The 144,179-nt window shown below is 41.2% G+C and overlaps 1 long non-coding RNA gene across 1 annotated transcript; it reads left to right on the plus strand.

Annotated features, from left to right (window-relative positions):
• The first annotated feature begins 4,861 nt into the window (after positions 1–4,861).
• On the plus strand, positions 4,862–89,886 carry LOC125964497 (uncharacterized). The gene is made up of 3 exons (XR_007477564.1): positions 4,862–8,453; positions 10,570–12,048; positions 89,809–89,886. It is a non-coding gene; the product is annotated as an uncharacterized LOC125964497 (long non-coding RNA).
• The last annotated feature ends 54,293 nt before the right edge of the window (positions 89,887–144,179 follow it).

A 144,179-nucleotide genomic window follows, 5' to 3' on the forward strand; every position in this document is an offset into this window, starting at 1 on the left:
TCAAGCCCTTCTAGAATTTCTGACCCACAGAATCAGATGTAATAAAATGGTTGTTTTTATCCATCAAGTTTGGGGTAGTTTGTTATGTAGCTATAGATAATTGGAATAGTCGCATATACTCCTCATCACTGCCCAGTGAGATGAGAATTATTAGTCCCAATCTATGTGTAGAGAACCAAAGTTTGAAGAAACCAAATTACATACCCATGTTACACATCTGATAAATGGCAGAGCCAGAGTTCAAACCTGAGTCTAGTGGACTCCAAAGGCCAGTTACCTGACATGCCTACTAGCGTTGACATTCTGTGTGCGGAAAGCTGCCAAAGCTAAGAGACGATGGGGTCAAGCAGGAGGCTCCTGAGAAAGTCATACTCCCAGCCCTAGTGGAGTTATATTCAAGAGGGAATTTTTTAGTACCCAGCTTCCACAAAGCAGAGCAACTAATGCTGTGCCAAACATTTGTTCCCTGGCAAGTCGCCTGACAGCATTTCTTTTTCATCCATGATATGTTTTTATTCTCTTCCAAGGCATTATGTTTTCTTTTTAAACAGCTTTATTGAGGTATAAAACACATATCATAAAATTCACCCATTATAAGTGCACAGTTAAATGATTTCTAGTAAATTTACACAGTTGTGCAACCATCACCACAACCCATTTTAGAATATTTCCAAATGTTCTAAATGTTCCAAATGAACACTTCCTAAAAAGGTCTCTCATGCCAGATTGTGGTCAGTCCCCATTCCAACAGCTAGCCCCCAGCAACCACTGATCTGCTTCTGTCTCTACAAGTTTGCCTTTTCTAACAATGTCATATAAATGGAAGCATGTGGTATGTGGCATGCTGTGTCTGGCTTCTTTTACTTAGCATGCATCAGTAGTTTGTTACTTTCAACTGCCACAGAGTATGCCATTGTATGATATATCACATTTTTTAAAATATATCCACCAGTTGATGAGCCAATCCATATGGACTGGTTCCACTTCTGGATTGCATTAATGGTGGCATTTAGTCAGTGTTTGATTGCTTAAGACTCACAGGACCCAAAATGACAATGGGGGGAAATCAGAGAAGCTGGCAGCTATTGACCGGGTCCTGATGGCTTTGCATCCAATTGCTGCAGAGGGTGTGGTCTGGCTTCTCAGGCTGGTTGCTGACAAGGTTGTGGGTCAGAGTTCCATTTTTATATGTGGTCAACCCAATGACCATTTGCACATTCAGTCTTTCACTTCTGTAGTACAGTAGAAGTGAAAAGCATTTGGTGTCAAAAGATCTAGTTCTATCCCATGGAAAAATCACTTCACTTCTGAGACATGTTCTCTGCACACAGAATGAGCATAAAGATAGTAATTCTTGCCCCTTTATTTTGTAGGGTTTGGAAAAGATTGTACTAGGGTCCCTAATTTTTTATCCATTCCTAAATCTATGCCCTTTGCCATGTGATTTGTAGTTTTTCTCTCAAAAGGGGAAGAGGATATTTCCCCATCCCATGACTCTGAGTTCAGCCATATAACTTACTTTGGTCAAAAAAATGAAAAAGAAAAGTGACAGTATGACAGTTCTGAGCTTAGCTCTCAAGAGGCCTTGTGTGTTTCTACTTGCTTTCATGAGCTTCCACCATCACCATCAGCATATCATGCCCAAGCTAGCTCATAGGTTCCACAAGGTGGAGCAGAGCCTACTTTTCCCAGCTGAGTCATTCTACATCCCCTGACCCACAGTCAACCCCTAGACCAATGTGCAAGCCCAGCTTAGATGAGCAGAGCCACCCAACTGAGTCCTGGTCTGTGAAAATAAGTGATTGTGTCTTTAAGCCACTAAGATTCTGGGTGGTTTCTTAGGTAGCAAAAGCTAATATATACAGGGTTGTCATGTCAATCAAATAAAATAAGGGATGTGGAAGTTTTTTTGAAACTGTAAGCTACTGGGAAAAATTTATTACCCTTAGTTTTCAAAATTTCCACATGACCTTATTTTCAGTTATTTGTGAAATTAGTATCAGTGAAGTAGTACCTGTCAAGGTTTAAGGTACACTCTTCTATAAGGTATTCAGCCATGTATTAATATTTATTCCCTAAATACTTTTGACAATCAGTGTGTTCTATAGAATACAGAAAGGCTTTTTCTTTTTTTTTTTTAATTTTTTGTCTGCTTTGGGTGTTCGTTGTGGTGCGCGGGCTTCTCATTGCGGTGGTTTCTCTTGTTGTGGAGCCCGGGCTCTAAGCCCGTGGGCTTCAGTAGTTGTGGCTCACGGGGTCTAGAGCGCATGCTCAGCAGTTGTGGCACAAGGGCTTAGTTGCCCCGCAGCATGTGGGATCTCCCCGGAGCAGGGCTCGAATCCGTGTCTCCTGCATTGGCAGGTGGATTCTTAACCACTGCGCCACCAGGGAAGCCCCAGAAAGGCTTTTAAATGCAAAGAAATCTCTCTCTAGAGAGACACTGAAATGATTTTAGACACTGAAACCATCTGGAGTGAGTAGGGAAAGATATGGGCTTTGAAGCAGTAGGTTAGACACTGGTCCCCCTCATCCCAATGGTGGATACCTATTCTGCATTCTGCTTTCCTCTAAAAGCAAAGAAAGAGCCAAAGCCCTTTCCCTAGGTGGTGGAAAGCATAGAATTCCCTGGAGAGTAAAACAGGAGTAGAACTTCTCCCATTTGGAAAGGACCAAGGAAGAGGGCCTCACTGCACCTATAGCGGTGGGTCCAGGGAAATTACTTGAGAACCTTGTCCAGTCCTTGCCACTTACATCTTCTGAAATCAAAATGTTTCTTCAAAGCTCCACTCAAATTCCACCTCCTCCAAGCAGCCTCCTTTTCTGAGGCCCTATGGCTAGTATCTTTTTTCTTTACATCTGGGGCAATCTTTGATATCTACCTTAGCCTCATACTCCACTACTTTCACAAAGACATGAGCCTACTAAACTAGTAGGGTTTGGCTTGGAATGGCTGTGGCAATGGGTGCAACTTAAGGCAGAAGAGAATAGCACAATGAAAAGGTAAGGATGAGGAAAGTAGGGCATGAAGAAGCTGATCTTCATGACAATTCTTGGGAGAACCAGGAGGTCAAAAAGTGAGCTGACACCAGCATGGGCTGCACCAGGGTCTTGGAAAGAATTTATCTCTGGCTGGGAATTCAAGGGCCACACTTATTTGGAAGAGCTTACCTTGTGTCCTAAGTCTCAAGTTCTGTAAATGGCCCAGGCCCAGCCAGGTAGGGCCCCAATGACATGTTCCTTAGATGCTTAAATCAGGTCTTAGATTTTCTTGGGGCCAAATTTCATTTTAGATGACTAGTGCTTATATATGATACAATTTAGAATACTGGCTTTACTTGACAATTCAGTTTAACTACTGAATTTTAAAAAGGGATTTTTCCAGATCCTTAGAATTTGGGAAGGCATTGCAAATACAGTGGTTTGTGGTTATGACAGTTGTTATTAAAGAATCAATGCACTTATGACAATTTTGATAAGAATGAAATATGCACATAAATCCACTTTTACTTAATTATGGAAATGATCTTTTTCAATAATAAAAGGGGATCAGACAGATCTTTAAACTGCCTGAAAGAAATATTTTGAAATGAGTTGGATTTTCTTAGGGTAAATCAATGGTTTGCCTTCTGACCTCGAGTAGTTGTGTATATGTCTGTCATCCCGTAGCCTCTATTCTCCTGGAGATCAGGAATTGTCTCATTTCTATCTCCTCTATGGCTAGTACAGTGCCTGTTACACAATGAGAACTCAGAAAATACTTTTGCTGTCTTGGAGTGTTATCTCCACCTTCTTTTACTTATGCAATTCATTTACTCCTTGGGACAATTTTGCAAAACATTACCACCTTAGTTTCCACAGAGGAAGGAACTAAGCCTAAGAGAGTAGGCGATTTGCCCAAGATGGTATCATTAGTAAAGGGCAAGATCAGGATTCAATCCTAATCTGTTTTCTATGGAGTCCTTCTTTTTAGATGGAGATACAGGACACCAAAATGATCAAACACAAGGCTTTCATTGCTATCCTGCTGTGGATTTCACTTTTTTCTCTCCTTTTCACTCCACTGACATCATATAATGCTCTTCAATTACAGCTGTCAACTTCCTCCCACAATTGCTCTGTATTCTGGGCTATAATTGCTCCTCACAGAACCTGAGCCCACACGCCTACAATTTCTCTATCAGCTAAGCAGCCCCCACTGCCTCCAAGGGACCATGGCTAATGCAGTCCACAGAGGTACATGCACCTGTGATTACTGCCATTTTCCACTTTAGTTATCTCAGGAGAAGTGCTATGCTGGAGTGCCTTTTAAGTAATGCGTAGTGACAACATTCTGATGTGGGTAGGTGGCCAAGAATCACTATCCCCCGCATTAGTATTTGAGAAATGATACCTTGAAGGTGGGAGTTGACACGTTCACTTGGACGTTTGAGGGAGGACGCAAAGATGAGTCCCTCTGGTACTGAGATCCATTTCCTTCCTTAATGCTAAGGGCACAAGGCTCTTTTCTAGAGAATACATTAAGCCGTCACTTATGGCAAAAACTTCAGCTAATAAACTACCAACTTGTACTGTCCAAGAAAAAAGTAGTTCAGAAATAAAGGATTCCTCCAATTTCTTCTGTAGAGGCATCCCTGAAATTCATTTCAAAAGAACTCAAATAGGTCACAGAACCTGTGAACTAAAAGGGCCTTGTTCAGATGGGAGAATTGGGATCCAAAGAGGGAAAAGGACTTGGTCAAGTCACCCAGCAAGTGGATGGCAAGAGCCAGATCTTAAGACTTCTAGATAAGGACCTTCTTCGCTTTGGTTAAACTTAGGGTTGAAGGAGAGGAGTGATGTCACTTCTAACTTCAGTCTCCTGGGAGCTTCTGACAGGGGAAGTTATAGAAACACCAGGTCCCTGGGATAGTGGGTCCTGACATTGGTAACATCATATTACTAGGACACCCTAGTCCAGAGTGCAGTCAAGAAACTCTGGCCAAGAAAGCCAAACATTGCTGAAGAGATAAATAAACAAACAAGATAAAACTCTAAAAGAGATACTGAATGTGCCTGAGATGAGTCCCCTCTCTCCACTTCAGGACTGAGAGAAGCTGGTCAAGGCCAAAAAGCTGGTTCTAGGAACCTGAGAGATTTTGGGGAGAGAGGAAGAGATCAAGTGTAAGGATTTTCCCAATCAACCTGAAGCTCAGGGTGTATAATCACTGTCACAAAGGGAGGGACTGCCTTTCCTGGAGGTTAACTAAAAGCAAGGAGCTGGAGGAAAGGCTGGGAAGGAGTCCTAAAGGGCTGCTGTAAGGCAGGGACATTACAGAGTGAGCAATGGTCTGAGGGAACTGCCTGGCGTCTAGCAAAGACAAAGCTGAACTGACACGACAACCTAAACAGCAACAACAGCAACCAAACTTCACAGAGCACTTCTCTCATACCAGACTCTTCTCTAATTATTTTACGTACATTATCTCATTTGATCCTCACAGCAGCCTTATAACAAGAATTTAGAAAATGTGGTAGGGCCACTTTCAAAAGTTCTGGGAAAGGATTATTATACCTGAGGACTCTCCCATTAATGACATTTCATAAGAGACCAAAGCTATTTTGGATCCCCACAACCTCTCTATGGATGTATAAATAACATTTTAAATACATATTACTTTGAACTAGGGGAAACTGCTAGTTTTGTAGATCAAAAAATTGTCAAATAGCAGAACTTTCATATGGTTCAACCTAATATATAAAATATATGTACTTTAAGGGAAGTAAGTAAAAAAGTAACAGGCAAATACAGTAGAGTGGGATATGTACTACATAAGGAGTAAGTATTGTGCACTCTGGGAAAAAAAACACACACACAAAAGAATGTGCTAACCAAGTTTTCAGTGAAGGAGAGCAAAGGGGAGACTTCTAGGAGGAAATGTTGAAACCTGAAGTACAATAGAAAACACTAAGGGAAGTTAATCATTATGAGCCTGATTCAGTGAATCAGGGAGGCTTTAGGTCATGATAAAGTAACAGATGCTGGACTTGCACTACCACTGTAAACATGTAGAAAACTAAGAAAAATATGTGAAAAAAACCCACTTTCAGACATTGAACAGCAGACATCACAAGATCATAATCACTGGGAGTAGGAAAACAAACAAGGTGAGTCCTTCAGTTGGTTAAAATCAGTAAGTTTTTAAAGATTGAAAGAGTATGTTCTCTAATTGTACAGAATTAAATTGGAAATAAAAATAGAAAGAGATCTGAAAAATAAACAGCTTAGTTTTAAGTAAGTCTTGGGTAATAAAAGAAATCCCAAGGGAAATTTAAAAATATTTAATGAACTGAATGAAAATAGAAACACAACATATCAAAATTTGTGAGATGCAGTTGAAGCAATGCTAAGGGAAGATGTATAACTTCAAATGATTATATTAGAAAAAAATCAAATCAATAATTTAAACTTGCATACCAAAAAGCTATAAAAAGTTGAGACAATTAAACCTAAAGTAAGTGAAAGAATGAAAAAATAGAAATAACAGCAAAAATCAATCAAATAAAGAATGTACAAATAATGGAGAAAATAAATTAAACCAAAAGAAGAGTCTTTAAATGCCACATCATGGGCTACAGGTAGAAGCCCAGAGGTGGGAACAGCTTATAAAGGAGGTCTGCTCAACGGAATATATACTGACTGCAGAGGTGCCACTTTGGTGTGTTATCATCTTGAACAGCTTGTTGTGACAAACATTTCAATAAAACTAATAACTTCTATCTAAACTCATCAAAGAAATAAGGGAAAAGACACAAATTATCATCAAGAATGAAACAAGGGACATTATTACAGAGTCTACAGTCACTAAAAGGATAATAAGGACTATTAAGAACAACCTACTGCCAATAAATTCAACATCTGATATGAAATGGAAGAATCCTTTGGAAAAAAACAACAACAACAAACGACCAAAAATGACTTAAGAGAAGACAGAAATTCTAAATAGTCCCATATCTATTAAAAACCATTGGATTTCTTATAAACGATATTCCACAAAGAAGAATCTCAACCCAGGTGACTTCTCTGGTGAATTCTTTCAAACATCTAAGGAAGAAAAAAGAACAGTTCTATACAATATATTTCAGAAAATAGGGAAGGCAATAATACATTGTTCTTCCACATTAAAAGAAAACACCAGCAGCATTGTTCGCATCCTGCCTGCTTAACAGAGCCTTATGGTATCTTCAATTCCAAGAGCAATAAAAAACATGTAACCATAAAAATGCTTAAACATGTGCCATAAAAATGTACACAGATCTTTAAAGAATATTTATTTATACCAAATAAAAACTGGTAACAATCTAGATTAGCAAGAGAAGAGAATAAACAAATTGTGATACACACACATGGTGGAATATTACTCAGAAATAAAAAGGAATAAATTACAGATAGATGCAACAATATGGATCAATCCAAAAAAATTATACTGAGTAAAAGGAGCCAGACACAAAAGAGTATATTTGTATATTCTATTTTTATAAAAATTTAGAATATGTAAAACTAATCAATAATTGTAAAAAGCACGTCAATGGTTACCTGAGGCCAGTTGTGAAGGTGGATGAAGGAACTTATTTGGTGGTGGAAAGAGTCTATTTCTTAATAGGGGTAAAGTTTCAAATGTATATACTACTGTCAAAAACTCATCAAACTATATGGTTAAAATAGCTACATTTTATCACACAAAAATTATATCTCAATAGAATTGAATTGAAAAAAATAAGTCAGAGAAATAGGTAGAGATGAAGACATTAGGGAGAACGTTATCAAGGTTGTCTCTCATGTTTCAATCAGAGCAACTTTATGGATGGTGGTTTTCCTTACTATTGTGGAAAGAAATGCTGGAACAGAACCAGGTTTGAGGGAAGGAGTGTTAATAGAACAGTACTGAAATGTTGAGGTAAAGGTGCCTATGGTAGTGGTGTTCTATAAGCCATTTTTCAGGGGGAGAGGGAAAAGATGGGGAGCCCTGACTTGTAGCATTTTCTGATATTCATGGTATAGATACTTCCATCACGTCTGATTTCAAGCTACCAACTGTTTAATAACCAGCTTAAAAAATCTTGGAAATTTAACAATCTTTCGTGACCCAGAAGGAGCCAGCTCCAGCAAGCCACTGCCTATGAATCATCAAAACAAATATGTGAAGCAAGAAACTGTATCAATCGAGGGGTTCTTTCTAGAAATATAGGGGAAAAGTGTAGTCATCAGTGAATAGATGTTAATAAAATCCAGGTATGTGGATGCAATTAGGGAAAAAATATAGAGGGGAAAGAAGAGATGCCTAGAATTTTACCTCAGGTATGTTATTTTTAAAGGTCAACTGGAAGAGAATGGGCAAGTAGAAGAAAGTGAAAAGTAAGAACCAGAGAGGCAGGAGGAAAAACAGGATGGTATTTTGTCATCCATCCAAGCCAAGGTAAGGAGCTGAGAAATGGTTAGCAGTGTTAAATTCAGCTAAGTTAAGTAAAATGAAGACTAACATTTGGGGGTACGGAGCTTATGGTAACCTTTGAGAATGCAGTTTCAGTGGAGTTTTGGAAGTTGAATGGGCCACAGGCAGATGCCTTCATCTAGAAGCCAGAGTGGGGAGTAGCTCGTAAAGAAGTCTGCTCAGTGGAATATATACTGGCTGAAGAAGTCCATAGCTGCAGACTGTCACTCTGGTGTGTCCTCACCCTGATCAACTGCCATGACCCACATTAAATACTCTAACCAGGGACAGAGGTATCTTGACATCCAAGCTGACATTCCTAGGCCTAAATTTATACCACACACACATACATACACACACCTAGAGACATGTATAGACACCTAAATATGTGTAAAAAACAAACACTATGGTGTACTACAGAATATAAAAGTAATAATTTTTTAAATATAAAGCATGAGATTTCAAAGAAATGTTATGTTTGCATCATGTTACTTTACATTTCTAGGCCTCCTTCAACTCGACTCCACACTTATTCCCACCCATGTGTGGGGTGTCTATATTCATTCTCCTCATCCATGGGGACATTTGGATGAGTAAGTTTGATAGGCTGAGAGAAGGCATGTGCCTACAGGTGCCAAGAATCAGGAGGTGATTTCCAGTGCTGGAATCTCGTTGACTTCTGGGCACCACCTATCCCTGAGGAACCTGGAGGACTGTTGCTTAGGGCCCTTCCCAGCAGAATTTGTCAACCTTGTGGTTTGACACTTTCATTTACCATCCTTCACATCATCCTATCCATCTGCCACCACTTCTGTCCACACGAGGCCTACAAACAGCCCATGGTCCATTGCATACCCTACAACTCAGACCCGGGAACCACAGAGAGGGTCACGATTCCACAAACATGTAGACAAGGAACTTCCAAGTTCTTACTGATGCCAGCACTGGCTTCAGTGCCTAGGTCACCAAGAGAGAATGGATATGGGATAAGGCCTTGACAGCCTTCCCACACTTCTGTGCAACTCAGAGCTTATCGAGGGCTTCTCAGAACAGCTAATGGAACATTGGCCCTGCTTTATAGACAGAGGTTTTACATATAGACTCTGGGCTGTGCACACTTCTTTGTTTTAAACATCACATGTTCTCTGTATGAGAAGATACCCCTGGAATTGAATGTGGCTATGTGTGACAGCTCTGGCTCCAGCTCTCTGAAACCTTTGCCAGCTAGGCTACCCTCTAGGTCTCCTACTAGGAGAAAGAAATTTGGACTGAAGGGCCATGGAAGGTTTGGGAGGAAGGTCTGCCCTACATTCTCGGAAGTTGGCTCTGTGGCTCTGTGGAGGGCAGATGAGAGAGAATAAAGATTAGAGGCTGGGGGAACAATTGAGACTTTTCTTTAGTGAGTCAGTGGTTCTCAATAGGGGTGATACTGCTCCTGAGACATGTTTCGAAATTTTGTGGGATCTTATGATTTGTTACTAGTGTTTAGTGAACAGGAGCCAAGAATGATAGGCATCTAGGCAGTTTAGGCCAAACAACTAAAAATTGTTCTGAATTCCACATAAAAAATGGAATATTCCTTTCTATAATAGTCTGGACCTGGCATTTAACACTGTTTTACCAATACACACACTACTAATGATATTCGAGCCCTAATATGACACACCTGTACTGGTCTGCATTTATAACTATGATGCTCAAATTATGAAGAGGTACAAGCATTTGACTGCTTGATCACACACACTAGTTTACTGAAATATGTTATTATTTTGTTATAAACTACTTTATTTCTCTGTGTATTAAAGTCAGGGTATTATTTTGTTGTTTGTGGAATGATCTATTTTGATAGATTATATTATCTATAAGTTTAATTTCCATATACTAAACAGTCATCATGAATATTTTTTATTTATTTTTTAGGAAAGAAAGCATTAGATCTAACAGTGTTGAAAATGACTGGTTTAGATGATAAATATTGAGAGCTTAGGCAAAGCCCTGTGGGAAAAAGAAAGTCACTATGGATATAGAACTAACAGACTTTGGAAAATGATTTGATTCAGTGGCTTAAAATTAAGCTCTGTTTCAACTTTCTCTTCTGCAGGGTAAATAAACTAAATAAACCCAGAGCCATCATCCAACTTGGCCTGCTTCACAGACCTTGCATTATCTTGGTTGCTGTCTCCAGAATCACTTCACTGAGTCTCAAAATGGTATTCAGTTCTATATCGCCAAAAGAAGCTAAAGTATATTGAAATGAGGAGCCAAGACTCCCAACCCCCAAACAAATAAGCCATGTACTAGCTCACAGATCTGACCGTGGACATTAATACACACATGCAGCAGACACTGTCAGTAGCCTGAAAATATTCCCTCATCTTCTGTATCTGCTGAGTGACTTGCAACTGTCATCACTTGCATTTCTTTGATTAAGAGGCTTCTTTGGCCACTGAAGCCTGTTTTGCCCAATGAAGGAGGTTGGAAGGGCTAGAATGAATGCATCTCCCTATTCCCTAAACAGCCCTCAAACAGTAACTGGCTGCAGTTGGTGTATAAATAACCCAGCTACCCAGTCCCTTTTGTGCAGTAACTCTAAGGTGTGTGTCCTATGTTAATCCCCCAGAGTTTCCCCCATAGGATAAAGCTCCAGTCACCCACAGTTGTAACTGACTTGATAACACACCCCACACTGACTACCTTTCATGGCGTATTTTCTTCTTCCTCTCCTGGTGTTTATTTTCCCTCCCCATCAAACTACTTTGCTATCATATTCTTGTCTGAGTGTCAGCTTCTGGGAAACCCAAACCAAAACAACTTGTTATCTATTGCACTGGGGACCTCTTGTAGTTGATGGATGTAGTCTAAGAGCACAGACCCAGGAGACAGGCCTAGGTCTAAGCCCAACCTGTACCAACTCACCTTCTTACTTCAGGCATTTTAACTCTCTCTCTCTGCTTCAGTTTCCTTACCTTTAACTTAAAGGATTTTGACTACATTAACATTTCCCAGAATGTGTTCATTGGAAGAACATTCCATGTTTGGAACGTTAATCGTTGTTATGGGGAAAAGGTGAAAGAGGAAAGAAGATTCCTGCTCTGTTATACACAGCAGTCTCTATCTACTTCCCAGGATGATGCTGAAGTGGACGTGGAGTGCCTGGCTAAGTGTCTGACACATAGTAGGTGTACAAAAAATGGTGATTGATTTCAAATCCAAAGCAGTTAGCTCATGCTCATATAGAATACATCATCAGTAGGCAGTGATTCTTAACCTGAAGTTCATGTACTCTCTGAAACTGTAATAAAAATTGTACACTCTGTGCTCCTGTGCCTTTTTCTGGGGTGAATCTCTTAGATTTAATTGGATTTTTAGACTCTCTAAAAGATTAAGCCTTAAGCCATGTTGTCTTAAGCCATCTGGTCTTATCAGTTGTTTTAAAACATAGAAGGAAATCATTACTTCCTAGTTTTAATGATCAAACAACAAACACCTATTCATCATCTTATCTCTCTTTTAGGGGAACACCTCAAGTCTTTGTGCAGTGGTATCTCATTAAAATTTCTGAGATATGAATTCAAAATGCGTAAGTGATATACAAATATGAGAATTCAGTTGATATAACAAAAAAACAATGGATTAAAAAAATCCTGGGTTCCACTGGGAACTGTATTTGTATTTGAATAGAAACAATTTTTTTTTTTAAATTCTGGCTAGTTTGATGGATATATGCTGTATGTTAGAATGGGGTGGGATAGTCCCTAAATGGATTGGGCTATTGTTGAATACTTCCCCTCCACTCTCCTTTGTCAGAGCAACAGGCAGATCACAGGTCTTGGATTCAAATGTTTTGCTCACCATCAGACCATTCATTGGATTAATGTGTCCTGGGAAAGGTGCTTATTGTATCTATCTGTGATTCCTCAATAACTAGCACGGTCCTTTCCCATTTGTTATCCTTAGCAAAGGTTATCCAGGCTGTTGGGAGATTTGCTGTCATCTCAAACCATGAGTTGTGCACTCTCTCTGAGATGAGTCAACCGCAGGGAGAATGGAACCAACCACTAGAAGTGTTTCCGGCTCCAATTTTCTGAATGTCTCCTCGTGGAGGTTAATCTTTGGTTGTTATTGACAACTGTTGTGACCACATTTGAGAGTGTGTGCAAGGAGCTGTGTGGAGAAGTATGGGGAGGCGGAGAGAAGACAAATTGGCAGGAATTATTTTAAAAGATGCCTGTTTTCCCAGTTACTTAAGTTTACCTGGTTTTGTCGACATCAAGAGAGGTATAATTTTCTAGTTTTCAAAAAACAAATTATGCCTCAGTGGAAAGTAAATGTGTTATCATGGGTAAAAGGAAAATATATTGTCAAAATAATTGCTGTGGGAGATAGAATCTGGTTTCAGGAAACATTTTTCAGTTTCTTACAGGCAGAGAATAGTCTTATTAGAACAAACCAACCAACATCATTGGTACAATGGCTTCTGCTCTACTTTCTCTTTATCAGTTAAAGTTTCTAGTTCGGTGTGTCTTCACCTTTTTTGTGACTATGAGGACCCTGTTTAATACATTTTTTAAAATTGAGAACCTTGAAAGCTGGAAGTTGTACTTTTAGTAACTGTTAAAGGGAGAAAATATACAACAGTATTGCAGTTATCCATTGCTACATAACAAACCACCTCAAATCTAGTGGCTTAAAATAACATTGGTTTGTTTGGCTCATAAATTGGCATTTGGGCAGGGATTGGAAGGGACAGCTCACCTCTGCTCCGCACGGGGAGCTGAGGCAGCTTATAGACTGGGGGTCAGAATCACTGGAGGCCACAGGAACTCACACGACCAGAGGTCGATAGTGACTATAGGACCTCAGTTGGGGCCGTCATCCACAAAACCTATACGTGGCCTCTACCTGTGGTCTCTTTGCTTTCTCGTGGCATGGTGATTGAATTACAAAAGAAGTCCCAAGAGGACTAGGTGTCATCTGTATTGCCTTTTAGGACCTTGGCTCAAAAGTCACATAGTTCATTTCTGCTCCAGTAAGAAGCCCACCCAAACTTAATGGGTACGGTGTCAACACTGCATTCTAGGAAGAATGTACGGGTCAGAGATATTGTTGTAGCCATTTGGAAAAATATGAGCCTCCACAAAGGGCAAAATGCTCACAACTTCAGTAATGCTTTAAAATGAACACATGAGCCTATCACCCCTGGCAATGATGCCTCAGGGTCTGGGGATTTCTTACTATAATTGGGCACCTCTGCTCCAGAACAGATACATGTAAAACACACTCTAATGGGGTCAAAGCAGTTGGCCATAGCTTGAGACCCTGACTATGCTATTTTTCCATCCATGGAGGATGAAACTCCTTGGTCTCTACTGTGCATACCTTCCAGCCCACTCCATATTCTGTTCATTCTGGTCTTCATTTAATCATTCTCCTATGTGTAGTTTATTCCTCATTCAGCCAACAGCATTTTTTAAATATAAAAATACATACCTATTCACAAAGTAACCCAATTCACAAACTAATTCTGGTTCAATCTGCCTACAGAAATAACAACAATAACATAAGCAGCTACAATTCTGAACACTTAAATGCCAGGCACTGAGCTGAGTGCTTTACAGACATTAACTAAATTAACCATCATTGATATAATAAGGCAGTTAGGACATTATCCTATTTTTTAAATTAAAAGAAAAAAAACCCTGAAGTTTATCATTAAACTTACCCCAAATCTCAGTTAGTAAATTACAGACAAGTTCTCACAAAGATCTTACTTTTCATCATTATGATGCTATGGGTTCCTGTACAGGATATTTAACGTAACATTCATGGACTTTCCAGAGCTGGACCTTATTTTTCTAGTTTCACATGGTAACAGTTTTCTTTCACACCCATACAACTTATACAACAGTCATCTAGTATTCCTAACTATACACACACTTTTTTTCTTTGTTCATTTGCTTAACGTGTCTTTCTACTCTCCAACCAGCAAAATAGAAATTTCCTGTTTAAATGCCATCTTCTCTAGGAAGTCTTTCCTGACTTCCTGTCCCCTCCTCTGAATTATTATGACACTCAGTATTTTTCTCTGCTAAAACTCCCCTGATGTCATTGAACTTATTTGTCTGACTATCTTTTCCAGAAGGTAATGAGGCCTAGGGTGTGCTGTTTATCTGTGAAGTCTCAAAGACTAACACAGCACTTTGTACCAAGTAGTCACATATTCTGCATGTTGGAACTTCAACTTCCTGCCCTGATGGTGGAACAGATACTACATTAGCCCTCTTTTGGTAAATTAGTATAAACCTAGACTAATTATATAAAATAACTGTTTTCTGATGTTGAACCAAAGGCAGTGCAGGACTGTGATCTCTGAGAGGTAGGAAACAAACAAGATAATCCCCAATATTGTAATGGCTTTCTGTTTTAAGGCACTTTCCAGACCATAGTACAGAGAAGGGGAGGCAAAACAGAGCACAGTTGCTTAGCAGAGCTAAAATGATAGAGATTAGACTTTGGGGTTACTGAAGCATCTAGAATTTCTGAGACAGGGTAAGAGGGAGAAGGAAGCTATGTACAGAGGAGCTCTAAAAATGTGCTTAAGGATCCCCTTGAGTCTTTGGCTGAATACTAACCTGTGTATGTGCAGAGAAAAACTGCATGAAGCTAGAGTGAAAATATCTATCAGAGGAAACCAACTACTTGGAACTGCGAGTTAAACAAATACTAGATTTTGCATAAGGCTGAAAGATGTTTGCATTCTGACTAGCCACAGTAGAGACTTTGCTGAAAATCCCAGAAATTCAATAAAACCCATATAAAGGCAACACGTTAGGAACAGAACTAGCCTAACCCTATGGTAATAGTCATTCTAGACCAACTATTTAAAAGACTCTAAAGAAAACTTGAAAGGACTATGTTGGTCCATGAGCAAATTAAATGCCTGCTGCAACAAAGCACTAAACTCTGTTATGAATAAAGATAAAATCCTTCAAAAATATAGTACCCATAATGTCAACCATACAACACAATTTACTAAGTATATAAATGAGCATAAATACCTGATGTATAATCAAAATAAAAATCAGAAAAATAGAATACAACCAAGAAATGGGAAAGATGATAAAATTTGCAAACAAGAACTTTAAAACAGCTATTATAATTATATTCAAGAATTTAAAGGAAATATTAACATAATGAGTAAAGAATAGCTATTATAATTATATTCAAGAATTTAAAGGAAATATTAACATAGTGAGTGAAGAATAGGAAATCTTCAGAAAGAGAAGGTTAAGACAAGTTTAATTCTAGAACAAAATGGAAGTTCTAGAATTAAAAGTTACATGATTTGAAATTTAAAAATTATGAGATTAACATCAATTAGGCAATGCATAAGAAAGGTTAATAGGGAATATCCTGGTGGTCCAGAGGTTAGGACTCTGTGCTTTCACTGCTGAGGGTGTGGGTTTGGCATCTGGTCAGGAAACTAAGATCCCACAAGCTATGTAACGCAGCCAAAAAAAACCAAACAAACAACTCTAATAAACTTGAAGACAGAACAACAGAGATTATGTACATGGAAGCACATAGAGATAAAATGCTGGGGGAAAGAAAAGTCTCAGGGACAACTGTCCTGTGATACAATATCAAGGGATCTATTGTAAATTTAAGTGACATGAAAAATATAAGCCTACAGATATAAGAAACTCAGTGTACTTCAAGCAAGATAAACACACACACACCCCACACCATGGTCAGAGTGTACTGTAATCAAATCATTATAAACTGATTATGTGTTAAGTAAATGATAAAGAAAAACATCTTAAAAGCAGCTGGATGGAGTTGAGATGGGGAACATATTACCAACAGACAAAGGAACAACTATAAGAATTACCACTTGTGTCTCATCAGAAATAATTCAAACCAGAGAAAATTGGAATAACAGTCATGTCTTATAACTATTATTTCATAACATTTTTTAGTTGACAAAGTACTTTCCCACTCATGCTTTCATGTAAGCTTTACAACATTACCCCATGAGACAAACAGGATTAGGATTATTCTTCTCATTTTACAGATGTAGAAAGTAGGCTCAGAGATGTGAATTTGCCCAACAGAGCTAGCACTAAATCCTGGTCTTCAAGGTACCCATGTTATCATCATTGCCATCACACTGACTGTATACCTCACTTGGGTTGATCTCTGATATGCCTCTCCCTGTGGGCTGACTTTCTGGGTTTGCCTTCTAATTAAAACAGCCATGACACAACAATAATCCCCATTCCTTGCCAAATTCCAACTCCTAGTTTCCTGCCTTCCCAATTCTATGTTACAGCTCCGGACTCTGAGGAGCCAGAATGATCCCTTTAGCCCTTCCCAGGCAAGAAACACAAATGTGAAACCATGGTTTCTTAATCATAGGTCAGCTGCCTCCTTGAGTGGTTCATCTGATTCTGACATACCCCAAATTCTATGTCATACACCAAGCTTGGGCCACTGTAACCCAACAGTCCTCCCACACGAAAGCTTGGCCATCCTCTCATTGGCTCCACCATGTCCCAGCTTCCAGCATGAAATAGAAAAGTTCCTACAAGAGTGACAGTAAAGTTAGTAACAGCAGATCATAGCTAAACTCCTCACATGTTGTCTGTGGGAAAGGAGCATCTTCCTTTGTCTAGTCTCATCCTCTAAATGCCCCATCACCAATCACAAAACTGGATTCACTCAGTATGTGTCCCCTAGAATGCTTTTCAGGACAGAATGAAGTTGAGAGGGTGTGATGCACAGATTTTACCAATTCATAAACCTGGAAGGAAACTTTTCACTTTACAGACACATAATCCAAGATTCTGAGAGAGAAGGTGGCTTGTAGATGGTCACGCAGTGAGCTGGCAGCAGGACTAGGACAAAGACTCTTTCAATTGCTCCCACAGTGTCTCTCCTTTCTCAGGTAAGTTCCAAGATGAGGACGCAATGATTTTGGTTGAGAGATTTTCTCTTAGATGAAGTTCGGATTGAAAGAGGAGAGAATTAGCTGCCCTCTGGTTGAACAGGCTCTATTTCCCAAGAGAAGACCCTACATTTATATACTCCTGAGGTTTCATTCCTTTGAGGAGGTCTCATTGCATGCTTCTAAACAGCCACCCATTGTTTTCCCTTGGAAATATATTTGCTGTGTTCCTTTATATTTGCTTGAAATGTGGTTCTCACATATGCAGCTAAACCCTAAAGAATTTGCTGATTCAATTTCTAATTGATCTTTTCCAAGTGTTTTCTACTTCAGAGCCCTCTTCACTCCAATAAGGGTGGTGATAGGAAATTTAGAAGGAGTAAACTCAGTCTTGGGAGCTTCACTGCATTTTTTTAAAAAAGAAAATCAGCACAACCTTTGACAAGCATGTCCCAAGGTTTAATTTCCCCTTAGAATGTCAGAGAAAGTCAGTGTAATGAGCATACATAAAGCCTGTGGCCTTTCTTATAAGGAAATTTCAAGAGGGTCTACCAGCTGCTGGAAGGAAGCAGCACTTTGCTATGTGGCCAAACATACCCCTTGGCATTTCAAGAATCCTTTCTGAAGGGAGGGGAGAGACAGCTCATCTCAGCAACAGATCTGCTGCAGGCAGTAAGAGATCAATGGGGAGTTGGAATGGTGCTTACTATTATTAGTAGTATTGCTGTTGTCATTATTATGATCATGTTGCAAATTCACTTAATGGTAACAACAGGGTCTGGTCCCAAAAAGAGATTCTAAAAAGATGTAATCTCTGCCCAGAAGCCTCATTTTTGAGCCAGATATTTTTCCAGTACTCCATTCTCACAGTCCTCTGGTGCCTGTTGTGGATATGTGTCTGCGTGCTCTGAACAGCCTGGCTAGATTCATGTTGATAAACTATGCACACAGAGGAACTGTGTAGCTCACATACACTTTACTGCTGCTTTTGATAAACCAGAGCCTCTTTTTAAGATAATGAGATTTATTGACATAATTATGCATATACTGCTGTCTTCTCAAATAGGATTTAGAGAACATAATAAGATGCCTGGTGTTGGAAGTGACCTCAGAGAGAAAACTACATAGTGCTCGAATTCTGCCCTTCAATCTCTTGCCCATTCTTGAATACTCCTGATGTTGGAGAACTCAGCACCTCTTAAAGCAGTCCATTACTGTCTAGAGAGTTCTGATAGAAAGTTCCTCCCAAATTAGGCATCTGCTAGTCACTTTCTTTCTCCCTTCAGAGAGCAGCATTCTCTGTACAGGAAAGCAGAGGTTTCTCCTTCTCTTTGCACATGGCTCCGCCCTCTCTGCAGGGCTCCCTAGCACTGGGGAGCTCTCTTACTGCTTCTGGCTTCTCTATGGTTGCACTTCAGTTCCCCTGGGTGTCATCTGGAGTTCATGCTCCAGTAAACAGGCTGACGCTTAATACGTCTCCCCAAAGCTTAGTGGCTTAAAACAAGATAGAATCATTATTTGTAATGATTCTGAGTGTTGGCTGGGGAGTTGCTCTGCTGGCACCTCCTGGGCTCCCATGGCTGGGCTGGAAGGGGCAAATTGGCATTACTCTTGTGTCTGACCGTTGGTGCTGTCAATGGCCTGGGACTCCTCAGTTCTCCATATGGCCACTCTTTCTTCACTAGGATAAACTGGGTTCTTAAGTGGTGGTCTCAGACAGTCTTCCGGGGGTGAAAGGCCTAATCTTGAAAATAGCACATTATTTCTGCCATACTTCTATTGGTCAGAGCAAATCACAAAGGCAGCCCAGATGCAGGATGAGCAAACAGGCTCCGCCTCTTGATAGGCTGTGGCATGTTCTTCAGTCTACCAGCCCTCTTTCTGCTGGAACACACAGAAGGTACGTGTACAGAAGGTAGAAAGGAGAGATGGAGCACAAGGGCTTTCCCTTTCTCTCTTGACACTGTTCCTTCATTTTCTCAAGACCAGTATCTCTGGGTTTATGGTTACACAAAAATTTGTTTATAAAGGGTTTCAATGATTTGGGAAGATAATTAGTATAGAGAAAGGAACAAAGTATAATTGCAGCGAATTTGAATATTGCCTTAAATCTCAAAAATGAAGGATCTTAAAGACTTGTGAAGAGATCTTCTGTGGTCACTTTTCAGACTTTCATTCTGGATCCTTTATTTCAGGTTCAAGAGTTTCCTCTTCCCTCATATCAAGTGTCTCATGGTTCCAAGGTCGATAATCCAAAAATTTCCACCTTCACTCCACTTCCTTTTAGGAAACCTTACTTCTTTTTGAAGGAAGAGATTTTCCCCCCTAGATTCTTTGCCCTTTCCTCATATAAAATGACTTAAATTTTAATCCTATGGTCTTAGCACCCCAAACCCTCACTACAGTTGGTCATCAGCCAAATTTCATAGACAGGCAGTCACAAGGTGGATGTTGGTTCCCTGGGGAAGTTGAGTGTGGAGTAGCCTTTTGGAGTTTCCTTTTTTACATCCCCGTGTGAAGGCTGAGGCCGGCAGTTCCTGTTGACAGGGGTCTACTGAAATAAGATCAGATCCCAAGAACAAACATCAGTTGTGTGTGTGTGTGTGTGTGTGTGTGTGTGTGTGTGTGTGTGTGTTTGTGGGGAGACTGGGGATGGTTTGAGTAGAGTGGTCTTTTCTCAATTAAAAATGGAGTTCTCTATAATACAGGAAACTAATTCAATATTCTGTAATAAACCATAATGTAAAAGAATCTGAAAAAGAATATATATACATATATATTCAGTTATATATGTATATAAAACGGAATCACTTTGCTGTACACCAGAAACTAGCAAAACACTATAAATCAACTATACTTCAATTTAAAAAAAAACACCATTAAGTATAATGAAAAAATAATCTACCACTGGTAAACCAACAACAACAACAACAAAAACCAAACCAAAATTACGACAAAAAAATGGAATCAGTGGAACCTCCATTACTAAATGAGAAGTATTTGGTTTCTCTCCTGCTCAGTCTTGGTCCCTGCCAGAATCATAATAGCTGTGCCCCAGACTCTTAATTCACTCGTCCCTACCCCCAGCCACACATGCACACAAACACACCTCTGAAGGGATGTGTGACCCCTCTTACTATATATTGGAAGAAATCCACCTCCTTTTCTCCTGAGGACACACAGACAATTCATTATTTTTTTAACACCTTTATTGGAGTATAATTGCTTTACAATGTTGTGTTAGTTTCTGCTGTATAACAAAGTGAATCAGCTATACGTATACATATATCCCCATATCCCCTCCCTCTTGCGTCTCCCTCCCACCCTCCCTATCCCACCCCTCTAGGTGGTCATAAAGCACCGAGCTGATCTCCCTGTGCTATGCGGCTGCTTCCCACTAGCTATTTTACATTTGGTAGTGTGTCTATGTCAATTTTACTCTCTCACTTCGTCACAGATTACCCTTCCTCCTCCTCACGTCCTCAAGTCCATTCTCTACATCTGCATCTTTATTCCTGTCCTGCCCCTAGGTTCATCAGAACCTTTTAATTTTTTTTAGATTCCATATATATGTGTTAGCATACAGTATTTGTTTTTCTCTTTCTGACTTACTTCACTCTGTATGACAGACTCTAGGTCCATCCACCTCACTACAAATAAGTCGTTTTTTTTATGGCTGCGTAATCTTCCATTGTACATACGTGCCACATCTTCTTTATCCATTCATCTGTCAATGGACACTTAGGTTGCTTCCTTGTCCTGGCTATTGTAAATAGTATTGCAATGAACATTGTGACACATGCTTTTTTTAAGTTATAGTTTTCTCAGGGCATATACCCAGTAGTGGGATTGCTGGGTCGTATGGTAGTTCTATTTTTTGTTTTTTAAGGAATGTCCATACTGTTCTCCACAGTGGCTGTATCAATTTACATTCCCACCAACAGGGTAAGAGGGTTCCCTTTTCTCCACACCCTCTCCAGCATTTATTGCTTCTAGATTGTTTTTTTCTTTTTTTTTTTTGCGTTACGCGGGCCTCTCACTGTTGTGGCCTCTCCCATTGCGGAGCACAGGCTCCGGACGCGCAGGCTCAGTGGCCATGGCTCACAGGCCCAGCTGCTCCGCGGCATGTGGGATCTTCCCGGACCAGGGCACGAACCCGTGTCCCCTGCATTGGCAGGCGGACTCTCAACCACTGCGCCACCAGGGAAGCCCCACTTGTAGATTTTTTGATGATGGCCATTCTAACTGGTGTGAGGTGATATCTGTTTGTAGTTTTGATTTGCATTTTTCTAATGATTAGTGATGCTGAGCATCCTTTCATCTGTTTGTTGGCAATCTGTATATCTTCTCTGGAGAAATGTCTATTTAGGTCTTCTGCCCGGGAGTGTTCCTCCCTCTGCTATATTTTGGAAGAGTTTGAGAAGGACAGGTGTTAACTCTTCTCTAAATGTTTGATAAAATTCACATGTGAAGCCATCTGGTTCTGGACTCTTGTTTGTCAGAGGAGTTTTAAACACAGTTTCAATTTCAGTGCTTGTGATTGGTCTGCTTATATTTTCTATTTCTTCCTGGTTCAGTCTTGGAAGGTTGTGCATTTCTTAGAATTTGTCCATTTCTTCCAGGTTGTCCATTTTATTGGCATATAGTTGCTTGTAGTAATCTCTCATGATCCTTTCTATTTCTGCAGTGTCAGTTGTTACTTTCCCTTCTTCATTTCTAATTCCACTGATGTGATTCTTCTCCCTTTTCTTCTTGATGAGTCTGGCTAGTGGTTTATCAATTTTGTTTATCTTCTCAACGAATCAGCTTTTAATTTCATTAATCTTTGCTATTGTTTCCTTCATTTCTTTTTCTTTTATTTCTGATCTGATCTTTATGATTTCTTTCCTTCTGCTAACTTTGGTTTTCTTTTGTTGTTGTTTTTCTTCTTCTTTCTCTAATTGCTTTAGGTGTAAGGTTAGGTTGTTTATTTGAGATGTTTCTTGTTTCTTGAGGTAGGATTGTATTGCTATAAACTTCCCTCTTAGAACTGCTTTTGCTGCATCCCATAGGTTTTGGGTCATCTGGTTTTCATTGTCATTTGCTTCTAGGTATTTTTTGATTTCCTCATTGATTTCTTCAGTGATCTCTTGGTTACTTAGTATTGTTTAGCCTCCATGTGTTTGCATTTTTACAGTATTTTTCCTGTAATTGATATCTAGTCTCATAGCGTTATGGTCAGAAAAGATACTTGATACAATTTAAAGTTTCTTAAATTTACCAAGGCTTGATTTGTGACCCAAGATATGATCTATCCTGGAGAATGTTCCATGAGCACTTGATAAGAAAGTTTATTCTGTTGTGTTTGGATGGAATGTCCTTTAAAAATCAATTAAGTCCATCTGGTTTAATGTGTCACTTAAAGCTTGTGTTTCCTTATTTATTTTCATTTTGGATGATCTGTCCATCGGTGAAAGTGGGGTGTTAAAGTCCCCTACTTTGATTGTGTTACTGTCGATTTCCCCGTTTATGGCTGTTAGTATTTGCCTTATGTATTGAGGTGCTCCTATGTTGGGTGCATAAATATTTACAATTGTTGTATCTTCTTCTTGGATTGATCCCTTGATCATTAGGTAGTGTCCTTCTTTGTCTCTTGTAATAGTCTTTATTTTAAAGTCTATTTTGTCTGATATAAGAATTGCTACTCCAGCTTTCTTTTCATTTCCGTTTGCATGGAATATATTTTTCCATCCCATCACTTTCAGTCTGTATGCATCCCTAGGTTTGAAGTTGGTCTCTTTTAGACAGCATATATTTGGGTCTTCTTCTTGTATCCATTCAGCCAGTCTATGTCTTTTGGTTGGAGCACTTAATCCATTTACATTTAAGGTAGTTATCAATATGTATGTTCCTATTACCATTTTCTTAATTGTTTTGGGTTTGTTATTTTAGGTCTTTTCCTTCTCTTGTGTTTCCTGCCTAGACAAGTTCCTGTAGCATGTGTTGTAAAGCTGGTTTGATGGTGCTGAATTCTCTTAGCTCTTGCTTGTCTGTAAAGTTTTAATTTCTCCATTGAATCTGAATGAGATCCTTGCTCGGTAGAGTAATCTTGGTTGTAGGTTTTCCCCTTTCATCACTTTAAATATATCCTGCCACTCCCTTCTGGCTTGCAGAGTTTCTGTTGAAAGATCAGCTGTTAACCTTATGGGGATTCCCTTGTATGTTATTTGTTGCTTTATCGTTCCTACTTTTACTATTTTTTCTTTGTATTTATTTTTTGATAGTTTGATCAATATGTGTTTCTCCTTGGATTTACCCTGTATGGGACTCTCTGTGCTTCCTGGACTTGATTGACTATTTCCTTTTCCATATTAGGGAAGTTTTCAACTATAATCTCTTCAAATATTTTCTCAGTCCCTTTCTTTTTCTCTTCTTCTTCTGGAATCCCAATAATTCGAATGTTGGTGCATTTAATGTTGTCCCCTAGGTCTCTGAGACTGTACTCAATTCTTTCCATTCTTTTTTCTTTATTCTGCTCTGAGGTAGTTATTTCCACTATTTCATCTTCCAGGTCACTTATCCGTTCTTCTGCCTCAGTTATTCTGCTATTGATTCCTTCTAGTGAATTTTTAATTTCATTTATTGTGTTGTTTATCTTTTTTTTTTTTTTTTTTTTGCTCTTTAGTTCTTCTAGATCCTGTTAAACATTTCTTGTATTTTCTCCATTCTATTTCCAAGATTTTGGATCATGTTTACTATCATTACTCTGAATTCTTTTTCAGGTAGACTGCCTATTTCCTTTTCATTTGTTTGATCTGGTAGGTTTTTACCTTACTCCTTCATTTGCAGCACATTTCTCTGTCTTTTCATTTTGTTTAACTTACTGTGTTTGGGGTCTCCTTTACACCAGTTGTGGGTTCGTAGTTCCCACTGTTTTTGGTGTCTGCCCCCAGTGGGTGAGGTTGGTTCAGTGGGTTGTGTAGGTATCCTGGTGGAGGGGACTGGTGCCTCTTGTTTATTCTGGTGCGTGGGGCTGGATCTTGTCTTTCTGGTGGCAGGGCTGTGTCCGGTGGTGTGTTTTGGGGTGTCTGTGAACTTAGAATGATTTTAGACAGCTTCTCTGCTAATGGGTGGTGTTGTGTTCCTGTCTTACTAGTTATTTCACATGTGGTGTCCGGCACTGGATCTTGCTGGCCACTGGGTGGAGCTGGGTCTTAGCATTGAGACGGAGATCTCTGGGAGAGCTCTAGCCGATTGATATTACGTGGGGCCGGGAGGTCTCTGGTGGTCCAATGGCCTGAACTCAGCTCTCCCACCTCAGAAACTCAGGCCTGACACCAGACCGGAGCACCAAGACCCTGTCAGCCACACGGCTGTGTGTATGACTGTTGTCTCCTTTTCTTCACATCCCAGAGCTCTTTACTCAAAAAAGGTGACCGGGTTCAGCTTAGATACAGAAACACCTGGCATGCGGCCCAGAGGGCAGAAGTGGTTTCAGACAATTCATTTTTATGAGAGGTTTTCATGTATTTCAAGATAATTACCATGTCCTTCACAAGTCTATTCTCTTAGCTAAATACTGAGGCTGGCTTAATAAATTGTTATCTGACAAATGCCACTTTATTGATTCAAAAAATATAAGAAAATATATTTATGAGAAAAATTCACACTCGTTTCTATTGTAGATATTTGTCATGCATTTAGCAGAAATCCAAAATGTTAGACACAGGATATGGATAGTGGATGAGATACTGAACATAAAGTGTTAAATCACTAATTCTGTTTCTATTTCTCTTCTTCTGTGTCTAGCACCTACTCAGAAAAGACAGGAATGAAAGAAGACTGTGGAAAATATCCTATATTTAATCTAATATTTCTTTTCACTAAACAAGTCCTACAAATTCATTTAATAAGTGTTTAATAATATTTAGTAATATTTAGTAATCACTTACTATATATCAGTCACTGCACATCTGACACCTAGAAAACCCTTGGTAAATGCCTGTTGGGTGAAGTAAAGGGATCACTTAATTGATATAACTCTGCAAAGTAAAAATTATCCCCATTTTCTAGATGAGGAAATTGGAATTTGGGGAGGTTGAGTGTGCCAAATTCTTACAATTAAGAAGGACAGAGCCCAGGTTCTTCTTCTCATTCGACTCAGTGCATGCCTGTCCTGGGCACTGGGGGATATGGGGTAGAAACATTACATGAGCTTCCTCCTTTGTTCTCACCTTCTGCATGTGAGGAGGAGAAGCCAGGGCTCAGTTCAAGGAGGAGGGGAGCACTGAGCTGGTCCTGGAAAAACAGTGGCAAAGGAGGCACAGGAAGGGACACTGACAGGGAGGGACTTAAGAACCAAGATAAGGAGAGAGGAATGTGCTGGGTGCTCAGCAGGTACTGAGAGGACCACTCCGGCCAGACGAGGGAGGACTCATTTTGGGTGTGTGTGGAGGTTGGTTTGGAATTCCATGTTAGTTTGACTATAGCTTTTGATGGAGCTGGACGATGGAGAGCCTTGAATAACAAATTAAGAAGGCTTTTTACTATGGATTAGCCAAGGCCAAGAGCACTGACGGGCCATGTTTCCAGAGATGTAGATAAGCCTGTTCAGGGAAAATTCTTTCTTCCTGTTGACGTTAGACAAGTTCTGGCCTGGCCTTTCTTCACCACTGCAATGGTAAACTGGAGATTTAGATTTGGGATTGAGAATATAAAAAGAGACTAGCTCCTTTGACCTGCTTACTTGCCACTAGAACTGGGAAAACATCAGTTCTCCACATGGTGCCTAGCATATACTTTCCTTGGGAGTCCCTAGAAATGTTTAGCAACAGAATTCAAAGATGCTGGATCCTGTAGCCCAGACATTTAATTCTTAATCTTTGCTTCATCCTAAGTCCAACATGAGGGAGCCAGTGAATATTTTTAGCAGAATTGTCACTTGAAGATAAGCAGTATGAGGGAACGTTAATCTTGGCCTCATGGCTCAGCATGGCTCAGAGAGACCCAGGAGGAAGGGAGACCGAGTGGGAGACATTTCACTAGTTCTCACAAGTGGTGGGCAGGTTGTCCAGGAAATCTGAAAAATTCGTTCATCCCTTTCCTCATTCAGTTACTTGTTTATTCACTCAACAGATATGTAGAGAAAACCCACCCATGTACTAGGCGGTGAGTGGGTTAAAGCTCTGAAAACCAGGGGTGAACAAAAGAGACATAATTCCTGTACTCAAATAATTTACAGTGTCTTTTCTAAACTAATCATCCTAATGTTGTTATCCAGTATTTCAGTGTTTTAGGGTGATGGGATATTACAGAATTCAAGACATCCAGCAAAGGATGAAGATACTTGACTACATAGTGATCTCCCTGAACCTAGAGGCAATTTCTGCACCTAGTAGGAGTTTGACAAATTTCTACTAAAACATAAGAATCTAGAATTCATGTTTATAGGTATGTGCATCTGAACCTGAGACTTTTTACTGGGATTGGTATTGAAAGGAATCAAAAAAGAAAGTAGGGAGATATTTTTCTTCCTTCTTCTGGAGCAAAAACAATGTGGGATAGAGCAACCATAGGCCAAGTCCTCTCAGGAATACTGAGGAATACAAAGCACCGTGATAGCTCTTTCACCAAAAAACAAACAAACAAACAAAAAGTCACCCTTTAGGTTTAACCTGATTGCAAAGTCAAGCAAGCATGAGACTGGTTTCTTTTTTTTTTAATTTTTATTTTATATTGGAGTATAGTTGATTAGCAATGTTGTGTTAGTTTCAGGTGTACAGCAAAGTGATTCAGTTATACATATACATGTATCTATTCTTCTTCAAATTCTTTTCCCATTTAGGTTGTTACATAATATTGAGCAGAGTTGAGACTGGTATCTTTTTGTGCTAGGTGTGGTGATGTAACTGACTCAGACAAGAAGAAATGATCTTAAGAAGTTCACCACCAGGAGGATGGTAGTACAAGGTACACTTGCAGTAATCAGCTTATTTCTTCAGTTTACGCCTCCATCCTCATCATGTAATTGTACCAGTCCCTTCTCAAAATCTCGTGATATTGTTTGTGAGATAATTTAACATGTTGCTATGTAAACTTTCTGAGCCTCAGTTTCCCCATTTCTAACACTATGATATTTTTGAAGGGCACTGTAAGACTGAAATGATACCTCACAAGCAATCTGCCAAACATAGTACCTGGCACCTGACTGGAACCTAATACTTACCTCATACCACCACGTCTAGGAAAAGTAAAATACTTTTTTAAAAAGTCTGGGTTTTTTTTCCTCCTCACATTTTGTGAGAGAAGTTTGGCAAAAAACATAGGAAATAATTATTAACGTTTTCCTCAGTCAGGTTTGAAGTTCCTGAAATGACTCATCCCAGGATTGGTGGGAAGCTCAAAGGAGGTGGCTCAAAGGAGGTGGCGCATAGGAAGAAAGCCCCTTGTCAACTATTAAGTACCCTCCACACCTGAAGAGCCAGCTTAGGCCTGAGGGGCCTGGTGCCTGCCTTTGCACAGGAATGCCGGTGTCCCGAAGGCCAGCGTCACTGGGTGGAGGAGGCCCTCGTTATCCGGACGGGATGCCTGCTAATGAGAACCGCAAGCAGCCACGAAGAGGATTTCCACTGTACGGCCTTCTTCTGACTCCAATTTGTGCAGCCTACGCTGCTCTGCTTCGGGGAGCCCAGGCTCCAGAGGCCCTTAATAGCCAAAGTCACCCAGCGAAACTCTGCCCACCTCCAGCCAGCGTGGCTGACTGCCCCAGAGAACATAAATGACGATAATCCCTTCGCAAATGAGGAGAGACACTTCTCATTAACAACTTGGGGCGGACGACCCAGGGCTGAGCAGAAAAGCAGGATGCAGACAGGGCGGCCTTGCGGCTGCTGCTGCTCTCACCACTTCCTGGCCCCGTCACGGGGCGGCCTCGCGGAAGCTGTCTCCAGGGGCGCTTGCAGGAGGAGTAGAGGCAAATCCTTACAGAGCTTTCTGATACCAACTCCACCACGTGTGTTTTCTCAACTGTAGACCTGAGGCTACATTACAAACCTCCACTTAAATGTAGGCTCGGAGGAGAAGCCATCTCTGAATGCATTCATTTCCTCTTTTCCTTTCTCAAAAGAAAACCAAAAACCAAAACGCCACTTGTATTTATTCATTATTCCAACTATTATTACTCTTCTAGGGTAGAGATTGGTTCTCAAAGCTTAGTGTACATCAAAATCACCTGAAAACACTATAAACAACAGGGCCCCTACCTCCATTGCACCCTGCAAACCTATGGACATCAGGGGATCTGAATTTTAACCAGTTACCCAGGTGATTCTGATGTAGATGGTTCTTAGACCACACTTTGAAATACACTATTCTGAACACAGAAACTATTTCACGGGGTGTTAAAACTGTAAGAGACTTCAAGGATAGCTAGAACAACCTCTTGCTCTACAAATGAGACAGCATCATGTCACAGATAAAAGCACAGACTCTACCAAACTGCCAGGTTAAATTCCTGGCTTGGACTCTTACATGCAGTTATGATTTGGAGCAAGTTACTTTAATTCTCTGAGCTTCAATTTTCTCATCTATAAAATGGAGATAATATAAAATGGGGATAATTACATACCTCACAAGAGATTCTGGAGGATTAAAAAATTAATATAGGCAAAATATTGAGAAAGTGCCTGGCACATAGTAAACATTCAAAGGATATTATTTACATCATTCACAATTCAGAGAAACAGAACCACTTCAAGCGGTATAGAATGAGGAATACATTACGAAGATTAGGCCACACGCAATTGTGGGAGCTGATTATGTTGGCTATTTAAAGCTGTAGTTTCTGAATCTGGCGCTGGGTCTGAAGTCAGCAGGGCTAGAAATGTAGAAGGAAAGATAGACATAAAGTAGAGATACCAAGAACAGACTAGAACCTGTTAAGAATTAGCTGGAACATCATCTGTCTCTCATCCCCTTCAATCCCTATGATGCTGTTGACCTACACGATGAGCTGGCACCCGGCATCACAGAGTAACACCTGTGTTTGGCCCAGGACTCAGGGAAGCTGAAGGCAGGGATCCGGCAGAAGCCGGAGCGGATGAAGGCCTGACTGTATCCCATACCAATCAAGTAAGTGGGCAGACCAGTGACAATGTGCATGAGTTCCAACAGTGCCTGCCTTATTGACCTTCAGAGTGGAAAAATTAAAAAAAGCCCTCCTTTATGTCCCCCTTCCAAAACTCTCATGACCCTAACTTGGAACACTAACTTGTGGTCAACTCCAACTTGGAATCATATAGAGAAGGGAATTCCAACTGTAACTCGGAATTCTAACCCTAACTTGGAACCATAGAGAGATGAGAATTCTATGATTTGTAGTTTCAACTTAGAGAAACTGATACAACACAAATCACACTATCAATTTATCTTACTACTCATCAGAAAACTGAAGACAGAGAAAGAAAGTAACTTAAGGTCACACAGAAAATCTGTAGGAGAAGACTGACAAGGGCCTGGGCCTATTCTTTTCTACTTCTGTCCTTCAGGCCTCCTGGTTACTGCAAAGATCTTAAGAGCGTGTCCATCTGCATGTCCTTTGGACCTTCAGACAGAAGGCTCAAGGGGGTAATGGATCCAATTCAATAATATGTTTACTGAGGGCCTGCTAGGTGCCTGGTACTCTGTCCCTAGGTAGGGAGGAGTCCTTACCCTCAAACTGCTCACAGAGAAGACAACTGCATCAGTAAAGACAACAGAAGTCTGAAGAGACACATGCTTCAGGAGAGAAACAATGGTAGTGTCTTGGGATGGAGCTTGATGAAAAATGGGATCTCAAGATAACATCAGAGATTTTTGCTTAATATCCAAAGTTCAAAGTCTAGCTCCTACTTCTCCACTCTCTTATCCCTCAATACTCTGCCCTGGTGAAGCAGGACATATGGTTTGTTGGAACTGAGGGGCTTCCAGTATGCAGTGCTAAAACTGGAAAGTCTCCAGCAAACTGGGATGAGCTGGTCACCTTAAGGCCCAACAAAAGAGTGACTTACCCAAGGGAAACAACAAGTAAGTAGCAAAACCAGCTTTGGAATCAAGTATAGTACAATCTTCTCTTGGCTATTATGACCCTGTAACTCTAAGCTCAACAAGCCCAAGAACCTCTCATAAGCAATTAGCAAGCCAGTAAAAGGAATCAAGACTTTCCAGCTACCCTCAACCTTCCTCAGAACTTCCTGAACTTCTATTCCCGCTTGGATTCTGAAACCTTTTTAACTCTTGTCTGTTTTCCCCCAGTGTATTAAAGTCCATTGGACTTGGTTTGGTGTTAGGTCTCTGTGGATTTTACTTTGGCTTTTTCACTGACTTTGGCTTTGCTGTTGCTTTCCTGATTCTTCCCAAATAAGAAAACCTAGAGGAGGACACCCATACTCAAAGCACCCAGGACTGCCAAGACAGAAGGACCTTGAACAGAAAAGAAGGTAGTGGAGGCCATGTTTGGTTTCCGGTGCTGAGACTACCACTTAAAAAATTCTCCAGCTCTTTGGTTGAAAAGTTTGAAATAATCAGGGGTGCTTATCAAGACCTTTAGCTTTCACCATACAAACCTCATATCAGATGAATCACCTTCCGGATCTACCAACCATGGTCTTTATTTGGCTTGCACAACTAAAATTAGCAGGCCATTCACAATCCATAATGGCTGGGGAATTATCTCATACACATGGGACAAAGGAGAGGGATCTGAAGAGGGGCCTCTTCCCTAAGTCTCATCCATGAGATTCTTCTCATTAAAGAGGCGCTCTCAAGCATCCAATTTGCCGCAATTATAGCAATCAAAAAAGCATTCAGCCTCCTTCCGCACCTGACAAGCCAGCTCATGCATTCTCTCCAACGGTGGTGGGATGGAAGCCAATGCAGCTCCCATCCCCCTGGTTCCAGCTATAGCCATCAATCCCACCCAACTCCCATCCTCACAGCTGGAGTTGGTTCACAGTCCAACAGACTCTGCCATGTTGACACTACTATGGTAGACCTGTGGCTGCCCCGACCCACCAGGGTTCATGGTTCTCCAGAGAAAGAGGCCAATTAGCCCTTGATGTTGGCTTATATATCTCTATACTCAAAGGCTGGAAGTGAACTTATTATAGGCAACCTCCTCCATTTTATAAGTTTCTAAGGGCTGATAAAGAAGTTCCCATTGTGATAACAGGTGCAGGTGTAGCGCCTTGGAGAAGCTCGGGCTCGTCTGATTGCTGCATTGTGCCAGCCTCCATGGCACTTGAATGGGAGCTTTGTGAGTATACAATCTCCCCAGATTGCAGGGACCGGCTGCTGCTGGTGGCGGAGTGCAGGTCTGTTGATTAAAGGCCCATTAACAAAGCGCAAATAACTCTCAACTTCCTCTTCTCACCTGCTTCTCTGTTTTAGTCTAATGGCTCCTGGGGGAGCTGAAAATGTTATTTAATTATTCCTAACCCCCACAATGCTGCTACAATGACTCCTTCTAGAGCATGCCATCCCCAGCAAGGCATCTGTAAACATACTTATGAACTGCTCCAGGCTTGCTAATAGATGTAAGAAGTCTGCAGCCACTCCAAACAGTCAGGCTGGTATTGAGTCATGTACATGGACCACCTCTGTGCTAGTCCCTTGAAACACTCTGGCTGCCCCATGCACGTTTCTGTCTATCTACCTTCAAGGCCAGGTGACCACAGCCCTTGGGTTATTGCTCACCATGTGTCTCTCAATCTCCACTGAGAGTCTTTGGAAAACAATATGCAAGTGTTTATTGTTGTTAAGTGTGGTCACTGAGCCCAGTGGGACATTCTCTCACCTTTTCTCAGTGTCTGTAAAGTGGGGATAATGGGGATAAGCAGAGCTTCTTCAAAGGGTTGTTATGAGTCCCCAATTAGATAATGTCTGCAGAATATGTAATGCTCAATTGAGTTGGTGCTCAATTAAAGGTTGCTATTATTTCATTATTGTTTCTGTCATATCAACTGTTAGCTTTTTTAATAACTTTCTCCAGAATGTCTCCCAATCTGATAAGTTCTCCTAGAGCAGGGCACTTCTAGATTTTCCTATTTTCCATACAATTTACCAGGCAGCTAGAATGTGGCACGAGCACTTGTGTGGGAGTCAGAAGCCTCAGGCTGGAGCCCTGGCCCTGCCCATCCCTCTCCCTGGTTGTCTACCATTAGGTGTCCTTTTATCTCCTCTGTGCCCTCACTCTTCCTTCCCTCCTTAAATACCTTAAAAAAACACCCACCTCCTTGGCCTCACCTATTAAAATCCCACCCCTTCTTCCAGCTCAAACCAAATGCCCCACCTTCCAGAATTCCTCCTCTGGTTGTACCAGTCTACACTGGCCTCTTTGCCCAGACTTCTCGTCCCTTTGTCTTAGCACCACAAAGCTTAGTAACTAATTGCTTTTTATTGTTTTTTTTTTTTTGCGGTACGCGGGCCTCTCACTGTTGTGGCCTCTCCCGTTGCGGAGCACAGGCTCCGGACACGCAGGCTCAGGGGTCATGGCTCATGGGCCCAGCCGCTCTGCGGCATGTGGGATCTTCCCGGACCGGGGCACGAACCCGCGTCCCCAGCATCGGCAGGCGGACTCTCAATCACTGCGCCACCAGGGAAGTCCCATAATTGCTTTTTAAAAGGCTCACTTTAATATAGAAAAAATACAATCTCTACCTTTTTGCAAAACCTTTTCCCCTACTCTTTTCTACATTTATACAGCTCTTTAGGGCAAAGATTGACAATAAGTGGCCCAGTGGCCAAATCTGGTTTGCTTTCTCATTTTGTCTGGCCTAGAGATAAGAATGGATTTTGTATTTTAAATGGTTGAAAGAAACCAAAAGACAAATAATATTTCATGACATATGAAAATTATATGAGGTTTCAACTTCAGCATCCATAAATAAAGTTTTATCAGGACACAACCACACCCATTGTTATGCATTGTTTACAACTGCCTGCACACTACAATGGCAGAATTGATTAGCTGCAACAGACACTGTAAGATCCATAAAGTTTGAATTATTTACTCTCTGGCCCTTCATAGAGAGTTTACTGACCCTTGCTTTAAAGTATAAAACCCCCTTCACATTTGCACATTCATTTGGTTCTTGTTATAGGCCTATTGTAACATCTCCATTTTCAGGAGCTCAGAAAAGTGAAGCCACTTGTCCAAGACATCACAGCTTTAAGATGGCAGAGCTGGTAGTCTCCAGCGCACTCTCCTGACCACACATAAACCTACATCACTCTTTAAGCCAGCCAACATGGAGGAAACTCTTTTGCCTTATTATCCATTCTCTATCACATGCCTCACTTAGTGTCTCCAAGGAGCTCCCTCCAGAAATCTGGGCATGAGGAACTGTGACCTTGCATCAGTGGCTCCCCAGTCTCTCTGAAATGGGGTGTAATTGTTAGCAAATGAAAGTTATCGATAACTGGTAAATGGCCTCTGCTCTTGGGTGGTGCTGGAGCTAACTGAGTCCACAAAGGCTGCATCCTGCCAGCCATAACTCCTTCCTTGGCTGACTCTGATATCGTTTAATTAGGGAGAGGTCATGTGTTGCTGGTGACCACTGATTACCAGCAAAATGTACATATGAGCAGCAGCTAGTCTTTGGGAAGCACAGATGGAGATTCTGGCCCCCATCCAAGCCATTCTCAGGGCCTGCCCCACCCCCTTTCCTAATCTGCTGTCTTCCCCCTTCTCCCGAGCTCCTGTGGTGGGTGCTCACTGGCTGTTCTTAGTTTCTCCCTCATTGGCCCTTGGTTTTAGACACAATCTTTCCCTAGGGATCTATCTCATCTTTTCCAGTGACTTAGGGTGAGTTACTTACCCTCACTGAGCTCAGTGTCCTCATATACTGAATTGGGATGATACCTCTACTTCCAGCATAGTTGATATGATCACACGTGATAATTTATGCAAAGTGCACTTAGCAGAGTGCCTGGCATATCAGCTGGACTCAATAAGTGATAGTACAGTGGTACTACTGTGTCTTTGTTTTGAGTCTCAATAAAGGTAGGTACGAAACCTCATCCCAGGAGTCTATTTCTTCTCCCAGGAGATTTATGACTTGGGCAAAACCTTCCCTCTATCCTTGCCCTCCAGTTCCCAAGTTCCCTGACATTTCCTCATAGCTCACTTGTCAGGAAAGCCAGGAATGTCTGTTGATATGACTTCTGCCCTGGAGAGGGGGTGCTGGTTCTGGACCAGAGCTGAGGCCCCTCAAGGGTAATGCCAGGTGCCCTCCATGGTCCCTCCATGGGGCCACAAACCAGGGTTCCCGGGTTCTCACTAGAAAGTACCTTCCTAAGGCTGCATGGAGTGCCCGCGAATGGAGCTGAAACCACCTACTACTACTTCTCTGGAGACTCCCATTTGGGTAATACGTAGTATATTAGAGTGCTCCAGAGAAACAGAACTAATAGGATATGTATACATAGAAAAACAGATTTATTATAAGGAATTGGCTCACACAATCATGAAGGCTGGTGAGTCTGAAAAATAGTGTGGACTAACAGGTTTAAGACCTAGGAGACCTGATAGTGCAATTCCAGTCCAAAGGCTGGCAGCCTGGAGACCCAGACAGGCTGACGGTGCAGATGAAGTCTGAAGGCAGTCTGCTAGAGAATTCCCTCTTGCTCCAGGAGACTAGTTTTTTGGTTCTATTCAGGCCTTTCAGCTGATTGGGTGAGACCCACCCACATTATGGAGGGTAATCTGCTTATTCAAAGTTCGCTGATTAAATGTTAATCCCATCAAAAAAACCCTTCCAAATTGACATAAAATTAACCACCACAGACAGCATGTATAAATACTGTATTATCTTTCTCTGACAATTCCAATTTTGTCTGACATTCTAAACTAGTGTATTTTAGGAGGTAAAGCAGTTGGAGAGCCACATGATGTTTCTCTTTCCAGAGTGGTTGAATAATAGTAATATGCCCTCTTGGGGGGAGTGGTGTAAAATAGTCTCAACTGTATAGAGCATTTTTCAGTCCATACTCTCACCGGTTTCTCACAGAGGACAAGTCAGCTAGTCCAAAGCACTCATTTTTCAGATAAGGAAACTAAGACCTGGATGGGAGAAGACGCTTGGCCAAGGTAATCCCACATGATAAAGTTGTTGGGAAACTAGGACAGCTGAGCCCAGAGCCCAGCCCAAGGTTTCCCCACTTCTTACTTAACGTTTGTATTAACTGGCATGTAATGAAACTAAAATTCAAGCAGCTTCTTTGAGTAGGTTTGGGATTCTTTTTTTTTTTTTACATCTTTATTGGAGTATAATTGCTTTACAATGTTGTGTTAGTTTCTGCTGTATAACAAAGTGAATCAGCTATACGTATACATCTAACCCCATATCCCCTCCCAATTGCGTCTCCCTCCCACCCTCACTATCCCACCCCTCTAGGTGGTCCCAAAGCACCAAGCTGATCTCCCTGTGCTACGTGGCTGCTTCACACTAGCTATCTATTTTACATTTGGTAGTGCATATATGTCAATGCCACTCTCTCACTTCATCCCAGCTTACCCTTCCCCCTCGCCGTGTCCTCAAGTCCATTCTCTACATCTGCGTCTTTATTCCTGTCCTGCCCCTAGGTTATTCAGAACCAATTTTTTTTTAGATTCCATATATATATATGTGTTAGCATCCAGCATTTGTTTTTCTCTTTCTGACTTACTTCACTCTGTATCCAGGGTCTGGTAAGGGAAAAACTGTGAAAGACCTTGATATTTTAGTGGTTGTCCTGATTAGCTCCTCCACCTGGGTTATCTCTGCCTCTCCTTGTCTTTGCGCTATTTTACAACTCAGTACAGATAGAAATTAAGTTGTAGAAAATTGATAGTAATGCAAATAATTCCTGTCCAGAGAAATGCAAATTGTGTCTACTGGAATGCAACTGATTATTATCCTTTAGATAGTGACCACTTTTGGACCCTTTTCTAAGGGTGCAAAATTCATTTCAGCATTCCATATTTGACTAAAAATATGTGACACTGTGAGTTTGCTCTTGAATTCACTCTAACATCTGGTTGCCTCATTAATTAATGAGTTAAAAAAATCTTTGGCATATATTCATTTTATATGTGTATGAGAATCATGATTATATCCTCTTTTAAAATGTATCCTTTAATAGGTCTTAGTGTAAACAATATTCAGACCCTATTGTCCCACACTACACTATGTTCCCACACCTCCCTCAAAGAATAAATTGAAGCTCCTGTGAGCTTCTGAACATCATGGAGAATAACAGCTCATTTTGTAAAGTTCTTTAATGTTGCTTTCATTTTCATCTCATTTGATTCCAACAATCAGCATGTGAGAGCAGATATCATTCCCTTTTTGCAAATAAGCAAAATGAAGGCCAGAGGAAGAAACATGTTTTATAAAACCAAGATCGTCGAGCTATAGGAGGCAGAGCTGTGACCTCAGCATAAGTCTCCCGTCTCTAAGGCCTATGCTCATCCTCGTCTTTAAGTCATGTCTTCTTTCTCCACGAGAAATGCTGTAGACCCAGCCTGGCAGCTGGATCCCAGTGCAGGAGAGCTGCTGTTTCAGAAAAGAAGGGCCAAGAATTTGGATGTAATGGAAGTTCTGAGAAGTAAGTTTCATCACCAAGGATGTTATTCAGCTTCCTTTTCATTTTTCCCCTTGAGAACAAAAGCTGGTTTTACATTTTAATGGATTTAATTACTGCATGGAGATCTGAACAGATAGGAAAGGAACAGGCAGTGAGGACGCAGTGAGCATCATCTGAATTAGAGTTTTCATCTTTGTGATTAGTGTGGTTATTAGTGTTTACACTTGAAGTTTGTGTTAACAGGGTGTTACTGTGAATTTGAAACATTGAAGCAGGCCCGATTTCCTAGTATTTGTTTACTTATTAATCAGTCATTCATAATTGCTACGATGCTGACATATAAAATGCCCCCTGCATCCAACTTCCCGGCTCGACTTAATAAAGAGAAATATTGGGTCTCATTTAGTCAATGTTTAATGCTAATAGGTTGTTCTTATCTATTTTGGTGACTTCCCCACTGTGGACATTCTCTCCTTTGTCCTCAGACCACCGTGGAGAGGCAGATAAAGCCTCAGAGTTTATGAAAACAGCCTGAATTGGGGCTTATTTTGCCATGTCTCTGGGAAAGCCATGCCTCCTCTCTGGGCCTCAATTTCCCAGCTAAAATAAGGGGTTTGGATGAGATGATCCCCATTTCCTTTCAGTTCTATGGCTCAGAGAGCAAATCAAATCAAAATGGAGAGATAACTGGAGAGTCATAGAAATGTAAAGTTGTGACTAAGAGATCATCTACCCTGATACATTAATTCTTCAACAGAGGACAAAGAGACCCAAAGCAGGTTAGTGATGTCCAAGGTCAGATAGCAGGTTAGAGTCAGAGCCTGAACCCGAATGCAGACTTTGTAATGCCTAAACTGGTCCCATTTGCTTCTTTTCCTTTAGTTGTAGCATAGTTTTAAAATAGAGTACATAATATATCAAATTATCAGACTCCCATAAAACTTCCACCTAATTAGTATAAATGTTAATCTTTGGCCATATTATTCTATTTTCCTTTCTATCAATATAACGTTAAAATCCAGCTCAATTCCAAATCCTCAAATGACCATCCTCATAAATAACTACCATCCTGAGGTTTGTGTGTATTATTCCTATGTTGTTAATACTTTTATTACATATGAAGTACTCATTGTCTATTTGATTTACTGAATTTTATTTTTCCCCTCTATTGGTTTGGAAACATACCTTCTATCTCTTGTCTTTTAGGTATTACCTTTAAATTTTTAATATGCCTACTTGTTATTCAAAATGATCTCCATTGATCAGAATTTCTGCCCTCCTCCTAAGCAGAACCACAAATAATCCTTACCCTAAATCCCATGTAACTGGTTATCAACAATTTTGTTCTGCTTGCTTTAAACATCTTCAGTCACTTTTTTGATAGTTTGTTCTTATTTAGATTTAGGCACGTTACTTACATATGTTTTCTCATCATTGTTCGTTGTATATTCCTACTTGAACACGTGGAAGATGATATTCCATTGTCTTCAGGTTTCTAGATTTGCTGCTAGTAAGTTGTTTTAATCTGATTTAGTCCTAAGGATAATTTCTCTTTTCTCTTTAGTAACTTTAAAGATCTCCTTGTTTTGGTATTCTGCATTTTTACTTCAAAATGTGTTAAGTGTGGATTCATATTTTTCTTTTTGCTGCTCTGGATGCATTATAAATCTCCAATCCAAAGGTTCATTTCTTTCTTCAACTGTGGAAAATTCTCAGTCATCTCATTGAATATTGACTCTCCCATTCTTCCTTCTTTCCCTATGAACTCCTATTAAAAGAGAGCTGTCTGCGTTCTAGTTAATGTCCTGAAATCTGTCTTCCAGGCACTAGTTCTGTCTGCATATGTCTAATCTGCTGTCTAAACTGTCCATCAAGTCTTCAATTTCAATTATTTTGGTTTTTCCATTTCTAGAAGTACCATTTGCTTCTTTTTTTTTTTTATTTTATTTTTGGCTGTGTTGCGTCTTCATTGCTGCATGCAGGCTTTCCCTAGTTGTGGTGAGTGGGGGCTACTCTTCGTTGCGATGCGTGGGCTTCTCATTGTGGTGGCTTCTCTTGCTGCGGAGCACAGGCTCTAGGCACACAGGCTTCAGTAGTTATGGTGCTCAGGCTCAGTAGTTGTGGTTTGTGGGCTCTAGAGCACAGGCTCAGTAGTTGTGGCGCATGGTCTTAGTTGCTCCACGGCATGTGGGATCTTCCCGGACCAGGGCTTGAACCCATGTCCCATGCATTGGCAGGTGGATTCTTAACCACTGCACCACCAGGGAAGTCCCGATCATATGGTAGTTCTATTTTTATTTTTTTTTTTGAGGAAGCTCCATACTATTTTCCATAGTGGCTGCACCAATTCGTGTTCCCGCCAACAGTGCACAAGAGTTCCCTTTTCTCCATATCCTCACCAACACTTGTTATTTCTTGTCCGTTTGATAATAGCCATTCTGACAGGGGTGAGATGATTTCATTGTGGTTTTGATTTGCAATGCCCTAATGAATAATGATGCTGAACATCTTTTCATGTTGAGTTTCTTTTCAGAAACATTTTAATGTAAATCTTGAGGCTTAGGGATTCCTACAACACATAGGTGAAATACTTTTACTCTAAATCACTGCATAGTATGTACATATGGAGGCTTTTTTCAACACAGAATCTCAACAGAGACAAGCCTCTTTATAATCTCCCTGGGTTGGTGTTGTAGGCTGAATAATGACTGCCAAAGATATTCAGGTCCTAATCCCTGGAACTTGTGAATGTTAATTTATATGGCAAGAAGGACTCTGCAGATGGGTTTAAGTTAAGGATTTTGAGATTGGAAGGTTATCCTGGATTATCCAACTGGATCCTAAATGTAATTACAAGTGTCCTTATAAGAGGGAGACAGAGGGAGATCTGACTACAGAGGAAAGAAGTCAATGTGAGAATGGAAGCACACACTGGATTGATGTTCTTTGAAAAAAAAGGAAAGGGCCATGAACCAAGGAATTCAAGAAATGCAGAACTACAAGCAAGAAAAGGCAAGAAAATGAATTGTTCTCTAGAGTCTCTGGAGAACACATGGTCCTGCCAACACCTTGATTTTAGACAATGACCTCCAGAAATGTAAGAGGATAAATGTGTGTTATTTTCAAGTCACTAAGTGTGGTAATTTTTTACAGGAGTAACAGGAAACGAATACAGCTGGTAAGCAGAGTTTTTCTAGTCCTCTTTGGCTGAGAGTGCAGTAATTCAAAAGTCCCTACAGGAAAACTTGACTGGATTTTCCATAAAGGCTGGTAATTAGGATGTTATCACTTCCACCAAGTCAGGCTGGGAAGACGTCAAATGACAAGATTCCACAACTCCTGTGATTGAAAATCAGTCTTGAGACAGGGAAAAAGAGACATGATTCCATGATTCTGAGCCTTTTTTACAAGCCAAATCAATGACTCTAGAGGATATATCATAGTTGTCAAGGGTAGTGGGGACAGAAAGTGGGTTTGCACTCTCTGTGTTTTATAAATTGCCACATGGACAGAAAAAGCATGTTGGGTAAATTTAATTTTTTTATATAATAACTTTTTTTAAACATCTTTATTGGAGTATAATTGCTTTACAATGGTGTGTTACTTTCTGCTTTATAAAAAAGTGAATCAGCCATACATATACATATATACCCATTTCTCCTCCCTCTTGCATCTCCCTCCCACCCTCCCTATCCTACCCCTCTAGGTGGTCACAAAGCACCGAGCTGATCTCCCTGTGCTATGAGGCTGCTTCCCACTAGCTACTTTACGTTTGGTAGTATATATATGTCCATGCAACTCTCTGACTTTGTCCCACCTTATCCCTCCCCCTCCCCGTGTCCTCAAGTCCATTCTCTAGTAGGTCTGTGTCTTTATTCCCATGTTGCCCCTAAGTTCTTCATGACCATTTTTTTCTTTGTTTTTTAGATTCCATATATATGTGTTAGCGCATGGTATTTGCTTTTCTCTTTCTGACTTACTTCACTCTGTATGACAGACTCTAGGTCCATCCACCTCACTACAAAGAACTCGTTTCTTTTTATGGCTGAGTAATTTTCCACTGTATATATGTGCCACACCTTCTTCATCCATTCATCTGTCAATGGACACTTAGGTTAATTCCATGTCCTGGCTATTGTAAATAGTGCTGCAATGAACATTGTGGTACATGACTGTTCTTGAATTATGGTTTTCTCAGGGTATATGCCCAGTAGTGGGATTGCTGGGTCATATGGTAGTTCTATTTGTAGTTTTTTCAGGAACCTCCATACTGTTCTCCATAGTGGCTATATCAATTTACATTCCCAGCAACAGTGCAAGAGGGTTCCTTTTCTCCACACCCTCTACAGCATTTATTGTTTGTAGATTTTTTGATGATGGTCATTCTGACTGGTGTGAGGTGATATCTGTTTGTAGTTTGGGGGTGTTTTTTGGCAGCAGGCGGGCCTCTCACTGTTGTGGTCTCTCCCGTTGCGGAGCACAGGCTCCAGATGCGCAGGCTCAGCGGCCATGGCTCACAGGACTAGACAGACCAAAAAAGGGGGAGAAAGTACTACAGGGTAAAAAGTGACCACCACAAGATATAAAAGAAGAAAGAAATAAGGGCTTTGGGAAGCTAGGAAGCCTGTGATATGGATCAGGGTGAGGGTGCCTGGTAAGGCTAACTGTAGGGAGGCTCAATGGAGGGGCATTAAATCACACACACTTCAAAATTCTTCACTGTGAAAAATGAAAACCAATACCCCATCATCAATACAAATGGTTTCAGGCTGTCAGCATGTTGCATTGTATTCTACCTTCCACAAACAATTATTATGTGCCTATTATATATGGGGGATTGATTCCACTGAAAAGAAAATTATGACATAGCCATGGAATCAGCCTGGTTTCTGGGAAGGAGTGGCACACTGTTCACCAGGAGACCTGCGGTCCAGCCCTGACATGAGAAGTGACCTTCAGTCATCTGTCTCCCCTTCAGCTTTGGTTTCTTCTCCCACACATCAGGACTCTAAAATTCCCTGGCCGCTCTAACATTCTAAATTTGAATGAGGAGGATGTTTATCTATGCTGTTGTCTTCTCTTTCATTACTCATTCTTGTTTTCATGTCTTAAATTATTTTCCTTCTCTTTTTCTCGTTTCTTTCTCCTCCTCCTTTTGGGATGGCTCCTCCCCTCCCCTCCCTCATGGTTATTCTCCTTCTCACGTTCAGTTTCTGCATATTTTCTTCCTCATTACCTAAGAACATGTAAATTGGCCATGTTGCTGATGCGGAAGCAATTTTTTAAATTGGTTAAAATGTACCAACGTCAAACATGACGAATTCTTCCACTTTTGGACTCCTCATGATTTTAATCATCCCAGATCAGCCATTTAGGAAATGACAGCATGAAAAACAAATTCCCTTAGCATCAAATCTTGTGTTTTGTCTTTTGATGGTGTGTATGAGTGTGTGTGTGTGTGTGTGTGTGTGTGTGTGTGTGGTATTTGCCAAAGTTGTTAGTGGGTTTGGGCATTATTTAACTCATTAAGTAGCATTGAACACCTGCTGTGTACCAGCATTGACTGGGTAGGTGGAGATGGAAGAGAGAAAAAACAGAGCAATTTCTAGTGTCTGTAGTCGGAATGGGATTTGGGTGCTTGGTGGGTAAGAGCATGTCGGCATGGTTAAAAGTAAAGAAGGAAGCTTTGGAGGCATAACAGTGGTATTTTGGCCCAAGACCCGGGAAAGCCTGACTCTTGCCTTAGGAAAGAATTCTTGGGTGTTACTGAATATACAGTAAACTGCAGCAGCAGAGAAAACTGCCACCTTGGCACTGAGGCCGGCCTGATAATCCCTGATAAAGGGCTGTCTGTTAAAAGCTGGTTTAGAAAACATGAGTTAAGCCTATTAACTGCCTTTCTAAGCACCAAACCTCTATCTTGGGATTCATACATTCAGGCATAACCGTGCAAAGGGAAAGAAAGAGAATTGGCCCCAGAGGGACCTTGAACGCGCTTACTCAATCAGCCATGAATGGAAGTCAAAGGCCAAAAGGATAACCAATCTGGCCTGGGGCCAGGCTTTACCTGGGTTTCAGGCAAAAAAGCAAGAGAGAACATAGCACAACATGCTGCTTGTATGCTTGTATAAGGTACAGTAAGCCAGGCCACAAGTAAACGGGGGTTACTGAATGTCCTGGCTCTGGACAATTAGTAAATTCTTCTGCCTTTGAAGGGGGAGTAGCTGGAGAGGGCATGCTCCCTACTACCCCCACTCCCCATCAGTTCAGGAGGAGGTACTGACCTGATGTAGCTTGAATGAGTTTATGCGAAGAGCAAAAGCACTCCCTCCTCTAACAGGGTCCTGGATAAAAGACATTGCTAATGACAAATTCAGGATGGAGGAGTGCACTCAACCGCACTTCAGGTTATGTGAGCAAGTTCATGAAAGTGGGCAAAGAACTGTATCTGGCGAATATGGTGAATTATATTCTGATTTCTGAGTAAGTGCTCAAATGAGCAAAGTGGCTCACCCAATGCCACACTGTAGATCTAAGGCCCAAATAGAGCTTCTGACTCCAAGTCTGGGGTTCTTCACATTTCACCACGGCTGCCAGGATAATAGGCACCTGTCTGTGTGATGGGTCATAGCAGGTGGGCAGAGCACCTGGGAAAAGGCGGAGCATAAAAGATGAAATCCCTGTCTTTCAGGAGAGGGCAGGACAGAGGAAAATGGAAAGAGCACAGCAAAGACCTAAGCAGAGAGGAGAAGGGAACCAGGTTGATTTTCTTAGAAGGCCCAGAGACAGAGGTCAGGAGATGAGGCCAAGGTGGGGTTTGATTGCAGACAATGCAGGAGCAGCCCCTGAGCCAGTGTGACAATGTCAGAGGACTCTTGCAGCCAACCCACCTGGGGCTGCCTTCTCCAGCTAATCCACCAAGGCTTCAGGGAATCTACTGGTGTGCTCTGGGTTGCTATATGAAAGATATTGCCCTGAACTGAAAACAGACCTCCAGCTCTCCTTACCTGGAGGGAGAAATAGGCCCTTTCAGAAAATCCAAATGATATAGGAGTTTCTACATCCCTACACCTTCAGCAGGCACTCCATAAGTGTCTGATTTGCCCACACCGCATTTGAGAGTGGACATAAACGTGTCTCATATACTGGTGGGAATGTGGGGTTATTACAGACAAAGTACCCATAAAAAAGGAATCGGGACAATCACCTTCCTGAAACATCAATGTGTTCACCAACCAGGAAGCTTACCTTAATCCCCAGGATCTAAAGTCTTTATCGGGGTCTTATTGACAGAGATTTGAATATGACCACGCATGTAACACTGTGGCTTCAAAGTGAGACGATGGTTTGAAGGCTGGGTTAGCCCCTTACTAGTTCCATGGTTCTAGGCAAGTTATCTCACTTCTCTGACCCTCAGTTTCCTCATCTGTAAAGCAAAGATAAACAATACCTACCTCCAAGTGTTCATCTAAGGGTAAGATAAAATAAACAACATTTGGACATAGTATGTGCTCAGTGAAAAGTGCCATTACTCCTGGTGCCATTTGTTATCCTACATATTATAAAATATACAAATTACCTGCTATAAAATATACTAATTACCTGCTATAGAACAGTAATTCCTAAACTCAAATGTGCTTAAGAATCATCTATGGAGTTTGTTAAAAGTGTGGATTCTCAGTCCCATCCCACTCTGAGAGATTCTGAGATGGAGCTCTGAAACATGCATCCCCAAGTGCCTCTGATCACCCTTTGAAAAATATTGCCATAGAGTTATATTTTAAGTTTAAAATATGACTACTCTGGGTTCATGGCTCAAATCTGTCCAGGTTAGGCTTATATCCTTAAGATTTCCAACTCTTCTTCCTTACCCTCCCCTCCAACCCCAAGCACAAAGGAGGCAGAAGGTGTTTAAAACAAGCTGTTACTGTTATTAGCATCACCTTTGGGTATTTCCAAGTGCAGCAGCACTCAACAATGGCAGCATACAATAATCACTTGGAGAGTCTGCAACCATCCCCATGCCCGGGCCACACCCCAGACCAATTAATGAGGATCTCTGGGTGGCCTTAGGCATAAAGGTTCTGGAAGCTTGCCAGGTGGTTTCAATATATATCTAAGTTGAGAATCACTGCTGTAGATCCACTTTCCCATCTCCCCTTCAAATCTTCTCCCTCACCTAGTTTCCACCGCATGCCTGATATTAGGGTATTTCCTCTCAAAGCTTTTGTCTATGTTCACTCAACAAGTTTCCTCATTTTATTGTTGTTTTTCCTGATCCACTGATGCCTCTTAACCTGGCTGCATTTGGCATTGATGTCCTATTCACCACTCTGTTCACACTCGCCAGACACAACACTGTTGCTCTAGGAAAACTCTATCTTCAGAGTGGGGATCAGATGGAAACATGCGACCGTCTTTCAAACATTTTTGCCATTTCCTCACAATGGAGTGTTTTCCCCACTCTTGCCTACTTGTCCTGCGAGAACTCATGCCAAGTTCTCCTCCTCTGTGAAGCCACCTCTACCTATCCCATGCCAAGGTAGAACAATCCCTATTCTTGACTTCACTAATAAGCAGCTGCATCATGTGTTACGAAATTATATCTATATATTGAGAGGGGAAGGTGCTGAGGCAACGGTAACCACCAGAACTTCTTGTGGGGAAGGAACTGTACATGTTTGGAAAAATTATGAGTGCTTGGGGTAGAAGTTTATACCAAGAGGGATGTAAAACAGATCAGTACTACTTTGATCAAAATCCATGAAGGATTATTTATTACTCCAGGAGGAATATAAGAGGACAACCACTCTGTGACGTGATGCACACCATGATTTCTTCAAAATCCTGAGTAAGCTCTATATGCATTACAAAATATTCGATAAAAGTAGATTTCTCGGGGCACTGCTAAAGGGTCTGAGTCCAGGGTATTGTAAGGAAAGACAGGTCACATGGACAACGGCTTAGAGACAAGCGGTAAACAGAGAGCTCTAACAGAAATCTTAGAGATTTGGAATATCACAGGATGTGGGTTGTGGGTTAAGGCTAGGTTTAACCAGACATCCAAGGAACACAGAGGTCTCAAAGGATATCTGGATTACATTCGAACATTCTCTATGCCCACTGAACTGTGAGTTTTCTAATGGCAGGGCCTATCTCCACTATATCCGAGTTCTCCTAGTGCCCAGCCCAATTCTTGGCACACGAGATGCTCTAAATAAGTGTTTGGAGAATGAACAATATAGGCAGCATTAATATAGACTTTATCCTAAGGTCAAAGGAAGCACCAGTCTTCTGTCTGTGGCTATTTTGTGGCTAAGACTGAATTTACTTTCATTCACCACTTAGACACTACTGAACTTCTTTCTCCAAACACTGTTACTCAAAATTTGATTAATTCGAGCTCAAAATGACATTTCAAAATCCCGTTCCCAAACACATAGCTCATCAGAAATGCCAGCCACTATTTACAGTTTCACTTCATTGAAATATGATGATGCCAGGCAGACAGCGATGTGTATTCAGTGGAATTCAATTTTCCTGATCACTGGCTCCATCGATCAGTCTATTTGCAAAGGGCTGATGCAAGCATCAATCCACCTTGTACAGACGATGGGTGAGCTGCTCCTATTATTTCTGCATGTGGAAAGGGTTGTTAGACTCTAATGATGGGATTCTGGAGGATCACTTTATTATTGTTGTTTTAAGCTTTACTGAGTTCCTACCATGAGCCAGGAGTTTTCCTATGTGTTCATATTTAATCTTTATGCCTGACATTTTGTGGCTGAAGAATTTGAGACAGAGGACTTGGGGGGAATTGTTTGTGGTTACAGAGCTGGCAATGTGTAGAGCCAGGATTCAAATGCGCTTCTTTTGATTCCCAAAATGAGTTACCATCCATTATGCTGCTTCTCTTCTTGGGGGTTGTTTTGGGGCCAAAGCAGGGGAGCAGAGAGAATGATTAAGAAAGGACTCTGAGACAAGTTGAACAGGAAGAGTGACTGTGGTTTATTATTCATCATGCTCACTGCCTGTCAACCCTTCCTGTGACCCCCACTGTGCCTATATAAACATTTGTCACTGTAGCTGGAAGGCCACACTTGGCTGCTGGCCAGTTCCTCCTCATGTGATGTGAGCTCCGAGAGGATACACACTGGGCACGTACACTCAGTGAAGCATCCAGACCCAGAGGAGCAAACGCAGTGTAGAGAGGAGGTGCCTTGAGGGCAGTGCCATACAGACAGAAGTCCAGGGAAGGAATCTTTGTGGATCCTGCTGGAAAGGAGTTTCCTCTTTGGGTTTACCATAGGGCATGGCCAGGACATCTGACTCAGACAGAGGGCAGAAAACAGGGAAGGACCCACCCAGAATCCCAGTCTACCTGGTAGCTGTGCCAACCTGAATCCGTCTCAGGATAAAATCTGCATAGCATCCTCCCTTTTCTAATCTAGGCAGAGTCAAGAAAATACCTCTGTGGGACCTTCAGCAACTCCATCAAAGTCTGGGGGCAATGACTACTGTATCTTTCAAGCTTCAGGAAACTTTCCTTGTTGCTCATAATTGTGTCAAGAAACATCTGTTAACCTGTAGCTACTTTCAATTTATGAAATGCATGGAAAATCTCAAACAGAACCTTTATTTTTTTGATCCTTAGGCAAAGTTTAAGAAAAGTGGAAGCATGCTTCTCTTTTCAGGCAATAATTCTAGCTGATAACAAGACCAAAGCTGATCAATAACTGACCTCAATTTCTCTGAAACCTGAATTACACATTATGAATATTCCCTCCACAAGTAGGATAGTTTTTCAAAGCCATCACTTTCTTTATTAGAAAGTCGGGGTGTTTTCACAGACCTTTGGATTTGCCTACAGGGTCTGGTTAACAAAGAAAAGGATTACTCATAAAACACACAGCAAACCTGGAGTCGGTTGGGCTGATACTATTTTTTCCATTTCACAGATGAAGAAACTGAGGCTCAGAGAGTATACCTGAATTATCCAAGTTCACACAGCTAAATAATGCTGTCACTGGGATGACACCTGTGTACTCTGTTGCCCAGTTCAATATCATGCTGTGCATTAAGGACTGACTCATGCCAACACCCTGTGAGCACTGTCATATTTTATCATTCAACCCTGAATCCTTAAACCTTGAATCTTATTCATTTTTCCTAGAAAAAGAAACCAGGTTAGGTATGAACTGCTGTTTTTAAATATAATCTGACTCTACTCTGAAAAGATAAACTTGAGGAAGCCATTCTGGTGGGCAGTAAAAAGTCATGGTAGGTTCAGTGTCTGAAAATCCAATATAGATGTCAACATTCAGGTTACTAAGCAAAGAGTCTTAGATAATCTTTCTAATCCTATTAAGGGCTAACTGCTATTCCCAACTCAGCTGCTAAAGTTCAATTACACTGCCAGTCAGAATAAACACTCTAGGTCAAATATGTCACTGTTTTGCTCTTGCTCAGGCTAAATATTTTATTCCTTTTGGACAGCAAGTATTAGAGCTTCAAAATGTGTGTGTTAGTGTGCATGTATACTGTTTCCAAGCCCTAGTAATTACAAGGTAAGTTTTAAAGTAAATATTATAAAAGTTGTCTAGAAATTGGTTAATAATCCTGATTGATACTCTGTGTTCCAGTTGCAAAAAAAGGAGAATGGGGGCTTCCCTGGTGGCGCAGTGGTTGAAAGTCCACCTGCTGATGCAGGGGACACGGGTTCCAGCCCCGGTCCGGGAAGATCCCACATGCCGCGGAGCGGCTGGGCCCGCAAGCCATGGCCGCTGAGCCTGCGCGTCCGGAGCCTGTGCTCCGCAACAGGGGAGGCCACAACAGTGAGAGGCCCGCGTACAGCAAAAAAAAAAAAAGGAGAATGGGGAATAGAAATATTTGAAAAGACACGAACAGGTAGAGTGGCATATCAACACTGACACACACAACATAAATAATCTCTCAAATGTATAAAGTATACTATAACTTATAAAGCGCTTTCACCCACGAACATCTCTACTGTGACTCTCAACACTACCCCATGTATGAAGTAGGCAGAATAAGTATAAATAGCAGCATTTTTAAAATGAGAAAACAGAAAGATAGGTTCAGATCTAGCGTCCTGTTTAGGAGCCTTGAGTCCAGAACTTCCCCTACACTGTCATTTCCACATACCTATTAACCCTCACTTATATAGTGTTTACCAGCAGAAGAAACCATTAAAAGTGCTTTATGTTGACTCACTTAACGTCTAGATGTACATACTCTGATTCAAAATGCAACTGACCTTTTCATATAAACCCACCAAAATATAATTCATGGTGTGTGTGGGTGGATGTTCATTACAAAAAAAAAGTTTACCGCTGGCAGGGTGCAATTTTAAATGGTTTGTGCTGCATTTGTACAACACTAAACACTCTTCAGAATGCTTTCTCCCATACAGTCTCTTTTGATCCTCACCAGATCTGCATTTGACACAGCAGGGAAGCTGAGACTCTGTCTCTTGAGACTAAGTCACATTAGCCATCTTTTGACAAGAAGCCGTGCTGTTAGTGCTGGTGGGTGGTACATGCTGGAAGGGAAGTGGGAAGGAAAAACATAAGGGGTGGGGAGTGGGGTGGAAGAAAAACCCAAGGGGTGAAGAGTGGCTCAGAGGCAAAGTCCTCGAAGCAAGGAGAAAGCTCGCTTTGAGTGGCCCCGGGATCAAGATGAGGCTTTCTTTCGCTTTGTGCTTCAGCCTTCACTGACATCCGTCCCTCTCACTTTCCAGATTTATACTCCTTCACTGTGAACCCTTTATGTGCTCAAGAGGCTGTGCACGCAGATAGTCTCCTCACAGGGACCTTGTAATTCTATCTGCATCCACACTCTGGGGCCTGATCAGGAAAGAGGGCAGATGGCATGGGAGCTGAGAGAGCAGTGGCCATTGTCCCCCATGGTAGCCTGATAGGGTGGAATAATTCACAGGATGCACAGCCTGAAAGGTGTGGGTAAAACATGCAGGTATCCTCTTAAGTCATGGTGACAGCTCTGCCACATTCATGCCTGGGTGCTGGAGCCATCTCACTCAATCCTGCACCCTATGGTGCTGGTATCTTGGGGCAAGGTGAGGTCACAGATTGTGGGTCAGGACTTTAGGGTTCTAACCACCAGTTGGCAAGAATGCCCAGCCTTGTCATTTAATTTTTATCTTTAACAATCATTTATTGTCCACTGAAAATGAGCACCATACCAAGAGCTGGGAACAGAAGTAGACTCTCATTTATTATAACTTATTTTATATTTTATTTAACTTATTATAAATTAATTTATATATTAACTTATGTAACATTCACTATATACTAGGCACTGGTCTAATTGCTTTATTACTAATTTAATCCTCACTCCAACAATAAGAAGGATATTATTATCTCCATTTCACAGATAAGAACATTGAGACAGAAACGTCAAGAAACTGGCCTGAGGTCACACAGCTAGTGACTGTTAGAACTGGAATTTGAATCCATGCTCCATAATTTCCGAGTAAATGTTTGTAACCACTGTCCTTCAACATCTCTGCCCTAAATAAACTATAATCCAGAGGGCCAGACCAACATATAGACATGATAGAGCATGATTGTTGTAATAGAGACATATGCAAAGTACTACGGAAAGTTAAACAAGCTGAACTGCCCAGCACTTCTCCTGTTCTGCCAGCTGTAACCCTGACCTCCTCGCACCCTATTCTCACTAGCTTCCTACTGACCTAGTCCCATATCTGACTCAAAGACCAACCCTATCACTGTGAGGGGGGGATTTCAAGCTTCCTATGCCAGGAGGGCAGGGCACTGGCATGAAGACAGTCTGGTTTCTGGTCCTGCTTAGGTCCCTGCTCTCTAAATGGGTGTCTTCTGCCTTAATCTTCTGACCAAGCCCCATGTCCTATCACTGGTCCAGTAAATTCCACTTCTGCCTTGGCCCCTGCTTGGGCTCTTTGGAAAGTACACTAATTTCTCTCTGTATCTGGTGGATGAGAAAGGGATCTGGCTGTAATATTTCAGTTCTCATCCAAGACCAAGGCTCAATGCACTCTTCCAGGTACTCTTCCCCTCTCACTACTTCAAGTATGTCCCTCCAATGCTTGGACATAGAAGATGACCTCCTCTATGGGCAAGGGCCTCTTCTCAGTCAATGGCCAGTGGGTGTTTTCCCACTGGAACTTCTAAACAAGCCCTTGAGGTCTTGCATGCCTTTAGGACTGAAGCTCTGCCTTCTCTCTCCAGTCCTCTCTCCATTTCTACATCCGAGGTCCTGAGACTGCTGACCAATGTCACCACAATTGCTGGCCTCTCCCAGACACCTCCCTTACCACTCCCCTTCCCTAATCACATGCCAGGACCACCATCTCTCTCCACACCCTGTACATCCTCTGCTGCATTTACCACAGCCCTCTCCTGTCCTCTGCAACTGTTTCTGAAAGATTATCCTGATGTCTCCTCCAGCAACCTCTGCAATTACCAGTAATTTGTCAGCAATCTTCACACTCGGACTGTTTGTTTATATCAAAGTCTAGCCAATGGTCTCACCTTTTTTTTTTTTTTTCACGTTTTGTCTCAAGAAAATGAACCATTCCTGACACTTAAGACACTGGCATTTTTCACTCAGCTTTTTCTTCTAGATATGTGAAACAAATGCTCTGACTGTATAATCAAAGGGAGAAGAAGATAAGGGTTTGGTCCCAAAACACTGTCATAAATATATTTGACATTTTTTGACAGTTTAAGATATGCTAGGCTCCTACTACATGCTTATATTCATTTTCTTATCCATCCTTAGAAAGCTCTATGAAATTGGCAATTACAACTATTTTACAAGTGAGGAAACTGAGGCATAAAAAAATTAAACAATTTGATGTTCACACAACAAGTGGAGGAACCAGTTCTCAAACCCAGGTCTGTCTGCCCCTAAAGCTGAGTTCTAACAACCAATATTTTTCCTTCTTCACTCCTTCCTTCTGAGTCTTGTTTTCCTTACTGTAAAATAAGGGGGTGAGATGGATCACAGGACTTCAAAAATCTGCTTCAGCTTGAGAAGAGTGTGTATCCAGCGGGACAGATCAGAGTTTAATATGACTCTTGTCTCCCTTGCCTTCTGCTTTCTGTGGTTCTCTCTGGAGAGGCAGCGGCACTGCGTTCAAGTCTGAGGGGTGTCCTATGAAGGAGGGGGCTGGCGCAATCTCGGAGGCTTGAAGCAAATTATATTCAGTCCCACAGTAACTCTCTTACAACTGCAGCAAATTTAGTGTCATATATATTAGGAGCCTAATAATTTTTAGGAAAAAATGGAAAGTTTAGAGTTTGGGAAACTTGTAGACAAGAGAAACCTGAAGGCATGTCTTCATCTAACTTAGAGAGTAGCTCTGATTTGGAGTTAAGCCAGTTTTGAGGATGCTCAGTGATCAGGCCAATGGAATCCCCCTCACCCCCACGCCCCCTCCCCTACCCCCTGAAAAAAAAGAAAAAATCTTAAAGTGGGAAGGACATGGGATATCATATTACCCAATGTCTTCATTTTGCATATGAGTGAACTCAGGCTGGGAGAGGGTCCAGTTGCTTGGTAACTCAGTCACAGGACAGTACCGTGAGCTGTTGTAGGTATTTTTACAGTGAGTTTCTTTGCTATAAATATCTTTGCTGTAAGCATTTTTACTGCAAACATTTTGACCACACAACTAACTGGCTTTAAGGCAATTCTGTCTTGGAAGATAAAATAACTGGTTGACAGTTTTTGGTTTGCCAGTTTGGATTCAACTGGTTGAAATGCATTAGTGGTTCTTCCAGTCAGAGATGTTATTGATGGCTTTATGGAGTGGACAATGACTTACGTCAAGAGTTGGTATATTTGGAAACACACTACATTGGAGAAGAAAGAGTCTGAGGGCCCTGATGGTGCAGAGTTGAATCCACATTTCCCATAGAACTTTGGAATGTCTATCAGTGAACATGTGACAAGATGCCAAGAACAAACAACTGTATAGAGGCTTTCACAATGCGATACAAAGCTCGGTTACAAATATGCATCCTAGTACTGTATTTGGAAGCTGATACCTCTTAATGAAGGAAGAAATTTTAGCAAAAAAGAAAAAGTGCAATGCCGAACCAGGAGACTAAGCAACAAGCAAAAAAAAAAAAAAAAATGTATAAACACTATGAATAAAAGACTTGGAAGACAAACACTTAGGTACAAACCACAAAATATCATTTATTTGCACAGGATTGCTATGAATCTACACACATTTAAATGTATTCAAATATTTTGTATTTTGTAATAAAGTCTTTTTGTTATTCATTTTTCATGTTTTATTATGTCCTTCTTAATGTCCCTCTTTCATTTTTCATGATTTTATCTTTTATGGCAAAATTGCATTATGACCAATCAGTTATGCCATGAAAATGTTTGCAGCAAGAATGCTTGCGGCAAAGATGCCCAACAAAGATACTTTTGGTGAAAATACCCCATATGGTTATTATCATCCTGTGTTATAATAAAGAAAACTTAATGTCACAAAGCTTGATGGTTGATGGGTTTTCCTGAATTACTGCATTCCACACAAAAGAAGGAAGAACTGAAATCTGAACTGCAACACCACCTGCTCTCTGTGAAGACTTGAGCAGTCTTTGCTTCTACACCCACTGGGTACATCTTCCAGCTGAATGTTCTGCAGGAAACCCCTTCATCTCCAAGGCATTAATGCAGATGACATTATAGTTCTTTGCAATCACAGCGTATGACTTTGTTATTATCAGTATTTTGAAGAATATATTTAACAGTGTTAAACTTACTGAAGTTGTTCAGTTCCATCCAAAAAAAGGATTGACCAAGATCAAATTAGCATTTAGTTAGCTATTTTAAATACAATTCAAGCTTGTTGAACAATGATGACAGAATGTCTCAGAATTGATCATGTATTGAATTGCCCTTCAAATTCAAGTTCTCCCATGCTTATGAGAAAAGTGCAAAAGGGAGATGTGGGCTGACAAAACAAAGACACTTCTTCTCCGTCATAGAAGAGCAACCAGAGTAATTTCTTTGCATGGCAATTCTCAGAGTAGAGTTTCAGAAAATTTCCAAGAATCAGAATGATTACCAAAGCCAAATTTTGAGTAAGATATTTTGAGATCCCACACAGAGGTCCCTGTGAGAAGCTAGTGGTGGAGGAGACAGAGTCAGGACCAAGACTCTGGGAAGGTCTCTGACTTACAAGCTGACTCTGAGTGTGATGGCCATCAGTTCAAACTGCATCATCCACAGGAGTGTGGGAACTCAGCTCATGTGAGCTGGTAGAGCCAGAGGGAGATCCAGTCTGACAGGTGGGACATGAGGCAGGAGTGCCCATGCAAAGGTGACGTGGACACAGGTAAGTGCAACAACACGGTGGCATAGTCCAGATGAACTGCTTTTTTGAGCAGGACCCCAGGACTCACTGGGAGTTGGGAAGGAGAAATAGGATCCAGTGCCCAAGAAGAGAATGGCCACACACAGGTAGAGCACCTGGGCCTGGTTAAATGGCTAGTATTTATAAACACTACAGTCTCAGCAGGAAAATGGGGAAGAAACGACTATTCATATTGACTGACCAAGCACAGCAGGAAGTAGATGAAGCCTGTAGCTTGGATGAGGGAGCATGCCAGGCCAGAGCCCACCTCGGCGTAGTGACTTCCAAGCCCAAGAAGCAGAAACCACCCTAGGCCTCTCCTGGTAGACGTGCTCAGTGTACTCCACATCTCCAAGCTTGACTTGGGGAAGAGAGGCAGAGGCCTCGATGCCCAACACCACACACAGTCTGGAAGTCAGGGACCGGCACTTATGCTTTGGAGGCCACTGCTCATCTACACTGCAGCTATAGCATCATAGAGGGACGTGTGGCTAATTTCTGGCAGAGAAAGAACACAGGTACCATTCTTCTGCCTTGATGTCTGGGCCTCTTTCCATCACCTTCAATTAGGGGACCTGTCAGGTACTAAGAAACTCACCTCTTTTGAGTGAGATGTCTGCAATCAGGTCAGTGTGTTGCCCCCACTAAGTAACATATTTGTACTTAATAAAGACATATCCAAGGTCAAAAAAATGTAGTTCCTAAACCTAACATCAGTATATTTTCTAGGATGGTATAAATTTTGGGCTCTGATGCTTGGCTTATAAGGAAGAAAATAAATTGGGGGATAGGTTTGGGGATTTTTGTGTTGTGGGCTACTTGTGAGTCAGCCTTACATCCTTCTCAAAGATTTTCCTGATCTAAGAAGTAACCATTATGGAAACTTCTCAAATTTTCTAGCACTTGAATATTTTGGAAGCATTATGCAGTTTTATGATCACAAATTTGGAGATACAGAGTATATTTTAGTATCCCCATTTGACAGTTACAGTTAACTTCAGACAATGGAGTCATCTGTCCCAAGTTATCAGCTGTCAGTAGAAGAGTTTGAGCCCAGACTTGCTCCTATATCTTCTGAGTCTCAGACCCTGGGCTTGTGTGAAAGAAAAATTTTGTTCCAGACACTTGTTAAAAATGACAAGACTGATTTTATTTGAGATAACTGCAGTAGGGAAGAGACTTCAGTGTATCAACTGAGCTCAACTCCACTGAACAAGAAGCAGGAGGCTTTTTAAATTCTGGAGGATGCTGAAGGAAAAGTACTGAGGGCTGTTAAGGGGTGGGCAGTCAGTGTGATTAGGCCATCTGTGTTTGCTAATTGGTGCTTTTCAAAGTTAGGCTCCCACTCTCCCTCAGAGACTGGGAGACCTTGACTCTTTCTTGGTGATTACATTTCAAAGGGATGGCTCCCAAGTCCTTGAAAAAGAAATGCCGGGGTTGTAGGAGATACATTTGAAAAGGACAGAGAAAGGATTTACCATTGTAATTTTTCTGAAGTATATGCTCTAAGAAAAGGGGAGTCAGAGGCTTATAGTCAGGTTTTAGCTGGAACAAACTTTACCTTCTTTTGGTAGCATTAAGCTTTCTCAGGCAGGCTCTTCAAGGAGGCTTGGAGTTGTCATCCTAGGGACACAGCCTCGAGCTGATAGAAGTCATGCTAGAGTTTGTTCAAGTCTCGTAGTGGGTGGGCGGGGGAAGTAGATGAAGTCGTTTGTGCCAAGAGTTGTGCAGTTTTCACCTGCTACCATTGCATGTGGGTTCTCCATTTCAGTGCTAGGTGGGCTGGATCTCAGGCTTCCTGGGATATCTCCCTGATGCCAGCCCTAGAGAGAAGTTCCTTCATGTTTTAGAGTCCTGACAATCCCAAGACTCATGTAAGAGCCAGGCCTGCTCTCAGTTTCTTACTATCCTACTAGGATCCAAGGGGAAGGATTACTTTCTCCTAGGCTAAAGGATCATCTCTCCCGCTTTCTGCCTTGTGTCTAAGGAGTACCGTTGTCCTGTAGCTGTTAGACAACTGTGGCCTTGCACCGTAGAGGGAGCTACACTTTTCAGTAAATCTATTTGCCATAGGCTCTGGAAACCTTGCTGAAGGACTCGGGGAAGCAGAGATATTATTATTATTTTCCACTGTTTGATTCATGTAGCATTCATTAGATGATTATAGCTGTTGGGATTTGATGGATGGAGCAGTCTGTCTTGTCACTGTATTTCTGAGTCGTTCTGTAGCTACTCAATAATTATCATGCAGCAAAGTGGGGGCATGTTCAAGAATGCTAATGAATTATCCGTTTTCTTTAAGCCTCATTAGATTTCTTGATAGCAAAACCTCCCATGACAAGATCTCATCCAACATGATTTTCCAAATGTCTTGTTGCTTGTCAGGCACAACACTATCTCCACATGCATGAGGTAGTTTGGAAACCACAGTGGTTTCCTGCTGTGCCATTATCTCATACATTTGTTTCTTGTTACAGCTTTTTGTGTGTGCATCTGTTGTGTACATGTGTTGTGGAGGTGGAAGAGGGTAGACTGAGGTCTCTGGAGAAAATTTCAAAAAGGGCAATACTGAATTCTATTATAGAACTGAATTTTCTGGTTGGAAATTATTTTAGACTCATCTTGAGCTATTGCCTTTCACTCCCAAATCTACTTTTCTCATATAAGTAAATGGTAAAATGATCTGCCCAATTCTTCTGGCCAAAAGCCTAGGCATCATCCTTGATCACCCTCTCTCCCTTAGCTCTCATATCCAATCCATCAGCAAATCCAGGTGGCTCTACCTCCAAAAGCTATCCTAACTCTATCCTTTTCTATCTCCATTGCCATATCTCTAGGCTAAGCCATTGCCATCTCTTTCCTGGTCTACTGTACCCACTTCATCCTTTGGTTTGCTGCTTCCATTCTTGCTCCCTTAAAATTCATTATTCCCAAAGTAGTCAGAATGACCTTTATGAAAGTCATTCAGATTGTTTCACACCACTCTCCTGCTTCAAACCCTCCAGTGACATCCTGTAGCAAGTAGAATTCAAAGTCCTTTATACAGTCGACATGGCCATATGGGAACTGGCTCTTGTCTACCCCTCAGACCTCATTTCTTGGTTTTCCCCCCATTATTCACCACCTTCTAGACAGGCCTACCTCATTCCCACCTCAGAGCCTTTGTATTTCCTGTCCTCTCTGCCTGGAAACTTATTTCCTCCGAGTTTCACATAGATGGCTTTCAGCTCAAATGTCATCTCAGATTAATTCTTCAGAGAGCAGCCTCCTACCTTCAGATGCTTTCTACAAGACTGCTCTCCTTTATTTTCTTCACAGAAATTATTATTTCTTGGGATTTTATAACATTTTCAATGTCTATTTGTTTATTGCCTGCCTCTCATGACTTGCATGCAAGCATCATGAGGGCAGGGACCTTGCTTTTCTTGGTCCCTGCTAACCCCTAGCTATACCTAGCTATACCCTGCTAACCCCTAGTGCCTGGCACACAGCAGGAGCTTACAAAAAATTTATTGAGTGATTTAAGGAGTGAAAGAATGAAGGAATCTAGTACAACTTCTTTCTTTATAAAATGAAAACAATGAAGTCACAAACTGAAAGTGGCTTGTCCAAAATTACGAAGAGGAGACTGTACTGTTCTCCTGATCCCCACTTTTATGATCTTTCCAGCATCTCCAAGTGGTTGTCAACCAGGGTGATTCTGCCTACCAGGGGACATTTGACAATGTCTGGAGAGATTTTTAGTTGTCTTAACTGTGGAGAGATTGCTACTGGCAGTAAGTACAAGCCAGGGATGCTGTTAAACATCCTACAATACGCAGGACAATCTCCCACAACAAAGAATTATCTGGCCGAAGATGTCAAGAGTGCTGAAGTCGAAACCCTTTAGTAGCACTTGGAAAAGAAGGTTACTCCTCCTGCTTTGCTCTTCCTCTGGGCCACTGGAAAACCTTACATAAGCCAGTTTTCCTAGATGGCCTCAGTTTCTCTGTCAAACAAGCAGTCACTTTCCATCCAAGAAAGATGCTGTCTTTGACCACCAGATTCATCTTTTCTCTCTTGAAAGTAAATCTTCCAACATCTTATTAGCATAGGACATGCCGCTGAGTTGACATTAAATTAATACTAGTTTTGAAGTTTGTTAAAGAAATTAGTTGCTCAAGCTGTCCTTTCTGCTCTTCTACATTCTACCTTTCAGTCCTAAATTCTACCACTTCCAGGGGGCCTTTCCTGAGTCCCAGGCAGAGTTCATATCTCCCTTACATAGTATTCTCCAAGCACTGAATTTATATTAATTAAAATACTGACTTAAGCCCAGGAGTCGCTCATTTTCCCACCACCCCTAGTAGTTTATGCATTCCTTGAGGGCAGGCACCAGGTCTCAGCAGAGCACTGGGCAGAGTGGGTGCTCAGTGAGTACATTCTGGAAGGAAGACACATGTCTCTGCCAGGCTGCATATCCATTCAAAGTGACAACAAAGAAAACCTTGCAAAATGAGCATGACAAGAGAAAAGGAAATACTTTCCTCTTTCACGGTAGTCAAAGGAAGTTGGGAGGCAGGCTTGTTAACTGACATATCTTTTCAGAATATTACTTCTCTTTTGTGGATGAACGCCGGCATTCGTGAAGCAGACAAGTGGAGCCCGCTCCCCACCAACTTGAGAATAGGCAGAATGAGTAATTATCCTAAATTGGTGGCGAAGGGTCCCAGCAGTGGGAGGAGCAGTGTGATCTCTGCAAATCCCTAAGCCCATGACAGGGACGGGGCAGGTGGCAGGCTGTGTGATCAGCACCGCAAGGGAGATAAAGAAAACAAAGTAGCAACTCTCTCTGCTTTCCGGGGAAGCCTGCTTGCTTGCCTTAAGCCTGGTGTGCTATTTAACTCAACACAGCTGCAAACAAACAAGATTAGAAATGAATGATTGAGTTCCTTTTAAAATAGAACACAAAACAAAAGCTTTTTTTATTGTTGTTATCACTACGGGGCAAAGCAATGGAAGTGCCTGTGAAGGAAAACAATTCCAACACACCAGTTCCTTCCACATTAGCTTAAATGACCTGTTTAAGACATAAAACACTGAACCTAGAAAGGCCAGTTAGAAATATTGCCACATTCCCATTTTATGGACAAGGAAACTGAGACCTGGAAAGGAATAACCACTGACCCCCAAATCACACAGCACACCAATGGAAAAGCCAGAATCTAGAATTAAGTTTCCTGTCTCCTGGGTGACATGGAGAGGGGGAAGGTCAGTGGCTCAGAGAGTCTGAATACCTGACCTTCAGATTTTATCAAACTGCATTCTGTGCAAATTTGGGCAAGTCACTTTTCCTTGCTTCACCTCCCCCATCCGTGAAATAATGGGTTTAGAATGAATGACCTGAAGACTCCTCCTAGTACTAAAGCTATATAGCTATGATTTCAGTAAATGCTAGTATCAAATAAAAGAATAAATGAACAAATAAATGTATGGAGTGCATACTATATACCAGATGCTATGCAAAACTTTTCCTTTTCCCCACAAGGTATCTCATTCAATCTTTACAGCCCTATAAAGTAGGCATGTTTGTTACTGCCCTTTGCATATGAGAAAGCTGGAACTCAGGTTAAGTAACTAGCTCAGAGTCACACAATTGGTGTGGCAGTTGTGACACTGGTGACAGTGGGATCTGAACATCTCCCGGTTTGACTTCAAAGATGGAAATTACAAGGTCAACAAATGTTCAAATAGTAGTACTGTCCAGTTCTTGCAAGGACTAAGACCTCACATCCATCTCCACAGAGATGACACCAGTTGGGGATACTCTGATTGTGACAGAATAAAACTGACAGAGTATAGCTTATACTCATTGATCCAATAATGTTGCAAGACCACCAAGAAGTGTAACATGTATTCTATAAAATAGTTCTATAGATAAGGGAGGATTGGCTTTTATGACCCTTATTCTGAGAATCTTCTCTAAATTTCCAATCACCTCTCTGGTTCTTTGTTTGGACCTGCTTTCAACTCCCTCACTACCCTCCGGAGGAGAGAATGCCTCTGCCCACACCCAACGTATCTCACACTTTCAAATTAGAGTGTTATTACTGATCAACTCTTCAGTAATTGCAAAAGAGGTGGGAGAAAGGAGGATGATTTCAGTGCAAATTTGAACACGAAATCTTTTGTTTGGGGCCATGACAGAGTCATAGGGACTTAGTTGCCCTTCCATCTCACACAACTTAAGAAAAAAATAAGCCAAAGAAAGAAAATAATAAAGATCAAAATAGCAATATTTGAAATAGAAAACAGAATAATAATAGAGAAAATCAATGATTTGAGGAGATTACTAAAATTGGTAAACCTGTAGCCATACTGATCAGGAAACAAAAAAGAAAGAAGACAGAAATTACCAATATTGGGAATGAAAAAAAGGCATCATTATAGATTTCACTGATATTAAAAAGATAAAGTGAATATTACAAACAACTTTATGCCAATAAATTCTACACGTTATTTGAAATAGACAAATGCCTTGAACAACACAAAAAACCACACAAATGGTGTGGTTACAGTTTGTTGTACATCTACCGTACCACAATAAAGTTGCAAATAATTTTTTAAAGAAAAGAGGAAAGGAAGAAAGACAAAATTTTATAACAGGGAGCTTGACAGAATCTTCAGTGAGAAAAGCATAGAAGAGGAAAAGACATTGAGGAACTGGTGGAACGAAAACGCAAGAAAAAGCAATAATATATTAGGAAATGGACTCTGAATCGACAGCATTCTATCAACCACATTTTAAGCCCAGGTTGATTCAGACCGGCTTTATGGAAGAGATAATCTGAAAAGAGGCTTAAAGCAGTGGTTTTAGAGTGTAGCCTGCAATATGACACATGATTCTTGAGCAGAGTATTAGAAGAAAGAATATTAAATTACAGGCTTAAAAGTGTCACCTTGTCACATGCTCTGCCTCCAAGCAGAGTTTATGTAGAGACATTTGGAGAAGATAGCTGTTCCACCGTCCATTTCTCTAAACTGTGCTCATAATATCAGGAAATGTCTAGCCACCATCCAGGAGCCTTGGATTCATCTTTGACTCCTCTCTCCCCTCACTCCTTGTGGCAGCCATGGAAGAGACCCTTCCAGATCTCCCCGGAAGAGACAGCATGCTGCAAGGCCTAGAGTCAGCTGATAGCCTCTGCCTGCACTGTTTTTAGATCAATCACATCATTTGAGCTAACTCCATTCACTTGCATCTCCTGGTCAGTGAATGAGCCTCACTGTTTCTGTCCAATGAGGGATTCCCGCCAGGCAATCCTGGGATTAGAGGTGTCCAAAGTGTTGGTCAAAATGTTCACAAAGCTTCACCAAAATGAGGCTCTTCTTTCTAATCATCCTTCTTCTCTCTTTCATGGATATCAGACATGCATTATGGTCTAAAGGCTTTCCCTACCCACTTCTGCTCTCTTTATTTTTATAGGCATTCCTCTCAATACATCTCTTGCACTTCTAACTCTGTCTTGACATTTGGTTCCCGGAGAACCTGAATTGACATGTACCCCTGACATTCTCTTCCCATCACTTTAGTCCCCAAGTTTTATTGAGTCTATCCTCAAACTCTCTTTTGAAGTTACTTCCTCTTCTCCAATTTCACTGCCACAGTCCTAGGACAGGCTGCCTTAGTTCCATTGCCCAAAACCTTGCCCTAAAAATAGTCAGACATCAGATTTGAATTTCAGTGCTAGTGTTACTCTAGGAACAAAGTGGTTGTTTGTGTGGCCTGGATATCTGATATCAGGGCTACACTTCCCGTAAGAATAGGATATAATTTGGAAGGGGGCTGTGAAGTTTGACTGCTAAGCTCTGCTCTGACAATTTAACTGGGATCTAATGTTTCATACTCAAATACTACCTTACTTCTTTTATATCTGAAATGAGAAAAGTTTAATCACAGTCTCTGCTCTTTGCAAAGAATCAGGGAGGCTGGTGAAAATCTGATTGGTAAAGTGCTGTGAGCTCCTTAGAAGCTCCAATAATCCTCTATCTATGGATAAAAATGCTGTCCTGCCACTATTCCCATATATACCTTTCATTTTGACTCCAAATAATGCCTGGCTGCCTTCATCTGGTGCTTAAAGCCCTCTAATTTTATCTCTCAATACTCTCTCTCATCCTACATATGCCAGCCAAATGGAACCACTCACTTATCCCCAAGCACAGTCAGTGCTTTCTCACTTCAATAATTTCACTCAGTCTCTTTCCTCCATCTGGAATCTCCTCGCTTCTTACTCCCAAAGCTATTTGTCCAAATTCTACACATCATTTAAAGCCTCTCTGAAATATGACATTCCCTAAGAATCCTCAGAAGTACTCTCTCCCTCTGCTACCATTTCACAGTAATTTTGCTTGTATATTTCTCAAGGCACTCATTGCTTTCTACGTGTCTTATGTTTATTATACTCCCTGTCTTATACAGTACTCCCTACTAGGCTATAACCTCCTTGCCCATCTCTCTGATCCCTACCCTCTCCCAGGACCTGCCACCTAAGGGCTGCTCAAGCCCTTGGCTCTGAATAGGTGCATTGTTTTCAGAGGTAGTCATGGGTTCCCTTATGTTCCATGCATTCTTGTGCAGTACCTCTTTGAGACCCAAGGTTACAGACTGTCAGGGCTGCTGGAGAGGGCTCCAGGCAGCTTTGCCAGGAAATCAAGTATTTCCCTGAGCAAAGCCTTCTGTGCAATCCAGTGAGTCTTGCATTGTTAACACAGTTATCTGGTCAAACCAGCTAAAAGAGTGAATAAGCAGAAGGTCTCCAAGTTTTCACATAAGGATGTGAATAGCTATCACTGCTAAAACAGACTGCCTTACCTCCAGTGTCTGAACAAAAGTTTTCAGAAATTATTGCAAGTTGGGGGGAACATCAATATTAGCTTCCATCCTGAGCCTAACATCTGCTCCATTGTGTGTTCTCTCATTCTGATTCTCCACTTACCATCAAGCCTGATCCCTGGACGTCAACCACTCACTCTATAAAGTAACAGTCAAAATGTGAATGGAATTCCAATGCATTTTTCTAAGAACATTACAGTGGTCCTAGTCTTGCCAAGGGGTTCTCTCTCTCTACTGTGTCATCCAAAACCAGCTTCCATGAACACATTCCCAGGTCAGTAAACATTCAACAAGGAATACATATTGAGGTATACTGTGTGCCAGGAACAGGGCTGGGCATACAGAGATAAATAGAACCCAGATCCTGCACTCAAGAAGCACTCAGTTGGGGCTTCCCTGGTGGCACAGTGGTTGGGAGTCTGCCTGCCGATGCAGGGGACGCGGGTTCGTGCCCCAGTCCGGGAGGATCCCACATGCCGCGGACAGGCTGGGCCCGTGAGCCATGGCCGCTGGGCCTGCGCGTCTGGAGCCTATGCTCCGCAGCGGGAAAGGCCACAGCAGTGAGAGGCCCGCGTACCACAAAAAAAAAAAAAAAAAAAAGAAGCACTCAGTGAACCAAAACAGCCTTTATTTTTAGGATACAAATTTTCTTCTGGTTCAAATTTTTATGACATCCTTGGACTATCCAACTCTGTCAATTCTTATTTTAAGGTTCAGTTCTAGAATAGTTTTAATGAAGCAAAACAAACCTCCTTGATTCAGAGGATCAGCTCTGCCCACCATATCTGTCCAGTGCAGTGAAGTTCCAACCCATCACCTAGAGAAGCAATTTTACAAAAGCTCTGGGATAGATCATCAGTAGAACACAATACAGCAACCCAGTGGATGAGTTACGACCCACACATGAAAAGCAAAGTTGTTCTTTCACATCTTGGTCTTCCATGCAATGTAAAAGTTCTTTGAGTTTTCCCAGGTATAAAGACAGCTAAGAACAGAAAGTTCTAGAAGGCCGTTCACAGAGGCAGGCAGATCATGATCAGGAATGGCAATATTCTCAGGTATGGTTAATTAGTTCTAGCTGAAAAGGCAAATGTGTTTCCTTCAGCAGAGCAGAAACAAACATGGTGCTTGTCTTAATTTGCAAAAGGTTTCAAACCATACTGTTTTTAATCGACAGACTAAATAGCCAATAGTGGCTACCAGCCCAGTTCCAAAGGCTGCGGTACAGCCTGACTATTAATTTCCTGAAAGCTTAGCAAAACAAAGTTGGATGCCAGATTCTTGAGAAAAGTCTCCTCTTCAAACAACAAATCTTCCTCCAGCTTTTTAACTTCTTCCCAAGGTCTCAGCCAAGATAAAAGAAACGTAGAAGCGTCACCTTGGATGCTATCTCACCACCGCTGAAAACCCTGAGAAACCTATCACTGCTTGCCAGCAGACCAAAGCTCCACCTTGTCAACAGCTCAAATGCCCTGGGATTTTCCATCCTTCTGATCTGTCATTACAGAGACACAACACATTCATTAGTGAGCTGCTCCTAACTTTTAAAGTGCTGCTCCTGAAACACGCTTGAAAACTTAGGTGCTGTTGGCTATGTGGAATGAGCCCTGGAACCAGAGTCAGGAAGCCTGCATGATGGACTCTGAACTCACTGTTTACCCGTGAGAAAGTTATTCTCTTTGAAACTGTGTATTTACTTGAAATATAGGGATAATAGCACCCACCGTGACTACAGGATGTTTGTAAAATTCAAATGAGATAATGCATGGAAATAACTTGATAAAAGGAAAAAACATCACTATATAAATATAGAGAAATAAATAGAGCTGATGGCCAATCTGTTTAACTTGTATTGCTGATGTAGGCCACATGGACACAATATTTAGAGATACTGTCTTTGTTAAATAGCAAAAGAAAAAAAATACCTTAGGATTAAGAATTAGCAAACCTGTAGACTGGACCGTATTTGAGTTTTAGCACTGTCAGGTACACATATGACAATACATCTTTTTTTAAAATTTAATTAATTAATTTATTTTTGGCTGCGTTGGGTCTTCATTGCTGCACGCGGACTTTCTCTAGTTGCGGCGAGCAGGGGCTACTCTTCGTTGCGGGCACAGGCTCCTCATTGCAGTGGCTTCTCTTGTTGCGGAGCACGGGCTCTAGGCATGCGGGCTTCGGTAGTTGCGACCGCGTGGGCTCAGTAGTTGTGGCTTGTGGGCTCTAGAGCGCAGGTTCGGTAGTTGTGGTGCACAGGCTTAGTTGCTCCATGGCATGTGGAATCTTCCTGGACCAGGGCTCGAACCTGTATCCCCTGCATTGGCAGGCGGATTCTTAACCACTGCACCGCCAGGGTAGTCCATGACAATACATCTTTTGTTGAATGAAACCTACCTGCGAGAGTGATGGGATGTAATCCGTATATCAGCTCAAACTCTACCTTGTCCACTTTAGCCTGTGAATGGCATCTCAGGGGGAGTGCTTATGCCCCTGGAAGGCAAGGGCGTTGTTAACACAGGGCATTACTGTTGAGGAGGTAATACGAGGACACTGGAGTTCAGTGGAGGAAACCAACAGGTCCAGACATGTTTAAGAACTTTAGTTGGGTATCATTCTACTGAAAAGTATTGGGAGAACAGAATTAAAAACAAAACCTCTTCCCAGCCCAGAAAATCTTTCCACAAAGGTAGAAAAGAAGGAAAACACTTTTATTATTGAAAAAGCATTAAACCATGTGATGTGCTTCACAGGCAATTTGCTAAGTGATTGCAAAGGTAGAAAGGATTCTCACTCCCTTATACAGGCGGGGCCAGGCGGATACAAGTCATTAGACACATGGATATACAATCACTAATCCTCAAGTAAGAGCTCTTAACAGCACCTTTGTCACACATAGTTCATCCTAACTTTACCATGGGAACTGGGGAGACCACCTATGTTGTTAGCTAATTGGCTTTATCCAGAAGAGAAACAAACTTCTTATCTCTTTATGACAAGAGACAGTTTTGCAAATTGGAGCAAGGCACCCACTGAAATTAGGCTTTACCCTCCCCTGGGAACTGGGAAATAGGAGAGCCATCTCCCTTGATGTTCACATTTCAAAAAGATGGTTTCCAAAAAGACATCCCTGGGTCATAAAACTGATGAGAGGTGCATGTCAGAGGGATGAAAAAGTACTCACAAGTTTTCTAAGGTAAATGCTCTACGAAAAAGGAAGGGAGGGATATCTTTATTTTCAACAGGAAGAACCAAGACTTTAATTTTTAATTTGTATTTGCTCTTACAAAAACCCCAAGCTTTTTCAGCAGAAAAATTACATTTGAGGGAACAGACGGAAGGTATACGCACACCTTATTCCCAACGGTGACTTCTGGGTGGTAGAAAATCTGGGTGACAACTCTTCCCTTCATCGTTGGCTTTGGAGCCCGAGAGAAGCCCCGAATTCCTCCCTTTCATGCATCAAGTCCTCAGCCTTTCTCTGATATTACAACCTCCTAGTAACCAAAAAGGGGATGTCAACTCTCACCTATCAGTCACATTCCCCTTGTTCTCCTGGATATTTCTGCTCTGAATGCTGCTCTCTACCCTCTCTGGGCCATCGTCTGTCTGTACGAACTGCCTCCCTGCTGACCACCCCTGAACCTCTGATCCCTCTGCTGCACACAGGTGCTCCTGTTGTTCTTCTCCAGACCAGGGGCTGGGGCCCTGCACCACTGCTGGTTGCCTGTTGTGGTTCTGTGCCCACCATGTCCCGGTGCCACTCGAGCTTTCCACAATGTAGCCATGAGTAACACTCTGGTGACAAACGATGCTTGAGAAAGCTGCTCTCTCCACTACCACCACCTAGAGCTCTGCCATTGCCTCCCTGCTTACCTTCCATATCCAAAGCTCTCTTCTATAAATAGGGATACTTTCTCCTTCCAGTGTGCCAGTCGGACCCCCAGGAATAGAATTCTCTATATTTTCACTTGTAGTTCTCTCTTACCCAGTGCATAGGACCCCTGAGGAAACTAGTTGGGACCATTTAATGTAGTGCTTCTAGGGTGACCAGAGCCCCTGTTTGCCTGAGATGGTCTAGTTTTAGCACTGAAATCCCCCCAGCTCAGTCCAGAGTAAATCAGGCCAGCTGGCTACTCTATGACAGCATCTCAAACTTTAATGGGCATGCAAATTCCCTGGGGATCTTGTTAACATGCAGATTTGGAATCAATGGTTCTGGCGTGTGACCACATTTTGAACAAGGGTGTAAAGTACAGACAGCATCATGAATTTTTGTCAGATATCTGATTTCTTTCCTTTTGTGCTTGCTACTGAGTGTGAGCCTCCATGCTCGGCTCTATTTAGCAGTGATTTTTCTGTACTCATGACCCCACCATCCTTCATTGCAATCTTGCTTTTGCCTGAGCCTCCTCTGATATACCAGATAGCCCAGCTGCAATCCCTGGTAGTAGACACTGTTGATTTTATAACCAATATCCATCCCTCACATTTTCCCTCCTATAGGACCTGAGAGGTGAGTAAATATGGATCCAAGAGGTTTTAAAAACCATGTTTTCTAGCTCTTATGTCTGTAAGTTACTTAAGAGCAGAGACTGTTTATCACTCATTCCTGATGCTCACAACACAAAGCATGACTTCTTGCTAAGAGCAGACTTTCCACAAATGCTTGTTTGTTCCTTCTTTAGGTTCCCAACTCATTCTACAGCACCTAATTAGTATTTGAAATCTTCTAACAAATAGAAATTAATAAGAGTAGTGAAGGTGTCTTGGAGTTGTAGGGACATAGAATTTAGAACTGGGATTAAGAATGGCTTTATATATCCTAAGGCTGCATATTTACCAAGAAACACCATTGTTTGTCTTAAATGACAATGCCTTTTATGTACATGGCATTACACCATAGACTTACTTATTGAGGTTAACCAAAGAAAATAGCTTGCAGGGTGAACACATGTCAGTGGACACTCTAAATGTAGTGTTAACCTTGGATGGAACATCAATTTAAAAACATCCATAAAATAGACATTTTTTGTCCAACAAATGGCAAACAGATTAACAGTGTTGTAATAAACACAATTATTTAATATTTTGTTTTTCCTTTATAGTGGCTTTTTGAAGAGAGGGGAACAAAAGGAGAAGAAGGTTTTAAGGAAAAGATTGAGCAGCAAGATGGTAAAAAGATGCTTAGATAAACTTCTCATGATATATAACCCACTTAAAATGTAAAAATCATATTTTTTGTCCCTGCATGGATGAGCTGCTGGGAAAGTAAAAGAAGTCAGACATAAAAGAAAGTATGGATCCCTGGGGATAGTTTGCACTTGTGTGAGCTCTGATCATGGGTGGTCTAGCGTCCAGTTTCTAACTAGAGACGAAGTGTGAGCCTGGGCAGCGTGGGGTTAAGATTAGAGACTACATAAAGCTGGATTCCTCTAAGGAAAAACACCCACAACTGGTAGAGGAAGAAAATGGACAAGATACTTGATTTGATTTTGACTCTGGGTGGAGCAGGAAAAAAAAAAAGAAAAGAAAGAAAGAAAAACAAAAGTTTCCTCTGAGAATTCCTAAACCCAGGCAGTGTTTGAGGATTTGAAGCCAGAATCTATCTCGCTTGCATGGCACCAAAAAACCCCAAGCTAAAAATTAAGTTTAAAGTGGTGTTGGGTGGCAGTGCCTCTTGATGGCTAGAAGGAGCAAACACAAGTCTTCTCCGGAAAAACACACTTCAAAGCAAGGCCTCAAAGGATTTCTGCCCAGAACACTCAAGGAACATGAACTCACATGCAAAAACTAGTATACACACAAGTTAGCCTGTATATGAGAAACAGCAAAAACAACAAATTACTGAGTTTTATCCATGTGGCTGACTGAAATTACTAGAAATGGAATATAAAACAAATACTATTAAAATGCCTAAAGTAATCAAAGAGGGTATTGAAATAAAATTTTTAAAAAAGACTAAAATTTAACCAGGCAGAATTGAAGGAAAACCTAACTATAGAATGTTTATTTATTAAAAATATATAAATTGACATTAGAAAATTAAAGCATGGGTTAAATAGTATATTAGGCACAGCAGAAATCAGAGTTATTAAACTCTGAGATATATTTGAAGAAATTATATGGAAAATAGAATAGAAAGACAGAAAAAGATGGACATGTTAAAAAATTTAGACACACAGATGACAGAGTACAAATCTCTAATGTGCTCATGAGAATTTCAGAAGGAGATAATGGAAGAGAGAAAACACTTGAGGAGCTAAAGGAATTGATGAAAGACACCAGCACTTGGGTTCAGAATGCCCAGTGAATCCCAAGCAGAATAAAGGAAAAGAAATCCACACTGAGGCACGTTGTAGAGGAACTGTAGAACTCTGAACAGCAAAAAGAAATCTTAAAAGCAGTTGAAAAGAAAGATCTACACAACTGATAATTTACTTCTCAACTGCAACAATCAAAGTTAGAAGACACATCTTTAAAGTGCTAAGAGAAAAGAACTGTCAAAATAGTATAGCATACATAGTGAAACCATCTATCAAGAACAACAGTGAATTAGAGACATTTTTAGACAAAAACAAAAACAAAAAACCACTTCACTTCCAACAAACTCTTAACTAAAAGAATGTCTGGGTGATGTTCTTCAGAAAAAGAAAAGAATCCCAGAAGGAAGATCTGAGAAATAAAAATACCAAATAAAGGACCGTGTGGACTTACGGGTAAAACTAAACAAATATTGACTGTAAAAGAAATTAACAATATAAGTCAATTTGTGGTGTTAAAAAAATAAAGATAAAATTTATATCTTGGAAAACAATGACATGTGGGGTGAAGTTAGTGACTATCTCAAGCATTTTAATTTTATCTTTTTGTTGAGAAGGAAGATAAATATGCCAGTTTGCTTTGGACTTTGTTAAGTTAAACGGGCATGTTAAAATTTTAAACGTAGCCAAAAAAGTGGAATGTAAAACTTCCAAACTGGTGGAGGAAAATAAACTGATTGGGGTGTGAGTAGGGAGCAGAGTCGATCCAAAAGATGGAAAGAAAAAGGAATTAAAAAAGAACACTGAAAAGGCACAAAAATGGGAAAAAATGAAATAAGATAAAAGAAATGATTTCAAACATATAGTTTATCTCAATCAACGTAGATGAACTAAACTCCAGTTAGAAGATGGGATTTTTAGATGGATTTAGGAACAAACTCAGCCTACATGGTATATACAAAAAGATACAACTAAAGCATAAAGGCAGAAAGATGTTAGGATAAACTCATGGAAAAAGAAATTCTAGGAAAAAGTCAAACAGGGGAGATGGTATTAAAAGTACCGCTAGAGATAAAGACGATTAGTAAATATTAATAAAGCTTTAATTCTCTAAGGAAATAATTCTAAACTTGCAAGCACCTAAAAACATACATACAGCATCCAGCAATAAGAGAATACATATCATTTTTGAGCCCACATGGAAACTTTGCAGAAAAGTAGCCTCAAGTTGGACCAGGGAATTTCCAATAAGTTTTAAGGGGAACAAAGTATTTTAAAAAAGAAAGACAAATATAGATCAATGGAGGCAAGAACTCTTTCAATGACAAGTTTATCTCAAATTTTTCTTTTAGAAACTAAAAACAGAGTTACCACATGATCCAGCAATTTCACTCCTGGGCATATGTCTGGAAAAGATGAAAATTCGAACTCAAAACGATACATGCACTCCAATGTTCACAGCAGCACTATTTACAATATCCAAGACATGGAAGCAACAGAAATGTCCATCAACAGATGAATGGATAAAGAAGATGTGGTATATATACACAATGGAATACTACTCAGCCATAAAAAGAAGAATGAAATAATGTCATTTGAAGCAACATGGATGAACCTAGATATTATCATACTAAGTGAAGTCAGACATAGACAAATATTAAATATCACTTATATGTGGAATCTAAAAAAATGATATAAATGAACTTATTTCCAAAACAGAAATAGACTCACAGATACAGAAAACAAACTTATGGTTATAGAAGGGGAAGGGGGGAGGGAGGGATAAATTAGGTGTTTGGGATTAACATACACACACTACTATATATAAAATAGGTAAACAACAAGGACCTACTGTATAGCACAGGGAACTATATTCAATATCTTGTAATAACCTATAATGGAAAGAATCTGAAAAAGAATATACATATATATATATATATATATAAAACTGAATCACTTTGCTGTACACCTGAAACATTGTAAACCAACCATACTTCAATTTTAAAATAATTTGTTTTCTTTTAGGCTTTGCTGATTGACAATTTTGATAAATTAATATCTTATCATTTTCTGGAATCCTCCATCTGGTTTTTTTCTTTAATGTACAAAATATTTGGTTGAAGCATGAACGGTCTGTATATTGGTTCTCTAGGTACATGTCTCACACACATGTGCATGCAAGTGTATGTGCTTACCCTTTGGTTGGTTGACATAACTGAATTTTAAAAACAAGCTGAATTTTAAAAATTCAGTCCTCTATGTTAGTCCAGACATTAAAGACTCTGTCAGGGGCCTCCCTGGTGGCGCAGTGGTTGAGAGTCCGCCTGCCGATGCAGGGGACATGGGTTCGTGCCCCGGTCCAGGAAGATCCCACATGCCGCGGAGCGGCTGGGCCCGTGAGCCATGGCCGCTGAGCCTGCGCGTCCGGAGCCTGTGCTCCGCAACGGGAGAGGCCACAACAGTGAGAGGCCAGCGTACCGCAAAAAAAAAAAAAAAAAGACTCTGTCAGTAATTGAAATTCACTTAAAAAAAAACTTTGATACAATTATTTTTTTAAATATCAGTAGTGTGGATATTGATTATTGTTGTACTATATAATTTTTTTAACTCAGTTATCATTCTTTATGACAAAGTTCTCTTTTGCTTGGACTTGAGATACTCTAAGATGTTTCAAATGATCCCAAGGACATAAAATTATTTAACTTTAAATAATTTTAATAGAAATAATAATGTATAGAAATAGTTTGGAAAAGATAGGATTTGTGAAGCTGATTGTAATAAAAATGCATTCATTACAAACGCCATAAAAGCAGGCACCCAGTCATTTTTTTCCTCATCATTTTATCTTCAGGGCTTAAAATAATATCCAGCACATAGTAGATATTTAGCAAATCTTTTAGTGGAAAAAAAGATACTGTAAATGTAGGCTGATAATTAAGTAGCCAGAAATGAAAGGACTGCATCTAATAGGAAAGGAAAGGCACTCATAATCATTAATTATTTTATTTCATTCAGCCACTCTCTATTGAGTACCTACTCTGTGCCAGGAAATGTTCTAGATATCTTGTGATATATTGATGAATAACAGGCATGGTTCCTTTATCAGTGTGGAACTTACAATCTGTTTGGGGAGATACAAATTGTTGAAAATATATAGGGTGGTCACAAGTATCAAGTTCTGAGCTTCTGAACAGTGTGGCAAGGGAATGGGAGAACTCAATTCATCGCCTGCTACAGGCATCTTCCAGTGCAGCTTTGATTTTACCAAAAATTTAACCATTTACAATAATTTTTCAATATCCATTGTTGACACAATACTTTAATATCCATCATCTCATTTGAAGAGGAAAGACTGTATATTATCCCTTACAAGTAAGGAAAATGAAGTCCAGAGCAGATAAATCACAGGATTAGAACCCAGATTTCCCGAATACAAATTATTGGCGATAAAGGTGATATCCCCTCTTTAAAAATGGGTTTTGATGTTTGTTTTTTGCAAATATTTGAAAAGAAGAAAAATCATAATCTCCTTTTGGTGCTTTCCAAAATGTCAATCTATCCAGAATTTCCAATTCTGGGTGACTGCCAGAATTTTTCACTTTTTCTCTGAGGATTAGTTCTTAGCTATAGAGAAACAGTCATCGGTTATATGAGAAGAAGTCCCTGAAAGAAAGGCAGGTTGGACATGGCCTTTAGTCCACTGTGAACTTCTTGAAACAAGACAATGTGATTTGCATCTCTGTCCCTAGTGTCCCCCACTTAACAGGGTGGCCGAATGTGTGGGGTCAGCAGTAGAGCGTGTCAGTCCTCCACACCATTCTGACAACCACTTCCGGGGGCCCAGGCCCTGTGACACCGCAGCTCAAATTATCTTCCAAAAACAGCAGTGCCTGTCATGCCTTTGCTCAGAAGCTTTAGGTGGCTCTCTCTTACCTACTAGGTATTGATCAAATCCTTCAGTCTGTCACTCGAAGTCTGCCGTAGCCCTTTCTGAGGTTTATTGTGTTCGGCTCATCTCTCCTTCTCTCATTCAACACCTCCTCCCCAGGTCTCCAACCACCCTGGTTTACTCGCTGGTGCCACAGCACACTGGATTTTGTACAACGCCAGGCCTTTGCTCAAGCTGTTTCTTCTGTCTAGAAAACCATGCCCTGCCTATGTATATTTATCTAACACATCCTTAACAACCTCTGACTTCTCCTTGCATCCTTGACTTGTGATTAACCTCCTTTCCCCAGGCTCCCACCGGGAGCCCTTAGTTTGCATGCCTCCCTGACCCTTATCCCAGTCTACTTTGAATCAGAGTGACTTCACCACGTATTAAGAGTTTAGGAATGGCTTGCAGGAAGTGCCAATGTTTCATTCTTGCTGACCCTAGCTCAGTTTCTGTCACATAGTAGATGTTTCTTGAATTCCAGAATTAATCAATTATACCACTTAGGGTAACCAGGAGTGCCAGAACCACCTCTATAGAGTCAATCTGACCCTGCCAAAGTTTCCTCCCTTGAAAAATGAATGCAATGACACACAGAAGTGGCAATATTGTCATGATCACAAAGCGGGTGACAAATATAACATGCTACCTGACATCTATTTTTAAAAATGAAGAAGACCTAGAAACTCAAAGCAGGCATTGGAAATTAAAACTGTGTGTTCACTATTACTAGAATGTTACTAATGAAAGTTGTCTAGTGGTCCCAGAAATTGGTCCAACCAGGGAGAAAAAGTGTTCTCACTTCTATGCTTGTTTTTCCCCATATTGCAAAGTTGATTTGTATCTAGCTCTTCTAAACTTTTATCTTGCTGGCTTTCAGTCTCCCAAATTCAAAAAATATTGAATTGCTCCTGACATCTAGCTGGCTTCATCTGGAGTGCATGCATAATTTAAGCTGATTGAATATTTTGCCACATTAGAGTGGAAAATATCTGAATCCCCAAAACAGTAAAAGAAAATGACAGGTTCAAATATCACTTGGCATCACCTTCCGCAAATTTCTGCCAGGTAATTAAGGCCGTCTAGGAGGCTGAAATGGAAATGTGCCTTTAGCTATAGGATTTGCTCATGAACAGTCAAGGCCCAGAAAGATGACTGTCTTTAGCAGATGCAAACTCTTCCTTCCTTGGAAGCAAGATAAAATAAACACATTCCTCAGATTATTTGCTTTTTTTTTTTTTTTAAAGATTTTTTTTGAATTGATTTCCTTTTGAACCAAAGAAAATGAGGCTTGGAAGATGCTTTCATTAGTAGAATTTACTTGGCTTTGAAATATACAAAAAAGACACTACTAAAACCGTCAAGGTTTGTTAGAAAAAAACAACTAACGAAGCTGCCAAATGGCTCAGGTTATAGTTGCTCTTGGTTTCCCCTCCTTGCTCCAGCCCTGTGCCCCCTCTCGCTCAGTGTTGTACCCACAGAGCATGAAACATGCTCTCCCTTCACCCTGGCGATGACCTTGTGCACATGGCCCGAATCCTGAGAGTGTGAAGATGAGGCATCTTCCACAATCGCAGTTGCAGCAGTATGACAATAGAACTGACAGAGCTAAAGAGAAAATCTACCAGGAAGGCAGGGTGTGGCAAACTGGAAAATGAGGGCAGAGAGGCAGCTGAGCCTCCAGCATAGCCCGGAGGGAGGAACAAGTAGGATCTGGGAGACTCCTGCGGGCTGGGTGTAGGTAGACAAGCTCTCTGTTGCAGTGCAGGGGCATTTCATCAGGCCTCGCCAAGGGAGGGTATTCCTTAGGGCTCTCAGTTTCTTTTTGTTTTCTTCCCATACTCATCAATAACAATTCTGACCTTCCTTTTGAGATACCTTGACTCTGGGAATGGGAGTGGAGGATGTGAGTATTCCGGTCCCTGGAAGGGATGAGTGCAATCAAAACTATGCACCAGCTTGCTCTATTTAGCAAATTTGTTGAACACATACCGAGGGCCCTGCACTGAGGATTTGGCAGGCAAATAAGAAAGGCCATGCCCTCATGGACCTTCTATTCTAGAAGAGGAAGATGGACAATAAACATATGAACAAGCAAACAAATAAGATCAACTGATATAATAATGAAGGCCATAGAGAAATTTTACAAGGTGAGTTCAGGGAGGGTGACTGGATTGGGGGAGGACAACTGCAGATGGAGTGGCTGGGAAGGCCTCTGTGAGGTGGTGCTCTTTGAATTGAGACCTGAATGAGAAGAAGGAGGCAACCGTGTCAAGATCTGGGAGTTCCAGGCAAAGGGAAGAGCAAGAGCAAAAGCTCTGAGACAAGCATGAGTTTACAGTCAGGAACAGGAAGGAGGCCGGTGTGCCAGGGACACAATGAACACATGGGTGAGCAGGAAGAAGTGGGCTTGGATAGATGCTAAGAAAATAGAGCTTGGGAACCTGAGAAATGGGAGACCAAACAGACCTTGGACCAGAGTGGATTAAGACGGATGTTCCCCCTAAGAATTTCTTCCACTAGCCAGTCCTAGACAGTAATCCCTCTCCATCATCCCTCCTCTCCCAAGAAAACCCTTCTGTTCTCTGAACTACCATGGCAATTCTCCTAACACACCCTGTCAGTTCACACTGTGGGCTTTTGCACCTACGGTCCCCTTGTCCAGAATGTCTTTCCTCCAGTCTCTGCCTGAAGAAATCTTTAGCCTATACTTCCAAATTCAGCTAAAATATCGTCTCTGTACATATCCCAAACATATCCTGCAGAAGTCTGTATAATTCCATTTTAACATCTTTCCAATTGTATTGTGTTTGTTGCTCTGTAATCCTAGACCAGGAGTTCCACAGAGGGCAGAACACTTCCTTATTGATCTTTCCAGTTTCTGTGCCCAACAGAGCACCAGATACATGGTAGGTGCTCAGTAAACGCTTTGTAGGAAGGGAGGAAGGAAGGAAAGAGGAAGGGAAGGAGGAAAAGAGGAGGAGAGTAGAGGAGGAGAGAGGAGACAAAGATTCTCTCCTTGACCAAACTCTGATCAGACTCCTCTGACTTCTCTTCCCAAGTAGGCCCTGACTTTTAGGTCTCTGGGTTTGTCTTTACATTGTCTAATTTTAGCAAGAATCCTGCAAAGCTGGTTTAGCTAGAATCCCCCATCCTCCATACCTGATCTCCCTCCATATCCACATCCTCCACCATCCCCCAGGTGAAATCTGATCATTCTTGTCTGCCATCAGAATCCCCCCTTATCTCTGTTTTCTCTTAGTAATTTTCTATCACTGATCTCCACCCTGCTCCTTAGCTATAAGTTCCCACTTTTCTTTGTTGTATCGAGTTGAGCCCAATCTCCTCTACTGTAAAACTCCATTGCAGTGGTCCCTACAACTATCATGATAGTCCCCTTTGAATAAAGTCTGCCTTGTCATCTTTAACAAGTATCATGAATATTTTTTTAACAGAGGGAGGAAGGGAGTGGGGAAGGGAGGAGGAAGGGAAGGAAAAAGGAAGGAAAAGAGCAAGGAAGGAAGGACGGAAAGCAGAAGGGAGGAAAAGAGGAAAGGAAGGATTTAAACTGTAAAATGTAGCAACTAGTTCATCTCTGGGATATTTGTATCAATAGTAAAAAAAAAAAAAAAGAAAAGGGAAATAGAAAAATATATTTGCAATAAAAGAAAAGTTACACTCATCTGGGAAAGTATTCTTTTGCCCTGCTAAGACCAACAAGGAATATAAAATCCCTTCCACACTTCTTTTCAAAGGTATTTGCATTTGAGTCACAATTCCTGCCAATCCCAAATTACATAGATCTGTATGGCAGCAATTAGGTGTACAAAGAGCTATCGGGGAAGAATGACAGCTGTTGAACTCTGCGGTGGAAACAGAAAACCTGTGCACAAGGGCTCAACTCTGACTAGTAACAGAGAGATTGAGAATCTGCTAGGCACTTCTAGGAAGCAATCTTACCAGTGTGAATTATCAGGGACACAGAAATGAACAATGCAGGAATGAGATGATCAAATAACTATGAAGCACACCAGGCTTAGAACAGAGGATACTCCCAACTAAGGTTTTACTTTGGTGAGGAGAGTGGCACCAAAAGTGGGAAAGGGGCCATGACAGAGGACATCTAGTCCAGAAGGGTTCCCAGAGTGTAAGTATACTCTGACGGCATTGTTGCCTATCACAGCGGTTCTCAACCTTAGTAGCACGTTAAAAGTTATCCAGGAGTTTTCAAATCTTATAGTGCTTGGACCCCAGACCATCTAAATAAGAATTTCTGGAGATGGAGCCATAACATCAAAGTTTTTAAAAAGCTCACCAAGTGACTCTACCAGATACAGGTGACTAAAATTAGTTTACTTAGCACCGTTCACTAAGCTGGTTCACATGCATAGGTTTATGTAATCTGAATTTATAAAGAAAGGTAAAACCAAAGCTCAGAGACAAGAAGGAAACTTACTCTGGGTCATATATTTAGTGACAAGGTTCAAACTTGTGCCTTCAGACTCCAAGTTTAACATGTATTCAGTACGTCAGACCAGTTTAGGGAACTGCTCCCAGGGACTGTCTTAGTGGAGAAAATCTGGTCTTGAGTGATCCTGCTCTCCCTTTTCTCCACAGCATTTCCTCCTACACCCGTCTCATTCCCAGGTGCCCATTTCTACTCCCATGATCTAAGCAGTGACTAACCACTTGGCAGGAGTCAGTTTTGTGGGCAGCCTTCCTGTGGGAAAATGTTCTCTTTGAAAGAATACTGGCAAATGAAGTAAATAAAATGCGAACAACTGGCGCATCTGGGTGAAGTGTATGGGAGTCTCTTGAACTATACTTGAAATTTTCTGTAAGTTTGAAATATCAAAATTGAAAGTTACAAGAAGAAGGAGAGGAGGAAGAGGAGGAGCAGGAAGAGAAGGAGAAGAAAACATCGGCAGGATCTCATATAGATTAAACGGCTTTGGCGATGAATCCACAGCCTGAGGGTCTGGAGGCCTGAGTCTGTTCCTGACTCAACCACCACTCTGCTCTGAAACCTTGGCCACCCCCATTCTAGATTTCATATCAGGAAAATGAGAGGGCTGGAGTAGATTATCACTGTAACGTTTGTTGATGCATAACAAACCACCCCCCAAATCTTAGTGGCTTAAAGCAAAAATTTATTATCTTTCATTGTTTTTTGGACTAACTAGGCCCAGCTGGGTGATTCTCCCTTGGGGGATTCTCATGGGGTGACAGTCAGATAGAAGTTGGGCTTGGCATTACCTAGCTCATATGGGCTGGACATCCCATGTGGCTGGCTTACGTGCCTTGCAGTTCATCCTGGCTTTCGACTGGGAGCCCAGATGGGGCTGTGGACCCAGAATACCTACACATCAGTGTCTTATTAAATAGACACATGGTGCTCTCCTCAGTTAGGGCATGCGTTTTTTTTAAAAGGATGTCTTTCATAAATTAGAAGCTCCACACTCATGTGAACAGTTATTATTGCTGTTATTTACGTTCTGCTGACCACTGGCTGTCACCACCTTGCTAACCACCATCCTGCTGGTGTCTGGATGCTTCTCCTGACTTCTCCCTGTCTCTGCTGGCAGTCTTTTCGTTCCCAGCCACTCACTGGAGATGCAGCTACCTAGGAATTCCAGGGTAAGCAGCAAAGGAAAAATACTTAGGAAAAATTGTGTGGGGTTTGCATTTATAAAAACTGTGATTGTTTTTAAATATTAGTCACTATAATAAGGATAGGTATGTGTAACTACATTCCCAAATGCATCCTCTCTCATACCCTTCCTGTGATGGGTGAGGAAAATATACTATTTGGGGCTTGCTCAGCAACCCATGAGAATCAGAGAAGTCCACAGGCAGAGAGCTCATGGCCCATTTGAGAAGGTTTACTTCTGCTTTTTAGTTTGTATACTTGTTTTAATCGGTTATATATTTACATTTAAAGTCGATGATTCCACAGATTTGTTTTAGAAAGGAGTAACTCCCCTCCACTTGACAGTCCCCTCCCCGAGACAATTTCTTTCAACTATTTCAGCTAGGTTTTAGCTTGGTTTAGTTTCGTATTTATTCCAGATATTGATATTTCTTGATTTTTTTGTTTTTCTCCCTTCTCCATTATCACATATACACATCCTTCCAGCCACCCAAATATTCTCATGACAGTTACTTCTTAATTCGGGCTAGGTCAATATTCTGTTTCTTTTACAACTATGTAAACACTCTTCCCAGCTGAATCCTGTGGTATTCACTGATCACTTTTCCTTTCTAAACAACTATTTTTTTCTCCAGAGCTAATGACTGTCTCGTTGCTGTTGTTTAATTTGCTTACTTTTCTATGTAGATGACACTAATTCATCCAAATCTCTGCCAACTATTCAGCTCTTGTCTCAAAATGGTCAGAAACATCCGTTATTCCATCAATCATATATATATACTTTTTTTCTTTCTTTTTTTTTTGCCGGGCCATGTGTTTATTGGTGAGGGAACAATGCCAGCTGAGGGTCCTCAGTGGTCACACAGGGGCCGACGCTGGGCCTGCAGCAGGAGGGTCTCCGTCCGCGCGTCTAGACTGTAGGCCGTCTTCCGCAGGTCCTGCCCTGCGCGCTGCATGAACTCGAAAGCATGGCAGTCCATCCACTGGTGGCTCTGCGCGGGGACGGCGCTCCCGGTGGTGGGTTCCGCATGGGCCTGGGCGCCCAGCAGCCCGATGCTCAGCAGCAGCATCAGCGGCGGCAACCTCGGGGGCCTGCCCAGCGGCGGGGGGCCATGGCGGAGCGGAGGGAGCCCGGGCGCACGAGGTTCGGGGACCCCGCGACAGCATCGTGGGCGACTCGGGAAGAATTATATATTTTTGAGGCATTCTTTCTTTTGTTGTTTTCCCCCTTGCTTAAAGGAAGTACATTCTTTGGCAGAGAACAGCTCTCTGAAAAAGAGTATATTGCAGGTAAAATTTTGAGAACTTGCATCTCTTAAGATGTCTTTATTTTATTCTCAAACCTGATTGATAGTTGGGTATGATATCTAAGTTAGGAATCATTTCATTCAGAATTGTGAAGGCTCTCCTCCATGATCTTCTAGCTTCTTGTGCAGCTGTTGAGAGAAATCTGAAATGATTCTAATTCATGATCCTTTGTAAATTATTGCACTTTTTCCTCCCCTCCCCTCCCTTCTCATTTCCTACTAGTACAGGACATAAGAAAGTTTATTAGTAGCTCTGGACTTAAAGGGGGTGGGGAGACTTGTTGACTGTGGACTCTAATGATGAGCTTGGGCCATTTTATATCAATGTCTGTAAATCTTTCCTCTTCGGCTGATCACAGTTCTGGGGAAGAATCCTCCAGTCTTATATTGGAGGACACAGTCTGGTTGGCTGCCATTCTTGTAGCTGTGTTGGCAGAGCTGGCTGGAGACCTCAATATTTAGGACACACGTTTTCTTGTCCTTGTTTTCAGAATGGTGCCATACTATCAACTGCGCCTAGTATCCTGTAGTCCAGGGAGTATCTATTTTATCCTATCCAGAGAATACATCTCCAGTCTTCTACCAGAGTAGGGGAGCGTATACACCTGGCTGCAAGGTGTGAGGGAAGGGATCTAGAGAACTGTGTCATAAACAGACTTTTAAGCAAGTCTATTCACTCCCAAGTCCTGAGGAACTTGGTGTGAATGCATAAGTTTTTGAGGGGTTCTGCATGTAAATCAGTTCTTTTTCAACTTTTACCAGTGCTAGTTTAAGATTCAGCTTTTTCTGTGCTGCTAAGTTAATTAGCACCCATTCATTTGCATTTTACTTCCTAAAATTTTGTTGCTTGCAACTTTGTCTTTTTTCATTTTCTCCACTCCTGTGGATTTTTGCCTTTTAAGATGCCTCTCTTCGCTGTTGTTTAAATGGAGTTTGAGAATGGAGCAAAGCAACGTACATTTTTTTCAACCCACCATTTTTACCAAATGTTCCCTGAGGACGATGCTTTGAATTGGTAAGATTGGGGGCGAGAGCAGAAAGAGTCAGACCACAATATTTCCCCAGGCTTAAGGGATTGGATTTTAATGCCAAATTCTCTTTCCAATTTGCTTTCTTAGTTTGTGGACCTTGTGAAATTATCGAGGACATCACATTATTACCACTTTCACCCGTCAAGATAAGATGACAATAGCTACGATTCACTGAGTGGTTACCCCATGCCATTGCCGAGCCAAGCACTTTACAAACTACCTCATTTAATTCTCATACCAACTACATAAAGTAGGTAGTTTTATTTATTCTCATTTTAAATATGAGGAAAATAATGCTTGGAGAGATGAAATAACTTGCCCAAGGCCATAAAGCTATAAATTTGAGGAATCAAGAGTCAAACGTACGTCTGTCCAGCTGATAGTGGACAGAGGTGGTATTGTGGTATTGTGAGGTTTCTGCTTATTGTAGGCTTTTTGTGCCTTGGCTGACACGGCTTTCTACTACCATCACCACAGCGCCACCATCATTGCCGTTGTAATGTGTGTGCCCCCTGCAACATCAGTTTCACAGAATGCACTTAACAAGTGTACAAATCCCTGAAAAGTGACCTTCTTGGAAAAGGAAATAGAAATCAGAGGAAAATCGTGGTTGCACAGAGGGGAAGCAATATGGCACAAGCACGGGAAACTCTGTCCATATCAAATTTTTTTCTCCCTGAAGTACAGTCTCAATTCTTCCTACATTGTACACAACAAACTGATATTTGGCACATACTCCAATTGGGGGTATGCATCCTGCTCAGGGAGTCAGTCATTACTATGACAACAACTTCTTTATTTTTTTCTGAATGAATGTTTAATTAGCTGTCACATGAAATCAGATACAGCAACTGACATCACTGTCAGACCCTCTAACCCTAGCCATTCAAGATTTCTTGGTGGCAGCAAGCACCGGGAGCCTTGGCCAAGTGGATGTCTCCAGATCAGGGCAGGCAATTCAAGGATGAGAGTTTTAATGACAAGCAACTTCTCATTAAGGCAACCTAGCTCTAATTAGATGCTGCCTCACTCTCACACATATAGGAGAAATCAAACTCTGCAAAAGGAATCATGTTTATTGAGAGGTGGTTGACTCAGGAGAATATAATTGGTTTATTTCTCCAGGCATGAGGAACCATTAAAAGTCAGATGCTGCATGTTTGTATAGGCCAAGTTTTGTATAAGGATACATATGTTGGTTTTACTTGATCTGCAGCAAAAGCAAAAGCAAAAGCAGGGAGGGGAAACTAACTTCCTGCACTGCCTACATTGTGTCAGGAGTCTTGTTAAACACTGTCACAAATGCAATGCCCATTAAAACCTCACCTATTACTTAAGGCAAGGCGAAAGAAATCTTCAATGAAGACTGTAAGTACATATTATGCATTTTCATTTTAAAGAAGATGAAACTATGGCTCAGCAAAAATGCTTTCTAGCTGGAAACATACTCTAGAAATCCATGTCAAATGTCCAAAAAAAAAAAGGGTAGAGAGAAATAAATAGGAATAATTGGGATTTCCCTGATTCGTATAATTTCCACAAATCTACTGCCAACTCCTGGCCATCCAGTGGTCCACACAGCACTGACGATAGTTGGACAGAATATGGGAATCAGGGAGGGGAGGCATTAGAGACAGGTCAGCCTACTGTAGTGATAGGATCACTGATCACCCATAGACCCACAGCAATGGTAATGCTGATGGGACACAGAGATCAAGTGCTCCTACTCTTCATTTTACAGAGGAGAAAACAGCCCTGTTGCCCAGTTCACAGGATGAGTAATCAGCAGAGCAAGAAAGCAGACCTCAAAAGCCAGAATGCTTTTCCCTCCATCACACAGCCTCCTGAGGATGTTGTATCAGGATTTCTCATATAAACTCTCTGCCCAAAGGAATGTTTGACTGGGTTCCCTCATAGTGGAATTTCAGGCAATGTTTTAGGTGAAAAATATTTATTCAGAGATGCCTTCACTTCCCTTTTTCAACAACACCAGACAGCCATTTAATCCATCTACACATACTAATCTAACTTGACTGTGAAAACATAATCATTCTACATCCCAGTCGGAGACGAAGTCACTATCATCATCCATTTCACCCTTTTTCCGTCTGATGCACTGATTAAAGATTCTGTGGTATTATATCAATTTGCCTTGTCTACTTATAGGTCCATCAAATACCTGCAGATAAAGATTTGATCACACAAGAATTGTAATTTGCTTCTTCTTTGAGTTACATTCCATTTTGATAGACTTCACAGGTACACACTGGAAATAAATGTTGTATCCATAGTGTTAGGATCCTTTCCTTTTCTCTTACTTTTCACTGGGAAAATGTGTAACACAGATATTAAGTTATTTTTCTTTAAATCAATCTGATAAAGGGAAGACTGGACAGAGAGTATGGAAGCTGCATATTATTCTTCCCCTCTTCTTAGACTTATATATTTTCTTCAGTTGGAAAGAGAAGCTGAGCTTGAACACCATTCCTGATATTAATTTGACCCTGAGAAAGCTATTTAAAGTTTCTGAATCTTAGTTTTTTAAAAATATTTTAATTGAGGATAATAAAACATACTTCAAGGTAGGAAGGTTGATAGAATTAAATTAAATCATATTTACAAAAGGGCATTACAATACATCAAATACATAATACAGTAAATGACAAATGGCTGCTTAATGTAGTAAAATGTGCTGAGTGACTAACATGTGTCAGCCACTGTAGAAAATGTAGAGGTGTTAGAAGAATTAATAATGACATTAAATCAATAATTAATATTAATAGCTACCATTTATTCAATAAATCTCATTGGGCACCCAACCATGTATCAGGCAATGTGCTAGGCAGTTCCTGCCCTCAAGTTGCTCATAGTCTCATTTGAGGAGGCAAAAGTAGACAGGCATTACAGTATAGTGTGGTCAGTACTACTAAAATGTTAGGAACAGGGGAGGAGTACCTAATCCAGGCTTGAGATGTCAGAAAGAGCTTCACTAGGGAGGTGATGACACATGAATCAGATGAAGGGGGATAGCATTTGCGGAAGACAGAACAATTTCCACGAAGTCCTGAAGCAAAAGACAACATGGAACATTCAAGGATTGTTAGTTGTCTAATGCGTAAAAGTTGGAGGTAGCAAGTGATAAGAGGTGATCCTACAGCAATAGGAAAAGGCTGGATTATTAAAGATCATAGGAAGTTTAAGAGGCTTAGACTTCAACATAAAGAGAATGAGAGGCATTAACCAGGGGAGTGGTGTTATCAGATTTGAGCTTTAAATGGTCACTCTGGCTTCAGTGTGGACAATGGATTGAGTGAACATAGGAGGACCATGAGACACTGCTGAGGTCCAGGTAAGGAATGGTAGGGGCTTAGACTAGGTTAGCTGGCAATAAGGAAGGACAGACGTTGACAGACTTGAAAGAAGTTTGAAAATATTTAGTGACTGAGTGGACCTGGAAGAATCAAGCTGACTCTAGTGGCTAGACGAAAACTGGTGCCATTCACTTAACAGAGAACCCAGGAAGAGAAGCTGGTGCAGGGGTGAGGTGGACAAAAGAGTGTAAGACCCAGGCTTTAAATCTGGAAGCTGGCAGCAACAGCTTAAAATCTATTTCTATAGAGTATAGATATAAAACAGGACCATATATGGACCAGAGGGGTTACCTGTCTTATTAGATAGGGCTAAACAAGCTGACAATGAGGATGGCCTCTCTTAGAGGTTTATGTTTATCTGCAGGACTAATAAGGCAGGGACACTCAGATTCAGGTTTTTTAACCAAACTGACCTCAGGTTAAGTGGCTAGGTCTGCAATATATCCTATATCTCATGGCAGAAGTAATATGGAACCATCAATGCAAGACTTAGATCAGTGGATCCAGTAAAGGAAACAACCAAATCATACAAATGAAGTAATGACCCAGGTTGAAGGTGTCATTTGCCTTTTACCTTAAAAACTTCCTTTAACGTTTACTGTAGTGTGGGTCTGCTGACGAGATATCCTCTTGGCTTTCATTTATCTGAAAAATTTTTATTTTGCTTTCATTTCTGAGTATAGAAATCTAGGTTGCCTTTTCCCTTCATTCCACTGCCTTCTGGCTTGCATCATTTCCTAAGAGAAGTCTTCTGACATTTTTATCCTTATTCCTCTCTATATGTGTCCTTATTCTCTGATTGCTAAGATTTTTTTTCTTTTTTCTCTGATGTTCATCAATTGGATTTTGATTTACCATTGTGTGTATGTATATGTATGTATGGTGCATGTACACGTGTATGTGTGTTCAATATTTATTCTGCTTGAAGCTTATCAAAACTCTTGGATCTGTGGGCTTACAGTTTTTATCAAGTTTGAAAAAAAAACTTTTGATGTTCTTTCTTCAAATCTTTTTATCTGTCTTCCATCTTTCTCTTCTCTTTCTTGGACTCCAATTTATGTATGTTAGACAACTTGATATTGTCTCACACTTACTAAGGCTCTGTTCACTTGTTACAGTCTTTTTTCCTATGTGTTCCTCATTTTGTATAGCATTTAATGCTATGTTTTCAAATTCACTGATTTTTTCTTCTGCAGTGTCTAATCTGTTGTGATTCCCATCTATTATATTTTTCATTTTTGATACATCTTTCACGTCTATAAGCTCCATTTAGATATTTTAAAATATCTTCCATTTCTCCTTAACATGTTGTATTTTACTTTACATCTTCATAAATATTTATAATAGCCATTTCAAATTCCTTATCTGCTGTCTCCATCATCACTGTCATTTCTGAGTCTGTTTCTATTGATTTATTTTTCTCCTTATTATGGGCCTAATTTTCAAGTTTTTTTGAATGCCTGGAAAATTTTGATTGGATGCCAGGTCTTATGTATTGGTTGGCTGTTCTATTTAGTTGCACTCTTTTTGAGAGTGTTGGTCTTTGTTACAGTATATAGCTAAGTTACTTTCAGATCGATTTGATTATTTTGAGACTTGCTTTTAAACTTTATAATTATAGTGACTCCAGAGAAGCCTTTACCCTGGGGCTAATTTAGCACCACTACTAAGGCATGACTTTTTTCAATGTCCTATCAATACCCAGTATATATCAAGGTATCTCCAATGGTTGGTGGGATTGTAAAAATATTCCCAGCTCTATGTGAGTCTTTTTGTCTTATGGAAGTTCTTTCTCCACCATTAGGAATTTTATCCCATACGTGTGCATATCAGTACTCAGTCAAAGACTTGAAGGAATTCCTCTGCAGATATCCAGTGTTCTCTACTTCTCTATGTACCTTCCTCATCTTTGATACTCTGCTTGAACACACATGCCTCATGTGAGTCATACTTGGTGAATGTTGAGAGTGAAGGGCATGGGAAAATAAGAAATAAGAAAAGGAGGTTTTTTGTGCCTGGTGCAATCTAAAACTAGGACAGGACCTCCTGTGCAGGATAAGACAAACCATAAACTATAATGATTTGTCTAGAAAAGGTTCCCAACCAGAGATCACTAAGGATAACATAAATCACCATCCCTCCTCCTGCCATAATCACGTAATAAATTAGAATGTAGGAATCCCACTGCAAGTAGTGTGGAGCATGAGCCCTTTCATTCAAATATCAAAAACAGAGACAGGTCAATTCTTCCCTTTTTTAGCTTGGCAAAGATGCCTATTCCTTTCAATTTTCTCATTTGTATGTGAGGATAATAACACCCATATCATAGAATTGTGAGGATTAGATGAAATTTTGCATGCAAAAGACTTAGCACAGTGACTACCCACCATAAATGTTTAGAACCTTTTTAGCCTGAAATTGTAGATAATCCAGTTGAAGCTATCTTTTCAAATGTCTCCTAACTCTGTCCCCTCTGCTCCATCCTTCCACACACCCTACATTCTCTATCAGGAGTTTGTGTGTATATCTCCTTACTGGACTATGAACTCCTTGTGTAGAGACAGGGTTTTGCTTATCTTCACTTCCTATCCCACCTTATCTTGAATGTTCATAACAAATATTCAAGAAATATTTGTTGAATAGACTGCAGAATTTGATTTTCTCCCTACACTTGGTGCAATAGATAGAAGAACTAAAAGAAATATGACTAAAAATCTCAAGGTCTGGCTGTGATAATTCCTCATGGACATTTGATGCAGAGCAAATGGCTCAGTAACTCAGTCTATACAAGTCACCCACACAAGGACCCCAAGGTAATATGGAGCCTATTAACTGGGAGTCTGAAAACCCATTCTACAAAAAGTCTAACCAGTAATTTTGTTTGACATGCTTCTTAGACAACGCACAGCAATATTTGTCTTCAGGGGACAGAAGAGGGTATGGGGCTGAGAACTGGAACGAAAAATAAAGCCACAAAAGAAAACTCCCAGCTTCAAATTTATGATTATATGTATTTGTGTCATTACTTATCACATTTTCAAACACAACACCAGTTAAGTCCAGCAGTTGAATTGACAACTGATGAAAAACACCATACTGTTACTCAGTTAAGTCACAATGATCTTGCTATTTGATCTCTTTTTTCCAATGCCAGTAATTTTCCAGCTTCATTATTGACAATGTAAACTGCTCAAATTCCTATGAGAGACACTTTGGGGAGGGAAGGATATGACATTGTGGTCCAAACTGACACTGTTCAAAGAATATAACTGATATCCAGGAATGGTACAGTCCATAAAATAAGCCATTACTGCTTATGAGGCAGCGTTGGACACAGAAATGGTGGTGTTCAAAAGAGGCAATTATAACAGCTTTGATTTTTCTAAGCAAATCCATTTGCTTAATTGAATTCATTGGTCCACCTGGTATGTGATAACAGTATATGTGGAAATTAAGGAGACATCTCATATAGGTGGCCTTATTCATGAAAATATAAAATGTTCTGTTCAAAATGAACAGCTTGTCAGCTTTTCCAGTGCTTGAAATTCCACCATTATTGTCAATCTTTATAGTCTTTCTGACCAGAAAATGTAACCTTTAACTAATCAAGAACTGGGCAAGTTTTAAAAAATGAAATGAAGTCCATTGTTACTTAGGAGAGAGCAGGTTAGAGGAAGTATGAGAATGGGGCTACGGGTTTTAGAAGATGGAGAAGATGGAGTTCTCTCAGCTCAGGTCAACAGCCTCACATCAGTGACTGGGAGATAGAGGTAGAAAGACAACTCTGTTCATTCAACCAGCCGACTGATTGATCGATCACTTCCTGCCTGCTGCTCCTGCTACAGAGCTTTCATCATTTCTCTCCAAGATCACTGCAAAACCTTTTTTATTGGAGTATAATTGTTTTACAATGTTGTGTTAGTTTCTGCTGTACAGTGAAGTGAATCAGCTATATGTATACATATATCCCCTCCCTCTTGGACCTCCCTCCCACCCCCATCCCACCCACCTAGGTCATCACAGAGCACAGAGCTGAGCTCCCTGTGCTATACCACAGGTTCCCACTAGCTATATATTTTACACATGGTAGTGTATTTATGTCAAACCTAATCTCCCAATTCATCCCACCCTGCCCTTCCCCCCACCCCGTCCCTATGTCCGTTCTCTACGTCTGCATTTCTATTCTTGCCCTGCAAATAGGTTCATTTTCACCATTTTTCTAGATGCCACATATATGCGTTAATATATGATCTTTGTTTTTCTCTTTCTGACTTACTTTTTATACATTGCTCCCCTCCACACAAATGTCTACATTTCTTCTTAAACTATTCTTCTAAAACTTTGTCTGATTATGTCAATCACCTGTTTTAAAATCTTTAATGGGGTCACACTTTACCCTTAAATTAGCCCCACATTCCTTAAGCTGAATTTTTCTCTCTTAAAGCTTGATCCTCCAGGCCTCCTCTCCACAATCCCCATGTATCTAAACATGTCACGTCCTTCCAAAGTTCTGAGTTTTGGCCACTGTGCCTCTCTCCATCAGGAATTTTCTTCCCTGTCTTCTCTGCTAGGTTGCCTCCCACACATTCTTCTGGGCTCAGGTTAAAAGTCAATCTTTCAGTAATGCTTCGTTGGACTCACCCAGCCAGAATTAATCACTTTTTCCTGTGTGACTACACAGAACCTAGTTTATAATGTGACTGTCTCATTGAAATAATGTTGGTTGTCTGTCTTCATTTATGTTAGATTGTGAGGGCAGTGACTGTGTGTTGAAGAGGCAATGGGATGTTTGCAGAAGAAAATTTTATTTCCCTTCTGAGCACACAGAAGGGCCATATTTCCCAACTGCAATATGTCTGGATGTGGCTTAAAGCTACCTGTGGCCAATGCAGTGTGAACAAAAGCGATGTAAACCACTTCCCACTGACCCCTAACATTTGGTTCATGATTTGCATTTTTTTTCTCTTGCCAATTGCTCAGCTATAAGTTGAGGATTCCAAGAAACTGCTGGATGGAAGGATCCTGGGTCTCTGCGCTACCACCTGAAGGAAGTCCATCACAATGAACATTGGCACCAGATTTCCCCTGAGCAAGAAATAAACCTTTATTGTGTTAAGACACTGGGATTTGGGGTGTTACAGCAACTAGCCTTACTTACTCTGAATAATGCTGGGTCTTGTTCTACATTATGATGCCTTCTTTCTCACTGTGATTTACAGTTGTCCACTCCTCCTGATCCAGTTCTGGCCTCACTTTCCTTTAGATTGGATGCCTTGGTCAACCATTTGGTAATATTATTGCCATCACCCTAGAATCTTCTTCTGATGTTTTCCTTTATTAGTACTAGCGTAGTTGTAATAATAGGAGCAGTAGCAGTTGTTGATGCTCTTTAGGAGCATGTAATGCTTTGCAGATTAAATATTTTTGCCTTCATTGTCTTACTTTGATTTTGGTCTCTCACAGTTTCTGTCTTACCTCAAAGTGCTTCCTACCTGCTATCTCCACTCCTAAATCTGAACTGACACCGCAGAGGAAGTCACAGAATCTTTGGCTCTCATACAAGTTAATGCTATTTCCTTACTGCTATTGAGCACACCTCTTAGTCACCTCTTATACTCTTTAAGTCTCCATATATAGCTTGTTAAAAATGTTTATTAAGACTTTATTTTTTAAGAGCACTTTTAGGCTCTCAGCAGAATTGAGAGGAAGGTACAGAGATTTCCCATTCACCCCATGCCTCCACATGTGCATAGCCTCCTCCATTATCAACATCCCCCTTCAGAGTGCTATGCTTGTTACCACTGACACACTGTAATCATTCAAAGCCCATAGTTTACCTAAGGGTTCACTCTTGGTGCTGTACATTTTATGGGTTTGAATAAATGTATAGTGACATGTGTCTTTCATTAGAGTATCACGTAGAATATTTTCACACCCTAAAAATCCTCCGTATTCTGCCAATTCATCCCTCTCCTCCCCCATCCCCTGTCAAGCACTGACCGTCTGTCTCCACAGTCTTGCCTTTTCTAGATCATATGTAAGCAGCCTTTTCAGATGGGCTTTTTCCACTCTTCATAGCTTTTTATCCAATTTTTTTCTACTCTCCTCAAAACCTCACCCCTTATTTCTAAGATTAATCCCTCTTGTGTACTTGATCTCTCCTTCCAATAACTTTTTTTTCTCATTTCTTTTAGAAGGCCATGGGATCAAAAAATGTGTCTTATCCCTCATCCTACCTCGTTTATCATCATGCTTCAATGCATCCTACATTCCAGACATACCAAACTTCTTAGTTCCCCAAATACAGCTCATACATTTTTACATGATGTTATCTTTTTCTGAAATGTCTATTCCCCACCTCCCCAACATGGAAAACTCTTATTTATCTTTCAAAAATCAGATCAAATATCACCCGCTTTATGACGTCTTCTCTGATATTCCCAAGCAGACATAGTGGTTCCCTCCTCTGTGTTCCCATAGCACCTCAACTATCATTGTGTAATGTCTCATTGCATTATCATTATCTCTTTGCAGGCCTCTCTACCCCCTAGACTGTTAGCATTTCTGAGACCATGTCTGATGGCTTGCTTTATTTTCAGCACTAGGAACAATGCTTCACACAAGCACTTCTTTAAGTCAAGAAAGCAGGCAATTGAGTCTGCTCCTTGGAGAACTGGCTCAAGCATCCTAAGCATTAACAGCTTAGGACCCAGAGTAAGTGGGGCTGAAGTAGAGAGAAAGGAGAGCTATCTTTGTATGCGACATTAGGCTTGGCTCTATTCTGTAACAACAAATTATAAACTTAACCTGGCTGAGTGTTCCAGGTTCTTTTAGGTGATGGTCAGTCAGGTGTGGCCATAAGAGGGGACACAGGAGAGACAGAGGAAAGCTTATTATACTCACAGGTCCTGGAGAGACAGAGTCACCACACACCATGAGGGGCCACATGGAAGGAGTGCCAAGGGAACCAGCTCAACCAAGCAGGTGGGGAGCCAAGGAAGAGGGAGGACCTGTGTGCAAGCACCTTTACTAGCGGTCAGGATGGAATACACAAGAAAAGGTGCAAGGGGACATCACTGATGCCTCTGAAGGTCACTAGGTCAGGAGATGGTAGGAAGACGAACTTGTGGCAGGGGCCCACCTATCATATTGGTGTACCTGGTCACCTGGGCAGGGTACTCACAGCCTATTTGCAGGGATGTTGAGGCAACAGGAAAGAAAAGATAAAAACAGTATATAAAGTTTTAGAATTTACAATACACGGAGTATCTTAGATATGTCTTACATGGACTCAGAAAGCAGAACTATGACCTACAGACAAAAGTTACAAGTAGACAGATGGGCACTAAAGATAAGAAAGGACTTTCTAACCATCAGAGATGTGAAAAATGGAAGAAGTTACCTTGGAAGGCAGTGAACCTCATTACTGGAGGTATTCAAGCAGAGGCCAGATGGTCGCTTGTGGAAAAATTGCTACATAAATTCATACAGCATGTAGAACCCATGTGGTGTTGTGTGGAATACTCATCAGTGCAGATCAAATCAAGGCCCACCTTGTTTGGGGAAGGCTTGCGCAAGTTGAACAAGCAAAGGTCAAGCTATATGGATTTTATACGACCATTCTTTCCAAAGTCTTTTCTTCATGTTTCTAGTCCAATAAGATATTCCAAACGAAAAGATATTTCTGAAGTCAAATATATTTGGGAACTACTTCATACAGCACTCTATTGATGATACAAAGCCATTCTCAAAAAGACACTGAGATTTCCTGAAATGAAGGGAGCCATGTCACTTGGCTTATCTCAGCATTTCCCAAAAGTTTTGTTCAGCAAAACTTTTTATTGTGTAATATAACTGTGAATATTGCATGCAAGAATTCCATCTAATTCTGCTTTCACCAGCGTAAAAATGTTTGCCCCTGGAGAGAGGCAAATACAGCATTTTCTCCTTTGCTGATTTCAAATAACACCAGGTCTAAAATATACAGGAAGGCTGCAGGCATACTGAGGGATTCTTGCGCCCAGGGGAAAAAAAAAGGTATTACTGAACTCATATACCTTTCTTCATTTAATAATGATCCCACCCTATAAGAAAAATGTTAGTATTCTTCTTTTTACATAGGGGGAACCAGAGGCAGCTAGTAAGAAGATTAAGGATTCCAAAATCCGTTATATCCCATTACTCAACTCAGCTGGCATCGAGCTGGGAGCCCAGAAATGGAGGAATTCAACTAAGAGACTGTCAAGACTACTACTAGCTTAATGGTCAATGATTCTTGATTTCATTATTTGAGAATTGACAGTCTCCAGAAGCATAAATGTCACCTTGATAGTAAGTACTAGGGCCCATTAAATCCAGAAGTTTACTTTTTCATAGTTGCCACAAGAATGAGAATGCAGGCAAATATAATCATTACTCATTGGCAATATGAACATCCATAACCCATTACTTCTGTCAGCTGTATCCCCAGACTGGGCCACCTTCCGAAGGAGAGGCTGATGAGTTACCTCCTGGGTGTGAGTCAGGACCTATATAACCAGGCTGGAAGTAAATGACTTAGATATGCCCACAGACACTGGGCCAGGCAGCAAATGATGGTAAATTCTGGATCTTTGTACTGTCAAAAAATACCTTGTATTATGCTCAATGGGCTCATACTTTGCTACCAAACTATTAATTAAGTAAAAATCAGGTTTTCCCATTTGTTTTCATCAATGGCATACAGAACTGCCAGTTAGAGCCTGAGACCAGCATCTGCCTAGATGGTGTAACTGTGTTAATTTGATGTAACTCCAGTCAGAAGCAAAGAAATCTGATATTTCAGAGGCTTTTGCCTTCTCGTTTCAGGTAAAAGCACAGCTTCTCTGGGGCTACTTAAAATGCAGGAAATTGTTTGAGATTATGGTGAGAATGGGTTGAAGGACATCTTAAACTTTTTTCATATATTTTGCATAGGCTCATTGGTATAATTATCTTACATTGTTTTGTAATCTAAAGAATTAATAAAGCAGATAATCAGAAAGGACAATAGCCTGGGAACCCTTATTACATCCTTCACAGTCTTGTAAGGGTCTAAAAACTTACGTAGAAAACTAACCTAGATCTATCTCGAAGGACTGACTCAAAAAATGTCAAGAAAAAAATCCTATGACTTTATGTTTTGTTTTGTTTTCAGGGAGAAATGATTGCCCCCCCACACCAGTCTGATCCCCCTTAGCTGTTGTAACAATTCTGCAAGACCCTTTAATACTCTTGCTAATGAGGCAACCTTAGGTCCTTGCATTAGGTTCATTCAGTGTCTTGCTGAGAAGGCTGAGTGGTAACAAAATTTTAAAAAATAAAAAGCCTTCTCATTTCCACAGCACAAATCATAGCCAGAAGCAAAAAAGGGGTGGGAGAATCTCTAAAAACTCCATACTCCTGCTACCTAAGCATTTAAGTAATTAGTTTCCTGAAAATTGGCTGCCAGACTTGTAAACAGTTACAAAGGTCTTAATATTTATTTTACAACATATTTCCAAACTCACTGCAAACAGCCTACAGGTTGGCCATTAATTGGGTATCTTTTATTTATTTATTTTCTTTGATTGGAGGAGGGGTTGTTAGGGAAAAGGAAAACAGAGAAACTAACTTTATCATCCTTCTTCCACTAAGTTCTCCTTAATGTTCTCTAGAGTAAAAGGAAAAAATCTCCAAGAGTGGGTCTCTTTACACTAGCCCCTTCCTTGTAAAACTCTCACTTAAGATGCTACTTTTCACTGCTTCTTTTAATGGCCATATTACTTTGCTTTTATTAGTTTGGCTTCTTTCTAACTTCTACTAATGGATGAGTTAACACATGACTCACACTTATAGTTATTTATTCTGATGTTTGGGGATACAGAGATGCTTTTAAAAAATTCCATCTACATAAGCATTTGGACCACTTTGCACTGAAGGCCATATTTTATTACCCATAAGAGAAAGATGCTACCTTAAGGAAACCAGTAATACTGGTAAATTGATAGCAATTTTGCCTTCTTAGGAGTCTAGAGGACACTGAGCAGAGGAGTTGCATCCTCCATTTAAATTATTCCCAGGGAGAAAGTGAGGTGCTGCATGGTGTATTTGGGCATTTGGATCACAGTTTGCTTTAGCCAGAGCAGTATGATAGACCAAATGATTTCCTAGAGATATGGTATTAAAAATAACTGAAAACAAACCCATTAAGGACAAGGGTAGGAAAGTTGGAAAGAAGTTCAATTTGAACATTTCAAAACATCTATTATGTGTCAAACTTGGTGCTGGGGTGCTAGGGATAAACAGATAAATACCCACCCACGTAAATTCAGAATTTGGCAGTAGGGTATACATAAACAGCAGCTGAGGTATAAATAAATGTAACCTTAAAGAAATGAATTCCAAACATCATCTCTCCCATTGGAAGTAACTAACAATACTAGACAGTATGCATGCAGCATCTATCTGAGGACTCTGAAAAGTAAAGGCTAGCTGGCAGTTTGGGAAAGCAGAAGTACTATCAAACTGACAGTGCCTTTATAGCTCCAAACCCAGAAGAGCATGCTAGGTGCAAACAGGAATAGCGCTTACTGAAACCCTCTTTCTGGTCCCACGAGCCCCTGAAAGACAGAGGGAATGTGTAACTTTCCTCTGGTGGTGGTGGTGGTGTTTGTTTTGTTGTTTTCCACTCTCTCTTTCCCCAGCCCTAAGGCAAACCCATGGTGGCAGCAGTGGCAGTAATAACTGTGCCAAATAGCAGAAATGATGGCAATGACGGTAAAGCAGATGCCTAAAACTCTGAGTCAAGAGCATGGAAGGAAATCTCACTGCTTTCCTTTTCCCGTCAGTCCTCTTACCACTCATTTGACCTGGGAGTACACAGCAAAAAGTACACAGCAGGGTAACTAATTCAAAGCCTCAGCTTTCTAACCGAAGGACAAAGAAGGGGGATCCTCAGAGCTAGAAAGTTCCCAGGAGATGTGTAAGAGGGGAATGTGGGGGGAAATAACCCCATAAAGTTGTGTATCAACCCCTGGGCTGACCTTTAAACTTCACATGCATGCTCCCGAACTTAAACAGTAAACCACAGGCTTTGAGAACTAATCTATACAGTAGAGCACTGCCCAGGTCCTATACTGGTCACTTAGTGGCACACAGCAGGGCAGATACAAGAAGCATGCAGTGGCTTTGAAAACCGAATTGACATTTGAACCACAGGCCTCAGAAAGCCAGCTTGAACTTATGGCCTGAACCCAACTCAGTCAATTGCCTGCTTAAAACAAAAAAAAACAAAACCACATTCATATTTTCCATAGAACATAAGACCAAGAGTCTTCCAATGTAATACTCAATGTGTCCAGGACACAATCTAAAATTACTCAACACATGAAGGGAGAAAATTTCTATGACTTACATTCAACGAAGGTAACCTGAAATGCTACAAATGTTGGAATTATCAGATATTAAAGAAGCATTTTAACCATGCTCCAAGTGAGGGTGCTCACTCTTGAAATAAATGGAAAGAGACAAAGCTGCAGGAGAGAAATAGAAGATATTAAAAAGGACCAAATGGAAATTTTAAAACTAAAAAAACACAATAACCAAAATTTAAAACTACAGTGGATGGTTCAATGGCAGAATAGAGATGACAGAGGAAAGGTCTTTGAACTTTAAGGTTAGAAATTGGATAGAAATTATCCAATCTGAACAACAGAGGAAAAAAGATTGAAAAAAAATTAACAGAGTCTCTGGGACCTCTGGGACAATACCAAAAGGTTTAAAAATTATATTGTCATAGTCCCAGAAGGAGAGGAGGTAGAGTGTGACACAGACAAAATTTCTGAAGAAATAATGTTGAAAAGTTTACAATATCAGCCAAAAGCGTTTCCCTGGTGGTGCAGTGGTTAAGAATCCGCCTGCCAATGCAGGGGACACGGGTTCGTGCCCTGGTCTGGGAAGATCCCACATGCCACGGAACAACTAAGCCTGTGTGCCACAACTACTGAGCCTGCACTCTAGAGCCCGCGAGCCACAACTACTGAGCCTGAGCGCAACTACTGAAGCCTATCTGCCAAGAGCCCATGCTCCACAACAAGAGAAGCCACTGCGATGAGAAGCCCATGCACCGCAACAAAGAGTAGCCCCCACTCGCCGCAACTAGAGAAAGCCCATGCGCAGCAACAAAGACCCAACGCAGCCAAAAATAAATTAAATAAATTAAATATATATATATTGGCAAAAAAATATAGAGAGAGATTCAATGATATCCAAGAAGCATATTGCATCCCAAAAAGATAAATTCAAGGCAATTACAAGCCAGATACATCATAATAAAGTTGCTGAAAGCAGCCAGAGTAAAAACAACACACTACAAACAGGGGGACCAACAACTTGAATGACAAAAGATTGCTCATCAGAAACAGTGGAGGAGAGAATGCAATGGAATTACATTTTTTAAATTCTGAAAGAAATTTACAGTGAACCTACTTTTTTTCATATTATACTATGAAAATTTTTCTACATCATTCAATACTCTTTAAACACTATGATTTGTAATAACATAAAGCTTTTTTAAAAATATTTTATGTAATCATTTTCCTATTGATGAACACTTGTCTAATTTCCAAACTTTTGCTTATAAATACTGCTGTGATAAACATCATTGTAGTAAATAATTATACACACCTCTATTTATATTCCCATTATGAATTCCTAGTAATATAGTTAGTTACTGGATCTAAGGATGTGGTTAACTGTTAGGCACTTGATATGCATTGTCAAATTGCCCTCCAGAAAAGATTTAAATTATCACTAGCACTGTATGAGAGTGTCTGAGTGCTACTCGTTTTTGAAATCCTCATCAACATCAAAACTAAAATCGGCATGCTATGGTTTCATTTGGCGTTCTAAAATTATGTGTAATGTTAAATATTTTTCAAATGTTTTTCAGTCACTTGAATTTCTTTTCTTCTGAACTGTTTATTCATAATATTTGCTTTTTATTGATTTTCTTACTGATTTTTATGAGCTCATACTCTGAATCAACAGTGTGACCGAAAACCAAGATAACCAACCCAACAATTCCCTTCCCTAGTGTGCACTGTTTTAACTGGGTCATTTTTTCCTACCTACTTACAACTATTTCTCTGTTGGATATACACTTCCAAAGATAACATCAGCCATCACCAACCCCCAACTCCTCTTCTGCAGTCTGGTTCTTCTACCCCACCTATCTATGCCAAGTGCTTAAACACAGCTAAAATGTGTGTGTGTGTGTGTGTGTGTGTGACAGAGAGAGACAGAGAAAGAGAGAAAGAGAGAGAGAGAGAGAGAGAGGAGAGGCTCTCTCCACTTCATAAATACATTACATAAATTGTTCTTACAAGGCTTTATTATCAAAATACAACAGTGATGGTACATTATGTTTTTCCATCTTTTTTTTTTTTTTTTTTTTTGCGGTACACGGGCCTCTCACTGTCGTGGCCTCTCCCATTGCAGAGCACAGGCTCCGGACACGCAGGCCCAGCGGCCATGGCTCACGGGCCCAGCCGCTCCGCCGCATGTGGGATCTTCCCGGACCGGGGCACGAACCTGTGTCCCCTGCATTGGCAGGCGGACTCTCAACCACTGTGCCACCAGGGAAGCCCTCCATCATTTTTTAAGGAAGAATCTCTCCCTCATGAGGATATAACCCAGGTGACTGAGTATGCAGCTGAAAAAAATCCTAGAAAGATAATATCATCTCATTTTTTAAGGTTTTGTGTTTGCCTTTTTCTGTGCATTATAAGGATTTTTAATGGGAAAATAAAGATGCTTTTTCCAGAGGTGCTACCAGATTTTATACTAAAATTTCATAAGTTGGTTTTTGTAGGAGTTTTTTTGGGGGTGGGGGGATGGTACTTTGTATCCTTCCTCCTTCCCTCCCTCCCTCCCTCCCTTCCCTTTTAGAGTTGGGTTTTGAAGCATGGAGTTTCACATTAAAACAGGTGAAATCAGTCCAAACAGTGATATCACATGTGCAAAAACATAGACACATGATGCTGATGGGAAAGACTGAAGCAGGCAAGAAGCTGGAGAAACAAGGGAGAAGTTGATGTGGATCAAAGATGGACCTTTATGGGTGAGCATGTAATAAATCTGTAACCACTGGGCAGTGTATGAGGGGAGGTGCTCTGGCCACCTCATAGCGCAGGGCTCATGTACTCAAGGCTGAAGAAGGACTCCAGTGGGAAAAATTTCCAAGATATGTACCTAATTTGATAAAAGAATAATCATGGAGATGTAGGGTTCAGAGATGAGGAGTTACCATTCAGCCCTGTTCAGGGATATGCTCACCTTGTACTTTTCACTCCAGTCATAATGAACTGCTCCACTTAACACTAGAACACAGAGTAAACAAAGAGAAAGGCATTGGAGAGCCTCTGCTACCTTGCTGCAGTCTAATTTTCTGGACTTATTTTCTATTACATGCGCTACAAACTTTTTAGTCCGCTCACCACCTGTTATTCCTCTAGTCCTCCAGGCACTTTTATGTACCAATGCCTTTGCTCAAAGTGTTCTGTCTACTAGAGGACCTTACTTGTCCCTTAAAAAAGATTTTACCTGTCAAAAATCTTTTTTTATGAGCCAAAGCCTAGTTCAAATAATATTTTCATGAAAATTTCCCAGAATTTATTCCTTTTCTCCACTGGAATTTACACACACACACATTCCTTCAGTATAAGATTTTCAAAATATATCAAGTTATAGCATGTACTAGCTTTTTGTGTTTCTACTTGAATCCCACCCTACATCTCTGACTAACCTTGAGAACTCATTCCAGAAAATCTGCTTTATAGGAGTAAAGCTGTTTTGTCGTGAACACCTCTCTATTTCATTGGTTACAAAACTCATTCAGAAGGTGTTGGGGACACAAAGATGAATGATTAATTATCTCATTCTAATTATAAGATTGGGAAGCCAGACAGGTACACACATGGTATTGGAATTGTGACAAATTTCTCAAACATGCTCAGAGTGCTAAAAGGAAGCATACAGAGAAGCATCCCTGACTATCTGGAAGGGAGTGGAAGATCTGGTCACGGAAGTCTCCTCAGGTTGGACAGTGCCTGCACTCACCCTGCAGGATGAGGGGCGACGGGAAACAAGGGCATTGAAGGCAGAAATCCGATGTGTCTATTAGAGCCCTCCTGTTTGGTAATAAATACAAATAGCAGAGAAAGGGTGATTTTTATAACGAAGAACAAAATTGTCAAAGGCGGAAATAAACTGGGTCTCAGAACTAAACCAGAACCAAGGCACTGAAGGCCACAGGAATCTTTTCACATTGACTTCACCTTCTCTCTCTCACTGTGGACTGACTGTATCTGGTTCCCAGACCACGCAATAAAACATGGTCACCTGGAGCTCTCAGGCTTACATTTTTCTGCTCTATTGCAACATAACAAATTACCTCAATACTTAGTGATTTAAAACAACAAGCATTTATTATTTTATAGGTTCCATGGGTCAGGAATCCTGACTGGCTTAGCTGGCTCAGAGTCCCATTTTAATATATACCTGCTGAAAACCCAATCCTGTGAACAGAGAGGGAAGTTTTCAGGGAAAAGGGGCTGAACACACACACACCCCTGATCTCCCTGCCTTGTATCTGTTGTACATATTAGGATTCGGAAAACACTATTTTTGAATGAAGCTTTGAAAACTTATATGTGATGAGATTGAGGCCCCCAAATAGGTAAGACTTGTTCAGGATCACAGAGCAGGTTAGTGGCAGAGCAAGGCAGAAGGTAGGGGTTGGCAGAATACCGGCATTTCATGCTGGTGCCTAGAAATGATGCATAGAGCCTTAGAAGTGGTTTTCAAGGAGCAGAACAGTTGACACCTTGCCTGTGATTGGGGTTTATGAGGAAGAATGGAGGTAGGGAAGTGCTGAAAGAACGAGTACCTGACTTTGTTAGAGGAAAATAATGAGACGATGATGCCGAGACTGGGAAGCTGGGTCAAGGGGAAGGTCTGTTTGCAATGAGTGAGACCTGCAGTATCTGTTGGTTGAGGGGCCAGAGTGGGAGGAGATTTAGCATTTGAGGGAGCGGCGATCCAGAGAGAGTGGACGAAGCCAAGTTCATGGAGAGAACTGGAAAGGGGGTGCCAAGACCATTTGGGAAGGGACACAGGACACTTCTTCATCAAAAGGAAAAGAAAAGGAGAAAGGAAAGGGGAAGAGCTCGGAGCAGTGCTCCTGGGGAGGCACAGGAAGGTGAGGAGCCTCAGGGGCAGAGAGGCTCGCTCTGCACAGGCTGAGAGACCAGCAGTGTCCTGGGTATATTGAGGAAAACGGGGCAGTCTTTGAGCCTTAAGAGTCCAAGGAGAATTTGCACAGCTGCTGTGGGGAAGCAACTGGGCATAAAGAAACAGGAAACGAAAGACTGGTGAGGAGTGGTGAGGTCTCAGCTGAGGTCAGACCACAGGACTTTGCAGTGGGCTTACTCAGGTCCATTTCCCAGGACTTCTCTGACTGTCTAGAAACCAGCACCCCATCCCAGCCCTGTGGCACCCTGTGGGACTTTACTGTTGCTTTTGCTTAGACCTGGGGAGCTGAGGAATTAGTTAATGGTGGCCAAATGGACAGTATTATAAAGATGAGGGCCAACCATCCTTCCTCTTCACCAAAGACAAAAAATAAGGCCTATGGTATATGCAGAGACCCAGAAGAAAGGGAATTCAGTGGAGCAGAAGAAATATTGTCCAGCTAGATTCAGGAAAACAAATTCCTTCCCTATGATGGGACAACAATTAGGTTACAGGATGACATATTTTTCAATTGGTTATTTCTTTTATATGCTTAAGACAAAATGAGCTTAAACTTCAGTTTGAGCTATTTAAGCAAATGTCAAGGAACACATTTGTGGGGTTGTCAAAAAGCTGGATGCATAATGGTTATTATCGCAGGCTTTGGAGCCATGCTGTCTGGATTTGAATCTTGCCTGTGCTGTTTAGTAATTGTGTGACCCTGGATGAGTTACTGCGCTTTCATGTTTCTTTTATTTTTTTCCATCTCTAAAATAGTGATGACAACAGTACCTATCTCATGGGGTTGTTGTAAAAAGCCCTTTGCACAAAGCCTGGTAAACGGCATTCAATAAATATTAATTAGCTATTATCATTTAAAAAAATCAGATTGTTTAGTGAACTTCATAGAAGCACTGGCTCTCGGAGTGAAGAACTTCTGAGACCATTTGGTCCTATGGTTGTCAAACTGTGCTCTTCAGAGCCCAAGAGTAAAAGAGAGATGCTTCTGGGGTTCCTTTGGGATAAATGGGGTGGGAGCAGAGCTGCTATTGCCCCAGCAGCTGCTTCCATAAGAATAGCTCTGCTTCTGTCAGTTTCACACACTTAGTAGGCTTCTGCCTATAGCTGAAAAGAAGCTTTCAACATGGAAAAAGAAAACTGAACTAACTTTACAAATGAGGAAACTGACGTTCAGAAGGGGAAATGACTCGCCCAAGGTCAAATGCTGAGTTTTCAGTAGAGCAAGATCTAGCACTCAGGCCTCCAGCCTCCAGTCCAGGGTGTCTCTACTGCAGCTCTCTATCTGCAGTTCAGGCCCCACAGCAAGAAGGCCTAAGATTTTTCTCTCCCCCAGGACCTAGCCCAGTCACATTTCCTCTGAAGAACCTTTCCCAATTCCCCAGGCAGTTGGCTATCCCCTCCTAGAGCTTCCCACAGTGCCTCTTTCCACATAATGTTTTAAATGGCCATTTTTCATGATGGATAAAAGGATCCCCCTTTCAAATGCAATCATATTTTATCTATGTTGAACTTCCCAGGACCAAGCCCACTGACTAGCACATAGTAGGTGCTGGGCAAATAACAGATGTGAATACACGTTTTAAATCAAAAAGCTGATGTACAAATGTGATGAATAATTAATGTTGCTGTTATTATTATGGTGAAGGAGTGGCAGATATAACAGTTCTTGTCCCAAATGAGCTAATTACTGACTTGGCTAAAAACTTTTGCAAAATTTATTTCTTTTTGAGAATAAAATCTGAGTCCAAAGTGCCACATGGGGTTTAATTTTGATTTGTAACATAAAATGCCTCTGGAGTTGGAAACGGGGGTTGCAGGGAGAGTGGGAGGGACTGGTTAAGGGCAGCCAGTGTCTAGAAGAAGGTTTCAAGAAGACACACTGACCCTGTGTGCACAGCCAGAGACTGGCTTCTTTCTCCTGTACAAGGCCCGCCTGTGAGCCCCAAGAACCTTCTTCCTGTAAGCACCTTCCTCGGCTGATTGATTAGGAGAAACCTTTTAATGAAGGCGTTAATAAAAGAAGCTCCAGTGCCAGAGGGGTCCTGCACTAATTAGGATGGTGTCAGTCAGGAGAATAACCACACAGACAGCTCCAAGTCTTTTCTCCACGGCGGGGGTGCAGGGAGCTGCCAGTTGCTGTTGCCCCTCTGCCCTCTCCTACCCACCGGGAGCCTATTTGTTAAAATCTGCTTCCTAGGGGCTTCCCTGGTAGTGCAGTAGTTAAGAATTCGCCTGCCAATGCAGGGGACATGGGTTCGAGCCCTGGTCCGGGAAGATCCCACATGCCGCGGAGCAACTAAGCCTGTGCGCCACAACTACTGAGCCCATGTGCCACAACTACTGAAGCCCACAAGCCTAGAGCCCGTGCTCCACAAGAAAAGCCACTGCAATGAGAAGCCCGTGCACCGCAACAAAAGAGTAGCCCCTGCTCACCACAACTAGGGAAAGTCCACGCACAGCAACAAAGACCCAACGCAGCCAAAAATAAATAATAAAATAAAATAAATCTGCTTCCTACACAGTCAGTGCCCCTGAAAATATGTGGGCCCACCCTGCCCCAGCCAGGACCTGGGGAGGTGGCACTCAAAACTATCTGGGATGCCTCTATCCTTACAGGAAGCATTGCAGCTGTGCACGTTTCCAGGGAAGATGGAGAGACAGCAGTTCTAGGCCTTCTCAGCCTCTCAGTTCCCTTAGCTGAGCAGAGAAGCTTTTGCCTTCCTCCCTTCACTCTCCGTCCTTCACCTTATAACCTTCCAAAGTGACCAACTATCCCATCTGTATCAGTCAGTGTGTTCCAGAGATTATATACATATGTATATGCATATGGAAAACACTAAGAGATATATATATGTATGTGTATATATATGTGTATGTGTATATGTAGATGTGTATATATATATGTACATATATATGATTAATTTGCAGAAATTGGCTAATGCAACTGCGGGGGCTGACAAATTCAAAATTTGTAGGGCAGGCCAGCAGGTTGGAAATTCAGGCAGGAGTTGATGCTGCAGCCTTAAGACAGAAGTTCTTCTCCAGGAAACATTTGGTTTTTGCTCCTAAAGCCTTTCAATGGATTGGATGAGGCCCACCCTCACTATTAAGAGTAATCTCCTCTACTTACAGTCAACTGATTGTGGATGCTAACCCCATCTGCAAATTACCTTCACAGCAACACTTAGATTAGTGTTTGATTAATAACTGAGTATTATAGCCTAGCTGAGTTGGCACACAAAACTAACAATCACTCTATCTTTATGACATTTGAACCTCCTAATATTTCTTTAAGCTAAGAGAAAAGTTAGCATTATCTCCATTCTACAGATTAAAAAACTGAGGCTTCTCTAAGTTATGTCCTGCTTACTTTTACACAGCTAGGAAATGTTATTGCTAGATGTTAAAATTAAACCACAGTTTTCTGGAATCAGTCTTAAGTTCTTAACATGAGATGATACTGCCTTTCTCATACAATGTTCGCTCATTCATTCAAATAATTATGCATTGGTTCCCCACCACATGCCAGGCACTGACTTGAACAGGATGGACGTGGGGTCCTGACATGACAAAGCTGACCGTCTGCTGAGGGAGAGGCACACACACTAAAGACACACACACACATACATGTGAGCACACTGAGATGCTCGCAAGGTTTAAAAGGTTTCTCTGAAATAATTGATGACCTCTGGAAGAAGCAGAAATTGTCATCCATAACAGAGAAGCAAGAGATTGAGAAGGCCATTTGGAAAATGCAGCTGTTTTTTCAAAGATAGAGACAAGCTAAATAAACTCAGTGTCAGTTTACTTTAGAAGAGTCTAAGACCTATGTCTGTGGTGAAGAGGGAATGAGTCAGGAGCCAGGACAGAGTGTCTTGGTTTTTGCCTTTGGTGTGAGAGAGGCCGTCAGGGTGGGAGGCGGGTGGGAACCAACGTGGGGCAGAAGGACGGGCAGCTCAGGGCAGGCTGGCCAAGCAGGTCCCCTCTGGTCTACTCCTAGCCTCCATATGCTAAATTGTATGAGGAAGAATGAATCAGTTACCTCTCTGGCTGATGAAGACATTTTATTTAGGTCACAGAATCACTCAAAGTATTTTATGTGGTTTTCTGCAAATGCAGAATATGTATCTTAATCCTGTATCTAGGTATCCCTTCCCTCCTACCATCACCAGATCAGAAATGGACCATTCCCAAACAATAACTGTTGTATAGGGTTTCACAGTTTACAAATGCTTTCAAATATATTATCCCACTTAATACTTGGAAAAAATGTAATATAAACACGATAAAATTCCCATTTCACAGAAGAAACTGAGATCCAGAGAAGTTAAATGACTTGATGGAGGTCTCTAGGTCAATATTTTTGAGAGCATTAGACCTCAGAGTGTTTCATCTAGTTCTTACTGCTCAGTCATCAAAACCAAACATCATCAGTACTTTAGTTTACTAGGGCTGTTGTAACAAAGTACCACATACTGGATGGCTTATTGTCTCTCAGTCTGGAGACCAGAAGTCCCAGGTCAAATGTTGACAGGTTAGCTCCTCCTGAGAGCCATGAGGAAGAACCTGTTCCAGGCCTCTCCCCTAGCTTCTGGTGGTTTTCTGGTTTTCTTTGGCCTTCTTTGGCTTGTAGGCACATCACTGTGATCTCACCTTCATGTTTCCCTGTTGTTCTCCCTGTGTGCATTTCTGTGTCCAAATTTCCCCTTTTCATAAGGACACTAGGTAGGCATATTGGATTAGGGGCTCACCCTGCTCCAGTAGAACTGCATCTTAACTAACAACATCTGCAAGAACACTGTTGCCAAATAACATTCTGAGGTACTGGGGGGTTAGGATTTCAACATATGAACTTGAGAGGGACATGGCACCATTAAATCCATCACAATTAGTGTCCCTTAAATCCATCATCTTACTACCCTGTGAAGTAGGCAAAGCTGAGATTATTATTCCCATATAATGGAAGAGGGTTAAAATCTCCAAGGTAAGGTGAGCTGCCCAAGACCACTGGGTGGCAAATCTGTCTCTGCCCTCACTCTGCCTCACCACTCAGCTTTAAAAGCTGGGCCTTGAAGCTATGTTATGGCACATGGAACCCCACTGACGTCCTAGGTTTAGGGTTCAGTGAGGGTAGAACAACAGCCCACGTAGTCCTTCAGAAATTGCTGGCTGAGAGAAAATGACTGACTCAATGAAATTCTTAGACTGTGAAGTACACTTGGAAGGGATTTTAACTTGAAAAGGAAAGAAAAATAGTCCTGGATCTGTGTGTCGTCAGTTTCCAAATACCATACCAAGGAAACGGAACCAGCCACAGGTCATACAAGGTTAATGAGATAATGAAAAGGTTACCTGTAATCTTTGGGCACATTAACATTCCTTTGTTGCCATAACTATATCAGCAAAATTTTTGTAATCCAAAATAGGATCAAAATATTTGAACGAGATTATTTCAGACCAGAAAGACTTCCAAAATTACCTACATTTTTCTGAAGGGAGCAAGTATTCTTCTGCCTCATCATAAACACACAAATTATGGCATGCCTGGTAGAGAACTGATTTGAGTCATAACTTAAGGCAAGGCCTTTCAGATGAGTTATGGAACATCAGGCAGTGCTCTGCCCTCCATAGCGCAGTAGAGAAAGCCTACAGTTGCAGGTAGAAAGCATGGATTCCCATCCTGCCTTGTCTTGCTCCATCACTTTCTGATTAGATGGGAGGCAAGTCAGACAATGGGACTTGTTGGGCATTTTAGGTCAGAGAGACGTGGGTTTGTGTTGTGTGTGTCACTCACTAGCTATATCACCAGGGGCAGAAATTTAAGCTCTGTGAACCTTGGTTTCTTCATTGTTAAATGAGTATAAAAGTCATTAGAATTAAGCAAGATAATGCATATTAAATGCCTGTCACATAAGTGCTCTTAATGTGGGTTGTTTTTCCTCTTCTACCTCTCTGACTTCACCCTATCTACCTTCACACAGTTTTTCTGATGATAACTAAGGAAAATGGAAATGATTATCTCTTGGAGGCATCCTAAAGAAGCATTTAAGTAAATAAAACCCTCTCCCTGAACCTCTGTTGTTGTTGACATGCCTGAGATTTTGAAGCTGTTGCGTAAATTCAGTAGATCTGAGGCTGAACCAGGCAATTGGTTGGCAAGCACAAACATCAGTTGGCAAATGCAAAAAATTTCCAGAAAGTATTTCTAGCAAGTGTGTCCTGGTGATCTAACAAAACATGCTAATAGCAACCATGTGGACCACCAAGCCCACATTGACATACACTGCTCAGGCTACAAAGGCTCCGCAGAGCTTTATTTCCTTGAGCCTCGTTCGGCCCTGTGTGCATTGGAGAGGGACACAAGTTGTTATTACCAGCCTGGACTGACATGAATACACTGAGTCACAAAGCAGCTAAGTGGTACTGGAGCCAGGACTTAAACCTGAGCTTCAGGCCTCCCAGTCCACCACACCACATTGACTTCTGGCCTGGAATTACCAGTCCAAACTCCACCCCAGGACTCTGTGCAAGAGGCAGGGCTAATCCCCAAGCCAAGGCAGTGCCGTATCTGTGAACCTGTGTGCTGGGGTGCTGGGCTCCGCCCCTTACTCTTCCTATCCCCCTGCCCATCACCCACCTCCCCAAAGAGTCAGGGCCTCCTCCCGCAAGAGGAGGGGAACTTAACATGGATTCCCACTTAGCCAGCAGCCAGTATTAACTTCTGTTCCTCTTTACCAAAAAGACAGATTTTTACCAATGTATTGAATATAGCTGTTTTCTTGATAATACTGAATGGACGAAGAACATAATTTTATTTAGTCACCCATTCACAGAGGCCTATCATATGTCAGGTCAATTCTGTGGGAACATAACATTAATCAGAAACAGACACTGCTTCCAAGGAGCTCACAGTCTAGCAGGGAAGATAATACATACATGGGGATGGCAGGAAGGGGAAGAGTCCTAAACGGCTGTAGCAGGTAGCCTCAGAATCCCAGTCCAGAACCTAAGGGGCACTGGCATGGGCTGCCTCTTTCCGATCTTTCTCCGCTGGAGTGTTTCTTCTGTAGACCAAGGATCCCACCCAGGTGTCTGGAGCTGCACCGTGTAACAGAATCTTCAGCAATGTTAGAAATGTCCTATTGCTGTGCTGTCCACAACAGTAACCACCAGCCACGTTTGGCTGCTGAGCACTTGGAATGTGGCTAGGGCAACCAAGGAAGAGAAGTTTTAATTTTATTTCATTTTAATCAATTTTGATTGTAGTTAGTGGCTACCATACTGGACAGCACAGAAGTACAGATAAGAGAGTGGACAGTGATTCATGACCATATAATATTTAGGGGGGCAGCTGGAGGTGGTTATGGGGAAGAGTTCTCCCACTGCCCCGCTGCCCCTCCAGAACATCTGTCATCAGCTGGTTGTCTGGGAGCATATGTCAGGAGGCTGAGACACAGAGCGCTGGGTCCTCTGAAGTGTCACTGAACCAGCGTGGTCAGCTGGACCCTCCCCACACCTACATGTGGCTGCCACCGGCAATCCTCCCTTCTCCTTTGAGTGGTAAAATTAACAGACTCTGGCAAGGTGCAGATCTGGAAAGGTGCCAAACCTCCATGAAAGAGAAGCAATGAGTTGTCCAGGAAGCCTCAGGCATCACTAGCAAGGTCGTGCGGCGGCCTGAAGGGAGCGTGAAATGGCCGTGTAGAAATCTGTGATCCAGCCCCACCTGCCGTGAGCTCACTCTGTGACCCTGAGTAGCTGTTCCCTCTTGCTGGGCCTCAGGCACCCTTTTCTGTAAACTGAGGGATGAATGTTCTGATGTCAGCCAGCTCAAAGCTTCAGAGAAAATCTTACTCCCAGAGACAGCAATTTAACAGTGAAGGAGAGTCTGGGGATGTATTTTCCAATGTGAAGCACAAGGCAAAACTAATTTAGCAGAAAATAAAAAATGGGAATAGTCGAAAGTACATGGTGTTACTGGCGGTAAGCAAGTGCTACTCATGAACTCAGCAACAGTAAGAAGAAAAAATGCCTAGAAGATTACAGAGGAGGAGGGGAAGACTGATGAAGAACCCATAAGAATAGAAAGTGGAGAACAAGAAAGGCAGGGGCCGCAAGGGGCAGATAAATAACAAGAGAATCACCAGCCCTGCAGTCAGTGAAAGGTGAAGACGGCAGCAAGCAGACCTCCCTGAACTGGAAAAAGCAATTCGATTAGGGATGACGAACAGCACATTTTTTGTCCCCAATGCAGAACATTCTGACTTTAGTCAGTGTCTGAAAGCACAGGGGAAAAAAATGCCTGTGGGAACAACTTCAGTCAGTCAGTCAGTAAATATTTATTGAGCACTCTGAAACACTGGCTCTCAATCCTGGACGAATATCAGAAGCACCTGGGGAGCCTAAAAAACACTAAATAAAAGCTTGATGTCCAGACCCATTCCCAGAGACCCTCCTCTAACTGGTCTGGGGTGGTGCTCGGTGCTGATGGGAGGTTAAAGCTCCCCAGGTGCTCTGGCCTCAGCTGAGAATCTCTGGTGTCTGGTGTGCCAGGCTTCGTGCTAATCCAGGGCTGAGAACGAGAACGAGAACGAGACAGACATGCATGGCCCCTCCCTACCAGTGTAGGTATTTTGCACTATAAAAAAGACCCATTGAGGACTGTGGAGTAAGAATGATCTCTGTACCATATGTGAAGAAAATGACACTCAGAGAAGTGGTCTATTTCCAAGGTCATATTACTTGAAGGTCATCAGTCCAGGGCTCACCTCCATTAGGTCAAGTCTCAAAACTTGACCAGCACTCCTTCCCTTATACCACATGACCTCAAGCAACAGGATGCAGAGAAAGATGACTTTCCAATGGTCCCTTCTCTTTCATTTTCAGCACCTGAAATGTTCACCAGGCCCTGACCATACCTAGACTTGTCAGGCCCTTAAGTGCCCATGGGCTGCAGGGAGTGGCCAGAGGCTAGGGACCCTGGGATAGTCCTAATGTGGATTACAGTAGAAGGACACCTTACTTGAAGTACTTGAAAAGGGGGGGAACAATAATTTATGAATACCTAATATTCGCCAGGCACTGTGCTAGATGCTGAAGACACAGAGATGAAAGAGAGTCACTTACGATCTTCAAGGATGACATAGCCTGGTAGGAGGAAATAAGTGCACTATGACATGATCATGAATGTTCCAGAGTAGGAGTCTGCAAACTTCTTCTGTAATGGGCCAGATAGCAGGTATTTTCAACTCTACTAACCTTGTGGTCTTTGTCACAACTACTCAATTCTGCCATTGTAATGCAAAAGCAGCCACAGACAACCCACAAATGAATGAGCATGGCTAGATCCAAATAAAACATGATTTACGGACACAGAAATTTGAATCACATATATTTTTAGGTGTCACATAATCGTATTCTCATTTGATTTGTTTTTAATCATTTAAAAATGTAAAAAATCATTCTTAGCTTGCAAGCCATATGCAAACAAGTGGTGTGCTGGATTTAGCCCATGGGCTGTAGTTTGCCAGTCCCTGTTCTAGAAGTACCATGGAAGGGAGCATGTGGGAGGACATGGCCATGTCAACCAGGTTTGGGGGATCAAGGGAAGCTTCTCAGAGGAAGTGGCACTTTAATTTCCCCCCAAGTGACTGGGCTGTCTGTTAGCCCATGGTTATTTTCCTACTTGGAACATAGGTTCAAATCACCTACAGACTGACTCCTCTGCTAACTTTAACTCTCCAGATATTCTTTAAAAGCAGAAGAAAAACAATTTTAAAAAATGCTCCTCAGATATTTCATTGGATGCCCTCTGTGCACTGGATTACAGAGCTGTAAAGTTTGCTTATGGTAACAGGAATTGATCCCTGCTTTCGTAGAAGTTAGGAGACACGAGGATGGGAAATAACATTTTCTGAGCATCTTCTACGTGCCAGAGACTGTTTTAAGAATTTTACTTAAGTTTTCTCATTTAATCCTCACACCTACTCTAAATGTTATAATTATCTCCATTTCACAGAAGACAAAACTGAAGCTCAGAGATGTAAACCTTCTCAAAGTCCCAAAATTAGTATGAGGCAGAGTTGGAGTTTGAACTCCAGCTATCAGATTTTAAGGCACAATTTCCCTTATCATGCCTCCTTTTCTTATAAAATGATTATTTCTCATGAACAAGGTTTGCAAACAGAATTGAAATAGCGCAAAAGTTTCTAGAAAAATTGTGAACTAAGCAAATACCTTGAAAACTAACTTTCGATTAAAATGCATCTGGAAAATATCATGTGTCAGACTCACTCGCTCACCTGTCTGTAACAAAATTTCATCCAATTAAAAGATTTAAGATACAGATTGGTATGGAAGAGCAATAGCTTTTAGAAAACCAGTCTTTATGAGGGCTCTTAATATTACTGGAGCCTGAAACGTCTGTATCTCTGATGACAATTCTTATGGGGCAGTTTAGAAATCTAAATTTTTATATAAATGAGTTCCACCCCAGGAATAAAATTCACTATTACTTCATTAATACTCTCCTTGTAGTTTTTATGGAGGGAGGAGGCAAGTAATATTGCTTCTGGTTCTGAGGCGTTTCTGTTTCATCATTGTCAGGACCAGGAGCATTGTCATATGCTCCTTTCCTGAAAATCAGGGCTACATGATACCCACTAGAAAACTTAGGAAAAAGAAAGAAACCCTTAAACAGCGCCAGCCTTGCCCCAGAGAGGAGCCCCTGTCCATACTGGATGTCCAGTCAGAAATCTTGTTTTTCTGTTGTATGTGAGAGCTCAGACCTTTGTCACTTCCCAGACTCCAGCAGGGAGTATTTGTTACATACTTCTCAGGTCCCCGATTCCAAGTCTTCAGGGGTCCAGCCCTTCCTCACCTCCAGTCCCTGCCTTTTGCTGTTGAAACAAATGACCTAGGCATAAGCCAATCCCATGTGCATTCCCTGCACCATAGGTGGTCATATGCCTAAGCCACCCCATTCAGAGTGAATCTTAGAAGTTTTGCTGGTAACGCTGGGAGTGGGGGGAAATACTTCTTCTTTACCATTTGATTATTACCTGACCTGATGGCCATATTGATACTTTTCAGGGACAATCTGCCTGAGAATGGAGTTGAAAGAAGGAAGGAGAACAGAGAAATGGAGAAGAAACCAATTTTCATGACATCAGGGATCCTTGGATTAAGTCACATTTGCTACATCTGTTAGATGAGCCAGTACATTCTATTTTCTGCTTAAATTTCAATTTGTTTTTCTGTTGTTTGCAACCAAAAGAACTCTACCAAAAGAACTTTAATACCCTACCTTCTAATCCAGTGCCAGTAACAGAGTCCCTCTGTCCCATGTTGCTGCCTCATGTCTCTGGCCTCATCAGTGAGTGTCCTGGTTCTGCTGCTGTCAGGACCAAATTTGTTCTGGCCAGTTCTACCTTATGCCTACCTTGGAGCCTGGAAAATTCACCAGTACCTGCTCCAGACTAGAGAGAAAAAGGCTACCTTTTTTTCTCTTTTTGCTTTACATTTATTACATAGGAAACACATATTTAAAATAAAACTGATTTAACACATGGCTGACTGGAGAAAAATATTTGTTATTTATACCTCTCTTTACATAAGAAGTGTGGATCCAGGTAACTACAGGATTTTTTGTTTGCTGACAATAAACAAAAACTTTCATCCTCAGTGTACTGGCCTTGGACTCATTTAAAGATGATATTACAGAGTGGGAAGGGTATGCAAGCAGGGAATCACTCTGTCTAAGAAGAGGAGAAACTAAGAGGCCTCAGAGAGTAATTGTTCCACAGAGGCAGGAGACAGCAACCAAGAGGCTGCATGGGGACAGGTGCAAAGCCAAGGTATGTATGGAAAGAGGCATGGAAAAAGAGGCCAGTCTCGGGTGGAGTTTAAAGGGGAACTCCTGTGCACTGTACAATGTCCTCCTCTGCCTCCCCACCGTGAGTTTAATAGTGTTCTACATTGCTCATTATCCCTTATGAGTGAAGTTAATCTGGAGGGAGCTTGGAAAAAAAGAACTGCTGGGACAGGACTGAGCAGCAAGCTTAGGTTATGCGTACCAGGCATTTGGGCTGAAAAGGAACTTGGATACAGATGCTTTTGGGTAGAGAACTAGAAAATCCCCTTTACAATAATCCCGTTTATATCCCAGCCGAACTAAAGTTCCACTCTGTACAGGAAGCAGAATCTGGAAGCCCCAAGCTTTGAAAGTGTACGTCTGAATTAGAGCCTGGAAATTTCTGGAGGGGAAAGGATCTATGTTCTTATACTTACTTGCATCTACTAATTTACATAGTGAAAAATTTTACTGTCATTAAATATACTTCTGCCATATCATTTTCAATAGCTTTATAATATCCATTATACAGCTGCACAAACATTTATTTAGCCAATATCTTTTGCTTGGCATTAAGACTGTTTATATGATTTTTTAAATAAACCACACTGAAATATTGTAGATATGTACATTTTCCTTAGGAAAAATTCCTAGGATTGGAATCTATGGGTCAGGAAAAAAATTTGTAGTTTTAGGGATGTTTAACATGTTAAAGCAATGGAAATATATACATATGCAAAGACTTGAGAGTTGCTTGTAAAGTTAAGGGTCACAGTTGATTGAAAAGCTGCTTAAGTCCATAAGTTTACCTGTGGGAAAGCCTTAGAGCCAGGGTGCTAGGGCTTTCATCACCTCACCTGATTGGGATGAGTATGCAGACTAAAGTGGCTGTCTCCATAGGGAGACTCAGAGATGAGCAAATAATATTGGAACTCTGCAATCTTGGTACAAATCCCATAAAAGACCTTTAGTCTCTTCCTGTTCTCCAAATTTCTTTGTATAAAATCTCCATTGACTCCACTTTGAATACAGAAAAAGAACTCAGACTCCTTAATCACAACTAAAGTCCCCTGAAGAATAAATACAGAAGAGATGATAGAAATAGAAAATCATCCTTTTGTAAGCTCCAAAATAATCATTGATTCAGGCAAGGATCATCAAAAGGAGCTAAAACAAAATTTATAGGGAACAGAGTATTTACCACAGTACCAAAATATCACCACACAAATTACTAATTCAAATAAAAAAAACATATCATTGCAATAAGATCTGATGGTCAGCACATTTCACCAAGTAATCAAACCTAGCATCACTGATAGTGGGATAGCTGAGCATTAGATGCTTCTCTATGTACTGAGGTGCAAAATTAAAAATCACCCATGATGTATTCTTGACCCAATGGGCTTAATCTGAACTTAGCAAGCCCCTCTAGACCTAAATTCCAGTTTATAGAAAATATGAGGGACAGAGAACAAATTAAATGATACCATGAAGAAATAATCAGAAGAATCCTAAATGTAAGATGTTCCATAGGACATCTGAACTCTTCAAATCACATTAAAAAAAGGAAAAAAAGTGAGTGAACTGCTTTAGCATCTAGACTAAAAGAAACTGAAGAGACACAACATAACAACTGCAATGGTTAATTTTATGTGTCAACTTGACAGGGCCATGGGGTGTCCAGATATTTGGTCAAACTTGATTCTGGGTGTTTCCAGAAGAGATTCACATTTGAACTAGTAGACTGAGTGAAGCAGATTGCTCTTCCTAATGTAGGTGGGTCTCATCCCATCAGCTGAAGGTCTGATTAGAACTAAAAGGCTAAGTAAGAGGGAACTCCTTCTACCAAACTGCCTTCAAGTGAAGACATCATATTTTTCTTGCCTTCAGGTTTGAACTAAAACATCAGCTCTTCCTAGGTCTCAAGCCTGCTGGCCATGGACTGAAACTACACTATCAGCTCTCCTAGGTCTCTAGCTTGCCAGCCACAGATCTTGGGAATTTATCAGTCTTCATAATCACATGAGCTAATCCCTTATAATAAAACTATATATGGATATAGATATAGATGTATAGTTATAGATATATTTCGATATCTCCTCTGGAGACCCCGATTAACAAAACAACTAAATCCAGTGTAAAAACCTAGCCTCAGATCTGGTTGAGAAAAAAAACAAAAATAGCTAGAATACATTTTTAGGGCAATTAGGAACATTTGAATATGGAGTCTATATTAGATGATATGGAATTACCATTAATTCTCTTAGAATTGATCATTGTATTACGGTTAAGTGGAAGATTGTTTTTATTCTTAGAAGACAAATGCTGAGGTATTTATAAGTAAAGTGAAATGTTACAGAAAAAGAAAAATATATATATATACACACATACAGAGAGAGAAAGAAAGAGTATGTTAAAAATGTTAAAAAATTGTTGAATCTCATTGAAGGGTATATGTGACATTATATTATTCTTTTAATCTTTTTCGTATGGGAGAAATACCCTAAACTTACCATTTTGCACTCCATCTAATCTCTGCATGCACTGCATGTCTGTGTGCCTACGTTGCAGAGAGCCCCAAGCACCTGTGTCCTTTGTACTTTCTTCCACTTCCCATGCTGGCCAGAATGTCTTCCCCAATTCCTCTGGTTTTATTTTCTTTTCTTTCTAACTTCTTAAGAAATGGACTTAAGTGCTCTGAATTTAAGACTTTCCTCTTTCGTGATAATAAATTTTAAGGCAAAATTTCCCTTCTAATTTATCTTTTAACAGCATCTTCGAAGTCTTGACATTATTTTCATCCAGTTGATTCTAAATATTTTCTAATTTAGTGCTTTTATTGTTTCTAATTTAGTGTTTTATTTGATCCATGATTTATATGTGCTTTAAAAATTTTTAAATACATGTGGGCTTTTAATTACCTTTGGAAAATAATCAAACATATGCACTTTGATCTGATTTTTATGTTTGTTGAAACCTGATTTTTATGTTTGTGGAGAAGTATGTGGCTAATCTTTTTAAATATTTGATATGGGCTTGAAAAAGTGGGTTTTCCCTGAGATGAGGGACTTTATGTATCTGTATTAGATCAAGGTTGGTAATTGTGTTATTCAAATGTTTTATATCCTTACTAGGTTTCTGCCTACTTGGTCTATCAGAGGGAGGAATGTTAAAATCTTCCACCATAACTGTGGTTTTGCCAGTTTCTTCTTGTAATTTGGAATATTATATATATATATATATTTTTTTTTTTTGAGGACTTATTTTTAGGTGCATGGGAGGTATAGGGGCAAGGTCATCAAAAATAAGGAAAGTCAGGCTTCCCTGGTGGCGCAGTGGTTGAGAGTCTGCCTGCCGATGCACGGGACACGGGTTCATGCCCCGGTCCGGGAAGATCCCACATGCCGCGGAGCGGCTAGGCCCGTCAGCCATGGCCGCTGAGCCTGCGCGTCCGGAGCCTGTGCTCTGCAATGAGAGAGGCCACAAGTGACAGGCCCACATACCGCAATAAATAAATAAATAAATAAGGAGTCTGAGAAACTGTCACAGTCTATAGAGGAGACTAAGGAGACATGAAGAGGAAATGTATTCTGGATGGGATCCTGAAACAGAAAGGTGCAGTAGGTAAAAAACTAAGGAAACTGAATAAAGTATAGACCTTACCTAATAATAATGTATCAATACTAGTTCATTATTATAACAAAAACATCATACTAGAAGATGTTAATAATGGGGGAAACTGGGTGAGAAGTATATGGGAACCTCTGTACTATCATAACTACTTTTCTGTAAATCTAAACTATTCTAAAATGTAAAGTTTATTTAAACAAAAGTTGTGCAGGGTTAGTGACACCTCCTAGGGGAAATGTAAACCCTAACCCAGGATTCACAGTATTTCCACAGATAAAGCGCTGCAGATGTTGATCTCAAACTGAAAGTTACAAAAACAAAGGAAATTTAACACTGAGACAGAGGGAGAGACACAGAGAGAGAGAATACCTAAGAAACAGCAGATTAACAGTTCCCAAGAATTTGAGATAATAGAATTATCTGCTATAGAGTATAACAATTATTTTAAATCACTAAATGTATGAAAGAAGGAATTTAAAACATGGGGAAATAGAAATAGTGGTTGCACAATACATTTCTTCATTTATAGAAAGTTATGAGACCAAAAAGACATAGAAATGATCTTTTAGCAGACAAATAATCAGAAGAATTTTCTCTCTCAGTAGTATAATCAGCCATGCATCTTGCTCTAATATTGAGTGGTCATTATCAGAGACATAAAGGCTTAAACACCAGTTTTAGAAATATATGTCACAAGACTGACAAAGGTAGCAAAATTCAGAGCAGCCTTAAGGAAATGAATGAGAGCACCACTACTAAATGATCATATGTAAATTTGGGAATACAGACCATAGAAGATAAAGTTTTCCAATTACATACAGAACTTTTATTTTCTTTGAGCTTTTTCCCCCAAAGGAGAAATTTACTTTCTAAGAATAAAATTGCAGCTCTGCATTATTTAATAGTTTGTATAAAATCACTAAACTCTGTCTACAATCTTGTGTGATCCTGCAGACTCTAAACTCTTACGTATGAAAGGGTGAATTGTAACTCTACTTTGCTTTCCAGTGTACCTAAAGCTTTAATTCCATGATCTCTGGGGCCTAGAAGTGTTTGCTCACTTGTACAGAATAACAGCTGATATCTTCACATGCATTTTTGAGCTTCTGGTTTGCAGCATGAGTCAAATCAGAAGACAATAGAAGACCCTTTCTTAACAAAAGGACAAGAGAGCAAAGGGAGAGAAGCATCCTTTTTTTTTTGCTTTAGAAATTTCTTTTACTCAAGTGCACAAAATGGTTTACAGCTCAATGAATTATCACAAAGTGAACACGTCTGTGTAATGACAACTCAGGGCAAGAACTGTACCATTATCCCTTACCCCTTTACACTTTCTACCTCTCCCTCTTACCTAAAGGCATCCACTATCTTGACTTCTAACAGCATAGATTAGTTTTGCCTGCTTTGAACTTTATACAAATGAAAATTTAAAAATATGCATTGCCTGTGCCTGACTTTGTACAAAATCTCATGTTAGATTACCCATTTATTGTGTGTGTAGCTACAGGTTTTTTCCACTTTACTGTTCTATAGAATTCCATTGTATGAATAACAAAAGGACAAGAGAGCAAAGGGAGGGAAGCATCCTTTTGATTTAAAATCTCTCCTTAGAATCCTCTGCACATTCAGTTGTAATCTATGCAGCTATGACTCAATTAAATGATATTAACTGCCCCAAGCCAAGAATTATTTTATTTTTCCTCCTTTGTCTAAAATATAAACTCACTCACATGGGAGCCAGTTAGTCATCACCATTGTAAAAGGGCAAAGAAATATGTTACAGTCTGATTAAATTCAGATGCTCAGGACATATTGCTCAACCAGAAGAGCATCTTGTGTTCCTATTAGAATTCTATTACAGGGAATATTTTTCAAATTTATCACCAGTTTTCTTAGGTAAGAGGTAGAAGCTATTTTCATTTTCTTACAAAAATTAAAGAGCAAGAAGGAGTTTGTCCAGGCACATAAAACAACAAATAAGGAACCACGAACCAGTTATCTTGACCCCCTACCTAGATCCTAAGAAGCTTTCTTCTGGGGATATCTAGGATTGAATAAGGGAATTAAAGTATAATAACCGAATGTATCAAACGTAACAGGCAATTACAATTTCTCACTTTCTCATTCCCTCCAGAACAAATCGTTCAGCAAGTCCACCTCAAAGAACTTTCAAAACACTCACCAGTTCCAGCCTTCGTTCATCTCTGTGACTTCCTCCATATTCCAGACTTGCTATCATCCTATCTTGGACCATGACAAAGACCTCCTAAATGCCACCCTTGTCTCTCCTGCCAGGCTTCAATCCACAAGAGTTCATAAGAGTCAGAGTGTGCTTTAAGAAAAAAACAAACATGAAAGCAAGATTCACTCTTCTGCTTCAAACCCTCCAGCTGCTTCCTGTTGCACTTGGGAGTAAAAGTGCACTTCCTTAGCACAGCCTCCAAGATGCTGTATAACCAGGTTGTGTGCTAACAGTTCTGGCCTCACCTCCTGTCAAAGCAGCCACTCATTCACAGCTTGCCATCCATACTTGTCTTGTCTCTGTCTCACTGTCAAGCCCATTGCCACCTCAGGGCCTTTGCACTGGCCATTTTCTAATAAGCCTGAAAAGTTCATACCTAAGATCCCCAAATGGCTGGCTCCTTCTTGTCATTTTGGTCTCAGTTTAAATGCTACCTTCTCAAAGAAGACCTGCCTAACCTCCCTATCTAAATGGTGCCAGCCATTCTTTCTCTCTCCACTTTGTTTTACTTTACTTTTAGTACTTGTCTTTAATACATTTTTAATCTATTTCTTTTCTATTCCCCACCTCTCTCCCATTAGAATCCTAGTTTCATGCAAGCAGGAAATTTGTCCACCTTGCTTATTAATATATTCCCAATATCTGGTATGATGCTTAACACATAAAGTGGGTAGTAAATAAAATTGATACAACTTTTTTTTTTTTTTTTTTTTGCGGTACGCGGGCTTCTCACTGTTGTGGCCTCTCCCGCTGCGGATCACAGGCTCCGGACGCGCAGACTCAGCGGCCATGGCTCACGGGCCCAGCCGCTCCGTGGCACGTGGGATCTTCACGGACCGGGGCACGAACCCGTGTCCCCTGCATCGGCAGGCAGACTCCCAACCACTGCGCCACCAGGGAAGCCCTGATACAACTTTTTTAGAGAAAAAGGATAAATAAAAGTTGGCTGGAGTGCAGAATGGTAATTTTTTGCTTATAAGAATAGAATGAATTAGAATTATTTAAGGAAATCCTGTTTAAGTGAAGTCACCCATCACTTGAGAGCATCCTATTTTACTCTGTCTCATGTCCAAAGGTATTGACAAAACACCCATTTGACAAAGATGGCTGGCTGTCCATCCAAATTTATGACTGCCCTTCCTTACTGTAGGATTAACACTGGAACTTGACTGCCCATCCTAGAACAGTGTTCCCTAATCCCCTCCCACAAACCCCTACTCAAGCTTGCAGTTTAGTGTGCCATTTTGATGAGTTCTAGCCAGTGAGATGTTAAGGGAGATGATGTGTGCCTGTTCCAGGCCTGGCCCATAGAACCCCTCCATGCAGTACTCCTCCCTGCTCTTTGCCACATCTAACAGGAATGGAGTTGATGCTCAGGACAGCCGTGGGAGCCCTGTGTTAAAGATGGCGGATCTTCCACCAGCTTGAATCTAAGAATGAGAGCAAAGAAGAAGCCACCCACTAAAGTTTTTACTCACTGGTACTATTTCCTGAGTCAAAAATAATTTTCTATTGCATTTGAGCCATTATGCATATTAGGGTCTACGTGTTACTGCCGTTAGCCTACTAAGTAATATTATCTAAATATTGGGTAAACAGAAAATATCACAAGAGCAGTTTTTTCCTATTAATATTCTTCTTTATGGCTCTTGGGAGACTTAAAGCAAATACTTTTACACTGAATTTAGGAGGTTAGAAAAGAAGGAAGGATTGCAAAGCCTGAGGACACATGTTAAGGACAAGAAGGTGAAAGAGTCAAGCACAAAATGACAATTTCCAACTGGCCATATTCCTGCACAAAGACAATAAAGGGGCTCCCATTCCCCCCAAAATAAAATGTATATAAAGTTATTCCATGGAGATGACAATATTTCCGTGATCAAGGTGGGCTCACAGTTAAGTTATAAAGGAGGAAGATTTTATCTGTGGTTTCCTTCTTGGGTTCCTCTCTTACCCTTCAGCCAATGCACAAGCCTCCTTCACTTAGCTGTTCTCTCAAAAGGGTGCTGTCCTGGCAATCAGGAAGTCTAGCTTCTAGCTTGGTCTCTCCGCCACTTCTTTTGAGCTAGTTACTTCACCTTGCTGGATCTAAACACCTTTTTTTTCTAGAAGGAGTCGGGTAATGATGGCTGGCTCTTAGGTTGAGCATTGTTTCCTATTCTGACACAACATTGAGGAGAATGGATTAATCAATGTTTCAATGCCTTGGGCCTTGGTATCCTGGAGAAACAAATTTTCAAGAGCATCCTGAGAGGTCTTTAGGGTGGTGTTTTGGGCTAGAATTGAGGGTGAGAAAAGCTTACCCCTTGATAGTCTCTGAAAAAAGAAAAAGAAATCCTTGGCCATATAAATGATATTAATTCTGGCTGAAGGAGAGTCACAGCCAGGCTCACTGAGGTCCCCCCCTGCCAGTCTGTGAGAACTGTTTTTCTGCTAAATCCTGCTGGCAAAGCTCATCCTCAATTTCCATCTGAATGACCTCTCTTGGGAGGTAACAGCAGGCTTCGTTCTTCTTTAATACAAGACTTTCATAATGTGCAACTTCTGTGCAGTGGCAGGCACCCTGACCATGTTAATTCTCACAAACTAATCTATCTCCCACCACAGCGGCATGAGGTGGCCCTCACTAAGGTTAATGTGGCCCCAGGGGCTGCACGACCTTCAAGAAAACCTAGGGTACAGCCCCATACCTTCCTCCGCTGAAGTTCAGAGAGATTATTAAGGTGAACGCCACCCTTTAAGAGACACCGTGACCAGACACAGAATGGTGAGGAGATGCAACCAGCATGACTCATGGTTAATCCCAAGTAAACTTTTGGGATGTGCTGGGGAAGACACACTGAACTTGAAAGATCCCTGACATCAATATCCATATAGGTCTTTTCTCTGAATTCCTTCCATTTCCTCACAGAAGAAAACATTCTCCCTGAGGTTGAGACCTCAGCCTGAGGCTCTGGGAGTGGGTCTTGGAAAGGTAGGTGGGAATCCCTGGGTTCAGTTTTCAGAGTTTCGTCTTATCCCTTTTTTGGGCCACACCTGTCACACCAGCCCTGCACTGTCCCCAGTTTAGAATTAACTGATTCTGTTTTCTGAAGGGACAAATCTCAGAGCTCCAGTGTTGAGGGGCACAAGGATTTCCTAGGTCTGGAGTAAGGTCTGGAGTAAGGAAGGAACTGGAGCTGCAATTATTCTCTTTTTAAATTCCAACTAATCTTGCTTTCACCCCCAGCAAACCTGCCCCCCACTCTCTCACCCAGGGCTGAACCTCTTAGAGGTCATGTTGGCTCACTCCTTACAGTATCCCATTCCAAGGCCCTTAATTTGTAACTGTCTTTAACCTGCTTTCAGACCTCCCAACACATGTCGACATCTCATTGTCTGTGGGCTCCTCTTCCATGCTCGGGGTCCTCAGGACAAGGCACGTCTGTGCGCAATTCAATCTTTTGAAGAGAAGTCCAGTTTATTTTTTAAGGCAACATTTGAAACTATGAATGTCCTCTAGGACTCTGTTTTGGAAACTGTTGGAAATGTCTTCATTTCTTTTTTTTTTTTTTTTGCGGTACGCGGGCCTCTCACTGTTGTGGCCTCTCCCGTTGCGGAGAATAGGCTCCGGACGCGCAGGCCCAGCGGCCATGGCTCACGGGCCCAGCTGCTCCGTGGCATGTGGGATCCTCCCGGTCCGGGGCACGAACCCGTGTCCCCTGCATCGGCAGGCGGACTCTCAACCACTGTGCCACCAGGGAAGCCCCTGCATTTTAGTAGAGGCTACTTACACAGAGCTCCTGAGTCTCGGTGGAAACAAAAATCGCTACAAGCCTCAAGAATCCTTTACAGGAAAGTGGTCTCAGTAGAGAAGTAGAGAAAATGAGAAGCTTCTCTTGGAATGCAGACTGACAATTGTTTGAGAAATCCAAAGTCTGAAAACTCATCTTCAGGCAGCTGTAAACTTCAAACTGATAGAAAGGCCTCTCGAACTTCCCTCATCCAGGGAATTCTATCTGTTAGTTTTCTTACTGTGTGAAGGAGCTGCAGGAGAGTTTCTCTGTTTTCTGGTTCTCTCTTTAAAAGTGTAATTCGATTTGAAGTGCAGTCATCTGGCTCCTCCTCCAGGAGGTGCTAAAGCAGCTCTGATGCTCAGAAGTCACGGTCAGAAAATCTTCTGCGTGAACAAACACTCCCATGCACTCATACACACACATTTAATTATTTAAACTTCCAAAGGCTCAAGTCAAGCAAGTTCTTCCAGGCGGAAAGCCGACTTTGCCCTCTTTTCCCCACTCCCTCCCCCAACCTTCACTCCTGTGCAGCAATGTCAAGGACGTTCTTGGGTTGACATCAAGAAGCTTCTCCATCTAACAGTGACAGAGCACCAGTGATGCTGGGAAGTTTTTCTCCTGTGGGGCTGTGAATCACTGCTTCTCTCTCATTAATCAGAGAATTTTACTTCCTCGGGCAAAATGGAGCACAGCTGTCAGTTATCCATGACAGAGAAATCATAATATTATTTTAGTTTATCTTCAGCACCCCTCCAACTGATACTGAGTTATTTTGGGTGCAAACCCGGTTATTTTTGGCTCTTCGAACGTATTCATCTTCATGAAGAAGAGGCTGAAGAGCAGAGTATTTAAGATCTCAGTGTCAGGCACACCTGGATTGAAATTCTGGCTCCCTCATTAACTGGCTATGGCATACTAAGCATGTTACTTAGCCTATAATTATTATATATTATCTATGAAATGCTTAATTATAGGACCTTTTCAATAGGACCCTGCAGAAAATAAAATGAACAAAATGTACAGAAAGATATGAACATACATATTAGCATATAGTAAGTGCTCAATAAATTTAAATTATTATTGGTATTGGGAAGATGAAAAAAGCACGTGTGTGTGTGTATATGTGTGCACGCGTGCGTGTAGCTACGATAGGCTGTGAGGGAGCAGCCAAGATGGCGGAGCAGGGAGACCCCGGAACTCACCTCGTCTCAGGAACACACCAAAACCGTAACTATCTGTGGAAAAACCCTCGGTGATAAAGACCGGAACCTACCAGAAAAGATCTTCTAAAGACATAAAGAACCCCAGAGCATTTGGCTTTGAAGGCCAGCGGGGCTTCGGGAGTCTCACAGGACTGGGGGAAGTAAGACCTCACGCTTAAAAGGAGCACGTAAAACCTCACACGCACCGGGACCAACGGAAAACGCAGTACTTTGATAGGAGCCTGGGCGAGACCTACTTGCTTGTCTTGGAGGGTCTCCCGGAGGTCGGGGGAGTCCTCACCGTGGAAGCGTAGACGCTGGCGGCAGCCAGATTCGGGAACTCCTTTCACTTTGTGGTGAAAGCCGGCGTGGGACCGTCCCTCTAGCGCTTTACGGCAAAGACCTGGCCCCGCCCAACAGCCTGTGTGCTTGTGCGCCTGCGCGCCGAACCCAAACTACTAACTGGGTTGGGACACGACCCCACCCCTTGGCAGACAGGTTGCCTGAAGACTAAAGAGCCCACAGCTGCCTCTAGGCCTCTAGACACACCTCTTATACATGGCCCTGCCCCCCAGAGGACCAGGACTCAGTTCCGTCCGCCAGGCGACAGGCACTGACACTGCCCTCGAGGAAGCCTTCAGTAACCTCTAGACCAGCCTCACCCACCAGGGGGCGGACACCAGACCCAAGAAAACCACAATCCCATAGCATTCCTGGGACCAGCTGGGCTCCGGCCCTGCCCACTAGCAAGCCAACACAAGCTTTAGGACACCCTGGACCCCACACCCAACTGGGTCAGGAACCGTTCCGCATCCCCATCCCCCCAGCAATCTGACATCAGCTCTGGGACCCCTGGACCCTGCAGCCAGACTCCAGGACCTGGTTCGGCCTGCCAGTAGTTTGGTACTAACCCCAGGACCTGGTTTCACCCACCAATGCAGGGGGCAACAGCCCCAGAGTCTTCCGGACCCTGACTCCACCCACCAGAGAGCCTGCACTAAACCCAGGCACCCTGGGGTTCTGCAGTCAGCCATTTCATGACCGTGAAACCGGACAACTTGTCTAAGGATTTAATGAAGTTCAGGTTCTTTATGTCTCGGCACTGAAGGAATTCAGCAAGAGGCAAGTAATAGATAAGAAGTAGATTTATTAATATAGGACGCTTCTGGGCAGGCAAGAGGGCTCTGCCCCAAGAACCAAAAGGGCTCCATTTTTTTTTTTTTAAGAAGATGTTGGGGGTAGGAGTTTATTAATTTATTTATTTATTTTTGCTGTGTTGGGTCTTCGTTTCTGTGCGAGGGCTTTCTCTAGTTGTGGCAAGCGGGCCACGCTTCATTGCGGTGCCCGGGCCTCTCACTATTGCGGCCTCTCTTGTTGCGGAGCACAGGCTCCAGACGCACAGGCTCAGTAGTTGTGGCACACGGGCCTAGTTGCTCCGTGGCATGTGGGATCCTCCCAGACCAGGGCTCGAACCTGTGTCCCCTACATTGGCAGGCAGATTCTCAACCACTGCACCACCAGGGAAGCCCTAAAAGGGCTACATGTTTATAATCAAAGGATAATTGGGGAGGGGGAGAAGACCACCTTCTTTCTTTTCCTTTGTAAAGATATTGCAGGAAGATGGGGTGCAAGAGGATGGTCATGTCCCAGGTTTTGGGCAAGTTCCTGGGATGAGCTGCCACGTGAGGGTCCTTGGCTTTGCACAGGAAAGAATTCAAGAGTGAGCCAAAGTACAATGAAAGCAGGTTTATCGAGAGAGACTCCATAGGCAGAATGTGGTCTGTCTCAAAAGGCGAGAGCAGCCCTGGGACATACACACTCCATAGACAGAGTATGGGCCATCTCAGAAGGTGAAAGCAGACCCGAGGCGTGGGGTGGTTTGTTTTTATGGGCTGGGTAATTTCATAGGCTAACAAGGGGGAGGATTATTCCAACTCTCTTGGAGAATGGGAGGGGATTTCCAAGAATTGGACCACTGCCACGTTTTGCCCTTTTATGGTCAGCCTCAGAACTGTCATGGCGCCTGCGGGTGTGTATTTAGCATGCTAATTATTACAATGAGCGTAGAATGAGGCTCAAGGTCTACTGGAAGTTGAACGTTCTGCCATATTGGACCTAGTAGGTTCTAACCAGTTTTTGTCATATCCTCAATGGCTATGTCATTTTTTAAAAGTTGTGCCCTGCCTCCTTCCTCCTGTCTCAAGCAGGCCCTGCTAACCAGCAGCCAAGAGCATCTGCATAAGTCAGGGCCTGGCCACAAACCGAGCTAGGGGCCAACCAAGCCTACCAGACTGCCCACATAGTTAGCCCACCACAACAGAAGGAGCCATGCAGCTCTCTTAGGGGGAACCGTTAGAGCATACAGCTTGGGTGACGAGAGGGGAGTGCACTGCTAGGACACATAGGATATCTCCTACAGAAGGCCACTTCTCCAAGATCGAGAAACGTAACTAACCTACGACATACATAAAAATGCAAACAGCAACTTTGGCAAAATGAAGTGGCAGAGGAACACATCCCAGATGAAGCAACAAGTTAAAACCGCAGAAGACGAACTAAGTGAAATGGAGTTAGGCAATCTACCTGAGAAAGAATTCAGAGTAATTGTCATAAAGGTGATAAAAAAACTTGGGAGAAGAATGGATGCACAGAGCGAGAAGTTAGAAGTTTTTAACACACAGTTAGAAAATATAAAGAATAACCAAACACAAGGCTTCCCTGGTGGTGCAGTGGTTAAGAATCTGCCTGCCAATGCAGGGGACACGGATTCGAGCCCCGGGCCGGGAAGATCCCACATGCCACAGAGCAACTGAGCCTGTGCACCACAACTACTGAGCCAGTGCTCTAGAGCCCATGAGCCACAACTACTGAGCCTGTGTGCCACAACTACTGAAACCTGCATGCCTAGAGCCCATGTTCCGCATCAAGAGAAGCCGCTGCAATAAGAAGCCTGCGCACCACAATGAAGAGTAGCCCCCACTCGCCGCAACTAGAGAAAGCCCGCGTGCAGCAACAAAGACCCAACACAGCCAAAAATTAATTAATTAATTAATTAATTTAAAAAAGAATAAACAAACACAGATGAAGGATAAAATAACTGAAATGAAAAATACACCAGAAGGGATCAACAGTAGACTAAATGATACAGAGGAATGATCAGTGAGCCAGAAGACAGACAGAGTAGTGGCAATCACTGCCACTGAACAGAAAAAAGAAAAGAAGTGATGACAGTTTAAGAGACCTCTGGGACAACATCAAACACACTAGTGTTCACATTATAGGGGGTCCCAGAAGGAGAAGAGAAAGAAAGAAAGGGCTGAGAACATTTTTGAAAACGTAAAGCTGAAAACTTCCCTAATGTGGGAAAGGAAACTGTCACCCAAGTCTCACGTCAAGAGAGAATATTAAAAGCAGCAAGGGAAAAACAACAAATAACCTAGAAGGGAACTCCTATAGGGCTATCAGCTGATTTTTCTGCAGGCCAGAAGGGAGTGGCACAAAGGTGTGTGATATTGCAGAGGGTTACAAGACTTAAACCAAGGAATATTGCCACTCTGCTGGATTGATGTTTCTGATGGCTCCAGTCCAACATGTGTCAGAACTTCTCCACAATTCCCTGGGAGGAAGGATCACTCTGTTTCAGAACAGAGCTCACTCTATGTCCAAAGGCAGCCTGGTCATCTTCAGAAAGCTCAACTGTTAGTAAAATATTTGGATTGAAAGCTAAAAATATGGCTCCTGATCATTTTCATATGTTGGTGGAACAGCCCATTGAGGGCACATGATACAAGTTTAATTTGATCTCCATGTCATGGTCCTTCAGGAACTTGAACACAGCTATCAAGTACCCCATGAGTTTTTTCTTGGCTGAGGCCCTGAGCTGAACATGTGCATCTCCTTCCAGGGTTTGCTGCATACCTTGGACTCAGGCTCCTCTCCATCCTGGGCACTTATCTCCATTACCATGAGTGGTACCTCATCATGAGTGGTACCCAGGGCTGAAGGCACAAGTGCAGGAATGCTCTCACCAAGGCAATTCATCTTTTTCTCAAAAATTTTTTTTTTACATCTTTATTGGAGTATAATTGCTTTACAATGGTGTGTTAGTTTCTGCTTTATAACAAAGTGAATCAGTTATACATATGTTCCCATATCTCTTCCCTATTGCGTCTCCCTCCCTCCCACCCCTCCAGGCGGTCACAAAGCACCGAGCTGATCTCCCTGTGCTATGCGGCTGCTTCCCACTAGCTATCTACCTTACGTTTGGTAGTGTATATATGTCCATGCCTCTCTCTCGCTTTGTCACAGCTTACCCTTCCCCCTCCCCATATCCTCAAGTCCATTCTCTAGTAGGTCTGTGTCTTTATTCCTATCTTACCCCTAGGTTCTTCATGACATTTTTTTCTCTTAAATTCCATATATATGTGTTAGCATATGGTATTTGTCTTTCTCTTTCTGACTTACTTCACTCTGTATGACAGACTCTAGGTCTATCCACCTCACTACAAATAGCTCAATTTCATTTCTTTTTATGGCTGAGTAATATCCCATTGTATATATGTGCCACATCTTCTTTATCCATTCATCCGATGATGGACACTTAGGGTGTTTCCATCTCCGGGCTATTGTAAATAGAGCTGCAGTGAACATTTTGGTACATGACTCTTTTTGAATTATGGTTTTCTCAGGGTATATGCCCAGTAGTGGGATTGCTGGGTCATATGGTAGTTCTATTTGTAGTTTTCTAAGGAACCTCCATACTGTTCTCCACAGTGGTTGTACCAATTCACATTCCCACCAGCAGTGCAAGAGTGTTCCCTTTTCTCCACACCCTCTCCAGCATTGTTTGTAGATTTTTTGATGATGGCCATTCTGACTGGTGTGAGATGATATCTCATTGTAGTTTTGATTTGCATTTCTCTAATGATTAATGATGTTGAGCATTGTTTCGTGTGTTTGTTGGCAGTCTGTATATCTTCTTTGGAGAAATGTCTATTTAGGTCTTCTGCCCATTTTTGGATTGGGTTTTTTTTTTTTTATTGAGCTTCATGAGCTGCTTGTATATTTTGGAGATTAATCCTTTGTCAGTTGCTTCATTTGCAAATATTTTCTCCCATTCTGAGGGTTGTCTTTTGGTCTTGTTTATGGTTTCCTTTGCTGTGCAAAAGCTTTTAAGTTTCATTAGGTCCCATTTGTTTATTTTTGTTTTTATTTCCATTTCTCTAGGAGGTGGGTCAAAAAGGATCTTGCTGTGATTTATGTCATAGAGTGTTCTGCCTATGTTTTCCTCTGAGAGTTTAAAAAAATCTCCTGAGCTCCATGAATATTCCAAAAAGGCCATGTGAAAGGGATCCATATGCCAGACAAAAAATCTGAAATCCACCATCCAGTAAATTTGAGCCCATTAAAACTCCTTTGAATTGTGCCAACAACTGACTGTTTTTAAAGTGGTATCTGTGCCTTTGCTTATCACATGTGTTAAGAAACTTGAAACAATCTGGAGTATTGAGGAAACTGGGGTTCCTAGGTTCTCTTTTCAACTCTGCTTAGAGAACCAGTCCTGTGACTAAAATTAGATTCAAGTTCAAATTCGGTCTCTGCCCTTTATCAAAAGCACATGTTATAAGTGTGTAAACTTGTTTACCTCTTTGAACTTCAGTTCCTCAAATCTTTGAGGTGAAGCCAAAATCCCTGCTTCCCATGACTACAGTGAAAGGTTCCTGGACCAATGCCTGTAAACACGCCCTGCACAGGGTCTGTCACAGGAAATGCTCTGAAGTACTGCCACCTACTGGCTTTCATTAAATACAGACTCAAGAATATATATGTTGCAAGGACTCTTTCTGCTCTCTATTTCAAAGCAATCTATTAGAAAGTTAAAGACTGTTAAGAGACCTCTTTGAGTAAAATAACTGTGGAATGGAGTTAGGAGTCCTGGAATCTATTTCCACCCAGCTCATGTGACCTTGGGCAAGTCCCTGCCTTGGTGAGGGTCTCAGTTTCCTTATTTGTAAATGGGAATTCTAGTTATGATGGGAAGATTCTTCTGATATTTTTGGACTCTAATTTACTCTCTCCCCTTCCAGCTTACATCATTCCTTGATACTTCCTGGAAATATCCTTCAGAAAACTAAATTTTGTTTTAACTCTAAAAAATATGTTGAATAAGAAAGAATAGCGTTCCCAGAAGCATTCAAGCTAATGTCCCAAAAAGTAATTTAAATGATTTCCTCTTACTCTATTTATGAGTGGAAGAACTTTGGAGCTACCCAGTATGTCAGTGTGTGTGTCATTTCTATTTTCCAGACAGGGAGGAGTTACTCTAAGAAGGATAAATGGACAAGTCATTTATCACTCAGGCCTCCTGAGCACATCCAATGCATTCCTTAAGAGTTGATGAGAAAGAGGGATGACCTATACAACTGCCTGGTAGGTATCAGGGGGCCAAGTCTTCTAACTAGCAAGATTGCCTTTCAAGGTTGCCTGAGTAATGACCCCGTGGTAATATCCACACCTCCAGGCAAAGTGACATGTGATAAAGGAAAAAAAATAAGAGCCCAGCATTTCTATAACACCATACTCTTCATCCTGTTCATACCCATTGCAACAATATTGACCCTAATATACAGCTGTACAATTTGCAAAACAATTTTATCCCCAGTAGTTCACAATGACAATAATCCTGCAAAATAATGGGGCATGACAGGAAAGAGCAGGACTGAGACTATTATCATTTCGTCTTGGCAGAAAAGAAAAAAAAGAGCCTAAGTGAAGATATAGTATCTTGCAAGGTTTCACACACTTAAAGATGGAAAGAGTAGCAAAATTTAGAACTTGAATTCAGGTCTTCTGACTCCAGATCGTTTGTTCAGTCCAGGACACCATATTGCTTCTCACTATCATCAGCTTGACTCCCACAGAGGTGCTGAATGCCAAGAGGACTAGTGGAAAGGGATGTCACCATGAAAAGGACAGCATGGTAAAAATTGGTAATTCCAGTAGCAAAGGGAAAATCTGGATGTCAGAACAATGGGACAGTCACTTACAAAGGAATAAAACTATCAGACTTCCTATGAACACTTCTCCGATTTTAGGAGACAATGAAAACTCTTCAAACTTCAGAGGGAAAAGGATTTCAACATAGAACTCTATACCCAGTCAAACCATCAATCAAATCTAAAAGTAAAGACATGTAAGCCACTTTTGGATGTGCAAAAACTCAAGAAGTTCACTGCCCTTATAATCTGATTAAAAAATACTACTTGAGATGCAGTTCTCCATCAAAATAGAACAGAAATTTGAAAAAGAGGATGAAATGGGATCCAAGAATTAATGACAGCGGAAAATGACAGAGGATTAAGGGAGACTAGAAATCAAGTAAGATAGAAACCATTAGATGGGACATTTGGAAGATTCTCCTTTAACCTGAAATATATTAATGGCATAGAATATTTTCTTCTATATGGCTTAATACATACTTCCTGGTTCTATATTGAATAATATTTATATAACCATAATATTGTAAATTCTGGTCATTCATTTTCTTTTTTTTTTTTGCGGTGCGCAGGCCTCTCACTGTTGTGGCCTCTCCCGCTGCGGAGCACAGGCTCCGGACGCGCAGGCTCAGCGGCCGCGGCTCACGGGCCCAGCCGCTCCGTGGCATGTGGGATCCTCCCGGACCGGGGCACGAACCCGCGTCCCCCGCATCGGCAGGCGGACTCTCAACCACTGCGCCACCAGGGAAACCCCATTTTCTTTTTTATAATTCATCTATTATATAATCACATAAGATGTATTTACAAAAATAGAAGAGAATGTAGATGTAATAAATTTTATCAAATAACAATAATTATAGAGGAAAGAAAAATTTGGAGTTGGATGGGTATACCATTGTCATTTTCTTTATAGTGAAGATTTTAGCTGTCTAAAGTTTGATGAATCATGAAATAGAGTTTAGTGGTATTACTTAAATTTATGAAGACAATTAGGAGAATCTCCAAAAATAATAATCAAGCTAACAAATATTAGGAAGTGGAAAAGGAAGAAAAAATGGGTAGTAATGTCAGTGAGTAAACTCCTTAGACCTCGTATCTAGGAACTAATAGCTCTGTCTAGAGTTAACACACCAAAAAAATAGGGATCTAAGTGTGTTATGTAAAGTTATAACAATGATTACCAGTAAAACTAAAGAGAGTACTGACAGTGGCTGTCTCTGGGGAGAGGGACTGGTAATAAAATAGAGGATAATTTTATGTTTTATTTTTGTTCTTCTGCACTGTTGGAATACTTTAAAATTCTGTGCATGCATTAATTCTATATTTAAACAAAGGAAAATTCAGTCTATTTGAATATCTTATAACATGTGGATGAAAATCTAGATGATGGTTTGACTTGGTGTTGGCATATACTTGAATCAATACAAAGAAAAGAAAGAGAAGTCTGAAAAATCAGGTTCATATCCTTTATTTTAAAACTGAAGTATCATGACCCAAGAGACAGTGACTCCCCAAGGAGGCTTTACAGTGCTAACTATAAAACTCAGATTCGTATTCTGATCAAGAACTGAGGTGAAGAATTTCTTTTAAGTAACCAACATTGTCCCAAAGTTGAAGCCCTGTCACAGTCAGAATTTGGTAACTTTCGGCGCAGTTAACCACCCTCTCACCACCTCTCTCAAAAGGAGACGCTTTCATCTGTTTGGTTACTTAGTTATAGAATCGGATCATCTCAATGCCTACTTTACTAAACAATGGATTTCCAAGAGTTGTAAACCACCAAATCTCAGATCAATGTTATTAACACAATTTTTGTGCTTCTTCATTTGCCATAGTGTAGGGACCAGCCTACACAGACTTAGGATGTATCTACACATAAGCAAATATATTCTGTTTTCTCTCATGAAGCCTGTCAAACTGACTTGGGCAGAAATGCCAGGCCTCTATGACCCACCAGGTCTTTAATTTAGATTGATTCTGTGACAGGTCATGGTCCCCTCAAAGGGCATTTTCCTCTGTTTTTCACTGACCATGCAGAGGTGCTGAATGGGGATATATGCTTGCCCTACACTACTAGCTTTTCTTCCTTCTTTTCTTCCCTTCTTCCTTCCTCCTCCTCCTTCGTCTTTCTAAAACTAGACCAACCTCAACAGAGACCTTAGCTTTTCAAACCGTTCTTTGTACTGAGCTCAATACCTTCCTAGCTTCAGTTTTCCCTACTCACTGCACTACCACTTACACCCCTGCAGGTGCCAGGTTAATAGACCCTTCATCAGGCTTCACAGAGCCATGTGCCTTACCACCTATACCTCCTTCCCCATCCATCATGCCCAAATCCTACCCTACATTTAAGTCTTAGCTCATGGATCAACCTCCTCCATTAAACCTTCCTTTATTGCTCCCCCCACAACCCAGACTTAAGCAATTGCGCCCTCCTCTGCTTGTTATGGCTTTTTATCTACTCCCGTCTTTCAGCTCAAGTCTCTATGTACCTCACACTGGAGTTATTTATGCATGTGCCTCAACATCTGGCCATTCTGTGGGATCCATGTCTATTTTTGCTCTCTATCCTCTTGTTCCATAAGGCCTGGCACATAGTAGGTGTTCAGTAAATATCTATTGAGTTTTACTGTTTGCCAAGGCTTTCATAGCTGATAAGTGGTAAAGTTGGGACTAAAACCCAGGTTTTTGACTGCAACTCAGTGTATCCTCCATCACACCCATGGCCTCACACATTGCACCACACATTTAAAGAGCTGATATGAGCGTTTTGAACTATGATAGGGAGTCAGGGGGAACATTCATGACCTGTCCCAGCTTGATATCAATTCAAGCTGACAATGTAAAGCATAAGGTATGAAAGTGCCCTTAGATACAGCAAATGTTAGGATTTGCCATTTTGATATGTCATAGGTAGTGAAAACACGCCAGACTCCATTAGGCACATTCAACATCCCTTAAAGAAAGGACAGAAGATGTTTGGTGGACTGGCACGGCTGCTTCCTACTCTTTAACCTATTGTCCTCAGGTGAAGGAAATAAACTGTTTTCTAAAAGTGGTTTGCACTTAAAAAACAAACTTCAGGAAGCATTAGACTTGCCATGTGTACTTTCTGACTTAGGTGATTTAAGAAGTTAAAAACTGAGAGGCTAGGGCTTCCCTGGTGGCGCAGTGGTTGAGAATCCGCCTGCCGATGCAGAGGACACGGGTTCGTGCCCCGATCCGGGAAGATCCCACATGCCGCGGGGCGGCTGGGCCCGTGAGCCATGGCCGCTGAGCCGGCGCGTCCGGAGCCTGTGCTCCGCAACGGGAGAGGCCACAACAGTGAGAGCCCCGCGTACCGCAAACAAACAAACAAAGAACTGAGAGGCTAACTTATTTACTAAACCTGTCTTCCTGGACAGATTTAAAAAGAAGAGCACAGTTTTGATTTATTATAAGTAATCAGTTTTTAACCAAGAAATGTCTGTATCATTTAAAACATTGAAACCATAATCCCACTCTAAATTGTTGTTGGGTTTCAGTTCCTATTTCATCCTGAGCAAGTAATAAATAATGATCCATAAACCTAAATGTAATGGGAACCACTGAAGATGGTTTAGCTGAACTTAATTTTTCCTTTTATATTCTGAGTCAAGGAAAACATCTATAGCAATTGCACATTAACATGCTACCAATCGAAACTGGATGGTCTGAATCTCTGCTCTTTCACAATGCCCAAACAAGTTCATATTCTAGTCATCTGTCTTCCTTATTATATACAACCCACTTGCATGAGATCTCTCTTACCCAATAATATTCAAGTGCCCCTGTTCTATTCAGAAAATTGAGGCTTGAAGGAATGCACTGTCTGAAATACCCACTGATTTGTACAGTGTAACAAAAAAATATTTTATCTAAGATTTCTTAAGTAAAATAAGTCCAGGTTCTTGACATGAGAGTAACCCCGAGTCTTTGCATAATAGGTAATACCTAGACACTTGTAATCACACTACTCTTCTAGGGATTCAGAGTGCTTTATAGCCAAGGAATGAATCCATCCTTTCAATTGCTGCTGCACGTGCGGCACTTGTGGTGTATTTGTCATCTACCCTCCTTGTTCATTCAACTAACACATTTTCCCTTCATTTATATGGAAGGTCACATTCTTTAAAATGTGTCACTGCTACAAGTAATATAAACGTTCATTGGAAAGCATAAATCTCCTCAAAACAAGGCTGAGAAGCAAAGTCCCATTTGGATACTATAATGGGTTGAATAATGTCACCCAAAAAGATACATGTGAGTCCTTACCACTATACCTGTGAATGTGACCTCATTTGGAAATAGGGTCTTTGTAGATACAACTGAGTTGAGGATCTCAGGATGAGATCATCCTGGATTTAGAGTGAAGCATAAATCAAATTGGTGGTTGGTATCCTTATTAGAGAAATGAGAAGAAGATTTGAGATACACAGACACAGAGGAAAAGGCAATGTGAAGACGGATACAGAAACTGGAGTGATGTAACTCCAAACCAAGAAATGTCAAGGATTGCCAGCAACCACCAGAAGCTAGAAGAGATTTAAGAAACTGACTCTTCCTCTGGGACTCCAGTAGGAACCAACCCTGTCAATACCTTGATTTCAGACTTCTGGCTTCCAGAACTGTGAGAAAATAAGTTTGTGGTACTTTGTTATGGCAGCCCCAAGAAACTAGTACAGACTCAGTAGTGGGTACCTAAACAGGGATTTTTGGCTCAGCAAGAAAAGGAAAGTATATGTACATGTGTTGCACATATATGTGTATATACATTGGAATCAATACTGTCAACATAAAACCTCCTACTCCATCATGAGACTGGCAGCTGAGAGGAGTGCTAGTAAATATTTGTTCCAGGAATGAATAAAGTAGTTTATCAGAAAACTAGCAGTGTACATGCTGTGTGGATATGAATCGGCTACAGATCTTCCCAAGGTTGGAAGAAGTAAAGAGATTGCTGAGTCCCTTTTTTTCCCCATCTATCTGGGGGACATCAAGAAGAAAAAAGCCAACAAGCTCTACTCCCCAAAGACTCTCTTGCTCCCACTGGCCAGTTGAAAGGGATCCCCTTTATCTCTGACCCCACAGTTTCCTTTTATTGCCTTGCATCACAGTCAGTGTATATATAAGTTCTCTGTCATATTAAATCAAGCAACTCATGGGCAATCCTATACAGTGGAAAGTGACTGAATTCAAAATCAGGGGACATAAACTTTCCTTCCACTATGACCCGGAGCAAGCTGCATCCTCTCTGTGCTTAGGCTCTTCTATAAAATAGGAGCAAAAATCCCTGTCAGACAGCCCTTGCGATTTTCTGGAAGTTGCAAATAAAATAATTGGAGTGAAAGTATAACCAGAGAGAGCATGCCAGAAGTATAGCCAGAAAGAGTATAAGCTAGGAAAATCAGTCCACATCAAAACAAGCAAAGAATCATTTTTCCTCCCTCATAGCACAGTTTACCACAGAGCACTGCACGTAGAGGGTCTCAGTAAATGTCTGGAGAATGAATGAGGGGTGTCCAAGAGCATTGTCCTCACTCAGACTAGAGCCTTGAAGCTTCAGAGCAGAGTTTGCTAAAGGCCCTTGAAAACAAACAAATGAACCAACTAGATAACCGCCCTCTCCCTAACTCCACAAAGGCCGCCTTGGGGAATAACAGAACCCAGCGCTTTATTTGCAAAGGGGCTCCTGGCAGCCTTATCCCTGTGCAAATGGAGTCGCCCCTGGTCTTGGTCAGCCTGGCCAGAAGGCCAAGAGACACTCCTTCTTCTCTAGGTTTCAGACTCTAAGAACTGTGAGCATCTCACATTTGGCATTTTCTCATTCTGTAGAATCATAATGAGCACTTAATTCCTTAATTTTAGATAACTGCTAACTGGATTCTTAGTTAACGTAGAATTTGAGACTTTTAATTTCTCCCATCAAAGTTCCTAGTCTTACTCTATTTCAGGACCCTGCCAAAGAGTCTTTTTGTAGTCTTTGTGCACAAGCTTCTCATTGCAGTGGCTGCTTTTGTTGCAGAGCACAGGCTCTAGGTGCGCGGACTTCAGTAGTAAAAGTCTTTTTGTAATGCAGTTGGTTTGTGGAACGTCTAGATGTGCTTCTTCAATTGTCAGAGAAGCTTAGGAAATTTTACTGAGTCAGTGATAAAGCAGGAAGGAACCTGATAGAGATATTCTCCATAGGTTCTTAATTAGGAATCCATGGACCACCATAAGGTCCATGTATGGGTTTCAGGAATATTATAAACCCCCCAAATTATTTGCATATTTGTATGTGTATGTGTATTTGGGAAGGGCAGTCACTTCCAGATCTAGAACAGGTTAAGAATCACCAATCCACTCCGACTTTTTCATTTAAAATACTTTTGCTAATATGCTCATGTGCTACTACTACTGCTCCTGTATTGAATACTTACCAAGTATTCATGGAACAACCTTCCAAACTAGGTATTTTTATTATTATTATCAATGAAGCAATTGAGACTAAGTAGCTTGCCTTAACGTGCCTGGAGTGCTCAGCTAGTAAGATAGAGCAGGATTCCAATTTGCCACAGTCTAAAGAGTACTCTTTCCACTACACAATAAAAAGCCTCAACATGTTTTTCGTCTAAACTTTGTGTGATGTTGCCCATCACTGTGACCCCTTCCTAGGGTCACTGTATCTGCACGAAATTGTAGGTTACCACTCAGTCTCAGTTTGCTCACCATAAACTGGGTCAGTGATTTGCCTCCTTGTGCTACCCATGGCCATAGATCTCGGACACTAGAATAATGGTCTGAAAGGGAGAGGAGGAAGGAGCAAGGCGGACCCATGGAAGTGGTCTGACTGTGGCTCTGTGGAGAAATGCCTGAGCAGACTGCTGGTCCAGTCCCTCTTCCATACGAGGACGAAACCCCAGGAAGCGGAAGTGACATGCTTAAAACACTGATTAGATTGGAGCGTAAAGTAACAGAAGTTATGAAGACTAGGAGGTGGAACGCCCAGGTTCTAGTCCAAGTTCTGCCTTGTCGGGTAACTTCAGGAAAGTCTCCCTGCTTCTCTGTTCCTCAGTTCCCTCATCTGAAAAATAAGGAGATTGAATCATACAGTTTCAAATTCCCACTCCACCTCACTGCACCAGGAGTAACTAACTTGAACTTCACTTACTAATACGTTTTGAACATGCATTGAAGAAGTGCAAAGCATTAGAACTGTAAATCAGATCTCACGTAATTTTCAAGGTCACAGAGTCTGGGAGGATATTTTTATTTATAAATCATCTCTTATTTTAAAAGACACATAGAAAGTTAATAGAAGTCATTACTGGTGAAATCATCAGAAAAAAATAGCACAGTGTGATCAAGGGGAAGCAATTTAAGATGATGGATTATGAACTAGCTTGTCTCCTGTCAATTCAAAAAGCTCTCTGACTACTCGCTTTCCATTTTCAAACTCAAACAGCTCATCACGAAAATGATTGAGCCACACAAATTGATATAACTGCGTTAGGAATCCTGTACCCACCACCATCCCCATCCTGGTCTCCCAGCTTTATCTAACATTTCTATGAAGAAAAGGAATGACCATTCATTGAGGCACTCACAATGTGCCAAGATTTATTTAAGGGATTTAACATACACCATCTCATTTAATAGTCTCAACAACTAGGGTGGTTATGTGACGTAGTCACTTGGAGGGGGTTGGTCCTTAATCCCTGTGTGCATGGCACAAGTTGTGCTCCTTGCCCTTCTCCATGCTTCCTAATTAGAACAAGATCATGATGGCTGGTACTCCTGCAGCCATCCTGAGTACAACAAGAGTCTCACACACACACACACACACACACACACACACACACACACACACACACACACACACACACACACACACAAGCAGGATTTCTGAGCAGCATAAGAGGACCTAGAGTCACCATTGACATTTATGGGTGATGGACTCCGGATTTTTTAATGCTTGATAGAAAAATAGATCTCTATATTGTTTATGCCCCTTTAATTTGTTTTTCTCTTACTAGCAGTTGAATTGATTTCCTAACTGAAACCCATGAAATAGACCAGTGGTAAAATATTTCTTGAAGACATTTTACTATCTCCAAAATTTATAGCCATCAAGGTCTCTCCTTGAGGATCTGGTAGTAAGGAGAGGGGAGGACAGAAATATGCTTACAGTTCAGGAGTAAACAGGGAGTAAACTGGACACAGCTAAAAGTGTCAGGTCTGCAACTGAGGGAAAAAACTGTGTTGGGAGATCAGCCATCAGGACTCTACCTTGGCTTGGCCACTAAAAGATGGTGATCTTTTTTTAAATTTTATTTTATTGAAGTATAGTTGATTTACAATGTTGTGTTAATTTCTGTTGTACAGCAAAGTGATTCAGTTACACACAAACACACACACATATATATATATATTCTTTATGTATGTGTGTGTGTGTGTATATATATATATATATACACATTCTTTTTCATATTATTTTCCATTATGGTTTATCACAGAATATTGAATATAGTTCCCTGTGCTATGCAGTAGGACCTTGTTGTTTATCCATTCAGTATATATATATATACCAGGTTGCATCTGCTAATCCCAAACTCCCAGTCCATCCCTACCCCAGCCCCTCTCCCTCTTGGCAACCACAAGTCTGTTCTCTATGTCTGTGTGTCTGTTTCTGTTTCATAGATAAGTTCATCTGTGTCATATTTTAGATTCCACATATAAGTGATATCATACAGTATTTGTCTTTTGCTTTCTGACTTTCTTCACTTAGTATGGTAATCTCTAGATCCTAAAAGATGGTGATCTTGAACAAGTCACATCCTGGGCCTCAGTTTCTTCATCTGTACAATGGAAAGTTAGGTTAGAGATCCCCATGCTCCTAATGCAGAAGGTCAACTAGGCTATAAATCTCACAAAGCAAGAACCCCCCACATTCCCAGTGATTAGAAATGAGGTTTCTGTGAAGCCCCTCCCTGGGGTATTTCACATTCAAGTAGAGACTCTCTGAGACTCTTGGAACTCCCTCGTCCCTCCCCACACTCCCACCCTTTGCCGGGAGACATGTGCATGAAGAATGTGCACTATACTCAGGAGACACCTCCCCACATGCACAGAGTCTTCTATGTGCTCATGAGGTCCTCCCCACTCCCATCCCGTCTCCCACACACTTATACAGGAGTCCAGCCAAATCTAGCAGATGAGGCCATTCCATTCACACAGGACTATAAAAACCTCATTTTCTATATAATGAGTTCAAAGAACTGCACAAAACTATACTTTCTTTCTCAAGTGTTCCAAGAAATTTACAGCTTTTTCTCTTTCATTTATAGAAATTTATTATCAGCAGGCACACTGAGATTTCTGAGCTCTGGAGTCTCTTTATAGAATGAGACAACTTACAAAAATACAAAGGTATAAAACGATTGTTGAACAGACTCTAGGAAAAGAACAAAAAAGCAAAACAAAAAGCCAGAGAACCTCAGATCAGCACAGTTAATGGATACTACATGACCTCACAGTATTGGCAGAAGAAACCACAAATTTGGTTCTAAACTTCCTAGTACTAAGGCAAAAATTCAGTCAGTTTCAGAGCCACTAACTTCCTAAAAGTCGCACAATCTGTAGCCAAGACAACCAGGAAATTTAGGGGCAGAGTTGGGACCCTCAGACTCCTTCCCAGTGCTAAACAATCCCCAACAAACCCACTGACAATCCCTTATAGTCAGGGCAAACAGAAAGCTGAGGGACAAGGCTCTCCTAAAATATGTCAAAATCGAGTAGGTCAAGCCACCAGAGATTGAGGTTTTTTTCAGAACTTAGTGTTCAGCCAGTGAGTCCAACCACTGCAATAAGAAGGTTACATTAAGGATGAGGGCAGAGGGATGGCCAGTCAGAGATGCATCAGTGAAAAAACATCACAGAAAGGAGAACTGTGGTGCCCATCCAAGCAGTATCCTCGGGATAGAAAGCCTTTAGAGTCTAGATCTGGAACTCTTGTGGAATGGACAGCCTGCTGCTCTTACCATTTGATGTGTGTGATTCCTCTGACTATGACTCCATTCTCAACAAGCAAGCTTCTGATTAAGGTTCAGCTTCCTAGGGAGACCTTCCTCTGGGACAAGGCAGTTCTGTCATATGATTTATGAATTCTGGTCCCTGTGGCCATGGTCCTTCATTGGAAATCTATAATTTTTTACATCAACTTCATGAGCTTGGCTTAGGTCTTCCCTGGGAGGAGAATATATACTCTAGCACTCATAAAATTAGGTCTGAGCCTGCAGGACTGAGGGCCAGACTATGACCAATTCTCTAAGGGAATGAACACATCCTTTCAGAACTCTTGGAAGGTACCCAGCCAGTGGTTCCCCGGAGACCCCTTTCCCCAACCTTGTGTTAAAACAACCACAGGGTAAGCCCTAAGGAGATGTTGAGTTCCACACAAGAAAGCTCTTGGCTTTCTTGCCTCCCTTCTTCCCTAGCTTGTTTGGGTAACCTCCATGCACAACCTTGGATCTGGCCACCAGTGATACTTGTTACTCCTCGGAAATTGTGCCTGCCCCAGATCCTGCACATTGACGTAAAAATCATTAAATCTTAAACAGCCAAATTGCTAGTACTTTACATTTACTAGACCCATTTCCCTATGGGCAAATTTGAAAATTATAGCTCTTCCTGGATGTTTTATACCAGATTTCAAATAGCCCAGCCCAGCATGAAACCACAGGGAACTGAAATGAGGACAGAGGCAGAAGGTGGAGAAGGATCTAATTTATCTTCTGATTAGTTGAGATGAAAACTGACTTGAGAGACACAAATGGAAAGACAATAACATGGTTCATTGGCCTGATGGCCTGTTGTTCATAAACAGATAATGGAACCCCTGAAATCATCTGTGGTCTATTTATGATGACCAAACAGGACAGGCAGAGCTGTTTTCATTTTGGACTTCAAACACATCCCTAGGTTAATGTAAAATACAAAAAAAAAATTCTTTTTTAAAATAATATGAAGAAGTCATGGTACATCCAGTAGGAAGTCAGAATTGAGAAGGAGACAAAACAACCTGAGTTACTGACCTTTTAGAGTTAAGTTTTGAAACAATCTCCCCAGAGGACCTTTGCTGAAACGTCCTTCCCAGCCTGTGATCAGGAAGTAAGGTCTAAAGTCATGTCTTAAAAAAAATTTTTTTTTATTGGGGTGTGATTAACGTACAAAAAGCTGTACATGTGTAATGCATACAACTTGATGAATTTGGGTAATTTTACACCCATGAAACCATCATCACAACCTATGCCATAAACATATCCATCACCTCTAAAAGTTTCCTATTACTCTATTTATTTATGTTTATTTTTTGTAATAAAAACACTTAACATAAGATCTACACTTAGCAAATTTTAAGTATACCATACAGTGTTGTAAACTATAGTTCTCTAGGTCATATTCGTCTGTATAACTGAAACTTTGTACCCGTTGACTAATACCTCTCCTTTTCCCAATCCCCCAGCCCCTATAAATCCCCCAGTCTCACCCTCTACTCTCTGCGTCTATGAGTTTGACAATTTTAGATTCCTCATATAAGTTGTAACATGTAGCATTTGTCCTTCTGTATATGGCTTACTTCACTTAGCATGATATCCTCTAGTTCATCCATGTTGTCACATATGGCAGGATTTCCTTCTTTTTTATGGCTGAATTCCATTATGTGTATGTACTACATTTTCTTTATCCATTCATTTATCAGTGGACATTTAGGTTGCTTCCCTGTCTTAGCTATTGTGAATAATGCTGCAATGAACATGAGAGAGAAGATATCTCTTCAAGATTCTGATCTTAATTCCTTTGCATGTACACCCAGAAGTGAAATTGCTGGATCATATGGTAGTTCTATCTTTAATATTTTGAGAAACCTCCATACTACTTTTAATAAGGGTTGTTTTAAGGGACTAGAAAGAGAAGAAAAAACTAAGCCCAAAGTTGTCAGAAGAAAGGAAGTTATAAAGATTAAAGAAGAAATAAATGAAGTAAAAAAAATTTTTAATCAACAAAACTAAGAGTTGGTTTTTTGAAAGGAATAACAAAATTGACAAACCTTAGCTAGACTAAGAAAAAAGAGAAGACTCAAGTAATTAAATTCAGAAATGGAAGAGGAGATATTATAATCAGTGCCACAGAAATAAAATAAGGGACTATTATGAATAATTATATACCAACGAATTGGATAACTTAGAAGAAATGGATAAATTCCTAGAAACATACAATCTACCAAGACTCAATCCAGAAGAAATGGAAAGCCTGAACACATCAATAAAAAATAAGGACACTGAATCAGTAGTTAAAATACTCCCAAGAAAGAAAAGCCCAGGACCAGATTGCTCACAGGTAAAATCCTACCAAACATTTAAAGATTTAATACCAGTCCTTCTTAAACTCTTCCAAAAGCTAGAAAAATAGGGAACACTTCCAAACTCATTTTATGAGGTCTGCATCAACCTGATAACAAATCTAAACAAGACACCACAAGACAAGAAAATCAATATCTCCATTGAAAATTGATGCAAAAATCCTCAATAAAATACTAACAAACCAAATTCAATAGCATATTAAAAAAATCATGCACCATGACCAAGTGGGATTTATCCCTGAGATACAGGGATGAACCACATAAACAGAATGAAGGAAAAAATTACAAGATCTTCTCAATAGATGCAAAAAAAAGAAAAAAAAAGCATTTGACAAAATTCAACACTTTCACAATAAAATTTCTCAAAAGAATTATGTACAGAAAGAATTTATCACAACAAAATAAAGACTGTATATGAAAAGCCGACAACTAATATTATATTCAATGGTAAAAAATTGAAAGCTTTTCCTCTAAGGTCTGGAAAATGGCAAGGATGCCCATCCTTGTCACTTCTATTCAACATAATACTGGAAGTCCTAGCCAGAGCAATTAGGTAAGAAAAAGAAATAAAATGCATCCAAATTAGAAAGAAATAAAATTAATCTCTGTTTGCAGATGACATGATCTTATTTGAGGCAGCATCCTGACACTTTTCCTTACTTTGAAGTCATTCACCCTGGTGTCTTACCTCCCCTAGTGAATGGTCAGTCTTTGAGGGAGGGGCTGGGTCTCATCCATCTATTTTTCTTGCAGTGATGGCTTCATACCATTCACTTTGCAGGTGCTCAGTACAGGTGGAGAAGGAAAATGTGGGTAAACTATAATGTAAAGTGGGTCCCTCATGGGTGTATGGTACTTTACAGTTTCCAAAATGGCTTCACAAATTTGATCTCATTGAAACCTCCAAAAGCTCTGGGAAGTTC

This window comes from Orcinus orca, chromosome 5 (assembly GCF_937001465.1).
Source record: "Orcinus orca chromosome 5, mOrcOrc1.1, whole genome shotgun sequence".
NCBI lineage: Eukaryota > Metazoa > Chordata > Mammalia > Artiodactyla > Delphinidae > Orcinus > Orcinus orca.